This window comes from Galendromus occidentalis, unplaced genomic scaffold (genome assembly GCF_000255335.2).
Source record: "Galendromus occidentalis unplaced genomic scaffold, Mocc_1.1 scf7180000077157, whole genome shotgun sequence".
Lineage (NCBI taxonomy): Eukaryota > Metazoa > Arthropoda > Arachnida > Mesostigmata > Phytoseiidae > Galendromus > Galendromus occidentalis.
The window spans coordinates 100612-220537 of NW_003805145.1; the positions used below are offsets into that span (position 1 = coordinate 100612).

Below are 119926 nucleotides of genomic sequence, written 5' to 3' on the forward strand. Positions count from 1 at the left end.
TGGTGTCTTGAACGGAATCAGAAGAATTTTCCACAATTTTCCCTGCGATGCAGAATCCTCGTATTTTTCCCTCTCGCGTTCCGACGCTTGGTCTCTTCGCCTTGCAGTTTCGATCGGAAACTCTGTATTGCAATGGATAAAAGCTCCAAAAACACAAAGGACGAAATTCCAGGCTCGATCTCTGTTTCGATCGCTCTAGTTCCCCTCTGGGAGATGATCGGGCTCGAGAAACCGCGGTCAGAGCATCCGCGACTTTGCGCTCGGATAGGGTCGCGAAACGCTGCCTCGAAGCACTTTGGGTCGCTCAGTCGACTCGGAGATCCATGAAGACAGCCGAGACCGGCGTAGCTTCTCCGGGTGGGTCGTTTTCACTGCTCGTCGTTCACTAGAAGCTTGAGTTGATCGTTCCGCCACACCGAAAGATCGTTTCGGGAAAGAATTCCACCGCCAGGACAACTGCCCATCCTGAACTAACAGCAAACCACTAGCGAGGGCAGCAGCGGTAGTAGTAGTAGTCGCTGCTGCGTATCGAATTAGAAGGACGACACACACAAATTATTTTCTAGCACAGGAATCACAGCGGCTGTGGCGGCATAAAATCATAGTTTGTGTTCTGTTCGAGTCCTGGCGACGAGCGCGACGACTGAACAGCGGCGGCCGGAGCGCCGCCTCTCCCCTCGCCATTGGTCCAGGAGGCGTGGCTTAGGGACATATATATCCCGTCTACATATATATGTATATATGTATCTGATGAGTATGTATGTCCGGGGAGGGTGTACGCCCGTCGGTCTATGCGTCTGTCCTCAGCTCAGTCGGTCGCTCTGTCCGTCACTCCGTCGGTCTGTGCCTCTGTCTCTCCGTCCGTGCATCGGTCGGTCGGTCGATCGGTTTGTCTGTCTGTGCGTTCGTCGTCCAGTCGTGCGTTAGTCAGTCAGCCGTTCGGTCTGCGTGTCGTATCCGTCTGCTCTATGCTCGTCGTCGATGCGTATATATGGTTTCGTAGTAGAGGTGTGTGGCATGAGATATTTGTACCCGGTAATGGTATCCGCCGGACAGCTATCTGCGACCACGAGGCAGCATCAAAATACGTTTTCATGGCACAGTTCTGACGGCTCTGAGCATCGCCGTCAATTAATACGTCGTTTATGTCGCCGTGCGTGGCATATTGGGAGTAGAGTGACCGGATAGCCATCTAGTATTCCCTCCGGCTCCTTCTACTTTCTACCTCTCCGTCCCCCGGGTTCGCTCGCTTGCTCGTTCGTTCCTTCCTTCGACTGGCTGACAGGCAGCGAGCCAGACCGGCTGTCGCTACAGAAGCGCGTGGAATTTTATTAGAATTTTTTATTGGCTCTTACTTAAGACGAGACGATGCCCACCACCGTTATATTACAACCACAATCGATTCGACCACGATAACCATGATTATAAGTGTTGAATGTACATCGTCAATGTCATTGAAAAGTTGTATCGCGAATAATTCCGCAGCAGTACCGAAACGCTAGTGAAAGTGAGGTACGAAAGCCAAATACGTGTCGAATAGGAGTTGGTGAGTCACGAGAGACTTCGAGGAAGAATTTCGATATAGCTGCTCGGCGAACGTTCTCTATACTCGGAGAGAAAATCGTGTCTTTGCCGTCTTAGCCGGCAAATCCATGAACAAGTTGGTACCCTTCTACGTTGGTACGGCGCGTGAAATAGGGCTCCATCTCCGCGGTCTCTCTTCCATGGCATCTCTACATCGAACCTAATGCTTTATACCGACCCTCACGGGTGCTGTGGATGACTGGAATGAGCGGACAGAGCTCTGGAACACGCTTCAAAGGGCATCGTGATCTCCTCCAGAGTCCTGGAGGCGCGAATTCCAGTATTGCTCATAATGACCTGGCGAACAAGGGCGCTTACACCGCCGCAATCTTGGCGCAAGCATAATGCCAAGATAAAAGACGTAACAGTGTGTGCCAAGGAAATCGCGTCCAAACTTTACGGCACCCGGCTTTTTTCATCGGAATGACGGACCTGCCGTTATAGACGAGCACCCTAATTCAAGATCTATTGCTCTCTTCCGCGCGACTCCTTCTAGATTCCAGGGAGTCTAGATTCTTGATTCATAAATTTCGGAACGCCGGGGAGCTCATGAGCTCGCCCACGATGTTCTGCTCTCTCATTTCTTTTGCGATATCGCAACTCTCAACGGCTCCAAAACAAGCGGACTTTCCGATTTCATACCGATTATTTTATTCATTCTCCAGGACCGGAGTGTCCTCCTCTCTTCTCCTTACTGGCTCACAGGAATGATTCCGATGGAGGTTCTAAACTGATTGAATTCGGAGGTTCAGATCGCAATGCGAATCGAACCTTCATCAACGAAAATTTGCGGCATATTCGCGATCGCCGGGACATAGATATCGAGTGTCTCCAATGGTGCTTTCCCATAACAGAGTTCGAATTCATTAGATCGATTCTGAATGACCATCCGTTCCAATTCATCTATTGCTTGACCGATAAGCAGGTATTGCCTTCAATGAGGCGATTATCGTTAGTCAGATTGTTCCGTTCAGAAATTTGTCAATTTCTGCCAATGTTCATCGTCCGGTATTTTCGATAGTTGAAAAAGGCTGCGGAGAATTTCGGTTTCTTTCGCCTCCTCGTTCTCATCTTTCGAAATCAGACCAGGGTGTTGCCACAGCAGGACGCAGAAGTTTGATTCCGAGAGGACTTCGGCGACGCTGTTTATCTGAGGGTTGACCCCTGCGATTCAAGAATGGAATTGAAGCCAATGAAACTTCGCCAAGTCACACATATCATCAGCCGATAGGCTCCATGAGAGAGCAGAAGGAACGGGCAGATGCGTAGAAGAAGGTACCTTTCAAAGACTCGAATCTGTCAACACAGCCGGCCTTCCACAGTGAATAGCTCCGGAGAGGGTCGATAGTGAGGTTTCGTGGTAGACTTTCGTTGGAGCACGAAACTTTAAGCGTCAGTTCGCGGTATCCTGTGAGTCCTGGTTGAGCGGATGTAACGAGCTGTTCAACGCCTAAATTCCTTCTGAACCAACGATCGTTGCATTTCAAAACCTCACGGATGGTGTCCAACTTTACAGAATCTGTAGATGACTACATGGCATGCTTATATATACATCGGCGAGCGTAGTATCCTCCATCGAGTCATCGTATGATTTCTCGGAATCGATCTCGAGAAACTCCCACAGGGCACGAATCCCCGGATGAGTTTACCATTTTCAGATTCCAGTTTGGCCCGAATCTGATGATCGAACGATTTCAGAGGTGACTCCACTAATTCCGTATTCGTTCCATGTTCGGTCACTCTGGTAGGAGACAGAATATCCCTTCAATCCAAGATTAAAATAAGTCAGACAATACAAACGTGTAATTTCCTTTCAAATCTCGTCGACATTGAGCTCATTTTTAAACAATTAGACGACCTTTGCCGTCGCCGAGAACTTCTTCTTGGTGCACTTCACAGAGCCGTCTACGACTTCCCTCGATGCCAGAGCTGGAGACGCCGTAGACGTCGCGAAGTGACTCTAGATCTTTCAGAAATCGCAGACCGTGTTCAATAAGAACTGGAGGCCTATGCTATCCAGTACCGGGTGGACTTTATCAGTTTTGCGGTCATCCATGGCCACGAAACACGCCAAGATATCTCGAGACACCAGACCCGAATGATCTATCATGTGCTGCAGAATGCGGCCGGTCTGCAAATGAAAGCGATGGGAATTATCGCTCTCGAATGGATCGCCGACGGGAGGTACTTTCTTGCAGCTCCGGCGGCGAAGGTTCTCCTATTTTTTTTCTCCGTCTCTACTAGGGCTCAGAGCGGTTCCTAGCCGAGGTTCTTGAACCGCGGGTTTCAGCCGATTCTCTCGGGTCCGGAGCTGACCGGTTTTCTCGGTTCCTACCCGCGGTTCCGAAGGCTACGAAGAATGGGTAGTCTCAAAATTCTCAATCAGTTTCGTCAGGTATCAGTCCCAAATGAGAGGAGGAACATTTTACCGCCACGGCCGCTGGAAAAAAATAATTATTTCAGTGTATTAACCGCGTGCCTCGGTCAAGCAGAGCTTCTGGTACCACTCGACGCCATTCACCAACCGAAACCCATGGAGATACTTTAATGGGCCACTTACTTTCGCATTCAATGAGTTGGAGCTGAAGACCTGCCACGAGTTCGTTCTGTAAATAAAAATCGTGTCCGTAGGATAGCTCCGAATCTCGCCGATACTTCGTTGGAAGAGTTGTGGCGGAACAAGCGTTCCGGAAGGATAGCTCTCTCTCTCAACGATGGATGTGAGCTCGTCCCCCACGAAGCTGCGCGAAACGCGAAACTTCGCATGCAGGTCTTGTCGTGCCCAGAGACAAAGCGTAGTCCATAGGGCGAGTTTGTTCGACTTCTGAAAGATGACCTCCGGTCTAGCCTTGGCGAACGAGCAGAATCGAAAGCATGTGGTTGAAAGATCGCATGGCCTGAAAACGAGACAGTGGTTCGCAGGTTTCACTTTACGACCTCAGCCGACGCTTGACAGCTTCGAATCCGAGCTGGCCGAGAGAAAATAACTGACGCACGAGTCCGAGCTATCGGATCGAGCTCGATTTTTTCTGTCAGGCCAGGCCGAAAGAGAAGCGATGAGGAAATATTCTCGCGTTCCTCCAGATCACTTGGGTAACTGCCTCTCTTTCTCTTTGCTGTATGAAGAATTCCGACTCGATTTCGGGGCTTCAAAGGCATAGCGTATTTTTCAATTCCTTCAGATCGCCATTGATAAGGCCATTGATCGTATGTTGCGCATAGCATTGTGCTCAGCCCGCTCCAGACGCGCGCTACGACCTAGGAGAAGGAAACGCAGGCGTATCTTTGGTCGTGGCCCAAGAGTAAATTCCCGTAGGACTGCGTGGATGCACTTTCATCAATCCAAACAGAATACAGGGTTGTGGTGGGTTGAGCTAAGATGACGTGATTGTATCGTTCAATTCCCGTAGGGTCCAGTATCGAAAGCGCGACATCTGTTGCAGTCCCGCGTCCAAAACGCTCACGAATTGGTTTCCGTAGTCGACTCCTAATACCGTATGCCTGTCCTCGAGTCTTCAGACGTATCGATCTGATAATAGCGGAATCGGAGCATCAAGGTAGAACGCTCCGGTAAGGTGCCGATCAGGCCCATGGACGTTTACGGGAAGTGGGATTGTGCGCCAGGCCAGAATCGATGGGACCTCCATCGCTTCTCCTCCATACTCCACTCCTGTTCCATATACATCGTGTGCGAGGAATAATCATTTGATTTTCTGCCCGGTTCGGAAGTGTCTGGTGCTTACTTTTCGGCAGCCGATTTGGCAGAGGACTTCGGGCAGCTGTAGACATGAGGATTCGATATACATGTGTATCTTCTGGCGCAAAAAAATGCACGGACCACACAGGAGCAATCTCGGGAATTTACCATGTCTGGTTTCTGGATGGACGAGAAGTATTAGAGAGTATGGCGTGCTGGACTCGAGGACCATGTTATGTGATGGCAAACCAAATGGTACTCGAGAGAGTCTTCAACTGTGTACAGCTTTTGCACAACACGCGTGGGGAGGTCGGCGACGTCTCCATTCCTGGAAAACGGGCCACATGGATTGGACGCTGGCGCCGTTCGTGTTGTAGAGGACTCTCCGTATCCAGCACGCCAGCAGAGACAATGAATACATACTTGAGCAATACGGCGTCAATCTGTGTGATGACATGAGACGTATGATTTCGATCAGAATCCTTGTCTCAGACGATTCTCCCTCTTGTGTTTAATTCGACACGCTCACTTTTTCTGGAATGCCCCCAATCAGAAACGGACGTGGGCCTCGCTATTGTACGCCCCGTGGGTCTTCTCGTCGATTTCGTCTCAGGTCCCGATGGGCCGCGGGTGGAAGTGACCGCATCGATTCCGGTGTGTAGAAAATTATCGAGGGAAACGATCGGAGATTTGCTGTAGCCTTCGCCAACGATGGCCGAAACTCTATGGAGTCGTTAAGATTTTTAGGAAGACGCAGGTTTAAGATTTGAACCCTGCGCTCCGAGCCATCCATGGGACGGGAAACCGTTCTGTCTTGAAACGATTGTGCCCGGCCAGGACCGTTGACCATAGTAGCCAGGCGGTCGTGACTCCGGGCATCAGAGTCTCCAGATTCTCCACCAAGTTTTGCTCCTCCCGTCGTCGAGGGAATTCCGGGAGTGAGGCGCGACTCAGTGTGATGACAAGTGTGATCCAAAAGAGCTGAGCTCAGATTTAGACCCGCTCTATAATCAATATAAGTGCACAGTTCATGAAGCGAGACATCGCGATTCGCGAGCAGGCAGGTTCGGATACACCGATAGCCAACAGGAGCTGTAAAGATTCCTCTTTGGAAGCGACTGGCGCTCCGGATTCCGGACAGAACGGACACGACGCGGGACACGATTGCCGCGGAGGCATGGAGATACGCTTTTCACGTAGAGGAGCGGCAGTGAGGCGCCTGCGATTGATTCTAGGCTGTTGTTTTGGTCATGAATTTATTCCAGCTGAAGAGCGAGAGAATGAGGTCTCAGGTGTCCGAACACGAAGGGAAAAAATGGTTTCTCGTTCAGGGGATCTGAATGATGTCAGGAGTGCTCTCCTTATCGGGATAGTTTTTCGGAGTCGATCATGAATCATTAGCAGAAGCGCAGGCTCGATATTCGGTTCCCCGACCACAGCATCCATTCTACTAGAGTTCAGAGAATTCCGCAGAGCTTGACTCACATAGTACATAGATCTCCATAATGCACTCGTGGTGAGTCTGGTATTCGCGCAACATGGGGAATAGCATCGTTACAACGATACTGCCGAGGGTTGCGCGGACCGCAATCCGTACGAAGAAGTCTCGTGCTAGTTCGTCTAGACCTGCGAGCCTAGCCTCCTTTTCCACCCCTCCAGTGGCGAGGGCTGCCTCCTGAGAGAGAGTCCCCGCTCGGGCACTCCGAGCGGAACCACTGGGAATCTCGCAGCGCTCTCTGATGTGCAGCCGGGAGGAGATAATCACAGACGCGGGAGAAACTTTCGCCTCGAAAGTTCGGAAACGGGATGCTATGTCTATTCTCACCAGCGGTACTCGAGAGAGAGATCTACCGATGAGACAAGTCCTGCCTCACACGAAATGCATCACGACGTGAGCGTTCCGAGAGAAGATCCCGCGTCGCTTCCGACAACCAAGAAGGGATTCTCCGCGCAGAATGGTGAAAAATTCCTCTAGATTCGATTCTTGACTTGGAAATTCGGCGTGGAACCCGCTCCGTAGCGGGAGCTCCTTGTCCGCGGACCAGTCTATCCGAGACCAAGCCTCTCCTGATCGGGATCGAGACGCTCGAGTACGGATGATTGACTTCATGCATTTTATGTTCCAGAGATTCGCCATTCCAGGGGAGCGGAAATCTGCAGTCATCGAAGCATTGAAGCATGTCGACATGGACCATGCCCACGTACAGAGTAAGCTCGGGTACCGGATATTCAACTGCGGCGCAGGAGGAACTCTGAGAAGCGTTTCCTTCTTCGTGTCCCGGGTCCCGAGGATCCCGACTTGGTGCCGAAGAGAGGGGCTCCGGGTGTCTCCGGGGGATTCCGACTCCTCAGCCTCGCTCCTCCAATCGCCTCATCGGATGGAGGAAATTAAGTCAGAGCAGTCAAGTCACCGAGCGAGCAGGCGGGAAAGCAATCGTTGGCCCAATGGCCCAGTGCCCAGCTCCGCTGCGCTGTAAGTCAGGTTTCTTGTCCGCGGGAAACTGTATCGATAAGAAATTCTTCGATCCGAATAGGTTCTCCGATTTATTCAGAACATAAGACCGTCCGAGTCGGGAGGTGCATTATATCTCGACGGCTCGAGGAACATCCGCACTGAGAAACACTGTGAAGTGTTATGTGGGGAATCCCGGGGAGCCGCAACGAAAGCGCCTCAAGGTATTTCCAGTTTTGATTGATCATCACCCACAAGCGATACAAAGAGAGAATGAGGTCAAGAAATGCGGATCGTACGAGATGTAGCTTGGGATCATCCAGTTCCCGGAAGACGCTGCTTCGCGTAAGACACGGATGATGTAGGGTATTCGGGCATTGATTAGCCTCGATACTGTATTATCGGACAGCCTTGATTACCGAGGAGGTGATGCTGGCGGAGAAGATCCGCTCAGGGGGGCGGCAGGGGGGAACCTATTGGCCGAAAAATCGTGGGAAAAGCATCGATTCACCGAATTTTCTGCGGAGCTACCTAATCTCAAGCTCTGGGCAGGCAGGGGCCGTGATGTGTGGACTCCACGGGAATAATTTCCCCACCCATATCGGATGAATTTCACGCAGCGCTCCTGGGATCAGCGGTCTGCTCGACAGAGAGAGGAGCTTTGCGTTTCTCGCCATCTCTCTGTCGAGCCTGTCGAAGCCCCATTTGTCTCGAGGAGCACGGTCACATGGCGCATCTTGAATTGGCGAGGCACACATAATCCATCTGAACCGTGCGTCGCACTTTTTGAATACATCCTCTGGAAGGTCTAACTCGTCAAACATCGCGGATTCGACTGCGCCGACCCACTAGGTAGCCCATGAAGCGTGGGGTCATGGAATGGCCCTGAGTCGGATGAGCTTGAGAGCACTCAGGAGGTCATATCTATTCTAAGCTTGCCGCGGACGTAGCTATCGTATACGGCAGGTACCGGGTCGGCCAGCGACTATCAAGGGCCGCCCAAGGCCCTGCGAGAGAGGAGCAGACGCGAATCCACCGTCATTGGGAGAAAACGAGATACTGCAAACTCCGGCCCTCGAGACTCAAGACGCACTCCTCCTCGCGAAATATTGGTTGCGTCGAATGATAAGAAAAATGACACATAAGTCTATAGATGAGTCCGAAGAAGAATTCGACGGTGTGTCTTGCGGGCTGGGGCGTCTCCGAAGCGAGGGCAATCGGCAATAAGTTCCGGAGTACGCGAGCTCGTCTCCAACACAAAACGAATAGTATTCTGGCGCTACGCGCCACGAGGTCAGATCGACGCCGAATCCGGCATTGAACGATCGAAGGCAAAGCGAAATCTGTCTCTCGTCAACTTCAGGATCCCAAGCGCGATCTAGAGCAGCGAGTTAAGGAAACCGAGCAATCCCACGGAATCAGGTCGAATGGCAGATTTCACTCTCTGAGAAGTCTCTCGAGGGACCCTTTCGCACGTGAGCTAATGTCTCGAACGGTAGAGCGCAAAACCTCGAAATCGTGAACGGTCTCTTGAGCGGCAATCCCCGGCGGGGGACCACACCTGTGCATCGAAATCATTTGTGGAGCCGAAAGTTCTCCGTGATGGAAAGAGAAAAGCTCGGTCGGGGAAGGCGGAAAAAAAGAAATTCCCGAGTCGAAGCTGTGCAAGTCGAGAGGCTTACTCCGAGATGGGGAGGAAGCTCCTCCGGTGACCTGTAGGCACTAAGCTTGTGGAGAGCCTCAGTAACTTGTTACAGGACCGGTGCCGTGAGCACTTTTTAACACTCTCACACAATTACGAACTCATCGCGAATGAATTATGGCTCTGAGACTCGTTGTACGGCATCATCGTAATCCACCGATCACCAGACGAATCGTCCAAGAATCCCTTCCACGGAGCAGGAGCCGCACGCTATATCCGAGCTTCGCGTACTGCGGGTTCGCCCATACTCATAGTGATTCCTAGGGGGTTATTATCTCTTTGGAAAGCATCTCCTGCTCGAGAGTGAGGAGCCTACCTCTCCAGTATCTACGGCCTGTTGCATACACAATGATAAGAGTCTACTCTGCAAGGCTCCCAGACCGCGGTGGTCCGCTAAATGGTGAGGGCCGTGTCGCCAGGCAGCGCTTCCTGCGCGCCTGGCGCGCCACGGCTGTTGGCATGTGACGTCAGCTAACTCATCGTCAGCTTGCTGCCAAAGCCCCGGCTGGAGAGCGTAGCTCTTCGGAAGTGATACTTACATATTGTCATGTAGAAGAGTTCCATCGGGCATTCCACGAGAGATGATATCTATGATTTAAAAAGGTCATGACCGGACGCATACGACGGCAGTCGAGGACTGAAGTCCCGATGACGTCAGCCAGGCACCGTTTGGTGATCTCTCCTCCGGAGGGATCGCATGCACGTGGCGGCGGCGGCACGCGACAGACGACACTTCACATTGAGGCATGGCCGAGATGGGAACTATCCGTTCCCTGCCATCCGCACGGTCAGAGCCCGAGGGGTCAGGCATCTTGACAGTTGTGCAGTGATTCGGTGTATGACGTCGACACAATAGACTCTGATTTCCAATCGGAAACCGTGACAGATTATGACATTAAGAATCGAACTCAGAGACTTGGAATCAATCTTCGGTGAGTGAAATCCGCAGAATTGTAAAGTTCGTCCGATCTTTCCGCTACATCACTTACTATAAGAATGGGACTCAGAATCGTCCCTGTATTGCTTTCGATTCAGTATCAGTCATGACAGCGCACAGTGGGGCCAAACCCGATTTTAGGCGGCAGAAACTTGGTTCCGTCGCGACGGCAGCAGCGGGTCGTGGCGACGGGCCGTTGCACCGGACCGTAGCGACGGCACCCTAGGCAACGGCACCCGTCGCAAGGGCGTCCGTAGGGCCGGCACCCGTCGCAAGGGCGTCCGTAGGGCCGGCACCCGTCGCAACGGCGTCCGTAGGGCCGGCACCCGTTGCAACGGCGTCCGTAGGGCCGGCACCCGTGGCGACGGCGTCCGGTAGGCCGGCACCCGTTGCAACGGCGTCCGTAGGGCCGGCGCCCGTTGCAACGGCGTCCGTAGGGCCGGCACCCGTTGCAACGGCGTCCGTAGGGCCGGCACCCGTTGCAACGGCGTCCGTGGGCCGGCACCCGTTGCAACGGCGTCCGTGGGCCGGCACCCGTTGCAACGGCGTCCGTGGGGCCGGCACCTGTTGCAACGGCGTCCGTGGGGCCGGCACCCGTTGCAACGGCGTCCGTGGGGCCGGCAGTGTTTCTCGCAGAAGTTAATGTGAGTCCCGTCGTCTGCTTCTCTCAATTCGACTTTTTCCTTCACTCCCCCTCAATTTTTTCCCGTCTTCCTCTGCTCCTCTGAGTCCTTCTCTGCTCATCCTCTTTTTCCTCGCTCAACCGTCTGTCCGCCACCCCCGCTTCCCTCGCCTTCCCGGTCCCCCTCCAATGCCCCGATCTCTTCTATTCTTCCACATTCCCCTTTGCGCGCCTCTCATCTCTCCGCCGGGGTCTCCGATCATTTCCAGTTTCGTGTCTCCTCCTCGGTTCCCTTATTTCCCCGGTAATTCTCCTCCTCTCCGCTACTCCGAATCCCTCCAGTTTCTCTACTGCTCTCAGATCCCCTTTTCACTTCAATCACTCTCATTTTCTTCTTCCGATCCTCCTCAATTCTCCCGTTTGTCTTCCACTCCCAATCGCTCTCCTTTCTCAACTCTCCCTGCTCTCTCTTTTCTTTTCCGAGCCTTTCCGTGTTCTCCCTAAGTTTGCCGCTTTCATAGTTTTCCCCATTTTCTTACTTTTCCCGTCTCCCCTCCCAATTTCTCCTATACCTTCTGCTCTCAGATGTTCTTATCCTCACATCCCTCCCGTTCCCATTCACCTCCCCATTCCCCATATCTCTCCAGTTCTTTACTTTCTCCCCACCCTTCTTCCCACCTCCCGTTTCTCATATTATTGTTACCCTTTCCTTCTCTTCTCCCGTTCTCCAATGTTTGGCGGCTTATTTGTTTCCTTCTTCCAGGAGAGGTGCCCCAAATGCAGGTTTCCGAGCAACGAGTGAGGACCTGCTCCAAGTGGGCCAATGTGAGTTCAATTGAACCTGAACCCTCTTTTCTGGCGAAAACTTCTGCGTGGATCGCTCTCACCTGTGGGGAATCTCAACTCTTTAGGTCTAACTACATCTTCTACTCTTATGGCGGAGACAGCTCGCGTGTATTCGACGACAATACCAACGACTTAGCGACCACCCCGATTCTGCTCGTCGGAGATAGGAGTAATAGGCGTTAGGGAACGTGCTTTACATCACGTACACTACTCACAATATATACAGAAACACTCTGGACCTCCATGGAACATTTATCGTCCATCTTACAATTATAGGCGGACCGGCTAGGAGGCGGGAGGGAATTGGGGACAGCTTTAGTCTTAGGGCTCTGAGGGGCAGCCCTCCTGGATTTCGAATCAAAGCAACAGGGTTTCTTTCAAGAAACACTCGACGAGGGGCGACATTTTCGCCGTCTGCGTCCAAAGGAAGTCTCGAGTCACCGGCCCCGAGCGGCTTCTCGACACGGTCCGCCGCGGCACGCAGCGAAAACTTCTGAGTTCCTGAAATGGCAACCCCGTGTGGACATCGCTTCGATTCCCGTTTCAGGAACTGTACAGATTGATCAACACGAAGACGGTGGGCATCGCCGGAGCAAGCGCGATAATCGGGTTTGCTTTCGGTGCTATCTTTGGACAGTCTCAATGTACGTAAATATATAGTGATCAAAACAATATACATATATATGACCAGCCAAGCCCGCTCCGCGTCTCGTGGTCGTTAGGTGGTGCTTCCGCGCTTCTGCGAGCGGAGGGAGTCACAAACCCTTGAAGTCGGTGTGTTTTGCTAATATTGTTCCCTTTCAATGTGTAGGTACATTTATAGACAACCAGCGTTCCAGGCCGCGCACGTTCCTCATCGGGTGCGCGGCTAGTTGGCGCATGTCCAGACTCACTTTCGACGTTTGAATCCATTTAATATTGATTTGATTCGTCGCGATTCGAGATGCGAGAACAACGATCCAGTGAGAAAATCAGACGGCCCGATAGGGAAAAGTCTCTCTTCGAAGATCTCGGAGTACGCCAATTACAGGATCCTTGCATGGCTGGAGCCGGACGAGGAGCCTGAGGATTCCCCTCCGGCTACCTCTGGCTCCTCCGACGATTAGGACTGAGTGAGTACTAGAATCAGTTTACACGGAACGAGCGACTCTCAATTATCGTACCTATTCTATCACCACATCTTGAGTTATGTAATGGGATCACCCTGTAGAATATACGGTATCTCGGCGGATGCGGGTTTGAGCCAACAGTCGAAGGTTGCCGGATGTGGTCCTTCAGGAATCGAAGCGGACGCCGACGCGCTCGGGGTCTTCCCCACTCTGCAGTGACGAGCGGTCGAACTCAACGGAAGAAGAAGAAGCGATCCGGCTACAGTTTCACCGAGAAAACTTCCACGATCTCTGTCGACGAGCGGCTGGATTTCTCGGTGAAGGTTCCTACGCTCAAGTGCTCTCAGCTATTTAGCGGAACACGGGCCGCGAAGGCGCTGTCGAAGTCATCAAGAAAGACGTTCCCGGTCATTCGAGGCCGAGGGTGTTTCGCGAAGTGGAGACATTGCGCGAATGCTCCCGTCATCCGAATATCATCCAGCCGTTGGACTTCCTTGAGGACAACGATCGTTCCTACCTTAAACATATTCGAGAAAATGAATGGAGGACCGCTTCTGAAGCTGATTCAGGAGAAGGTGCACTTCACCGAAAGAGAAGCATCCGAAGTCGTCGCCCAACTCGCTTCGGCACTGCGGTTCCTCCATCAGAAGGGCATCGCCCATCGAGATCTCAAGCCCGAAACAATTTTGTGCGCCTCTCCGAACTCTGTCAGCCCCGTGGAAAGCGATTTTGATTTAGGATCAGGCGTAATACTGCAAGAGTCTAGTCCCGTATCGACCCCGGAGCTTTTGACGCCCGTAGGCTCTGCGGACTACATGGAAGTGGTGGGCGCGCTCATTGGTCAAGTCGTTTATTATAAAAAAAGAGACGTGATCTCTGGAGTTTGGGTGTTATTGCCTACATGCTGCTCTGCGGCTATCCGCCATTCTACGGAAGCTGCGGGAGCGGCTGCGGCTGGGAACGAGGTGAATTCTGTTCGCACTGTCAAGAGACACTGTTTGACAGCATCCGTGACGGCTACTACGAGTTTCCCGAACGCGAGTGGAACGCCATCTCCGAAGATGCCAAAGATCTCATCCGCCATTGGTGAAAGACATCAAGTGCCGTTTCACAGCTGACGTCGTCCTCAAACAGGCATAGGTCGCCCGAGGTGGACCGACAACAGCTCTCGAGACCCCTTCGGTGATGCGAAGCAACAATTCGGCCAATCATCTTTAAAATTTTGCCGATGTCGCCAATGCCATGAAGCGCTTGGTAACTCACCATCAGACCCTCAACAAAGAGGTTTCGGCCGCCCTCGAAGCGGTCCGAAGTGCCGAAGAAACTCCGCCATCGTCTTCGCCGGAGCCATGCATCAAGGGCTTATGTATTTCCTCCGGGCGAATCAGCTCTGGCGAGACGTTGTCGTCTCAAATCCCTTTCACTGGGAAGCAACGGTGATTCCGCCATGGCAACCCCTCCAGTTTAGCTGTGATAGACGCATTCAGTCGACGCAGAATGTTCCAACTCAAGTTATAGTACTCTTCGAGATCGACGCCAAAAAAATCCACAAGGACAACAACAACAACGACGGCAGCAATAATGACGGCTTCAACACTACGACTACAACAACGACTTTTCATCAACGTCATATCAACAGCTGCGGTGACGGTGACTCTGCGATTGCCGCGCTTGACTGACTGACTGCTTGAGCAATTCGGTGAATTCTCATCTTCCGCCGACATGATTGGCGGCCAAGGCAATGGTGCACGCTCGTCCGAATGGTGACGCAATCGAGGAAAAGGCTGAAACGCTCCCAAGACCAGAGTGAAACGGTCGATGGGAGATGTATCTTTTTCTCGATCAGTAGAACGAAGGCAGCCACCCGAAACTAGTGTCATCTCCAACCCACGACTAGTCGTGCCTTCCCTCGATGTTGCCGCTATCGCTGTTCCCTGCCTCTCCTGTCCGAACTCAGACCTCATTTATTGAACGAATCTAGTTCATATGATATGAGAATCATACGAGGAATACTTCTGATGGTGACCGAGTCAAAACAATCCCAACTTTCACCCATTCGAGAGATTTCCTGAGCGAGGCAGAGTTCGATCAGGGACCGGGAAGGGCGCGACGCGAGGCGTGACACACGGAACAGTCAAAAGACGAACAGAGCTATAATCACACACAGAGAGCAGATGATGATGATGAAGTTTACGCAGCAGCGAGAATGATGCTTTCATATTTTCATATATTCATATTTTTCGTATACAGGGGAGATGATGCGCAAAGATATTTGTCTACGGAAAATTCGGAAAAGACGAAGAACAAACGAAGTGAGAAACTCGAACGGAGAGACGAGGACTCGACGAAGATTACGTTGGAAACAGAGATGAAAGGACAAAAACCTGAGCTACAAAGAAATGAAACGACCTGCTAAGAGTCCTTGTCCGTCTATGGCGCTAGCAGCAATACTGTACCCGATGTGTACGCTAAAGCGGTTCCGTTTTGCTTTTTTCCCCTTTCGGCTTCTGATCCGGACTGCGCGTTCGACTCCGTTGAATCATTATGAATGTAAGGCTCCGGGATTTTGCTGGTCAACGAGCGATTGACTCCATGGTTAAGATTATTATTAGAGTTTCCATTTACCCGGACATTTATCCGGGAAAAACCGGACATTTTTCGGACGGACATCGAGGCCTGAACCGGACAAAAAAACCGGACGCTTGAAGTTTGATGACCAGAAGGGAATCAGGAGCGTTAGAGAATGGAAGAAACCCGACTCGTCACTTTATTCATCGAAGAGGATATCGCGGTTGAATTGAATGGAAAGATGCCTTCTCAGATTTATGGGCGTTTATCTATGGCGACGATCCGAGGGAGGATTCTTGTACATGGAGAAAGATCGCTCAACATCGGCATTCGAAACAACAGCATATTTGAAAACATCTGCATCTTTTCCCGACAATCTGGATAGTTACTCGAAATTCGGATCTCTTCCGAAAATTCCGTCGAATTGGTAAGCGAATTTTCTTGCCGGAATCACGGACAGCATTGAGCGCTTCGACTTCTCCGGTATTCTCGGAACCACAGCGAGGTTAAACCATTGAACCTCGTTGACGAGCTGGCGGACGACGACACCTGATACTTACAACGCGGAAGAAGATTCGTGAGTGTCGGAAGCGACGAGCGTCCAGAGCGTTCCAGACGTCTGTGCTTCGAGTATACGGAGTATATGGAGAAAACTCGAGAAAGAGAGTATAGAGCATAATCGATACATAGAGCCGCTTGAACGGATATCGATTGCAAGACCAGTAAACTGCCCCTAGAAGTGGGAATCGTCTCAATGGGGCCTGTGCTCGCCCCCGAGCGAATCCGCAAATCTCAGTGAGACTTCGTGACTCCGTGAGAAGGAGCAAACGCTCAGGAAAAGCCTTGACCTAGGGGAATCAGGGAGCGTCCAGCACGGATCAATTGAGACCAGGATTCCAAGATTAGCCCCTAGTGGAATCAGGGAGCGTCCAGCACGGATCAATTGAGACCAGGATTCCAAGATTAGCTCCTCCGGAATCGGCGATTACCGAAAACCGGACAAAAATGCGGAAAACCGGGCAAGAAGACGGACAAGGACATGTCCGGGTAAATGGGAACTCTAATTATTATTATTACCACTACGATACGATGATGACGATGGGAGGGAATTCGGCAGCCGGTGACAACGGTGATGATGATGTAGGGTATTCGGGCTTTGATTAGCCTCGATACTGTATTATCGAACAGCCTCAATTACCGAAAAGGTGATGCTGCTGGAGATTTGCGTAGACGGCGATGATTTTGTTAGTGGTGAACAAACGGAATTCAGTGGGAGCAGCGGTGAGCATAAGATGTGAGATGTCCGCTCTTTTTGTGTCAGACTCGGCTCTCATCTCTCGGAATCGTTTCCCTGTAGCTCCGGGGTACCTCAGGGTAGTGTGGCTGGTCCTGTGTTGTATCTCCTGTACACGACTGATATGAGATATGAGATTCCTGCCGGCGTGTCTCATAGGGTGTACGCAGACGACACTAAGGTCTTTGCCGATGTCTCTATTCCGTCGTCGCGTATCGCGCTCCAACGGGCTCTCCTCAACATCGGGGATTGGGCTTGTCGTTGGAAACTCCGTATTTCGTCGTCTAAATCTGCATGCCTCCATCTTCGGCACCATGACCCTTTCTCCTACACCCTCCTTGGTGAGACTATCCTCGTGGTCGACCAGGTCAGGGATCTCGGCGTCGTCTTTACTTCTGATCTTCGCCCTGAGACTCACATTCGCATTGCCTCGGCCAGAGCTGGCAAAATTGCGAACTTTGTTCTCAGAGCCTTCTGTTCGAAGTCTCCTTACGTCTATATTCGTGCCTACCAGGCTCTTGTCTTGCCTTGCCTTCTCTTCTCTACGCTGTTGAGGTGTGGAGACCCTGACTTAAGAAATCGGTCAAGTCGCTTGTATCATTCCAGCGTAGCTTCGTCGACCGCGCTGCCCGACGCTGTAATTTGGATCCTAGCGATGTATATATCATGCCTATAGTCGATGTGATGGACGATCGGGACTTGAGACTTGCGATCAGCCTCCTCAGGAGTCCTGTTTTCCATGGTTTCTTCGACCCCCGCCAGACTATCACGCGTGCCAAATGTACCTTTGTTATACCGGTCTCCCGCAATAATCTCATAGAATCGTCTTTCAAATGGCGTCTTTCCAAACGCCTGAACAATGATGCCGCCCTGTCGGCCCACTTGTCCTCTATTATTCCTTTTGAATAAATGAGTGTTGTACCAAAGGCGAAGATGGGTCGCTCGTAAGAGCGGCTACCGTGTTGGTCATGGTTTTTTTTATGTAACGCCAACCTGATTGCTTAATTCCGTCGCCGTTTGAAGGAGAGCACATCGAGAGATTCTACAGTAGCTGAACATGAGGACGGCACCGAAAAGCTCTGGATACTTTCCTCTTCGAACTCTGTGTTTGCTACGACATCCGATTCGAATCCCCTTTGATTCACCAATTGGTTCGTGTGATCTGCCGACTAGGCTAATTGTGGAACGAGTTCAGGCTCAAGGAGAAAATCAGCTCAAGACGTTAAGTGTATGATGGTCGTTCGATTGTTCAACTGTTACTTCCTCTACCTCTACTCCTTGTTCTTGTACGTTTTGATGGAGTAGACCGTGACAAAACCGAACTGGAAATGGAGTGCAAATAAAATGTACAATTGAACCAGGCTTCAGAGGTACGTTGATACGGATGAACACTCGACAACCCACCTGTTTTCAATCTATTGATTAGTCAATTCGCATGGAGACCATCGGTGACTCCTGAAGACAATGAAAAGCTTCGATGGAGCAGATTCATCTATCTTGATTCTCGGGAAGCAGGGAGAAGGGACAGGCAGAGCATGGAATCGAAATTCGGAGGTCGAGATCCCCTGGGGATTATTTCAGGGACATCTAGGGGTTCTCCTGATCCTGGTGCTCCAGTGCTGAAGAAGGATTCCGAGAGATCCCGAGGCATTCGATCGCCGATCCTGGCTCAAAATCCCGTGAACTTTCCTTCGAACCCTGGGGCTGAAGTCTCGCTCGCTAAGTAAGTATTTAGTCGCCTCAATGGTTCCTCGATCTCTTGCTAACTCGCTTGCTAAACTAATTATGGTGGTCCCGCTAGATATTAGACGATCGACGCTGAACTAACAGTAACTAGTGGCATGCGTGCCGACCGGACGAGAAGCGCAAAAGCCGCCATTGTTGCCATTAATGCCATTGCAACAAGCGCGAGGTATGGCGGGTCAAACTGACGCTTGCCAAAATCCGCAAGGCTGCCCGTGATCTACTCACCTGAGAAGACAAGGATCCCGCGAGATTATTCGAGGGAAACGCTCTCCTCGGACTTCTCGTGCGTATTGGAGTTTTGGACGAGTCCAAAATGAAGCTCGATTACGTGCTAGGTCTCAAGCTCGAAGATTTCCTTGAGAGGAGACTTCATACCCAGGTTCGTATTCCGCCCGGTATAATCTATGGAAGATCAGATCTAAGCGTCTGACCTTGGGGAACCTCTACGTCATCGATCGGGAAACTCTGAACTTCTAATCACTCGACTCTCGATTCTCCCCTCAGGTGTTCAAGCACGGTCTGGCTAAGTCAATTCACCACGCTCGAGTGCCCATCCGCCAGAGACACATCCGAGTCCGAAAGCAGGTCGTCAAGATCCCATCCTTCGTTGTGCGACCTGACTCTGAGAAATATTTCGACTTCAACGCGAGATCGCCTTTCGGCTCTGCTTGCGAAGGACGTGTGGAGAGGAAGAACAAGAAGAAGGGCCAGGGAGGTTACGGCTCTTACTATAAGAATAGAACTCAGAATCTTCTCTGTATTGCTTTCGATTCAGTATCAGTCATTACGCAGGACCGCCTGGCTGAGTGACTCAATGACACGTAACATTTCTCAGCGCCGTCCATTCAGCATCGTTAGGAATTTCTAGAGAGAGGGAAGGTTGTCGATGACTGAACGTATCCATCGTCAGCGTGCATTAAAATCTTATTTCCCAAATATATCGGCAGTGTGTCATCTTTATCTAGATCTCGCCTCCGGCCATCAGGAATAAGGATGTTCCCGTAGCTCGATTTCAGTTCCATATCGCTTTTTATTCGAGGAACGTACATATATGTATAAAATAAAACGGGGCGCCCTCCTCACTCACTCAGAGAAGCACCGATTAAGGCACCAGGCAAAGTAGTTAGATATTCTGTCAGAGTGGGCCGGGGTTAGGGGTTGGACTTGAATCCGTTTGGAGGGAGGGTTCGATGGACACGAAGGCGTCAAAGCTTGAGTCGAGGGATCGACTCAAAAATACGAATGAAATTCATCAATGGCTCTGACTAGATGTCTGACTAGAGACGGACAACCATGCAATTTCGATACAACAATGGCGTCATAGAGCCGTATATAGAATTTGGGATCCTGAAATACGAAGTTGCGGTTATCTTCAAGGAGTTCAGGGGCCGAGTCTTTGAGGACAGGATCATTGAGACTGCTCCGGCTGCCCCCGTGTTGCCGACTGCCTCGAGGGGGTCCTCATTGCCAGCGAACTCATCGCAGCCCAGCGATGATCCCGAAACTGTACATAGCTCCTGGGAGGCTCTCTCTGTCCCCATGGACTCTGTGGGTTGGGACTCCGGAGCCGCTGCGGCCGATACGGATGATGTTCAGCCTTCTGACGCTCCTTCCGGAGGACTGCCTCGTCTCCCCGCTGGTGGAGGCCTCATCACAGCCGTTGCAGGGACCCCACTTCGCATCATTCATCTAAATGTCAGATCGATACGCCAAACTTACAAGTTTGATCCACTTGTTGAACTGTTTGCAGAGGATTTTGATATTATCTTTTGCTCGGAGAGCTGGCTCACTTTACATGAAGCCGCTGCTTTCCGAATCAAACATTTTTCTCATAACTTCGCCTGTCGGCGCTCCCCTCATGGTTGGGTATCAATGTTCATCAAAGATTCGCTGCGTTCAGCTGATGTTATGATAGCCCAAACAGACTGCGAGCTCGTACAGATGGTTCTTGTGAAGCTTGACTTGGGAGTCTGTACCCTGGGTGTAGCCTCGCTATACTCTAGTAATGTTGCTCAGGCCTCTAAACTCACTGATCTACTCTCCAACCGACTTTCCCAATTATCAATACCCCTAGTAATCGTTGGCGATTTCAACTTCGATCTGTTATCAGACCGTTACCCCACTTCTTCTTTCAATCTTGAAATGCAACGACTCAATCTTTTTCCGTTAATACGCGCAGTCACGCGTCCGTCCTCCTCTACTTGTCTGGATCATGTCTGGATCACAAACGAAGGCACTCTCGAAATCCCCGAAGCCCGAGTTATGTCTCAGTGTCTAGACTTTTCCGATCTTTTCCCGGTCGCTATCTCAGTTCATATCTCTAAACCAGCCCATTAAAACTCAACCCTCCCTGTCAGGCGGCGAATATTCAGCTCGGCAAACTACGAACATTTCCTCCAGGCTCTCTCTAGATATGACGGAAGCCTCCTCTTCAGCCACATTGATGTTGACTCTGCCTACGAAGTCTTCTCATCTTCCCTGTTCCATGTCTACGATCGCTCCTTCCCAGTTGTTCCCTTCACAAGCCGCGCTAGAAGTGGTACTTGGTTCACTAAGTCGCTCGCCAGGGATCGCAGAAGGCTACACATCTGTGGCTTCAGATTTTTCAAACTTGGCATTATGGCCGAAAAGCGACGCTTTTATACCACTCTCGGTCAATATCGTTCTCGCATCTCCGTTGCCCGAAGAAAGTACACTCCCTCCATACTTGCGCGCACTCGGCAGTCCCCTGCTAAGCTTTGGCGCTTTATGAATGAATCTTGTGGTTGAGGCTCCAGGTCACGTTCTCCCCGCCTGTTCCCTCCCTCTGCTGCTGAGTCTGAAGCGGTGGCAGTTCTTGACTCCTTCTGTTCCTCCTTTGCAACGGTCGGGGAGCGTACCTCCTCTTCTTGCCCCGCGCCAAAGGTTCGTCCTACACCCATTCCTACGTGCTTCTGTCTGCTCCGACTGCGGAGACCTGGACTCTATCTTGCTTCCTTAGGGGGAATGCGACGGTTTTTTAATGAGGTTTACAAACGAAAAGATAAAGAATTCCATGGCCGATGCATTTGGAAAAAACAGTCGCTTACCCAGCGCGAACCATGATCATGAGGGTGTATTTCAGGCGATGAAACTGTCAATCAACCAGATCCCGATAAGCCACTCGAATTAGGAAATCTAAGTGAGCCGGCGCCTAAATCCTTCGGTCTTCAAGTTATCGAGGCCGAATGAGACTCCATATCCGTGGAGGCGCTTGGAGATTCAGCTCGGAGAGCTCAACTCCGATCCATCCAGACAGGGAGAGCGGTAAACAAAGTTCCTTATGAACTCTCTCAAGTTGCTCGACGACGCTGATTGAATAAAGACTCGTTTTCGGGGAAAAGGGCCGACGATTCAATGGGGAGCTGACCGGACGATGACCGTCCGCTGTCAGTTACAAGAGCGAAGTGGTCTCTCCGGCACGAGCGCGTACGTGCAAGCGATCTCGACCGGGAGAGAAGGAAGGGGGAAAGGAATCGTCGGCTATATTTATTGGAATACATTATACTCACGTAGCGGAGCTCCGTGACACCCCTCCCTCACTCAGCTGGACGGAGAAGACTTCGGCCCAATCCAATCAGTCGATGATGTAGTCCATAGCTCGAGAGGGACGCGTGTTAGGATTGCAGGAAAATGATATATCTCGACGTAGGAATGTAGCAAAGGCAAATAATGTTGATCATCTCCGCCGTGAGAGAGCCTTCGGTCATCTTCCGATGCTGTCTTTCAGCTGCATCTTTCACGACCACACCTGGATGACGCAGGATAATGTGAGATCATTTCGGATCGATGCCGCGATACCGAGTATTCCGCGACTCCCAGACAAAAGGTCTTGCACAGGTTGACACAAGACATAAGTACCTACTGTGACATAAGAGATCTTTATTGATTCGGCGGAACAAATTGCGTTTTTTATTCATGTCTATCCAAGCTCACGGAACTCAGATATTTTGATGCATTCATCATAGCGACTAAACCCAGATGTCATCACCTGAGGATACCGAACCATGAGTTCACACGAATCGAACAAGTGGAGGCGAGGGATGAATTTCGAAGCACCCCCTCATCGTCAGTAGTTTTTTCGTGATTGACTGATTCCAGTGGGAAGGCTGCTGGAAGTTTCCGGGGGCGATGGGCGAGCGCTCGATGATTATATACATCTGGCTTCAGATCGTAGTCAAGAATGAGAACGGAACCAAGCGGACAGCCCGGGAGATGGAATCTTCACTCGAGGCATCGAAGCCTACGGTCCAGTCTTTCTCGAAATGAAGGTTCACTCAAGAAGTCCGAGTGGGGGTGAATTTTCCTCGATCGGGGCAAGCCCCGTTTCTCCGCCTCGATTTCTATGAAATGAAGGAAAACCATGAATGACGAAGTACTTTCGAAAAATTGAGGCTCTAATTTCGCCGCGATAATTGGAAAGGAGCCTTCCGGTAGTGAGTCCTCCAGAAGAAGTGGCACACTCCCGCGAAATTCTGTGGACGAATCGAGCTGGACCTCAGAGCCGACGGATTCCATTGCTTTCCAGGGTGAGATGGTGGGCCAGTCGTGGATAATTGTTTCCATCCATGCCGCTACCGTTGACTTGTATCCTAATCGGAAACAATTTCAAGAAACCAGAGAAAACCAAGTTTTCTAAATAGTAGGACTCGAAAGTCGTTTCGTTGTTCAGCCGGTCGCCATCGAAACGCTGGGGGTCATAGGAGGATACTCAGAGGCCTTCCTCCGAGATTCGGGAAATCGGATCAAATTGAAACTAGGGGATAAGGGAGCCGAAGAGTTTCTTCCACAGAGCGTACTCATTGAGGTGCGGAAGCGTAATGCCGCAGCGGTCCACGGATCATTACCGTATGCCAACGGTCTCACTGGCATAAGTTGATGTTAACATGAATACCCCCCCCTGGCAAAGATTTTCGGAATGAAAGATTATCATGATTTCATGAAATGGCTGACCCCGCTCGAGACAGAGTCTCAAATGACACGTGACCAGTGATGGGCAGAATGTGAACGCCCATATTACTCTTTTAGATCGGGTAACAGACAGACCAAGAGAGCTCCTGATGGATCCAGGGTACGAATACGAGGTCACCGGCATGAACTGCATGTACTGAGCAACGTTTTGAAATACAAGGACGTATTCAGCATGAGAATAGTCGAAAACAAGGATATCCTTTCCCTGAGCGATCATAGCCTCATCGGTCATCAGTTATCGCTGTCGACATAAGCAGGGAGAGTACCATCGGACGACATTACTTCGGATACGAATCGAAAAGTACTTTGAGATGGAGGCGCACCAAAGACACTGAAGATGGTGTTGAGACAGCGATACAGAAAGGCGTGAGAAGCAGCTGGTGCCTAGGTCGCTAGAAGGCTTAACCTTCGCGATCAGAAGTTGTACGATCAGATTATGAATGCCCCTAGACAAGCGAGTCAGGCAGGAGAACAGAGAGCAGGGGGGCAGGAGCCTCCGGGAAAAGAATGAGAGCGGCTTCGAAATCCGAGCTTCGAGAATGACGGCTGACCTCACACGAGTGGCAACAGTATCGCTTGATGCCAACAGTGATACTCGAGCCCTCAGGCATGAACTTGTCTCCAGACCACCGTCGAAACTGGTCACAAAGGGCGCGGAATTCACATGCAGATTACAGGATGAAGACGAGAAAGGCCCTATCGGATCGCCCTGCACAACACGGAATACCTACTTCATGGAGGGAAGAAAAAAGAGAAATCGAGAACCTATCGTACCCTGGTACGCCTACCTCTCAACCTCCTTCGGTAATCGATTCCGCTCAATCGATGAAACCAGCTTTCTATCTTGTAGCCTGGCTCCACGGGAAAGTCTGAAAATAAACGCAGAAGAATCCCGGAGCTATTCAGGACAGCGATGGACGAAAAGGTAATGTGGGTGCTCCTAATATCCTTTACAGAGCGAGTAAACCGCATACGGGAATGTCCGACAGCTCTTCACGGGGGCACGGAAACTCACCGAGGAGTTCGATTTCAGTCTCTAGGAACGCTAGAAGCTCCGAATCGCTATTAATCGTACGCAAGAAGTAGGCTCTCGGCCCGGGAACTGAAACGAGCGAGTTTGGAAGATATTCAGGACCACATTTCTGTCCCACAGAACGCCAATGCTCCTCTGGCAGAAGGAATTTAACATTACGATTAAGACAAACTCACAGAGATTCTCCTCGCGAGAATTCGCCGGTACCACGAAGCAGGCTACTTCCCATTCCATAGGGAATCGGTCAGCAGAAGTATCTGTAAGATTGGATGAAGCTTTAATTCACGTCGCGTATTTGCTCAGGACAACAACTCCGAGCCTGTCTTCTTCTTACCTGCGATCCTGTCTTCCACCAACCCCCTAGCTAGCGACTTGAAGCCATGCAAACTCCTATTGTAGGTTTTTATCCACGACCCAAGATCTGTCAGGATCGCACAATTTGGTCGGGACTGGGGACTGCCACCGAGAGCCATTTCGGGAACCGAGGACTTCCTGGTCTCTTGACGCTGAAAGACAATGTACCTGAACTGAATTCAAGGATGCACCTTTCAGGTTGAAGAATGCCGCGCGGAAGGATACAGATTTTCTGCTGATCGACTTGTGGGGACAAATGGAGGGAGCGGGAGGAGCCACCGTTACGACTAAGGCGAAACCTCATCTCCATGTTGAGGTCAAACTAAAAAAATTGAATCGCGTGCAGCTTGAATCAGCGTGATGCTAAAGATATCCATCGGCGATTGTGGCAAAATGAATGGAATACCGCGGAATAGTGATTATACAAGAATATTAATGCTGACCGCGGTGAGCCCATCTGCATTCCCCGGGGGCGTAGCCGATTGCGGATCGACAAAACGGCACATTGACGGACGACCTAAAACACAGCATGTAGCATGCCGGGCCTTCAGCTTGGCAGACAGTTATGGGGAAGGAGTCATTCCTTCACGGGAGACTCGTCCCCGTCGCGGAATTCCGAGAGCTTTCCCTAAGTAGACAAGACGGATTCAACCAAGTCTTTCTTAATGATAGCGTGACGACTATGAGTTTTGAGGACTATTTTATTGAGTGCTGGAAGCAAGAGTAAAATATTACCCCACCTACTCGTGCGCAAGTCGGCTAATACAGCTGGCCTCGGAAGTTCACTGGCGGCTCCTTCCGTTGCGCAGAAGCAATGAATCCAGAGGAGTAAATCACTCGATCCTCGGTGAAGGTGGTAGAGGCCCACCTCGATGGACTCTTGGTGGCTTTTCGGAGCGAGGCTCTAGCAGACCTTTTCGCACCAACTTCGCCCCACTGGACACAGAATCTATTGCCTGAAGAACTGTTCCTCTTTCGAGCGAATGAGAACGCCGCACGAGCATAATGATGACACTTATCTTTGCTTGGCGCGACTGTGATCGAGCCAAGCCGAGTCCTCGGAGGAGCGCGGGCTCAGGACGAATCCGCCGCTCGAACTTCGATATCCCCCAATGACATAAGGGAAATGAATTCCTGCGTGTAACAATTTGAAGCAGCGTACTCATGAGGATTATACGCATATCATGTCATTTGACCCCTTGCATTCCCCGAATACTCCGTAGTCGGAGCAGAAAGAAGCACGTAGCCCGCTGACACACGGCAGGAATGAAATTATATTGAGAGATAGTGCTAAAGAAGGTCACTGTTCTCAGGACTCTCCGATCGATCCTCCACTCAGGAGTGTCTCTATTCGTAAGTCTATCTCCATTCGATCTAGTGTGAGAGATCTGTAGAGAATTGGAGAAATATTTGAATTCTCGCAGCATAATTTGAGCCTCGTGATTAGCGTCACCACCCACATCGAATGTGCATTTCGCGAACGCATTCTTGAACTTCTTCAAAAGTTCGACAATCCGATGCTCCTTCTCTGGCGGTAGATGACTAGAGCTGGTCCGGAACTTCTCACCGTTGTTGCCGTCCACGAAATTGGATATCGTCCAAAGTCGTCCTTCCGCACCGGTCTCAGATGGCGTGTTTTTTCTACTCTGCCTCTCGCGAGTCGCGAACTCCTTACGTACGAGCGTTCGCCCAAGCGGGAGGGGCCCCGCGAGTCGACGAGGCGCTCAGCGGACAGAGGAATAAGACCGTATTGAGAATTCACTCTCATTCCTCAACTCTGGTCCAACATCCCATATGAAATCTCTGGCTGGTTGGCTCCGATCACTGTGCAAGATGCAGGATGAGGGGATCCCCGATTGGAACTCTCGAGGAACTCTAGCGAGGAATTTTCGAGGAGTGGATACCATTTTTCAGCACGGCGTTTCGTTCTGTTTCCGATTTTCCGACGGACATGCAACTCTAAGTAGAACGGTATGCTCTTCAAATGGAGCGAAGGAGCGAGCCGTGTCATTTTCCGAATTCCCGGAGAGTGTACAAGAGAGAGCCGTACAAATACGATGATACGATATCTCTCTGTGCTGGAGATCGAGTGCTCGGAAGTGGTGATTGAATCTGCGTTTCCCAGCGAAACAGTCCTAACACAAGACCTGGTGCTACTGCCCACCGATCGCCCCTCCCTGGAGTGGATGTCTATTCTACTCCGTGGAAGGACACAAGAGCTCCAAGACCGGAGTGCAGTATTCTCCTGAGTTGTGACCTTCCTCAGTCTGACTTGGCACGTCTCTAAGAAAAACTAAATGAGGCGGAGGAGCAAAGAGAGCGGTCAACTGTTCTTTCGCCTTCCTCGCCTCGAGCAAAAAGCCAGACCTACGTCCTCCAGATGAGGTCCTAACTCTATGCTGAGCTGTGCCGACGCTCCGGAAATCGTGGAGAGGAAGTTCGACTAGGATCCGCAAAGTATATTTCCAAGCTTGCTCCCTCCGGTATGCAGCCAATGCGTAGACAAATTTTTCGGATCGACTGGACGATGGAGACTCTCCTCCCGAACGCGGAACAATCACATTCATTTTCAGATAAGCCTTCTGCGAGAACCTAAGCTTCTGACAATCTTGGTTGAGAATGATATCAAAAGTCGATCAACACCGGCAGTGAGCCTCGAGAAGTTCTATACAGTTGAACCTCGTTATAACAGACTTCAGGGGACTTCGAAAAACAGTCCCTTACGAGCGGGTGTCCGCTACATGTGCGCAGATCAACATGGGCGGTATTGCGATCCAAGATCGCACCTCTTCTCAAGAGAGAATACTTCCCGAACTTCGATCAGCCTCTTCTAGCGAGGGACGACTGCGGTGATCTCTCTTCCGCCCGAATCGCGATAAATCAACCTGCCGCGACCTCTGTCTGCGTGTGTGTTAGTCCAAAAGCGGCCCCAGAAAGTTTGGAACGCTTTTCTGTGAAGTTCCAGAAAATCATCCATTCAGCTTGTCAATTCGATGAATCGGATTCTTTGATCATATGTGGGGATTCTAACGTCGATGTACGTCAATCGGAGCGTAGAGAGCGGCTGACAATTTTTTCCAAAATACATACAGCTACCACAGGCCTACCATCGCAATGCTAGGAGAAACTTCGCTTCCGCCAAGTCCCTCCATGACGGAGCTGTACGTGTACACCGGTTCGACCGAGGACGGACCTGACACGAGTTTTTATTCCCGGAATTTCGTTGCCCTGCGCCGAATTCGGGTCTCGACCAGTCAACTGACATACCCCATTTTCAAGCTCACCGTGGACTCGAAAGAATAAAGGCCACGGAAGTCGGCTCCCATCCGTCGCCATTACTCCGGCAAGGAGTGGCGGTCTTCTGCGGTGAGGGCGGTGATGCCTCTAATGCTTCCGGTATGTCAACTATGCATTCCTACAGGCGAGGAGAGGCAGCAGGGCCGCCACAGAGGTGCCTTGAAGATTCCTCGAAGCTTCTATGCAATAACCTCTCGAGGGACACAGTTTGAATAGAATGAATTGCTTTAGGATGTCCGCTCAATTTCTGAGATCGTGGTATCTCAAGACTTTTTTCTGAAAAACTTCGAATTGACCCTCGCATCCGTCGCGACTTCCACAAGCCTCGTCGCAAGTTTTCTGACGGTAGCTTCCGCCCAAGTAACATTCTGCGAGTCGGCGTCGATGAAGAAGACGGTGTCCATAAGAGCGGATTCGGGAGAGACGAAATCTGGGAATTGAGAGGGTGTAAGTTCCTTCCGAGACGAACGAGATCATGTTCCGAATAATCTCAACGAATCTCGGGGAGCCTTGATGCTGCCTAGTTTGAAGTTCGATCCAGGCAGAGCCTCTGATCATAATTTCTATAGCGTTTCCTAAATACAGAAGAAGACAGATCCACCTCAAAAATCCACGCCAGGACTTCGATCAGATCCAGCTCGGTGGGGAGTGAACTGCCGATTTCATTCCCGCATTCGAAATCGTAGAACGAATGCTCCAAGACTGCGACGGCCCCTGACAGCACGGTCCTCCACATCCGCAGCTCCAGCACTGCACGAGAGTCTGTTGGAAGAGCCCTGCCCTGCTGCACCAACTACTACCCGGATTACCTATCAGAATAACGAAGATCCTATCGGCATGTAGGAGAGTCGCATCTTTTCTGTAGAGGAGCAGGATCGCCTGCTTGAACGAGGGTCGAAACTGAATAGCCGAGCAGAGGAAAAGCGAGAGAATCACGGAAAACTGCACGAAACCGCAGTCGACAGATGAAGAATCTTATTCGACAACTTTCTTTCAGCAATGAGGGGAGCAGCCGGGACTCGATATAGAGTGGCTCCGCTGGTATTCCCATATGAAATTCGGATTCATTCGATCGACACTGGGTGACTATTCCTTCCAATTCATCTGTGGCTTGACCGATAACCAGGTATTGCATCGAATGTGGCGATTATCGTTGTCGCGTTCAGAAATTCGTCAATTTCTGCCAATGTTCATCGTCCGGAATTTTCGATAGTTGAAACAGGCTGCGGAGAATTTTGGATTCTTTCGCCTCCTCGTTCTCATCTTTCGAATTCAGACCAGGGTGTTGCCGCAGCAGGACGCAGAAGTTGAATTCCGAGAGAACGTCGGCGACGCTGCTTATCTGAGGGTTGACCCCTGCGATTCAAGAATGAAATTGAAGCCAATGAAACTTCGCCAAGTCACACATATCATCAGCAGATAGCAAAAGAAACGGGCAGATGCGTAGATGAGGGTACCTTTCAAAGACTCGAATCTGTCAGCGCAGCCGGCCTTCCACAGTGAATAGCTCCGGAGAGGGTCGACGGTGAAGTTCTGTTGTTGAATTTCATTGGGGCACGAAACTTTGAGCGTCACTTCGCGGTCTCCTGTCAGTCCTGGTTGAGCGAATGTAACAAGCTGTTCAACGCCCAAATTTTTTCTGAACCAACGATCATTGCATTTCAAAACTTCACGGATAGTGTCCAGCTTGACAGAATCTGTGGAGAAGGAGTGGGCTCGCTCATCTACCTCGGTGAGCGTAGTCTATCAAGTCATCAAGTGAAATTTATAAAGGGCAAATCTCCGGATCAGCTCACCGTTTTCCGATGTCAATTGGGCCCAAATCTGGTGATCAAACGCTGTCAGAGGCGCCTCTAGGAACTCCGTATTCGTTCTATGGTCGGTCACGCTGGCAGGAGGTAGAAGATCCCTTCAATCATTCAATTTAGGAATGAATTAGATCAGACAATGCAAGCGGGTAATTCCATCCCGAATCTCGTCGATATCGAGCTAATTTTGAAACAACGAGTCTCTTCGAACCTGCTTCTGTTGATGATGCTCCTGATGACTCTCAGTTTTCCTCGTACACTTCTGGCCGTTTCACGACCTTTGCCGTCGCCGAAAACTTCTCCCTGGAGCACTTCACAGAGCCGTCTACAATTTTCCTCGATGCCAGGGCTGGAGACACCGTAGACGTCGCGAAGGAACTCTGGATCTTTCAGAAAATCGCAAACCGTGTTCAACAAGAACTGTAGGCCTATGCTATCCAGTACGGGGTGGACGTTATCAGTTTTGCGGTCATCCATGGCCACGAAACACGCCAAGATATCTCGAGACACCAGACCCAAATGATCGATCATGTGCTGTAGAATGCGACCGGCCTGTAAATGAAAGCAATGAGAATTATCGCTCCCGAATGGATCGGCGACGGGACGTTCTTTCATGCCTCTCCGGCGGCGAAAGTTCTCTTAATTTTCTTCTCATGTCTTCGTAGTATTCATCCTCACTTGCGACACGGCCTCGGAGTCCTCGTCGGTTTTCTGTCCTACGAAACCGCGAAGTTTTTCATAAGTACTTCTCCAGCGATCACTCTCTCGGGCAGCTCTCGAGCGTGCCATGGTCATGTCGCACATGCTCAACAGGATGCTGGGAATGCGTGTCACGTTAAAAGAAATTGAGTATGAGTAAAAGATCCGCATGATAATTCTTGACGTCGATATGTCATCAGACGAGACTACCTCTTGCCGTAAGATTCTTTGAGCCTGTGTTGTAAAACCTTATACCACCACGGCCGCTGGAAAAAATAATTATTTCAATGTATGGACGGCGTGCCTCGGTCAAGCAGAGATTCGGGTGCCACTCGACGCCATGCAACGACCGGAACCCATGAAGATACTTCAATGGGCCACTTACTTTCGCATTCAATGAGTCGGAGCCAAAGACCTGCCACGAGTTCGTTCTGTAAATGAGAATCGTGGTCGTAGAATGGCCGCGAATCTCGCCGATACATCATTGCAAGGTTCCTGAAGGATAGCTCACTTTTCAACGATGGGTATGAGCATGTCCCCCACGAAGCTGTGCGAAACTTCGCATGAAGGTCTTGCCGTGCCCAGAGACAGAGCACAGTCCATTAGGCGAGTTTGTTCTTCTTCTGAGAGATGACCCCCGGTGCAGCCCTGGCGAACGAGCAGAATCGAAAGCATGTGGTTGAAAGATCGCATGGCCTGAAACCGAAACAGTGGTTCGCAGGTTTCACTTTACGACCTCAGCCGACGGCTGACAGCTTCGAGTCCGAGCTGGCCGAGAGAAAAGAACTGACGCACGAGTCCGGGCTATCGGATCGAGCTAATTTCCTTCCGTAAGACCAGGTCCGTCGTTCCTCGAGATCATTTGATGGTATCTCTGGTTGGAGAATTCTGACTCGAAACCGAGGCTGCAGAGGCATCGCGTATTTGCTATATGCTTCATATCGATCCATTAATTAGCGGTGCAATACCTTGATGCATGAAACGAAGTTGAAGTTTTTCTGGACCCGCATCATTTCGAGCATGATCCAAACTAAAACGTTCGGAGCAGAGTCCACTTTGAAAGACGCTCCGCTCAGGGAATTCTGGAAAAGATGGGACACCCAAAACAAACCGGGCAACAACTTGCTTTCCGACAGGAAACCCCCTTTGAATGTCTGATGGAGAAGCTCCACGGGGGAATCGCTTATGTAGCGAGTGCTCAAGAGAAACACGCAGCACGCATGAATGTTTTTGATGTGCCGGATCTGAAGAGGTATGGCTCCACTTAGAACGTAGACTAGACAGGGATGGAGACATCGGCTCGAATTTCGAAATTGATGGCAAATTCGACATTCATCTCACCTTCCTCAAATCACAATTGTCCTCCAAAAGGCCGAGTACCTCATCCACTCCGTCGCAGATGAAGAGCAGGACGTTGAGACTCGTACCGAGAACGACATCGATATCACGCGATAGTAAACCGACCTGCTGTTCACTCACTCGGGCCTGAACGTATGTTGCGCATAGCATTGTGCTCAGTTCGCTCCAGACGCGGGCTACGACCTATCAGAAGGAAACGCATCAGAATTGACTGCCACCGTCAGCTTCCGATAGGGTATGCCTGCCCCGGAGCCCGGCGACGTATCAACCTAATAATCGCGGAATAGGAGCATCATGGTACAACAGCTCGGTTAGGTACCGACTACGCCCATGTACGTGTACGGGAAGCGGGAACGTGCGGCAGCTCAGGTTCGGTTGGACCTCCATCCTTCCTCCTCCGTACTCCGCTCCTGTTCCATATACATCGTGTGCGAGAAATAATTATTTGATTTTCCGACTGGTCCCGGGAGTGTCTGGTGCTTACTTTTCGGCAGCCGATTTGGCAGAGGACTTCGGACAGCTGTAGACACAAGGATTCGATGTACATGTGTAGCGACGCAGGAGCCAACGTAAAACCGTCCTGGCGAGAGGGGAACGATCTTTGTCATAATATCATTTCCTGGCGCAGAAAAATGCACGGACCAGGCAGGAGAAATCTCGATATTTTACCATGTCTGGTTTCTGTATGGACGAGAAGTCATAGAGAGTATGGCGTGCTGGACTCGAGGACCATTTTATGTGATGGCAAACCAAATGGTACTCGAGAGAGTCTTCAACCGTATACAGCTTTTGCACAACTCCCGTGGGGAGGTCGGCGACGTCTCCATTCCTGGAAAATGGTTCGTCGGGACAGTGGGTTACATGGATTGGACCTCGTTCGTCAACAATGAGCAATACGGTTTCTGTATATGACATCTGATCAAATATCTGTATGATGACATGAGACGGATGATTTCAATCAGGGTCGTTGTATCCGACGCGACGACCCTCTTGCATTTAGCTCGTCACGCTCACTTGTTTTGAAATGCCTCCAGTTGGGAACGGACGTAGGCAACGCTATTGTACGCCACGTAGGTCTTCTCGTCGATTTCGTCTCGTTTCGCGATGGCGCTGCAGGTCGAAGTAACAACATCGATCCCGGTGTGGAGGAAATGATTGAGCGAAACGATCAGAGATTTGCTGTTGCTCTTGCCAACGATGGCCGAAAATCTCTGGAGATGCAGAAGGAAGTCCCACGCAGGTCCAAAGATTTGAACCGTGCGCTCCGAGCCATCCATCGGACAGGGAACCGTCTTGAAACGTTCCTGCTCGGCCAGGATTGAGGACCATTGTTGCCAGGCGGTTGTAACTCCAGGCATCAGAGTCTCCAAGGAAGAAACGAGGTTCCGCACTGATTGGGAAACCCAACTCGTATCTGGAATTCCGATTCTCCTCATGATCTTCGAGGCTCCGGCGAATGGAGCGTTCGTCTCCCGAGAGAAGATTTTAGCTCTATCATCAGTCATCATCTTACCGACGCTGATGTGAGTGTCTCCGTAGGCATACTTCGCGAGGTAGTACTTGAGCCGTGAGTCGAACCAATTCATATCTTGCAAGATTTGTGTTATGCCTTCGTCTGCCAGCTGGGGCACCGATTCTACACCGAGGAGTTTTTCCCGGAGCCGGCATCGGAACGTATTCCGATTCTCCACCAGATGGTGCTCCTCCAGTTTGTCGTCGAGCAGAATCTGGAAGTAGAGCGCGACTCAGAACGTAAGCCAAGAAGAGCAGAGCTCAGAACCGCAGAACTCAATCCCGGATGTCGAGCTCACCTCAATAAAGTCCAAGACGCATTTGTTGTACAGCATATGCAGCTGCTTGTCGCAAACCTGTAGCGGTTGGAACAGTCCGGAGTCTACCAATGCCATGTCGAGAGCGAGATACTTCGCGCAGGTTTCCAGGAAACAGAACAGACACTGATCCCCGCAACAATCGCAGTGGAAGCTCGCCATTTGTTTTTCCCGCAGTTTCCAATGGAGTTCATTGATGTGCTCCGCGTCGTAGAGACTCCTGAGCAGAGCGAGTTTTTGTCGATAATCAAAATAAGTGCACTGTTCATCAAGGGAGACATCACATTTCGCGGGCAGGCAGGTTCGGAGTAGGTCAGCCTCAATGTGCTGACCGATGGCCGACAGCAGCTGGAGGGACTCCTGTTCGGGGGCGTCTGGCGCTTTGTATTTCGGACAGAACGGACATGACGCGGGATACGAATTCAGGGGGGGCATGGAGATGACGCTTTTTACGTAATCAACGAGCGGCAGGATGGTGCCCTCGATCGATTCCAAGCTGTTGTCTCTTTCGTGGATTACTTCCAGCTGTCGAGAGAATAAAAATGGATTTTTGGTGTCCGAACGCAAAGGCATAGAAAAGCCTCACGTTCGTAGGCTTTGACTGATGTCAGTAATCCTCTCCTTATTGAAGTTTCTCAGAGTCGATCATGAAGCATAATGAGAAGCGGGCACGATGTCCGTCTCCTCTGCCATATCATCGACTCTACTAGAACCTACCACGGAGCGGAGAGCCGATGTCATATCGCTGGACTCGATTTCGATGAGAGCGGCATCGTACTGGAGCCGCCATTGGAGGAAGTCGCTCTTAGGTTTTCCTTCGGTAGCGAAGTCCTCTTTGAGGATGCTCTCGATATCGCCGAGACATTTCTCAATGCTGGATCGGGAGACGCAACGCCCGGAATTATATTCTCGAAAGCAGAAAATCATCATCTCGAACGGCAGGGAAGATTCTTACCTCTTGTCGATCTCGAAAATGTTCGCGGAGTACTCGGTGAGAGCGGCTGCTTTTGTCATCTTGACACTTGTAGCATCTCCGAAGTCTACGGGAAACCGACCCGGAGCACTTGTCAGCTTCTGCTTTAGGTTGAGATTCTTGAACAGTCTGAATTATTGTCTACATGGCACTTGGCTCCGTATTCACGACGCATGGAGGCGAATCGTCCTCAGCTCAGCTCGCCTCAGACCTACTGGCCTAGTGAACTAGGCCACGAACGGACCTCGTGCGGACAAAGTTTCTCGTCTCCATGGAGACACTGCGGGGGCTGTCGACAAACATTCGGGTTGAGCTACTTTCACGAGACATCTCGCTCTAGCGGGCCCCAGCTTGCGGCTCCCCCGTTTCCCCTCTGATGTAGTCCGGAGTCGCGCATCTTTCCGATAGATAGATTGATACATATAACGCGCAATCAAGGAAGTAGGTTTCAATATGACTCGGATCGTCCCGGAGCCCCTTCCTAGCTCTGAATAGCACGGATATCTTAGCGAGTGGGTCACCATCTCCCTCGGATCAGACCCGATTTCGAGAATGTGTGTAGTCCAAGATCCATGCGGTCGACAATGGAGGATCGGGATCTAAGCGACGCGAAGACCCTAGAAGCTCGATAATTGGAAGCTCGCGAACAAGATTCTCTTGAGATCAGCCCAGCTCAAGGATCGAATACCGGAAGTCGATGTCGATCGATGGAGCCTGCGCTCGCGTGCGATATGACGACACCATCCTCGATTCCATTGCGAATCTCACGTTAGAGCCCAGCCGCAACAGCTTCCTGGTGCTGTACTACTCGAAAATTTCTCGACAGGAATAGAGTGTTCGGAGGGGCTAGAGCTCTCTCGTCCGGAAGGAATTACTTTTCGCTCGTCGTTCACGCTACAGAGAATCTCATTAGGGCAGCAGGACGTTCGCGTACAGGATATGTGATTGGTGTCGCAGCAGAGAGCCTGGGAGGGCGTTGATCGATCGATCCCGGGACTCTTGATCCGCTCATCCCTTTAACCGAACTGGTTCTATTGAGAAAGAGAAGACTGGAAGTATTCCATCGGATTGAGCGAGCTCCAGGAGGAAGTTCTCGTTGTGCATCTATCCATCTCTAGGGGGAGGGAATGTGGACATTCCTGAGTCTCTCCATGATCGGCGACGATGTATCGACTTCCTCGGCTTCCATCTGGAGTTGTCATGAACCACGTTGCCTCGGCTATGGGGAAATTAGATTCCGACAGAGTGCAAAGAACCAAGCGGAGACCTGATCATGAGCTTTAGATAATCGATTGTTTTATTTGAATGTATCGTTAACGACTCTCTTTTCCATGGATTTTTTTCTGCTGTACAGTCGAGATTCTCCTTGGGATTCGGAGGTGTCTGTAAAGCTCTCAGCTCGGGCTGAGCTTGATCTCTCAGTCTGTCGGAGGTTCCACTCTTCACTTGTAGACGAACTTAAATAGTCGAGAGATACTCTCGGGACGTAGATCGAGTGGCGTTGAACGTAATCGCGGATCAAATCAGAGGGAATAATGTTCAGCACCAGAAAGAAAAATCAAATGGGATATACCATAGCCGACCATTCCCCTCCGACCAAATGTCGGGAGCGATGTAATTCTGTTTGATCAAAAAGCTATGCGCGCCGTCATCATCCGGATCATAGGGTCTTTGAATGGATGAATGACTGCGAATAAAGTCATTGAGAGGATTGGCTTGTCCTCTATAGAAAGGCTTGAATAAATCCTCAATAATCGATCGAAAATAAAGGTAACAATCCGAATAAAAAGCTAAATGCTCATGGCTCTGGCTCCGATAAGAGATGGGCCGTCGGTTCGCAGACTCAACTTTCTAAGTTGTTTGAGTATTGGCCGAACTTGGCACGGTGATATCTATACTCTGCTCTCGGCGACACAAACAAACGACCGAGCGAATATTTTCAAGCACAAATAAATAATTCCTCAAACATGCTGCCGCGACAAGAATGTCATTCCTGTAGACATTGATCAATGCTTCCTCGACGTTTCGAAGCTCTGGAATGATCCTTGTTTCCTTATCCTGTTCCTCATCAATGGGACGTGGAACTCGACCGGTTCTGTTCTGTAGCCGCCTCCCGCTTCGATATGGTCGAAGAAGCATCTGAGAAGCGTTCAAAGACGATCTATTTTGAAACTTTTCATAATTACCCGTCCGATCCACCAGTGTCAAGCTCAGAAATGAATTTCGAAATGATTCGCATAGAACGCCATGGGGCCATCCATACTTACTCCCCGCAAAAGTACGTGAAACAGTTTGGGTACCGGCAAAATACTGGTCCTGCGTTCTTCGAGCACCTCGAGCAATTGACATCCGTGAGGAACGGATCGATTTGAAGTTTCTTGGTGAACCTATCGCTCACGACCGAGATGTACTCGGCATCAATGGCTCTGTCGTGTGATGCCTTAGTTTCGAATGTAACCTTCGCGGTGCCTACCGGGTACCTGCGAAGGATCGGAGATTCCGCCTCAAACCAGTGGTCCCACCGCTTGCGTCGAACGATCCGGGTAGTAATTCAGCTATTCAGGTGGAAGAGGGGAAACTCACATGAATTTGTCCGTATCGAGACCTACAGAGATGACCGGTCCAAAGAGTTCTTGCATGATGACGAAGAGATCGTGAGCCGTCATTTCTCCATGGAGTGCACCGACGAAAACGGTGTTGTCGGTGACCTGTGGCCTCTGTCTGCTGGACACCGTGGTCGGGAAATCGGTAGGACATTTTATGAAATCAGCATCGCTGATGATCCAAGGTATGAGTTGTACCCAGCGGTCGCGGTTCGGTCGCGTTGTATTGATCTGTGTCAATTGACGAAACATGATGCAAAACTTCGGGGAGAAGCGTAGAAATACGATGGATACTGAGGACGACTTACATTGTAATAAAATCGATTGTGATCCCGTTTCTGACAGTGTCTCAGGAGCTCGCGAATACTTTCTTGACTTTTGAAGACCATATAGGCGAATTTTCGCTCGGACTTGTCGCACCATTCGACATTCTCCAACTGGAATTCCTTGAAGGCCCTCCTGAGGCAATCAGAGTCCGTGTCTCGGCACAGACCGCCGACGAAAACCTGGCTCGTGGATACGATAGCGGTCAGAGGTTCATTCTCAGGAATTGAGGATCATTTCGTATAGTATGAGGGATTGTTGGCTTGGGCTCCACGCACATACCTTGCGAGAAATCGCTGACGGCCCTATCTGGCTCTTTCGTCCGACGGTCCCCTTCCAGCAGCGTTTCGGTTCCGCGGGGAGAGAATTGCTCGAGCTCGTAGGCGCGCAACTCCGGCGGCGTCGGGCTAAATTCTCAATTATTGCCAGGGGATCTCGGGAGGGACGACGCTGCGGAGCGGAGCTCGTTGATCTCGGTGCAGGAATCCCCCAAACATTCGATGTGTTCACGAAGGGGGAGCATGGAGGCTCCGGGCATGAACATCTCCTCGTGTATTGGGTTCTCGGATGCGGAAAGTCAGGCACTTCGAAAGCAGGCCGTAAAGAATTCAGAGAGTTCAGGTAAAAGAGTTTCTCCGCAATGCTGAGGAACGGATGAACCGAGGGCACACACCCGAAACAGGGATTGTTCTGTCCGGGGAAAGTCATTTTATCACTACACGGTCGATCTCTTCGGTCGGTAGCCTGTCTCTCGATGGAACCGATGCGTGCTGCGTCGAACACCGGACTGGGGAAGGAACAGAAGAGCTCTCTGGTAGCCAGGAAGGCTAGACGAAATGTAAAGACAACTTAAGGTATCGAGTTCCGCCGAAAATCGATCCAATACTTTCTTGAGATGTAGTCTAACCGTTGCTGTTCTAGAGATCGCGATCTAGGCCTCGTCACAATCACCGCTTGGACGATACGCGTTTATAATACTTGCTGACCTACTTTTTGAGCATGTGAGGTGGTTCCTTGTTTAAAACGATGTGCACGATTCCGCAGAATGTTCCTTAAGAGCCTCTGTGAACGTCACCAAACACCACTTACCTGTAACGAGCATCAATAGCTCATCCTGAGGGTGTGACTTAACGTTGGCGGGAATATTACGGAGAGTCTAGCCGTTTCTCAAACACCTGCGGGAGGGTCCCACCATGCACTGACATGAATCCGTGCTCTGCGTGGAGAAAGTTTGAGCTCGCCTCGTTGACGTCGGTTCGAAACACTAGGGTCAAGTCTACGGGCTGCGGTCGTAGGTTCAAGCTTCGTGAGAAAGCCTCGAGCAATCATCTCTCCATCCCTCGAACGCGGGTTCCATCGTTTCGATATTGGTCATCTACCCTATCACCACAAGCCTCTTTGGGGACGCACACAAGTTATGTGGCGATTATTCCTGTCGCCTCGTTCCGATGCGTGATCATACTGACAAGCTCCAATTTTAACATGAGGCTATCCGGGATCAATTCATGATTCCTGGAAATGTTTCGCGCAATTCATGACCTCCTATAACGTGCTTTCCACAATGATAATGAGCTGAGGCTCACAAGAGACACGGCCGATAGGACGAGTTTGCGTCGCGGCGCACAGTGGTCCGGCGGAGGCCGAGCTCCCCAGTCGTCCAGCCCGATGTTTTTTTCATGGGTACCTCGACGCCAGACATCACGCAAAATGCCTCTGCCACTCGCCCCTTTCCCGTCAAATGAAGGAGATCTGAGCCTGTCGACCTTGGATCGATAGATAGGGAAAGGTGATTCTCGTTCCTCGATGTTTTATCTCAAAAAGGAATTGATCGCTTAGAGTCGATCGGAAACCCTATCGAAAGCTCTCGGCGAAAGCGTTCTCCCCGCACTCTAATCGAGTCCATATGACCATGCGCTCATAAAGCATCCGCTGAAGTCTGAGGTCTAAGAATGAAATCGACGAAACTGCCGATTTATCTTTGAAAAAACGGTGTGCTCGGAGGAAGCTCTTCTTCAATCATTTTTCCCTCATATATCGATCCAAGGTAGACAGGCTCAGATCTCAATAATTTGCGAAAAGGGGCAAGTGACAATGGCTTTTTTCGTGATGTCAGGCGACGAGGAACCTAAAAAATAACATCGGGCCGGACGACTGGGGAGCTAAAACTAGGCCACCGCTGGACCACTGCGCGGCGTTTTGCCGGAAATCCACGGCATTTTCATGCTTCATGCTTTCAGGCCTTCATGCTATCTCTCCGTGAATGCGCGAGGCCTGTGTAGCGGTCGTGACGGAAGCCGGTCGCCATGTGATCGCGGTCTTGACCGATGGCCCGCAGCAGGAGAAGACGCCAGATCTTCGTCGATGTCGTCGACGAGAGTACCCCCGGGGGTCAGTCAGTCAGTCAGTGTCCCCGACGAGCCGCTACCGAGTACCCGATCGAGAAGAGAGAGCCGTGGAATCCTTGAGAGCGCAAATATGTACAGCTCATTTTAGCGCCCTCGAATCGATTTCCTTTGTGGGTTCGTCTTTGCTGGCCAGTGGAACGAGGTGTTCAGGGAGATATTCAGCTCCAAGAATTGTGGGAACGAATCCGATGACGGACAATCCGACAGCCCGACCGCTGCTGCTGCGAGCGTTTTCTGTGCGATTTCCCGTCTGGATGCGTATGTCTTTCTCGTAGCATCATCATTACAATTTACAGTTCGGACATGTTGCCCATGTCTGTGATTCATCCCCAGAAGGAAGAATTCCATCCGATCGAGAGCTTCAGAATTCAAATCCCTCGGAAGCCAATGATATCAGGGGCGCGCCCATATTTCGGAGCAGACGACGCAACGCTACACCGAGAATCAACATTCCGGTCATCAGCAGGAGGAAGACTACGGGAGCAGACAGGGGAAACTATCGTCCGTACAGGCGATTTGAGTTCGAGTTGGCTCGGGCTTCGGACTAGATCTTCCGGACGGACTCGTGTCCGACACGGAATGACTGTGGCCCCTCAGGTAGCGATCCGCTCTATGCGGCGATGTTTCGCGGAGCTCCGCAAACAGCTGCCGAAGAGTACGAAGTTGCGCGATACCGCGCTGACTCGCTTGACTCTGTCTACCGCACGGAAGCACCAAGCGACCGACGAGAGATTATGCCATCAAAGGAACGAGCTAGTCAGCAGGTTAGTGTCTGAGCGAAGATTGATTTGAAGAATCATGATTTACGGAACCTATGCCCGTGGAGTCGGCGGGAACACATACTCGATTGGTATGCGCATTGTCTTGCCAATCATACTCGAGTAAAGCCCAGGGGGAGCCCTTCGGCATTCATTGCATAGTCTCTTCGTACCTCCTTTTGGGGCTGATTCCGTCGCCAGGTCGCCATGGGATCGCACAATAACTTCTGTCCGCTCTTCATCTGGGTGTCATCCTAGGCATCGTCTCGAGCGTAAACCAAGGAGCCCTGACCACGATCATCCTTTATTCCCGAAATTCCCACGCTCCCCAATTTCCCCCGGTCCAACAATTTAGTTCAGCTCCGCGTCTTAAACTCCGACCCGAAGATCCGCTCTTGAACTCCACCGAATATCCCGAGGACAAAAACGATACTATGTAGTTTATATCATATGATGTTTGCTTGATGCCGTTCTGAAAGTAATTTGCCTTCCCCCCTCCCCTAGATTGGACACCTTCACGGCGTACTTGGAGAGTAATCGAAGGGTCGCTGAGATCCAGAAGATGTACCACAACAAAGGAGAGCGGAGCGTCAAAGAAGCTGCGAATCTTGTAGGGTTGGAGTTGCCCAACGTAAAGTAGCTATATAGTCTGGACCGAAAAAGGAAATAAATGTTATATGATCAACGGAAGAAGTTTCGCGCTCTCCGTCGATGGCTTGATTTTCGATCGACCAGTCTCGCTCAAAGCCTTCGGATGCCCAGAATTCCAAGGGAAGTTCGACTTCGCGACGAAGCTAAGTCAGGCTGGATCACCACCGCTCAGAATATGTCGACCGTCGAGTATGGCATTCGCTCACAGACGATCCAGCCGAGCAGAGAGAGCACGAGATGGATTTGATGAAAAATCGTGAGAAGCCGTACATGACCGAGGTCTGCGAGCTGAAATTCAAAATCTCTCCGTCAAGCGTTTGTTCTAGTATTCCGAAGCAAAATGGTGTTATTCCTGCTCATGATACTCTTGCATCGGAGCTCAGCGCACCCCACCCTCCTCAATATTCCTGGTGGGTTAAGCTCAGCGGAGGATGTGCAATTCGTGCTTATCGCCGTTAACGCAAGTGATTCACGGATATTGAATTTGCTAATGTAGACACTCTCCATAGATTGCGGGCTGACGAGAGTAGCGCCGCGAATTATCGGAGGAGTAGATGCCAGCATCAATCAGGCGCCGTGGTTCGTGCAGCTTGTTTTCGACAAATATTTTTGTGGAGGGAGTTTGATAACACTGCGCCACGTTATGTCCGCCGCTCATTGCGGAGCTCAGAAAGCTTAGTAAGCAGGGCCATATCTCAACCTTTATTATGAATATATATTTCTGATATTCACATTGGAAGACCTGGATGCATGATGCTCGACGGCGGATGTTGTCCTCCATAGCATTCGAAGAATCGCGAGCCAAGGAATTGGACCCCGTCAGGTGCTCACTTCGGGAAGAGTCTGAAGGTGCTCCGCTAATGACGGAATTTTCTCTGACCTCAGAGCTTACTTTCCAGCTTGAGAGATCCTGCGGGCTTCCTGAAGGTACTGAGGGTCAAGGTGGGATCATCGATCGCCAGCGACATGAAGATTTATCATCCGGTAGCCGTGAGGAGGTTCTTTCCCAAATCGATTGATAATTCCCAGAGGGTTCAATACCGAGCTTCGGGGGATATTTTCACTTTCTCCGCGGATTTATTCACATAGCGAGCTATCGAGTGGGAAGTCCGGCTAAAGTCGACGACTTGTCGAAGGGTCAGCGCGGTCGGTTCTTCTTGTGGGAACGCGCTGCATCGCTCAAGCCGGGGGAAAGCGTTTCGATCCTTTGTGCTGGAGGAACACCTCCATGCCTCGGCCCATATTGACCGCGTACATTCATTCCCGGAACACGTCCGTCGATGTAAAACCTTATCTATCGATGATGATAGGGACCTAACATTCTGGCTGCGTGGTCCAGCTCGGGGATTATTTGGGTAGCAAGTAGGGCTCGCTGAATACCGGTGTTCTAAAACCGGTCATAATACCGACCAATACCAGTGTGGGAGGAAAATCCCGGAATTCCCCTGAACGGTATCGAACGGTAGTAAGTATAGAATCTAGAATCGTCATCGACTTCTTCGTATGAACTCCTTAAAGCATAGAATAGGTTGGGTAGGGGGGCTGAGAATACACCATGATCAGCTCACAGGGAGAAACTCTCACGCAATAATGAGTTTTATTCCGATGTACATAATAATGAAACGAGATCGAAGGATCATTTGAAATACCCTCTGAGAAACACCCAGCCGTCGAGAACTTTCGGCGAGATTGAATTCCGAGCAGATGTGGTACATTGTGCTAATGTCCCGCTCCGGTTGTACCGAGGTGGGAGCATCAGTCAGAAGTTTGTGGGGGCAGGATTCGAATCGACAGGGTGTCGTACTCGAATTCACCTTGTGCTGTTTCCGCAAGTGAGACGCGAGATTGCTGGTGCTGCCTCCTTTGCCCTCTTATACATGTAGACATGTCGCCTCTCCAGATCATTCGATTTCAGTAAAGTGCTGCCATACCCAACTTTCACGGCTTGTTGCGACAATTTCACTCGAACTCATCTTCTCAACTCTCCGTTGATGATAATGAACTGACCAGAATCCTCTTCGATGGAGCAACCAGACGATTCCAGACTGCTCCGCCACCTGCCACTGTCCATGCGATCAAAGTACGCTCAAAGATCAAAGATCGAAACAGTGTCGTGACGAAAAGAACCCGAGAATCATGCAATGTCACGAATGTCAATCCAAAAAAGAGCTTTTGCATCGACGAACGAGCCACGCGGCACGTCTGGATCTCGAGAACGAGAGCCATGCGAACGTTGAAATGAACGGCGAAGTTCGACGATTCGAAATAACGGCTACTCGGCCGCCCTCGCGGCGGAATTCGAGGACTCATGCTTTATTCTCTCGCTGCGGTTCCCGGAGGTAGTTTTTCCTTTAGGAGGGTCTGCCACGATTCCCCTGGCCTGATGAAACAGATGACTAGAATCTAGAATCCGGTCATGCTTAGCGGAGCGAAGCACTCTTGGCGTTTGGACTCGGTAGATACACCCCGGGTCCCCCGCGGGTGGTGGCCGCCGAGTGCGTAGTGCGTGCGAAGCATGCAGCCATGAGCGCCATGGCGATGCCCTCATCGTCGGGGAGGTCCCTAGTTCGATCCCGAGGCCGGCCAATATTTCTTGTTTGGAAATGGGACTCGGGGAATATCGATATTATCGGGGAATATCGATATTATCGGGGAATATCGATATTATCGGGGAATATCGATATTATCGGGGAATATCGATATTATCGGGGAATATCGATATTATCGGGGAATATCGATATTATCGGGGAATATCGGGGGATATAATACCGGTATTGAATCACTACCGAGTGATACCGGTATTAAATCGGTCTCGCGAGCCGTAGTAGCGAGCCCATGTGGAATTCTTTGATCGACTCTGATTTCATGCAGGCATCCGAAGTTCAACGGACACTACTACTTCAATGACATCATGATCGTAGACGTTGGCCAGGAGATCCGCGTCAGAGGTGTTCGACCGATTTGCCTCGTGAGCGAGAAAGAAAAGGATTACGCAGTGGAGGGCGCCATGGCAGTCGTGTTCGGTTTCGGAAAAATATGTGAGTAGGTTTCTGTCAGTCAGAAAGTTTTTCGAAGGTCTCGAGAACTGTATGCTTGAATCGACTTCATGCGGGGATAGCGGCGACGTCGAAGAAAAATGCCGAGACTCTGCAAGTCACAGTGCAGAAGATTCTTCCTAAGAAAACGTGCGCCAACCATCCAAGATTGAAGGATTATCTGTATGACACCTCTTTGCACATTTGTGCCTACTTGGCTCTCACCAGAAAAGGCCGAACCGATGCGTGCGAGGTGAGTGTGTCCCGATCTGGAGAGCCTTCCGATCGTCTCAACCCAGGAGCGTTGGGAGATTGTGATCGAGGGGAGTACATATATTGGAATATTCCGCTCGCTTTCAGGGCGATTCCGGAGGTGCGTTATCGGTCGTGCGGAAGTACGGCGAAAGATCTGTTCGACAGTTCGCTGTAGGGATCGTGTCCTACGGATTCAATTGCGCAGTTCGGAATTATCCCGGCATCTACACTCGAGTTTCGACGTATCAAAAGTTCATCGTGAAAACCGTTCAAGCCATGCATGGGCAAAAGTATCTGTTCTGAACGTTTAGAGGCTCTGACCAAGGACGACGATAAGCAGAAGCATGAGATGATCTAGAGTCAGCCGAATAAGGATAATCGATAATATCATACAATGAACTCATCAAGCAAAAGCTTCGGGAGAATTCCTCCTTTCGGAGATAAAATCATTTTATTGAAGATTCGCGAAGGAATGCCTCTGTTTCTTCCTGAGAACACACGTGGGGTTATTTGGACAAACTCCGAATACATACACGCGAAGAACCAAGATCGGGCGAATCTCGCCGATGTAAAGCTCTCGAAATTCCAAGTACAATCACACCTGAGTCACCTTTTTGGAGCGATCGAACCTTTGTGAAAAACTTCATGCTGACAGAAGCTACTTCGATTGAATACTGTCTTGTCTAATCACACTGATACTCGGCTTCGATGGTATCCGCCTGCATTCATAACGCCTTCTTTTTCGCCCCCGTTGGAAGACGCTAGTCCTCGACAAGTTCAGCGTATTTACACTTGGAACACAGTACTGTACAGTGAGGTAATCATTATATAACATTCCTTGCACTTTGAAAATCTGAACGAAAAGTAGTTACTATGTGCTTGAGTTGAATCTCTAGGTCTCGCTTGACGATCCGTTCGAAGTTACAGACTTTCAAGACGATCAGCCCGATCGTGTCCCATCGAGAAGGATTTCACTGCTTGATGGGTATGCCGACTGCATCCGCGTAAGAGGGGGGTGCCTCAGCCTGTGGCACAGTGGGACCCACGATATTTGGGTTGTAGGCGGGCTGAACACCGGGCATGAGAAGTGCTTGCGAACTCTGAGTGGGATAGGCTTGAGGGACTTGAGCGTTCTGGAAGAGGCAAGAGAGGAAAGCTCCGATTAATTCAGACCCCTTGAAGGCTTCCATTTCCTGGATTCGTTCTATGCATCCGATGCGGCCGTTGTTGGGTAGCCTAGCTCATGCAGCGAGCAACCGGACTCACAGTGTTGGCCCGTGCGCTCTGAACAACGACGTATCCAGTAGCTTCGGCCCTGTGGCTTGCGCAGCAACATCTGCAACATCGCCACAAGAGAACGACTAAAAGTAGGAGGCAGCACAAAGACCCGAATGAGTACAATCCTTCAGACACCGCTGGGTTTCCTGAGTAGCCAGCTGAAAGAAAAGCACGCGAATGAATGAGGCTAGACGCGTGAACCAATCTCATGAATCTCATGCAGTTAGGAACCGGCGAAAAACCGCGACGGCGTGTTCTCGGAGAAATCAGAAATCCCCCAAGAAAAGACCGCAAGTATCCGTCTCTACTCTAGAACACACGTTCTACTCTAGCAATAGACAGAATACTCACCGAAGATGAAGGAGATGATCGCGACGAAGAACAACACGCTCGCGAGTCCGAGAGAGCGTCGGTGAACGACCAGCACATTGCCGGTATTCGCATCTACGACCACACTGGGCATTTTCTCTGCCGATAGGAATACCACTCTTAGGAAGTCCCAGTCGGGAGCGTCGATCACCGCTAAACGCTTATGACCGCTCAACGAAATTCGGCGAGGATTTCGCAAGAACACGAGCTGTTGCACGGTAAGCTATCAGCAATTGACCGGGGGATATGTCGACACAAGCGGTGAGTCACTCCGATATCGGAAGCTCAAGCGGGAGATTAGAAGCTCTGTGCGGAAAGCTCGGAGAGGGCAACGAGCTCCGGAGACGCTGGACGGTCCGGAGCGGTCGTAACTCCGAACCGGAAGAATTGCCGTCCGTTCTCGAGTGCCGTCATACGACCCAATATCAACAATTGCGTCAGAGTCACGAAGGAACCAGAGAATCTATGAAACGTCGCACTAGCGCTATGCTGTGTGATCCATAAGCTCGGAACGGATCTCGAATTTCAAACATTGAGATGGGGCCGCCGAGCTTCGACTCCTCTGCAGAGATCATCTGTTCCAGCTAGATGCTTCCAGCTGAAATGATACCGCTCCAGCTGGTCTCTCCGGTGGGCTCACAAAGCTAGCAGCCTCCGAGCAGGCTTATGCATTCGATGTCTGATGGGAACATGAGCCTGTCAGACCCGAAATCACGGAAAGATGTCTGAGCAACCCATACCTTTCTCGAGAGCACTTCCTGTCTTGGGACGGGACTCCGAAGCGATTGTTGACGTTCGGTATCGTGCCAAGGCTCGACTGTGGCGGCGCCAAATTCGAAAAAAAAGGCGCTTCCTCCCCGGCGCGTCGGTTGTGAGAAAGTGGGCCGAGGCTCCCGCGGCATATTCGTTGCACTGTATTCGGCAACCCGCGCGAGCTTCGCATGCGAAACTTGCGAAGATTGGGTTCGGAATGTGGAAAAGCTCTCATCATCCGCTTTCGAGCTGAAAAAATGGACCGCCACTCCAGAGGGCACATAATCATCAGAATCTCCACGGATCCGGCTCATGATTTTGCCGAAGACGAATCGCGGACAGTGAACTATATTGTTATCGGAGCGTTGGAGCAATCAAAGCCGATAGCTTGATCCTTGCACGGACTATTGGGGGGCGGGGGCGTACCGGAGAAGTCTCATCGTCCAACGCAGTCGATGTGGGACTTGATCGAGATGATTGAAGGAAAAAACGAAGTCTGCCCGCTCGCCGTTCAATCTATGCAAAATGCGAGCCCAGTCTCCTGTATCCGTTTTCCCACCCGATCCAGTCGACGATCCAGCACTGTTCAGGCCTATCGGTTCAGTCCGCAGATCGTCAGGCGCCAGACTCGGTTCTCTCGTCCACGGGCTCTGGGACGCGACCCCTTCAGGCACTTTCGATGATATTACTCAATCATCGCTCTCAGAGTTGCGATTTTGTATTGATTTCCTCCTTCCCCTCTCTCTTTTGCCTCGTCGAGTGAAAACTTTGTCGCTAGCCGATGATAATATTCCCCGAGACACGGACATTCGGAGGTCGAGAATTCCGGGCGATGATCCTTCTCTCGGATTGTAATCAACATCCGATAAGTTTGAGGGTTAGACGGACCAAACATTCCGACAGGAATCGCGATACATCGGCATATATTCGAATCCGGGAGAGAGACCGCAATTCGCGATTCGTCCACACGGTGAAAGTTTTATTTGAAACCTATAATCGAACCTCGATATAATCGTGATCATGACTTCCCTTGGGAGACCCCGCCTCCTCCAGGGCGAATCGGCCCCCTGCCACCACCCCCTGTCGCAGCGCTAGGCGCCGCATTGTTACCGGCAGAGGTGGAATTCCCGTTTTGAACCGGAGCAGGACCACCGATCCCAGCCGCGGCCGACGCTTGCGGTGCAGGATTAGCCGTCACGGCTGATGCGGCAACGGGTTGTGCCGGTGCTGCGATTTTCGGTGGGAATCTCCGCGCCAATTCTCCCAGCAGAAGGTCGACGCGACGTCTTTGGAAGAGACTTCCGTTTTCTTTCTGGTCAGATGCCTTGTCTTTCTGAGGGTCCTCCTCCTTCCCGAAATCCCACCAGTATCCTCTAGAGGGATGATACCTGCAAGTCGAATTTTCATCTGATCTGGGCTGCTCAGGCGACTTCAGAAAGTACCCATACCGAATTCTGCTCCTGAGGGGAACTCGGAACTATGAAAGCGAGGTGCTCTGAATGCCGAAACTTCACCTGCTGAAGGAGTGTGTCTGTTCGAAAGCACCTTGAAGATGGTACACTGTCGAGAGCAATCTCGAGTTCAGAGCCGTATTGAGATCCGGAGCCTGATAAACGACCCCCGCCAGTACGTAATAGTCGGCCTGCGGAGTCACCTGGGTCCTGCTGTGTCGGTGCTGCTTTCTAGAAATGGACAAAAAACTCTTACCCAATATCCTTCAGCCTTCAGATATTCGTCGAGCCGAAGCAACGGTTTCAAGGGGAGAAGCCAATGGGGCAGGGTGCAGAAACGCTCGAATCTATCCCGGTGACCGAGCTGAACAGAATGGAATGGGTGGCTTCGGCTGAGTCTCATCATCCCGCGGATTCTGTAGCACTCACCGGATTATGTACAGAATCGGATCCTGGACGTGCAATAGGATGTATTCGAGACCGGTCATATCGTTCATGACTTCGGGATCGAGTCTCTGCATTCTGACGGTTTCATTATTGCACGTTCGATCGTAGAAGGGATTGGATCTGTCAGAGAAGTATTCGAGAACGTTGCTCCCGTCGAGTACGTTGATCCAGGCGCTATCGTGCCACGATATGCCCAAGGGGTTCGGTGGGTTCGAATCATTTTTTGTGGTCATTTTGGAGACCGATTTCTGGGGACATTACATCTCGACATTACATAGAACATTGATATTATCCGGCTTCGACCGTTCCGGATGCCGCCTGCTACGGAATCACGAAGGGACTTACCAAATTCATGTCGGCAGACCGGAGCGGCCAACTGCAATCGGGTATACGGGGTGATATCGCTGACAGAAAGAAAGCGGCGGCGAGCGGCTTAAGGTGTGAGCTCCGCCGCTGCTTTGTTTACTGAAAACGCTCAGATTATAGCGACTGCTGCGGAACGATATGAGTGTGCGCGCTCTGTCTGTCCTTTGATCAGATCCCACCCGCACGGGTCGCGGACAAGATCTCCGAGGAGCGCATCTCTGCCGTAGGACCTCCTCGCGGTTTGAGCGTGGGAGTGAGAACCTTTCCTCGATGATTAAGGGACCAATGCTCCGGATCTCGTTGGCCGCACGGGTTACCCAATCTGAGACGCGGTCACGGCAAAAGTGACCTCTTCCCACAACAGAGCTCTCGACGAGAGCTTCTGGGGAGGTCTGTGCAACCAACATCAAAATGAGGGACGAAAATAACAATCCGAACTTCTTCGCGCGGCTCTCCTATGGTTTCATGAACATCTTCGAGGGCCCCGCCACATTCATTCGAGGTGAGACAACTCTTCGGAGAAACGCCGAGACAGATGATGTTTCACGAGACTATCGAAAGGTCCGGTGCATTGATCAGGAATACTCTAATTGTCCTCTTTCATATTCTGCAGAGAAAGTCGTGCTCCCAAACCGAGGCGAGCCTTACCCGTGGTATCATCGGAAATTCCCTCGTGTGAAGGATATCGATCAATGCTACATGGATGATTTTGCTTGCATCTATGAGGCCGAAGAGCAATTTTTACGAGACAGGTGAGACTCTTTGATGCAACCAAGGATGAGGACATCAACGAGAATAGGCCACGAAGGATCCCTGCTGTGCCCGGTGGGGCTTCGCCAGTGGTCTCAAATTATCGGGTTTTCCACAGGAAAGTAGACTCCCAAATCGTTCGTATTCTCCGGAGAAGACGCGAGGATTGTTACCTCAAGGAACGACCTGATCATGTGAAACGCTGCGCCAAAGTTATTAAGGACTTTGAAGACGCGGAGGTGAACCTATTCATCAAATATGGAGACATGGGAATCAAGCGGAGCGCTCAGATGGCCTTCATGAAACAGAAGCATAGACTGGTCATGGAGAGGAGGAAACGCGAAAATTATACACCACTGCCGCCGAAATACATCGATAGGGAAGATTGGGTCTTCCGCGAAACAGATTTTCAGAGATAAAAGCTCAGTCGACTCGCGTAGGGATTCCAAACGAGATCCAGCCTTATTGGCTGCCCTGAGTTTCTAAGTGGGAATGAGTTAGCAAAGCATGGTCCGCCCTTAAGAACGATTCCTTGGCAGCGCTCAGGTTTCGGCGAAGCTTGCCTTGCCTCGCTCCGATGACCGAGCGAGAATCGGGGGCTAAGTCGTATTGGAGTTCTTTTTTGTTTAGAATAGAACGGCGGGGGAAGCTCGCCCATAATTCAAGGGTCCACAAACCATGCCCCTGGAAAATAAATAAAATGGATGCCCTAAGGTCTTGGGGGAATCGGAGACTTACCATTGGTTTCTGACTTTGCAGTGACGGCTCAAATAGATGACATTGGAAAATATATCGCCCACGATATCATGGGGAGTTCGAAATGAGTTCAGCGTCGGAAATGATTCCGGGGTTGGGGGGAATCTAATCCATTTTATGATGAGGGGGCGCTTGAGTACCTAGGTGCTTGAGGGCACACAAAATTCACTGGCGCGGTGCTAATGATGGACTGCAAGCTTAGTCTTGATTCATACATTGCTCCCAGTCGGGATATTGAAATGGCTGAGATCTGCTCCGAGCGGTTTTGGCCATGCGGCGTCACCATCCACACGGATGTACGAACTCCCCGAAACAACAGTTTTCGAGCCTGCCGCCGTTACTTCTTATTGGTCAATGCTCCGTGCTCCGAATCCATCGAAACTCGGCCTTCGGGACTCATTCCTACCGAGCAGCGAGTCCTCCTTGGGGAGCTTCCTTCAGGTTGCGAGATTAGGTCTGAAGCGACCAGATATTCCTAAATCGATTCAACTCTCTTCCTTCGTTCCCTCGTTCATATTCTCATTGCGCGACGGAGCTCTCCGAATGAAACTTTCGTGGATTCAGGGGATAACGCTCATCAGTCTCGACGTAGGCTCTAGCGGTCGACCGATCGTACTCCATTGGATTGGTCATCTCGGAAGCGTTCTGGAAATCCTCGCAAATGGCAATATCTTGGTCTCATATGCGCATCTCCCGGTATATCGATTCGTCGGAGCTGGTCGATTTCGATTTCTGTCTCTCGCCGTTCCAATGTCTCGTATCGCATCAGGGTCTGTTTACAGTACCCGAGAGGCTCTACTCGTCTTCAGTATCACCTCGGGACATGTATCTCGTGAAAACACCCTCAAGACAGAACTCGGTTCGCTTCCGACGAAGCTCTATGGCCGCGACGGCGCGAAGCTAGGAAGAGAGATAGCTCTCCGCGCGCGTGTGACTCCTTTGTCGTCTGCTTTAAGTGTTGTTTACAAATAATACGCTCGAACACATGGCGCTTTGAGAACAGGTTTATACGAGACTATGCCATAGGAGCCCTCTGGAGATTCTCTAATTGATCGAAATCCCGGAACCACACTCAACAACCTGAAGATTTCGTTGTTGAGAAATCTCTTTGTTCGCCAGCTTAAGAGAAGCCCGAATTCCCCGGCCTCCTCGCCATACACGAAAAAGAATGGCAGAAGAACTCCGCATTCTGCAAAGCCAAGCAGAGCTCGCAGAAGGGAGATTTCAAAGAAAGGATGGCAGAGCTTTTGACTCTCATCGGTGAGCGATTCTCGATTCCCCTCGCTATATCAGGCCTGATTCCGATGGATATATTTAGCCCGTACCGAATTTTGAATCCGCCGGCCGGGGACTGCTGTACCAAGAGCTTTTCATCACGTGAATTTAATCCTTCTAGAGCTATAGAAATTTCGAAAGGTTCTATAGGGACGGCCGACGGATCATCCCTGGTGAGGCTCGGTGACACCTGCGTCGTGTGCGGCTTGAGAGGTGAAATCGCGGAAATCCAACTCGGCGAATCGGGTGTGCCGAGCGCAAACATCGGCGTAGAAGTCAAGTTGCCCTTCAAAAATATAGGGTTGGTGAATTAGCCCCAAGGAAAGGCCCCTTGTCTGGGGAGTCTCTCAAAGCAATGTCCTTTAGTCTGACGATCGAAATCCCTCCCAAGGTACTCGAATCCATCAGAAGAGGAGCAGGCCCTTTCCCAGACACTACAGAATATTCTGATGTCGGCGGAAGCATTCCAGCCGAGTCCCATCTCCGACCGCTTCTTCTGGGTTCTCCATGTCACGATCACGTGTCTCGCTTACGACGGGAATCTCACAGGAGCATCGCTGGCTGCGATCTCGGGAGCGCTGTCTTCCTTGAAACTGCCGGGAGCACATCACGATTTAGAATTGGATATTCTACAAGTGGATGATAATTATCAAAATGTAAGGCAGAGGGTTGAGACTCTACGACAGTTCAATTCCATCTCCGATGACTTCCGATAGATCGATCGAGCACTGAAACAATGTTTGTGGTCTCCCCAGGTGAAGTGCACGCAGCCCATCGGAGTCGGCTTCGGCATTATCAACGATGAGCTCGTAGTGGACATGAGCAACGAAGAGACCTTGTTGTCCAATGGCGAGTCGATGGTTGTCATAGACGAAGACGACTCTGTCGTACATCTACACAAGGGAGGAGGAACTTCTGTCGACCCCAAACAGCTTCAATCAATGATCCAAGACGCGAAGAAGCACTCTCAAGAACTTCGGAAGTACTTAAAATAAAATGGGCGATGGGACCTTCTTGCATTCGATTCGAGGCAGGATAGAGGATTGCGAAATACTCAAGACTTATGCAGGGACTAGCGTAAGAAGGCGCCAGAGAGCACCAGGTTGGGACCGTCCCGAGCGGGTTATCCTCGTATGGATGCCGACGTAAGAAGTCCGAGCCGTTGTGGCCTAGACAAAAATCGCAGCGGTATGTTTCGCCGATTTCGAAAGTAGTAGCTCGTTCCTGATTTCCATAGAAGAGCTTCCGCGATATCAGCGCCTAGGATTTGATAAAACGCTGCTCGTGGAGTCATTGAGTGCAGATAGAGGGAGACGATTCTCGTCTCTAACCGGATTCTCTCCTTTCGCACAAAGTGACGCTCGTGCCGCTTGGGATTTCGCGCGACACCGACGCTATCATCGCGGAGGGGGCTCCTTGGCGTCCATGTCCGCTCCGCACGTGCCCATGCACCAGATTTGAAAACATAGGATAAATCCTCAATGGAGGAAGTCTCCGAGCAACAGAGGAAAATTCACAGTCTTCGGTATAATGCTTCGTAGGTCTGATTTCTTCACATGTCACGGGGAGTTCTCGCTAAGATTGAGGAATATAAGAAGCGTGGAATCCGCGTCCGGTTGGCTATCCGGTGATCCGGGTGATCCTCCGGATATTGAATATCTCTCGAAAGAAGTCAATCGACCACGAATCAAGTAGAAAGGCAATCTTTGCTTTCAAGGCGGATCTTTCGTTCGCAACGCATTTTTCGCCACGGGCTTCCCGGGCGGAAAATCATAGTGTCTGAACTAACTTCATTCCAAGACATCGATTGTGTTGGTCATGAGTTCGCGAGTCATGTCATAACTGATGATGATCATATCATACATCGATATGTACCGGAGGAGATCGGCTCATTCCTGTTGTTCTTCCATTTTCCTTCCGTTCCCCCATTCTTCACTGATCATGATCATCTACCTGTTGAGAGCGCATGCGCCGTGTCGTAATCAATGGAAGAGGGTCGGCCATCAGCAATGGCAACCACAAAGGAAATGTGAGAGAACTCGGAGAGATTGTGTGAGGAATAAGAGTGAGAATGCGGTAGAATACTCTAATCGTTACCATTTGGTTTCACGGCTTCACGCTCGAGCCACTCCGTATCCCTAAATAGCCACAATCGAAACGGACGCTCGTCGCAGCGATAGTGGTGAAACGACGATGGACGCGGCCGCGATTCCTCGAGGAACCGAATTCTACAACCAGAGCACAGCTCTCGATCCGAATCGCCGGTCGTTCGATACATTATCTGGCCGATAGCCGAACGATCGAGGGAAAATATTTTTATTTACTCGATGGATTCGATCATCTCGGGACGATCGAGTATCGTCGATATGACTTCGTGGAGACGTTTCTATTCGTGGAGAACCACACATCGCAGCGGAGCCCAGCACTGCGCGAGCTGGCATTATCGTCGGCGGCAGCGAATAGACAATTCCGCGGAAGTGGCTGTAATCAGTTCTTGGGGATGATTTTCCGATTTTTCCCAGGATCCGTGCAGCTCGGAGCGCTCTCGGTCTCCGAGTGAATTCATGTGCAGGTCCACCGATTTTCCGGTTCATTCCATCGATCCTACTAGAGTTCCCCCACGGACAAGAGGCGAGCGGGTAAGCGGGCGGGTGGCCGCCGCTCGAGTCACCGACCACCAGGCGGACCGGACGGACGAGCGAACGACTGAACGGACGGCCACTCATCTCGAATGCCGCTGCGGCTGGCGTTCCAGCTTGAACTGCCGTTTGCTGAGCTGATTGTGTTTCTAGAGCGGCGACGGCCACGGCGGTAACGACGACGGCTGCTATCCGTCGTCGTAGCCTGGATGGAGCAGCAGATTTCAGCCAGACAAGGGAGCTTCGCTCACGCTTTTTCCTCGTTTACATCTCTTCGCTGTCGTCGTCGTCGTCGTCGTTCTTCTCCATGCACGAGAGAGAGAGACGACGAAACGACGACAAGAGATTGCTGCCTCGGTATGCTGATGAACGGCGTTCTCCTCGCGATCGCCGTTGTCATCGGCACCGTTCGTGTCGCGGTCGTTGCTCAACACGGCGGCGGCGGCGGCGGCCTCCCAATACTATCGGCGAAAGCTAAGCCAGCTTTGTACAAGTGTCTCTCTTCCTAAGCAGCGGCGGCTGAGGCGGCGGCAGCAGCTGATAAGCAGCGATGAATGTCATAAATTTTACTGCTATGTCTTTGGCTGCGAAACTAGAATTGACGGAGGGCGACTCGGGGCTCACCGCCATTCTCAATCTATTCTTCCGTCGGTGGGCCGTGCCATCGATCGATCGAGGCGGGGAGCTTAATGTCCATTCCCTCCTGAGCAGACCGCAACTTGTCGTGCGTCCTTCCCTCAAGTCGTCGATGAGAGGAAGATGTGCTCTGGACGTCAGCGAATGGTGGAATGTTCCGATGGAACGCTCACTCGAGGCAGACTGCATTGCCTGGACGTACGGCGAGCCCACAAGCCGTTCGTCGAGGAAGATTATCAGCTGAGATTCTGAACGGGACGGGTTGGCGCCGATCATAATATAAGAAGAGCAGCCTTATCCGAATTAGGATCAAGAAAAACCTTGCATATCGATTGCACTGCAAATAGGTATCTCATAAAATGCTGGAATGGCCGCAGCCCTGGAGGAGCATTATCGCTCCCGCTCTGGACAAGTTTTCTATTCTCCGTCTTCGGCTGGAAGCGAACGCAACTACGAGAACTCGAGGGAGCTCTTTCGCGAGGCTCTTTCAGGAAAAAAAAAGTTTCGACGCGAGAGCTCGCGGATCAACTTTGTCGCCCTAGCGCGACTTCTACCGACAGCGTGAAGGAGTTCGCCGAATTTCTTCCCGTGGTCACGATTTCCCAACTCCGGGCCGAAGCTTCCCCGGAGCGTCGTTTGGCCGAGCGAGGTCACCGGCGGAGAACGGAACCCTGAAGTTCGATTCTCCGGGGAGGTTCAAGATGCATACCGGTTGCGGTACCCAGTCCGCTCGATTCGCTCTGTCGAGCGGATGGAGGAGCAAACAGGCTGGCAATGGAATCCCGGTGCAGAGCCTGACTGACGCCCTGCGATTAGATGTGGATCGAAGCCTTGGTCAAGCGATCAACCAACCAGACAAACGGGCCAGCGAGCGGCGGCTGCTTAGGACCAATACGATGAGCGATTATAGAGGTTAAGGTGACCTTTGTCCTTTGCCCTTCTGATGGGCGGACTTTGTTACTTGCCTTAAAGGTCTTCCATTCACATACACCTAGCCTTGCGAATACTGCTGCTGCGGCTGCCGGTCATCGGCTGACAGAAGACTGTGTTGACTCCGAAGACACGTGACCGGAACTCCAGTGAACTTCCGCTTCCCCGACTTGGCATTTCAGAATGACCGTCCATCTGACGGAAGCTCGTCCTCTCTTCAGTGAGTACACCGGCGTCTGCAGGTCGATCGGAGCGCGGAGCTCGATTCTAGTTGGGGCTCGTTGTATGTCATATACAAGGTGGGGCACTATATTCTCCCCAGTTCGTTTTGCTCATGGAATCCGAACCATGAGGGCTAGCGAAGTTCTGTTTGCGGCAAAATGTTCGGGAGGAGTCGCCCTCTCAGAAAAAAAATCCTTTGGTCCGATATCTCCAAGCTGGAGATCAGGAATCAGCAGGAAAGCGAGGAAAATGGGTTTTCCCACAGAAATCAATACCGAGCTTTATAAGAATGCCGTTAGCTGATTTTCCAAACGTCAAGTTTGATCGTCCACCTGCAAAACTGCAAGTCCTCGTGGTCATTCTACTGCAAGCAGGATTCCGCTAGCCGCCTCGGTTCGGATTTCATGGGGATCATTCAAAATGGGGAATTTATACTGCCCCCCCTGTATACATAGATAATTGCACAGGTAGGTACGAAGATCTAGAGATAAGGCGATGACAGTCATTTTTAGCTGCACCGAGTCGGTAGATCGAGTCTGGGGCTGGATAGCAGTTTGGAGTGAGTTTCCTAGATAGTTTGGCTCGGCGCTCCGTCGTCTGCAAGCTTTCCACCTCTTTCGTCTTGAGCGCGTTACGTAATGGCTTCCGAGCACTGCTTATGCACAGCGTGCCAACCGTGACAGATTTGAGGAGAGCGTAAGGCGATAGACTTTTCGGACGGGCCCGATCTCCCTCCTAAGAAGATGTGGGGATTGGCGTTCCGAAATAATGATGTAATGTAGGTGGAATCGTGATTTGGTCTGAGCGAACTTTCATGCCCTGGATCCATGGAGGAGCTCGACGTGCTTGACAGTACCACATGCGTGTCGCGGCGGCGTTGTCAGCGACGGCAGCGACGCAATGAGCGTGAATGACGGCGTAAGGCTCCTCCTATGTCTCCGCCTCAACGTGATAAGTTCACCCTCGCCCGCAGTGCCGAGTAGTCGCTCGGTGGTCGTTACGGTTCTCCTTTTCACTGTTCTGTGGAATCTTTCTTTTGTGAGACTTGTCTTCACTGTGCAGTTATTTCGGTGCCAACTACCGTTCGACGGAGAATCTGATTGACCGTTCGAGAGCTCACCGCGCTCCAGCCCAGTGCCGAATCCGTGCATCATCACCGTTGAGCGGTCGGGGCGAACACCATTGGGAGAAGCTCTTCCGTGAGTGCGTGTGTCGGCAATTGTGACTCAGCCTCTGCACGACCGGGTCGTGCTTCGTGTCCCGATCGGAATTATTCCCAATACGGTTCGATCGAAGGAGCGGCGTCTGACTGACTGACCGGACGACGATGGCTACCGAAGAAGTGTCTGATTCCGATTCACATCCGTCTTCGGAAATCTAGAGAGCGCTCCGTGGATCTACAGCCCGTCGCCGCGTTGGAGGGAGCCACTTGTTGCTGAATTTTCGGTATCCGAACATCCCGCACTCGGCCGACTTTCTGACCGTGATCCGGGACGATTGAAGTTCGGACAAAGTTTCTGAAAACGACACGATCGAACGACGTGAAGTGTACCAGCGGTTTGTCAATCGGACTAGCCATTGAATGCTAAGAGTAACAAAACGAAATACGCAACTCCATCCCGACCTCCGACACAAGTGGCTGTCGCTCCCCGCTCCCTGCAGACCGTACAGTTAAGTCGAGGTCCTACGAATCGGCCCACTACCCGAAAAGTAGAACCAGAACCCCGAACGGTTTGAGCTCGCGGAAAGCCACTCCCAAGTCGGCTCGAACCCCGATCTCTGATCCTCTTTGCTCCAGACCATCGTGAAGTGTCACTAGCCGCGATTGAGCGCATATCCAAAGCTCGACTGACGACACTAGGCGCAAATACGTTTTCGCTTCCCGAGCTTACGGCGACAAATTATCGAGAGACGGTGTTCCAATTCGGCAACACGACGGAGTTTCGCAATAACCTCGTGTCCGTCCCAACCACCACCACGACGGGGACCGTGTGCCATCTGCAACCGCTTTTGCCCACTGTGAAGAATGGCCAGAAATGGTGCCTCAGTGACATCAAAGATCCTCGTTGGGAACTCAATCGTCTGCCGACGAGCAGCGGGAATGGACCCGGCGGAGGCTCGCTGGTGAATGTTGCGCTGGAGAATACGCGCGACCCGAGATTCAATCCCGCTGAGGGTTTCTGCTACGATCAAGTATGCTCAGGATATCAGGTGCCGAGACAATTCGTTCCTGTGCAGGAGAACGGCAACGGCAGGGAGCTGGACTATCCGAAGTTGACGCGACCGCCACTGAGAGGTTTTCGGGATGAGGACAGTGAAAGGTCTCCGATAAGGGGACCCCAACATCAACATGGACTGGACGATGCCAGCGGGCATACAAGTTCCGAAGGAGGCAGCAGCCCAGAACGCTGGGAGCAAAGACGCTCCAACATCAAAGATGGTGAGTTCCGTCCCGAGAAGTTCGTCGACGGGAGGTCGATGAAAGGCCGTTGTAGATGTGAGGTCTCTGGAGCGACTGGTGCAGGCGAACTTTGGGAGGTCCATGGAACCAGGGACCGAAAACTATTTCTTCTGAAGTCTCGGCATGTCGCATCCGATGCCCTGCGGGAACCGAGAACCTTGCGGCGAGAGATGCGGTTCTTGGACGAGGAATCGCCGAAGAGCTCGATCTACCGCGTAAAATCCGTCGAAGGAGCCTGCGTTCTCAGAACTGGTGCTCGATTCCCACATTCGATATTCAGGCTGATAATACTCCTTCCGAGCTCGAACAGTAGTACGCGAGGAGAACGTCGGCATCGTATGAATAGTCCCATTTGTCCGTGCTCCCTGTACAGCTTATTTTCCTTTGGACCGATTCGACGCTGCGACCGAGTTTGAAACTCAAAGCTCACCGCGTGAATTCAAGTCTGCGAGACAAAGCTCATTTCGAACGAAAATAGATTGCAAAAGCCTTCGAACCCAATCTATGGATGATACGCGTCGATGCTTCTCACTTATCAAATCTCTTCGAGTCGTGAGTTCGATCGACGGTAGACCGAAAACTTGCGGCTGATCGCTGCATCCAATCACATTTCCGAGCAGGAGTGAAGTCATATCGCGGGAGTCAAGTGAATCTATCGAGTCTTTTGCGGTATCGTCACATCGACATCGCACATCAGTCAATCGCTCCAGTCTTGAGGCTTCTCCCCGTCGAAAAAATCACCCACGCTGACTGCCCGAGTGGAGCGGTCCCGAACGCTGATCTCCATCTGACTCGCTAAAAAGACGATTAGTATTGCACCATTATATTTCTCTGTTTTGAGCTCCTCCATAGTGATCACATCGAGGGGAATCGGATGGGATTATTTGGGAGTTTTTCTTCCTGCTAGGAAATGCCGGATACCTCTCGGGGGGAAGTCGCTCCAGATTCGAGCGATGCGTCGCATACAGACATGAGAATATGGCTGTCCGCGCCTTCTGACTGACTCGTGAGAAACCATCAAGGCTCCTGTAGGCTCTTGTTCGATTGTTTGCTGCTGACTGGCTGACTATACCGGGAGAGATAGAGCGTCGGCTAATCTCGAGATAGCGACAAACAGATAAAGTAGATAGAGAGACCAGACGCGGGGCCTTTCAAAAATACTCTGCGAGATTGTTTCTCATGAGCTCCTGTAACACAGCGAATTCAGCCTAGAAAGCGGTCTCGGGTACGATTGAGGGAAACCCTAGAATTCTTTACGACTTCCGCTCAGGAGCTCAGGATCCTTCGTGGTTGAAGCGGAAGATCCTCATTCATTGGTACCGTTGTTGAATTTGATCCTCATTCGATGCTTATATATTCTCTCTTCGCAGAAGCTGAAGGTCCGGCGCCGTCGTACGTCACATCATGCGCTCCAGTGGCCACCGTTACCAGTGGTCCCGGAGGATCCCACTTTTGTGCCATTTGCGGAGACCGTGCCACGGGGAAACACTACGGTGCTTCGAGCTGCGACGGATGCAAAGGATTCTTCCGAAGATCGGTCCGAAAAAATCACCAGTACACCTGCCGCTTCCATCGGAACTGTGTCATCGACAAAGATAAACGCAACCAATGTCGCTACTGCAGACTGAGGAAATGCTTCCGCGCCGGAATGCGCAAAGAAGGTGAACAACCTCGCGGAACCTATCGAGATTAAGTGGGCCAACTAAGACGGCGTGCCGCAACCCGGTCCACATGCATATGGTCGCCGGTCATCGTGGTTTGCCGTTGTGGGATCTCGTCCAAGACGAACGTCCGAAACTCCGAGAGCGTACTGGAATAGGGTTGTGGAAGAGAACAAAGTCGCACGATACAGAGCTCCTCTGCAGTCTGTGGTCAAGCGTCGAGTCTTTCGACATGGAAACTGGCGGCAGCGGCAAACCGGCTCCGACTAGAATCTGAAATACGATATGCCGGGCGACTTGCTTGCCGCTTGATTCGAGGCTTATTCGAGTGAATCTGTTCCACGTTTGGCTCGTGGAGAATCCGGGCCGAGCACTGAGCGACGGGCTCGGCTTCCGCCCGAAATCGGGATTCTGGACGAATTGAAAGTTAGTCCAGAGCAAACTAGTTCTCGTAAACCAACTGACTTAGCCGCGAGCCTGTTTCCCAAACGAAGGAGACGTTCCACCTGATGTTTATGTGGGCGCTGTTTTTTTCTGTTATTTCGTTGTGTTCAGCGCGAAGGTGAGCGCGCGCTCCACGGGGTGACTTACGGCGGACGTGCTCGTACGGACGCCGAACGCTCCGGTTGCTTATTTAAAAGTAAATCTGTCCGTGCGTCGGTCCATCTGATGATGACCGAGCTACCTATCTCGGTGCTTGGCTGGCGGTGGTGTCGGCGGCACTGGTGGTGCCAGCGCGGGGAGGTAGAATGCTTTGATTCTTCCACCGTATCATATCTCTGTCCCGCCCGAGGCTCAACGGAGGTTAGTCCCGGAAGAATGACGATCGCGGCCGATTATTATACGGCTCCAGCAATGAACGGGAACACTGGGATCGAATGGGACGAGGGGGTGGCGGGAGGGGGGGGCGTGCAGGGAACGAAAAAAAGGAAAACATCGACTGCCGAAACCTTAGATTCTGGTTCGCGTCGAGCTCACAGGGATTGGAACCGACCGAAAGACACTTAACGAAACCATTCCCCACTTGAAACCGGAAAAAAAGGAAAGCGCTGGCCTCCAGACTATTTATGAAGATTTGCTCACTCGCTCGTGTTCGACAAGTCGATGATGATACCGCCCGCCGCAACTAGCCGACGCGCTGTGAATGTCGCTTCTTCTTTATGGAGCATTGTGTGTTTGGCCACGAGCACTTCTCGGATTCTTCCAATCGAAACGAACAGCTCGCGGCGACGTTGTCGTCGAATGCCTACCCGAGACGAGAGTGACAGTCGCGAAAGCACGCACTCAAGCTCACCGCGATCACAAATTCAACAAGCTCGTGTGCACGTACGGTATAGAACAACATTCATACACGCTTTGACGCGATCTCATAATTCGCGATTAGTCGCTGGAACGTTCTCTCGCTGCGCGAGCCGACCGCCTTCGCGACATGTCGCTCCTTTCCTCCATGCGTTGTGCCTCAACAGCACGACATAAATCTAGTTCTGCTCTCGATGTGCCGGTGCTAAGTTGCCCAAAAGAGATATCCTCTTCGCTCCTCCGCCGTCGTCATCTCAATATTTTTCGCTCGCCTTATTTCCTTCTGTGGCCGAGTTCTGTTCTGAGCGCGCGCTGTGAAAGTTTTCTGCCCGAGCGGTCCTGTCTTATAGAGCAGCAATCAGCAAACACGGGTGCGGCTGTTTACTTTGCGGAAGGATGCGAACCAGAAGAGATTGGGAGGAAAAAAGAGCAGCAGAAATACGCTATGACGACAACGAGCTGAAATCACGTGTCTCATGCCGAAAACCTTTTGATATCGCACCGGCCCGTGAGGCGTAGTCCGGATCATCATCATCACGCTCAAGTGTCCGTTTATCTGTCTGCCTACTGCCTATGGATGGTGGCGGTCCGAGAGGGCTCATCGCGCGAGATCACGGGGATGAACAGAATTTCGACGTCTAGACTCGGAGCGGGTCGCTCGCTGGAAACGATTATGATGATCGAATAGATTTTTTCAGCACGTAAATAAATTAGGGAAGGTGTCCTGGTGCATTGACGAGACGAATCCGAAACGAGTAGCTGCGCAGATGTTTCTGGACATTCTGGGATTCGGAGTGGATGATAAAATGGAAATAATTTCTCCACAGCTGTACAAAATGAGCGTGATCGAATCAGTTGCCGCCGTCCGAGTTACGAGGACACCGGTGCTTTAGCTGCTCAAGGTTTAAGTCTCCAATGCCTGGTCACCGCCGACATCCACTCTAGGAACGTGAGTAATACCCCCTGAGCGAGTTCGGATACGTCCGGGCGATTTGACGGAAAAAAGAGTTCTCAAAAAATGGTCCTCTGCTCAGAGTTCACTTACTGGAGTACTCGAAGAGAACGGGAGGATACTAATGCCGTCAAATCTACCGATGCTTTACAGAACAGCGCGGGCTACGAACACGACCAAGATATCCAAACGAAAAAAATCGCGAAGCTAGGCGATGTTTGCGACTCCATGAAGCAACAGCTCCTCGTTCTGGTCGAGTGGGCGAAAAGTCTGCCGTGTTTTTCGGAGCTGCATCTAGACGATCAGGTCGCACTGCTCAGAGCGCACGCAGGCGAGCACCTCCTCCTGGGCGTAGCGCGACGTTCAATGGCTGTCAAGGACGTCCTACTGTTGGGTAACGATTTTCTCATGCCGAGGAATACTCCGCAAGAAGCCGACCTGTCCTGCATCGGAGCCCGCGTAATGGATGAGCTGATTATTCCTCTGAGGGAAGTCCACGTGGACGACACCGAATTCGCTTGCCTGAAAGCCATCGTATTCTTCGATCCGAGTGAGTACCCGCGGGACTCGCTAGAAGTCAAATATTCGTACTTCGTTGCTTGACCATTTCGTCCTACGATTCGGTTAACCAGATCTCAGACGTCCTTGCTTCGATTCTCCAGATGCTCGCGGTCTCAGCGAGCCGAACAAAATCAAGGCTCTGCGACATCAAGTTCAAACTTGTCTCGAGGACTACATAAACGATAGACAGTACGACTCTCGAGGCCGATTCGGGGAGATCCTGCTCCTGCTACCGACTCTCCTATCGATCACGCGGCAGATGATTGAGATGATTCAAATGGCCAAGACATTAAACAACGCTCGCGTCGACTCGCTTCTGCAGGAAATGCTTTTGGGGGGATTCGTTGGTCCCAACGCCTATCATTATCAATCGAACTCGGCCTACGGTGTGTTTGGATAGACTTTCGAGATTGTATACATGAAAAAGTAATTTTCAACGATGAATGGCCGAAAGCATTATTTCTCCGTCCCTTTTCTGCCACTAATCAAATAATGCGGACAACATCATTCAGGATCTAACATGGAGCCGTGTCTCACATCACCGCATATCGCACAGACGATGAGTAATCATATTCCGCCGCAACAACAACAACAGCAACAAGGAATGCCCATGGAAACCTCGAGCACAGTACCGAATTCGGCATCCCAGTCTCAACAGAGAGGTCAGGATCCCGCGATGGAATGATGCTCGGGCGAAGGCAGAAGAGACTGCAGACGAAGCATTCTCGCGAGATAAGGGAAGATATCTTGGTCCACCCGAGTTCTGTCAGAAATCTCACTGGCGCCATCAACTCTACGAAACTTATTCGTCTCTGTCTCCACAAGTTCGTTAGCTGACAGTTCTGTTCGACCCGCTCCTCGAAACCCCCCCCCCTCTTGGAAGAGCCGAAAATTCAAGGGAGAGCCTCGGTTTCTAAGGGAGTGATGAAGGAAGAATGATTTACCGGTCGAGTCAGACGACGGTGGAGCCCCGTGATCCTATCATGAATATTTAGGCGATCACTATGAGGGAACGACGATATACGAAAAAATCGATTCTGAATGAAACAATGATTTCGACCTGGAATGGGATGATTCCAGCTCATGCGATGAGGTCGACTGCGAACGATGAGTTCCCAGACAAGAAGTTCCATGATCTTCGTACGACGTGGTTCATCACGATTCTCTCCCCTTAGTAACGGAATTCCGGAATGAGCAGTTAGCTCATGATCAATAGATGACTTATATACATTTTACAATTGAAGAAGAGCAGCTTTTCTAAGGAATATACTTCGAGGTGTGGAAATGCTGGCTATCGGATAACTTCTACAGGAAGTTGTGTTCGCAGCATCGGATTATTCGTGCATTTGTAATTCGGGATGCCGTATAGAGTGAATAAATCACATTTTCAAAATGAGGAACCGCGAGGCCTCCTGGGAATATTCGAGAGACCATCTTCGTAAGGCACCGAGTGGGCAGCCGGTCCTGAGCTTAGGTAGGCTTTGAAATGCGGTCAAGCGTCCGCTGTGAGACCCGACCAGGCTCAAATTTTTTTAACGTTACAGAGATACTTGAATGCCGTTAGGACCCGTGAAGCTCCGACCGCCCGCCGTCTCGGCAAGGTTGAAGGATGTCGGAACGCTCCTTGCAAAACGCTGCAGCAATTTCATCGACGAACGTGTACTGAGAATACCCAAGAGACGAGTGACCCGACGATGATCGTTCTGAGAGCGATCGAAGAGACGTCTATTTTGCGTGTGGAATATCAATCATATGTATTAGCGGGAACCGATTGTGGTCGTTTCCGGGGAGCTCAACACATCACATCTCTTGAGTTCTGATTATGGCACGGTCGTGAAGTACCATGCGGTCATGTCTCCACTGCTCGTGATGAAACTGATTTCGGTGCTGCCTCGAAGCACGCTGATACACTTCATTTCCGACGAGACCAGTATCCCACAATATTTGGGTACGCTTCCCCATCAAACTTCATCGAACGTGACCTTCATAAGCAACCTAAGTGCTTCGGAATTCAAACTACGCACTCGTTTCATCATCATGGTGCACTCTCGATTGACAGGCAGTGATTTCAAGGCGATGGAACTCCGGAAGCCTGATTTAGTCTTCACTCGTTGGTTGTTCCTGAATACCACGCTGGGTGAGCTCCCCGGAGTTTCGCCGGAGCTTTTGTGCCTGTGCTTCCTTTCGTGCGGGAACGGGATTGACGCACCGGGCGAATATCACGATTGTTCGCAGCGGAGGTGCTTGAGTATCGAGAGCTTGGGCCTCGTGGAAAAATTTCCTGTGAAAACGCTTACCTCCGAGTGCTCCCGTGGAAAATGCGTGGAGTACGATGGCGAGCCCGAGCTGCAAATGATTCTGCAGCGCTTCAATCTGAGTCTCGAGTTCAGATCTGTGGACGATATAGTTGAAGACTCGATCCGAGATCTCAAATTGCGTCGGGCCGATGTCTCCTTGTGGTCCTTCGGGATAAACTATGAGAGATTCTCCCGGATCACTTACTCTCATCCGGTGGAGATCAATGATGCGCGCTTCACGATGTCGTCGAGCAATATCCGACGAACTGCCGGTTTCGGCTTTTTGAAGCTGCTCGACCCCCTGACTTGGGCGCTGTGTGTGTTGTTCGTTTCCGTAACGACCCTCCTTCTCCGGGTGATTACTGGAAAAACCGAGGTCATGATCTACGCCTGGGCTTTATTCAACTCACAACCCATTAAAGAAGACGTATTCCGTCCGTTTCGGAGCTCGGTCGTGCTTCTCTTGACTAACCTCCTCCTGTTCTCGCTCATCATTCCCTCTTTGATACGGAACTTACTAATTTCATCATTGAGCTTGCCCTTCCTGCCGCCTCTAAACACCGTGAAGGATATAGATCACGCTCTCGACAGTGGAATTCTGCAGGCTTTCTGTATGTTCAGGCATGATTACGTGTATCGAGAACTTAAGCTCGACTCTCACAACGACATTCTGCGGCGGCTCGCTCGGCTACGAGGCACCAAGCACATGATCATGAAGAATTCAGACAAGGACTGCGTGACTTTGGTGGCCAATCGCAGCGGTTTTGCTTTCCTCTTGACGCTGGCGCCGACGTCGTACTGGGCGACTTTTCCAGACTTTCGCAGCAGCATTCCAGTTATGCCTTCGCTTTACTCCGCGTTCATGTTCGCTCCCGGGCATCCTCTGACCGAGAGTTTTCTCCGCGTCTCTCGAAGAATGTTCGACATTGGTATCCTCGAAGGATTGCTAAAGATGTACCGCAAAAATTTCATAGTTTTCAAACTTCCGCCCGAGGAGGAACGACGACTGGCCTTGAGCGATCTCGATTTCTTCGTCAATCTTTCATGTTACGCCTATGGCTTCGGTTTCCTATCATTCTTGTTTGCAATGTTCAAGGATCGGTTTTGGAAACCTGTGAGTCGGAGAGGAGTCATTTATTCCGTGCAACGGAAGAGGAGACACCTTATGCAGGAAATGAACATCGTCGGCATGACGAAATAGCAGAACTTGCTACAAAGTTATCCCATCATGGCTCACCGGCTACCCCGGTTCCGTCGCTTCTCGGGAGCTCTATAATGTGCTCTGCAATCGAGATTTCATTCTGAAAGATAGGTAAATACATACACCCGAGATGAACTGTTGAACCTTACTTCGCACACGCGTTGGATGCGCCCGCTTCCTCTCTGACTATTTGGACGAGGCTCGTGATCCGAGGCTTCCACTAGGAATTCCGCCAGATGGGCGAGTCATCGAATCGGATCGTGTTTTAGTTTTGGATGGAGCGGAAAAAACCAGGGCTTCGAGGTCTTCTTCGCTCCCCTCGCTTGGGGTATGAATACTGACGCGTATCCAGGGGGGGCATTGGGGGCCAATGCCCCTCCCAAAAATGTGTGTTTCATACTACCTCTGTCGCCTTCTGTAGCCGATTCCCGAGTTTTCGTGGCCACAGTCATCGTGTGCGCCCCCCCCCCATCCTCAAAAAAAATCCTGGATACGCGCCTGTATGAATATATAGAAAGAATAGGGCAATAGATTCTCCTGGATCGAGATTCGGTGAGCTCGTTTCCCATCATCAATCATCACCGAAGTGCTTCCGCGGGCTCATCAAAGGTGCCTGGAAGCCACAAATAATCCCTCCTGGAGCTTATGCCGATTTCTCCTCGAGTTCTTTCTCCTCCGTTTTATCGATTGAAACCCATTTTTTCGTATCCTTCTTTTCTTTCAATATACTCGCCATTCGGGCTTACATCGGAGTCGTTTATTCGATTTGTTGACGGAGCCAGAAATCCTCCCATAGGTGGTATCGGGATCAGGCGGGGCGGCGGCGAACAACTTCCGCTCTTACCTCCTCCTCACCCCTCTCGGGGTGGGGAGCCCAAGCCCTCAGCTTTGACAGAGAGTAGCTCCTCGCCACTTATTCTGATTCTAAAAACGCTGCGCCAGTCGATCTCAGCCAAGAAAGCGAGGGACTATACCCTTGCTAGGGGATCCTCAGGGTTATCGGAGTCTCTTTTCCAGAAGAGCGATCATCGGGGCTGAAATTTTCCATGGAAATATTTCACCGGTTCCGCGGAGTGTCGGGGGGAAAACTGAGGATTCAAGACGGAAGCTGCGACTTTTCGGCACCGTAAGGAATCAAGGACTTCGATCAAAATCCACACGATAGTAGGCGAGAGATTTCATCATCAGATACAACCTATGAAATCCTGATTTAGTCGCGCCTCATAAATTCGTAACTTAGGTCAGATTCCAAGCGATACTGTCGATGAAGGACCGAGGAATTAGCCTCATCAGTTCACCAAGCGTCGACTGTAATATTCACCCCACTCAGTCGACCAATTTCGAGTTTTGTAGTATGTCTTGAACCCTCCGAGGGGGGCGGTCTCCGGCAGATTTCACATGGACCAGCCCAGACGAATCTAGATGCCTGAGCATGACGAACGGGAGTTCAGATTATTTCCACGCAACTGCAAGGCTCCCCCACATACGGCATACTGAGTCTTCGTCTGACATGAGTCGGACTCGTCGAGAATTCTAAGCCCACAGCTTATATGCATATCGCCAATTTTGAACCGAACGATCCTCCATCATGCCTCCGTCCCGGTCCATATCGCAAATTGAGTTGAGGGACGAAATTTGAATGAGCACTTTTGAAGGGAGTCACGAACGGTAATTTAGCCTCTTTTGCCGGTGCATCGATCCGGACTGCAAGGCGCATCCGATTCTGAGTCGACTGCGGCACGGAAGCCGCGAGCTCAAGAGGGGAATCGCGGGAGCTAGTCTGAACATCCTTCCCTTACGAGTCGAGAACAGGTTCGGGAGCCAGAAACGTATTCCGTCTCGGATATCTGGAAGCTGAACTCTGTGGGCGGAAACCTGGCAGATGCATTCAAACTCGTACTCCTCTTCGTCCATGCGGTTCTCACAAGAGACACTCGCCCTCCGGACAATGTCCATCGAATCAAGTATCTAGCTTTGCTCATTGCTAGATCTTTTCTCCGTGATGAAGTAATTCTCGACTTTTGGCCTGAGCGACTCGGAGGGATCCTCCGTAGAAAGGAAGTCGGAAATTCATTCAATATGTCCCGGCCCCGTCAGGCTCTCTCGCCGCAGTAATCCGTAGCGGATATCCATCGGTATTCATCTTTCTTCATGATTGAAACCGCTTCCCACACATCGAGCCCGGTGGAAAAATCGCGCGAGCGACAGCGCCCTCTGTCGTGTGCTTCGATAGTCAATGCATTAGGATGCAGGGGTCGCTGCGATCGTCTCCGCGCAGGTCTTCGTCAGTCTCCTAAGTACTCCTGAATGTGGGCTACTCCTGGCAGCTGAAGCTCTTGCGTTGCTGCCATGATGGCGTTTTGAGAAGGCCGACAGCTGGCAAAGTGTTCTAGCACAACAAGACTCTGAGTTTTTTCGTGAAGTGTCCGCCATCGCCTCGCCGGAGAAATGAAGTTAGGCCGAGCAGGGAACTTCGACGGCCGCACGTATACGACGGATGGCTTCCCCCACGAACATCTGGCCAATGGTAGGTTGACTACACATTGGATTTACTACCGGAAAGATCTGGATAAACGGTCGAGTTCACACCGAGCTCAACAGAGGAACACCTTCGGCGTTCTTGCGGGGAATCGAGATCCGACGGTCTGACACGAAGCCAGAGGCAGATAAGGGCAGTGTGAGCGACAGAATGTTGTTTCACAGACGAGGATAAGCTCGTCCGCTGATTCGGCTGAGGCACAAGCCCGAAGCCGAATGACGTCACTGACGTCTAGATAAGTCTTTTGGGGGTTTCTTTTCCGCATCGGATTGAGAGAACGTGTCTCGTTCATGGATTTGGCCTCGAATCGGGTCACGGCATTTACAATAGATGTCATGACAACAAAGCGAGCCGATTGAGAACAGTTCGGCAGGCTCCATTGGAGATTGCGTCTCGAAGTTCCCCGTCCGACATCTTTTGCGAATACGAGTGATCATCTGATTCATCATCTGATCCCTAGCGGGTGTTTCACGAGAAGGCTTTCCCCATTAGGTTGGCATCCTCCTCGGGGCTCTAGTAGCTGAGGAGTCAGAGTCATCGATGCGCGCTGTCTCCGAGCGACGAGCCTGATGAGTCAGATCGAGCTGAGTAATCTCGTCTCTTGGATTAGATCCGAGCTCATGTGGAATGGGAAACATCCGACTTGAGTTGGGCAGTTTCTCCTACCGGTGGTCGAATGATATCGTGAATGAGATCGTAGTGCGATGCGGATCGTAAAAAATGCCATCGGCGTCTCTCCTAGCTGAGATCGAAGGGCGTTACTATAGCAAGATTTCCAGATTGGACTCCCTCAAACGGTCGAGGCTTCGGAAGTACCTCTTCGGAAGTGTTGGGAGGAGCAGAGCGTCGCCAGGGGTGCGGATGAATCTAGGGTCGACGTCGAGACCTCCTCGACTTCCGTAATCCTGATGCTGACCCCGTACCCGAGTGGAAGAACGATATGCCCCGAGAGCAGCGGATCGGGGGAAGTCACTCGCCATCAATGGGAACCCTCGATTCATTGCTCTGGAATACTTCGGAATCGATACTCTCGAATAAACTGGCGAGAAACCCCTGATGACGCTTTTTGAGCTGTCACGGAAACCGTTGAACGAATTGAGGAAGCGGTGGTTTCGAGACATTCCCTGCGATGGGCCCGCAGCCTCCCGATCATGGTTTCATCGATCTTGTCTGGCTGAGGCAGTTTTCGTTCCGAGTTGCGATGGAATAAAACGTGGATCCCAAAAGTTTTCGACGACTAACATATTTTCTCGCCAATTTTGAACTCTCGCTCGGAGAGGACATTCTGCGAGTCCACCAAGCATACATCCAATGAGCCTCCGCTGAAATTATCAGTTTTCTGCGTGTCCTTGTTGACCCCATCGTCTCGGGGACGCTCGATACGGGATGAGCAATCGAGCTGCCAGACAGGAGTATACGATGAGCCCGCCCACGCACAAAACCGATGGATTCGGTTTTCTGAGGAACGGAAAAAAAATGGGAAACCTGCTGCTTCTGAGGCCGTCAAACATTTTCTCGCGAGAGAATAACATACGCGTTTGGCGGCATTGTACCAATGAGCTTCTGGACCTCATCGGCAGAACAATCCGGGTACGAAACTAATGGGATTTGAAACTCATTAGAGGCAAGCATAAACACTCCGTCGCGCTTAATCATTGTCTCGGTAATGCTTGCACGCCGCGAAGTGTCGAAAGATTCACGGACCGTGTCCCTGTGAAATCCAGATGCCCTCGGAGCCGTCGATCGATTCGCACTTTCTTGGAAACGCTCATTGTCGTCGCTGCCCCGGAATATCTTGAGGGGCTTGGACACGTATGAGTTCCGAACGTGCAAGGTCATCATACTCGTCTATCGGGTCCGGTATGCTCCTGTGTTGAGTCTTTCGGCAAGGCTTGGCGGCGTGCATCCCCAATGCACAAAACCACACAGTATATGGAGCCAGTATGTCGGCCGTCCGTGGGTAACTATCACTCGAGTAGAAATTTTTGAGAGCTACCGAGCCGTAGAGACTCGTGAAGTCGTAGTCACGTCTAGCCGATGCGGATGTGACTACGCGTTCCGTGATTCCGACCTACCGTCCTGCGATCAAGGCTTCGAGGCGAGCGGCATTCGTACAGGCGGGCAAGCTGGCGAATGAGAGGGATGAAGTTTGTTCCCGCCCAGCGAGCTTGCATCAATAGTGCCACTTTTCTGCGCTAATCAGAGCTCGGTATCTCACGTCGTCGTGTAAATATATTGCGTAGCTCGCGGTCATTTGCATACATATAGCTTAATATGGATGATTCGCTGAATGTTTGCCTCGATGCTCGGAAGGGAGGCGAGGAAAACAACTGTTCAACCTTGAAATTATTCAGAGCGGGAACGCTCGTGCTTGAGTCGACTATCCGATGCGAGCGCTTGGCGGGGATGCACAAGCGGCAGATTGTCACTGATCCGCAGTCGAGAGATTTTCACGGTTCGCTGACCTTCTGGCTGTGGGAAGCGTCAGCCATCCATACCGTATGCACGCAAATCCCAAATCGAGGGGGCAGACAGAAGCTAAGCCGGACTGATTTGATCTTCTGAAATGTGATTTGGCGATCACTATTTTATTCCACGGCGGAGGTTGTTCGAGTATTATCGAAATGAGAGGCAGAAGACGAATTCGAATATGGCTGATCGTGTTTATAGCTTGTGTCTCCGTTTCGAGCGTTCCACCGAAAGAAGCGCGGTCCATCATCAAGTTCATCATATGAGCTTCACAAGAGGAACCCCGCGACAGACCCTGTGCAAGGTTCTTGCAGTAGGGGCAAATACATGAGGAGTGCAGCTCCCACGCACAGGGAAGCTCGTGTTGAGCTGGAGGAATTTTCCGGCCAGCCGCGGTGGTTATTTCGAGCAGCGGATGGCAGCCCTGTTTTCTGTCGGCGAAATCTACATAGTTGCGAGATTCGCCCACTCCCCACCGACGGACTCTCAGCGGCGTGAACGTACTGCGAATAGAGCACGCTGTTGTCGTTGAATGGCCGGAAGAATGCTCTCACCGTTTCACCTTCTCTACTGGATTGGCAGAGCCCGATGATCGGGACAAAAGATCACGGGAACAATCAATGTTGCTTCTTCGGTGACCTCATCCTCATGCGGGAATGATGCCGGACGTGAGTTCTGAATGTACCGAGGAAGACGGAACTCCATAGAGAACGCTTGGCATTTGCACGCGCGAGTTTCCTCCGCTCGATCGGACGTTCCCAAGATGTTACTCTCGGAGCGCAGGAGTCCGCCTGCGGAGCTTCTCCTCCGTTTGATAACGATTCAGCCTGCTTGTCGAGAGCTTCTGACTGCCTGTTTTCGCAACGGTCCGATGATGTATTCCGATAACAATCGATTCGTAAGGGTGTTCTGTAAACATCCGTCAGAAGAGCGTTTTACACGATCTATTCCCAGCAATGTTTACGCAAGTGCGAACGGGGCTGGTCAGCTGCATCGCCTCGCTCTTCAGCGCTCCATCGAGGACCTCGGCATGAAGACCTCCCGCAGTCGTGGCGTGTTCCGCGCCGGCGGCGCAGCGGAGAAATCAGTAAATAATTCGCTACATCAGTAGTCTCGCTTCCTCGTCCGCGAAGGCTAATCAGCAACACAGCACTCTCGCAAGTGGCTCGACTAGCTCCTCGCGGTTGCGGGACCCAGGAGTCGAGCGATCCCTGGGATGATCTTAGTCCGGTGTAGAATTCAGATAAACCATTCAGGAAGAATTCAGAATAATCTGTATATTCCACTCGCAACTGACAACAGCGAGCGGTCACTGAATTGTGAGTCCCGAATCCCGAGTGAATTCGAAGTTCCCAAGCTCCGGGGTCGCGATTCCCACCAAACGAAGCCGGAAGTGAACACAGAGATTGTGTTCAACGTGCGGTCCTTGTCTGCCCCGAGGACTGGTGACTGGGCTCGAGAGACTTGGGTCTCGCCTACGCTCTGGCTGTCTGCTCGCTCGTTCTACAGTCTGCTCTACGCTGAATAATTAGCAAGAGAACCAAGCGAGCCGTACCGCGCTTTCGCGGAAAGGCTACGATTCCGAAATAGGACATCTGACGGTTCCGGAGGGAGGAAAAGAAAATCATGTCGAGATCTCTGGTAGTATTCGTCTCCTCGGTGTCTCGGCCTAGTCTTGATCGCCGCTCTGCTCCAATGCCCTGTACATACCTTGAACACTTTAAGGTTCGGTCGAGTCGGTTGAGGAGAAGCGAGAACGACTGGAACATCCGGCCGGGAATACGCGCCAGAGACAGAAGCGAGCCGCTGAACGATTTCTGAGTTGACTTTCAATTTTTCAGGCGCAGGACCCCTCATCGTGGGGGCATGCGTTGGGACTGCGATGTTCGCATTCATTGTGGCCGCAGCGAGTTATGCCTGTTACCGGAAGAAGACTCTCGCTGCCCTGCAATCCCCTGGCTCTTACCAACTCCAACATTCCCTGAAGAAGAACAACGGCTACAAGGACGGAAAACTCAATGGGCCGGGGGGTCTCGTGTTCAGGAAAACTCCTGCCGTACGGAGCCCGACAGGAGGAGGTAATGTATTCTTGACTCACAAGAGGTTGCTAGCCTCCGCGAATCGTTCCGAGCTCCTCGTCGACTTTTTTTCTCTCTCCACCGACTTCGCCGCTCAGAGGCTGCAAGATCCGTGTTCGAATCCATTTTTGTTTGTGCAGGATCCGGCCCGATTCTGAAGACATCACCGTCACCCACCGGAAGCAAGAGCCCTCCATCTGTGACCACGTCGCCGACGCAAGGAGGACGCACTGTCCTTTCCGGCCCGCAGCCGCATCCACCGCTTACGAAGCCGGTCGTTCAACAGCATAAGCCCACACCGGTAAGCTGATCCCGTTTCATTTTTGTCCATGCCAAGGCATGACTACGGGCAAAACGCGTATTTACCGCGGATTTTGACGCCCCATGAAATTGACAGCAACCTCGCCAACTTGATCCAGGATTAAGCTCACAACGATCGGGGGAGAATTTGCCGCAACGCAATAGATCGACGTAATGGAGAATGGGACGACTAGCACATAAATATTGGAAAAACACGAAACACGACGCCGACCGCTGATTGGAGCCCTGTGGATATCAAGAGAACCAGAACATCCGAAGCGAATAGTCGCTTCCCAATACAGATTTTATTACGCCGTCGGTTCTATCCGTCGGTGCCCCCGATCCTCCGGTCAAAGAGAAAATTAGTTCTGGCCCGAGAGCTTTGTATTGTACATTGAATAAGCTCATCCGCCCCGCTGGCACTGCTGTCTGCACGTCCATCCAATGACCTTCTCGCTTTCGGTCTCGGTTCTCGAATCGAAAGTCTTTCATGAGTGCATCGAATCAACATTCCCTTCTCGTGCGACGAACTCGACTGGAGTTCTTCCTCATGACTCTGCTCTATCCATCGCGATGAGAGGTCCGAGTATCTGTAGGGGACTCTAAGGAAACGGTGGTCTGAGCAAGAATCGGGAGTCGTCGAAAGATGATGGGAATCCCGGATGGTGCCGTCCCATTCCCACGGCAAAATCGAGAATTTCGATATTTCCAGAAATTCTACCCCGAGCGAAGTTGGAGTGCGAGGAAAATCGAATAGATACATTATTCTCTAGTAAAGATGCCGCGCCGTAGGGAGTCGCGCAAGCGATCGGGCACATCCGATGGCACGAATTCGAAGACTGAACGGGGAAAAATCTAGGCCCCATCTTACGAGATTCGCCAGCTGAGGTGCCTATGCGGCTTTCAAGGGCAAAAACGGAGCCGGCAGTTGGATGCATTGTCGACGAAGTTTTAATTGGACCAGCGGAAATTGAGAGGAAATCCGCCTCTCCCCCCGAGATTTCGCAACGAGGCCTCCTTACGGGTATCAAAAGAGGAGGAAAGGGCCTTCTGAGAGCAAAGAGAGCTCCGAAATGGGGAGCCGCATATCACTCCCATTTGGGATTTCTTTGCATATGTGCAATCTGGAATGATCCCCCTATGGAATATACGGGAGCCGAGCTGCCACGTATACATTCAAAATTTTCCGGCGCTTCACGAACATTTCACGCTGGCCATTCGATCACCACGACCTGATGCAAGAAGGGGGAAAACGAAGGGGCTTCAGCTATTTTTCTTTGCTCATGGGGTTGATAATTCAATGGCGCTCTCAACATTTATCTCCGAAACGCGATGATAGGACACAGCGCGGGAAATTCTAACTTAGCTCCGTCCCATGGACTCCTGGGATCGATTTCCCCGGATCTTTTTCGTCCGATAAAGCCGTGGTATACAGTAGCAGACTGTCAGCCTCAATTAATTTAGAAGCTCAGACGCAAACATCCATCCTCTGTAGGATCCTCTCCATCCATTCGACGTCAGCTCTGTGGAAGATTCGACAGTCACTCCCTTATGGGACACCGGTCATTTCGAATGAGGCCCCGATTGAAATTCACGATCCGAGTCTTCGCATCTAGTCTCCGGTGAAATATCCTACAGAGGTTGCGAAGTCTTGTTGTGCTCTTTTTTCTCGTTACCGTCTCTCCTTACCCAGAAGAGTATCAGTGACGTCACAAGGAGCGAAAGAGATTCGCCTCCCGAACGTTGAATCGATTTCGCTCCAGCAAAGGATCTAATTTAACGTCCGGACAACAAGAGCCATTTTTTTGGCTACGGGCGAGCTCTCTCTATCCGATTGAGTCTGATCTCCGGATCGAGAGAGTCCTCGAACATCGAGCGGAATCGACGAATATCGACCGAGATGTCTGCCCATAGATTCCTCATCCAAATCGTGGTCCTAGACGAGCCTCTGCCAATGAGGAGGATTGCGGAGGATCTAGAGACAATCGCCTGTTATTTCCATAGACTCTCACCAATAAGTTTCCGTTGTTCCAGGCCGAAAGTCCCGAATCGAAAATCGAGCGGGAGACCATGGACGATGAGAAACCCATGCGACTCGGAGAGCTTCATTACAAACTCCGGTACTCGACTGACAAGCAAGCTCTCTTCGTGACGATTAACAAATGTTGCAACCTTCCACCAGCGAAAGATCCTGCAGCTGGGTCCTCAGACCCATACGTCAAACTTCAGCTGCTGCCCGAAAAGCAGCACAAAGTAAGTAAATCTCAGCAACTGTAGGACTCGAGCAGCTCGACCCGACCACGATCGCCGAATAGCTTGGTTCATACATATGAAGGAAATGACGCGAACCGCGAGAAGTTCGTCCTCCACTACGCGCCGGAATGAAGGTCTTCCGAAGTCCCCCATGATAACGATATGAAACCGGAATACGGCTTTGCCCGAGGGCATTTCTCGAGATTTCGAGAGACGTCGGCGCCGGTCCGTCGCAACACACAGAGAGAGAGAACAGCATCGCTGACCCCTCGCCCTCCCTCGGAGGGTCGGAGTCCATTGACGTGCGATCTCGTCAGTTCAGAGCTCTTCAGACAGATTGTCGCACGCTATAAGGCAACGGATGTTTAATGGGCAGGATCGCCGTTTCGATTTCGCATCGTTCCTCGGTCTTCCGTGGTTTCCCGACCGGAGGATCCACGTGCCGTCTTATAAGTCAGCGGTCGTCTTGCCGCGAAGACATCGCTCGACATCATCGTTATCCAAGAATAAAGCGCATCAATTTCGAAAATCTCTGACACTCTTGCATAAATGTGACGTATTGATCATGATCATTTACGATCCCCCCATCGCCCTCGCTCCGGTCCCCGCTCCTGAAGAACTAATAAACAGCAGAGTGCGCGAGAGGACGAGCACAATGGAATTTCACCCCGTAGCTCGAGCCTGGACGCTGGCTCAGTGCTCGACTGCTCACACGAAACACGTCAAAAGAATATCGGGCTAGTAGCCTAGCGGCCTTCGTGCTTCTGACTCCAAATCGATAAATCTATGATTCTCGCTTGATGAAGATGCGTGCTGGGAGATGAGACACGCATGTCAATTCGGTCCGCGCGTATCGAGGCAGAGGATGAAATACTCCTGCCATACGCAGTCACGGACCGCTGCAACCGAGTCTCACAATATCGGCTGAGAAATCCATCGCCTTCCGAAGTCGGAGGAGGCGTGTGATCTCGCGATTCTGGTGGAAAGTCCCAGCTCACGCAGAATTTCTCGCGTAGGTATCTCCGCAGGGAGAGGAAAAAATTCTGAAGGCTCCCGAAACAGTCCACCACTCTTAGTACATATCGGCAGAAGGATCTCGAAGAAAAAACGATCTCATTCGTCGGCGTCGCCTGTCATGAGAGGCGTAAAGCTCGCTTGAGCCCTCGTCCTCTTCCCGTCCGAGCGATAGGCGTGGCTTCATCCACGCAGCCTCCACTATGTCGAGCTCAGAGAAGGATCTTCACATTGAGTGCGAAGCGCAAAGAAGACTTTACGACGGAATCTGCGCCCGACCTACCGCTGATTCCTCGCCAGGGATCTGCTCTAGACGCCTTACGCGGAAATATGAGAGGAGCTCCCCTGTCAGGTATTTTGACTGACTAAGTTGAGTATACTGAGGGTCTATACTCGCTCGTAGCCGCTACCCGATGGGAGCACCTCGTTGAGTACTTTCCGAAGATCGCCGACATGCTACCGTATCCCTGACTGATTTATCGGGTGCCAGGAAGGGCATAGTATTCGGAGCTGCGCTCCTTCTGGCGGCGCAATGACGGACAACTCGGCTGGAGAACAGAATCTCATTCGATTAGCTCAATAATTGAGCGAATTATTAGAGACGACTCACTCGGCGACCGAGGAAATAACCGTCTGCTTGAAGTTCCATATTGCGCAGGTCGTTTCGACCTGTTTAGAGTAGAGTAGGTTTTTAAATCGACCGAAATCGCGTCCGAAAAACTAACCCCTCAGGAAAGATCTCGATCCATCCAAAGGTTGGCTTCGTGGCGCCGTAGGATAGCATGGAAGCGATAGACAACCTCCTCCGAACATTCGTCAGATATCGGGTCTGACTTCGAAGCCGATCCTACCTTGGGATTTTCCCCACACGGTATGCTCAACCGTTGCGTCTACTTTCGAATGGGCTTTTTCGCTTCGAGACGCTGCCAGCGAGAATATTCCTCAATCGCTCGAATTTATCGAGGAGAATTTTGAGCGCGAGGCCCGAAGGGGCGCCGGCGCATCGCCCAAGTCAGCTGATTCCTTCGGCTTTTCTAACTTAGATAATCTGAATTAGTAAAATCGGGTATATATCCTTTGTAACTGTGCCATTTCGAGGAAGAGGCCTCAATGACCATCGACATTCTCGGCGGTCGTTCGAAGGGAGCAGCGAACTATCTCGCTGGGTACGGAGTTCTATTTCTGCTGTCCCCTGGGGGCGCGGACGCATCCGGAAAAGGCGAGAGGCCTGACGTTCACGGCGCGCTATCGATCAAGTGACCGCCGGTTCGGCCGAATCTTAGACGACTGTAGCCCTATCACGATTCAGGATGACCACGCTATCGGAATCGACCCATCTGGGAAGGACACTCGGGAATCGAGATGTCCATCCGGAACGCCAGACACCGTCTAGTAGGATTTGATCGAGGCCATTGCTCGAGTAGAGTAGATTGCTGCACTACTCCGACTGGAGGAGAAACTCTCTCCCTGAGGGAATCGGCGTCGGATCGGTTCCTCATACTCGACGTCCGCCGAGCCAGGTGTCATCCGGCAGGAGCTCCTGATAAGATAATCTCTCCGGCATCGCTCGGGATCTCTTTGTCCAAGGCCCCGATCCGCGCCGGTCCTCGCCGATCCAACGAGTAGTTTTTCGCGAGACATGTCGAAACAGCACGTCTCCAATACGGAACTGCTTCCGAGGAAAGGATGGCACCGCGCATAGGCACCAGATGAAGAATCTAGAGACCGCTGGCTCCGGAGACTCCGTTATGCCTGATGGAAATAAATCCGAATCCCTGATCGGATACTGTGAGAGAGAAAGACGAGGAGCCTCGTTTGATGCGGAGCCCAAAGAAAGTCGGAACTCCTCTGCAACGCTTCCAAGAAAACCGAGTCAGCTCGTGCTCGACCAGCGTGGATCGAGATTGTTCCCTCGACCGACAAGGACTCGAGAGGAAACGTCCGGTGCAATGACAGCACGCTTGGATCTGTTTGTCTTATACGCCGCGAGCGATACGTAAAGCACGGAGCTGAGAGAATTCAAGATTCTCGCCAGGGATCAACCCTGATGAGATAGAAGAGAAACACCGAGATAGGGGATCCCGCTCACTCCTCGATGCGGAAGACAAGAGCTCGCGTCGAGTCGAATCGAGTTTCCGTGAAACCCGATCGAGCCTCAAAATCGCACTTCCGTCCCGGAGTAGTTTGAGAGCCACATGCATTGGGAATCCCGGAGCTTCTTTATGTCTGAATTGTTTTATCGCTCTATCTCGATGGGGAAAGTTCCGCCTGCATCAGAACGCAGCGAAGCTTCTCATCGCTACGAATGCGCGGAAACTTCCCGAGTATGAGTGGGCGTCGACCGACATTCTTCGGAGCGAGACTCTCCGAAGCTCCGACTTTCTCGCTGCCTTCCGCCGTGAAGGATGAGCATTGGAGGAGCTCCCGTCTCTAGCCCTCGATCTGTTCCCTACCATGAGCGAGATCCTTGCCTGAAAGCGTCAATGCCCGAACGCAAGACGAAGTGCATGATTCACACGTTCAGCATAATCAAACTTCGCAAACCTCATCTTCAGCAAGGATGTCTCGCAGAAAAAATTCTCGAGAATCCTCCGCGGGAAAGAGGCGCTCCGCGTAGGAGGGAACGGGAATTGCTGGGATCAGAGTCTCATCCCACCATGGGAAGTGGAGGCGTCTGCAGATTGAAAAAAGAGGCGATCGACTTGTCCAACTCATCGGAAGATTCCGCCGCTCATACGGACGATATTGGCCCATTCACTGCCCGGTGTCCGGGATAACGCTTCGAAAATGTCTCCAGCTGTCGATCTTGAAGCTCTCAACGAGAAGGGTATCCGCAGCCCGAGCTCAGCGTTTCCAAGATAAATAACAGATTTGTGCTGCTTGAGAAAAAAAGGACTGTGAAAAGTCTGCCGCGGCTTGCCCTCGTCTTCGATGGAGATATAACTCCGGAAATACCGTAGCTCGAAGTCAGGAGATTGATAAACATTATGCCCCGCGGCAGTACTAGATTCGTAGGGCCCCATGCTAAGCGTCTCCGCTAGCTGTCTGAATCGTGGAAGTAACGACGACGGAAGGTTTGACGGGATCAAACGAGAATCGGAGTCGCTGCCTATCATCTACCTACTCTTTCCCCAATTTTACAGGTGAAGACTCGCGTCGTTCGCAAAACGACGAATCCCGTCTACGACGAGGATTTCACTTTTTACGGAGTGACCGCAAACCAAGCGGTCACCGGCACCTTGCACTTCGTCGTCCTCAGTTTTGATCGCTACTCGAGAGATGACGTCATCGGCGAAGTGCTCTGTCCCGTAGCCGAACTCATTCGTGGAGAATCTCTGCACGACCAAGAAGTATCCTTCATCAAAGAGATCGCGCCACGTCATTTCAAGGTGAGCGGTCCGCTGTTTGATATGTCTGCCCGAGTTCACGGGCTATTAGAGCTCGAGGTTATAACCACGTAATTTCTCAAGCCATGAATTGCATCGTGCTCTCGAAGAGGCCGTATACGGCGAGATGAGGCGCGAAGTGTGCGGAGAGGGCATCTCCGCCGGCAGCAGCTTAACGCGCGCGCATTTCGGAGGGCTACCAAGATCTGAAGATCAGCATATACTGGGGAGGCTGGATTTAGAAATTCATCGATTGAGCAGGCGTAGCGAACTAATGATCACAAACCCAGGCACCGGCTCCGTCGCCCGGTCAACTCTAGCCTGAGTTCGATAAATACAGAATGGTTTTTTCATCCCACGAAAGTTGCTCCGATTTGGTCGTACGAACCATTCTGAGTCACGGCTGAAATTTGATTCAAAACGCAACTGCAAGGGTTCTCCTCCCTGACGCCGCGACGAACGGGCGAGTTGATTCGCCTCAGTCAGGCCTAGTCACTCCGAGCCGAGAAGTTTCCTCCAGAGGGAAGAAAATACTTGAATTTTCGGTCCCATCGCAACAGACACGGCGTCTACCTCCGCCAACAAAAAAATCGAAAAAAGCACCGCAAAGATTAGACATCGCATCGGATGGCCTCCTGCATTCGCGGGACATTCGGCCAATGCCCGTGGCTTATTCCGATTCCAAGCCTGCGGTCTCCTCGAGATGAAGGGAACCGCGTCTGTGGTCTCGCCGGGTAACACACGCTCGACCTCAGCGGGTCCCGCCACAGATTTGCTTCTCGTCCCCAAAGACTCCGTACAATGGCGTAGAGTATTCGATGAAAGATTTGCTGTGCGCTGAAAGAGTTTTTTCTTCTCCTTTCAGATCAAGAGCCAGGGACGCGGAGAGCTCCTCGTTTCGCTTTGCCATCAGCCAGCTGCGAATCGTTTGACTGTTGTCGTACTGAAAGCTCGCAATTTGCCCAAAGTGGACGACAGTGGACTCTGCGGTACGTTTGACGAAGCATTCACGACAGCCTGACTGGATCGTTTCGTGCTCGCGAAGACTTCGGTCTATACCTCGCAAGTGGAACGTCTTCGGTATCTGAGTACGCGGGAAAGAAAAAGGCGACGAGGGAATTTTCCTCTCCCAGTGAAGCTCGTCTCCGGGACGCTCCATTCGAGAATTCGAAATCGAAACGATGAGCGATGAGCCTTGCAAAAGGGGCGGAGGGGAGGATTCGCTACACAATCTTGCGCGTTCGACGACATCGGGGTCACTAGTATCAATATTCACAATTCCCCGGTGTCCGAATTCGAGAATAATTCTCTTAGCAGGGAGCTTTGGGCTTTTTCCGTGTTTACTGGCAGTGATCTCCACGGACCTCAGCCGACAGCAGAGTCGATTCTCCGATCGACTACCCGATACGGAGTAACTTCAGCTTTTCCAATATGGTTGGCGTTGACGCCCTCTTCTTTGTCGGGCCATGCTGATCCGGGAAATATCGTTCTGATAGCGGAGTTCACACTGACCGAGCTTTTCGTGGAAGAGATTTCATCCTCGAGCATTGAAACCATCCGCTGCGGTCGTCGACGGTTGCAGACCGCGACCGTTCCGGACGAACAATATTTCTCGACCACACTGTCACGTAGCATTGGGCTCCTTTTTTTCCGGGAGCTCGCCCACCCGAACTGTGGGAGCTAGCGAGGAGGGAGGAAGCTCCTAATTATCTCTCAGTAGTCGAGTAGTCTTTCTCGATCGGAAGAGGGACCAGACCCGGCTTGAATATTACTTCTCTCGGTCGAGCGTATACGAGCCATTTCTGTTATCGTTCTTCTCGAGTGTTTGTAGAGCCGACGTCGGCGGCTCAGGTCGACGGTCGATAGAGCGAACGCGGTCATCACCTAATGTCGATGAACCTCTCTTGCAGATCCGTACGTGAAGATGTATTTGCTGTACAACGGACAGCGTATAGCCAAGAAGAAAACTCACGTCAAGAAGCGAACCGTGAACCCGGTGTTCAATGAGTCGTTTGTTTTTGATGTCCCTTACAACGAGGGGCTCCATAACCTCAGTATTGAGCTCTTGATGCTGGATTGGGACCGCGTCACCAAGAATGAAGTCATTGGCCGCCTCGAACTCGGAGCCAAGGTTTGTATGGACAACGGAATTGCCCCCTGTTCCCCTTCTGTTCGATTCCCTAGACCCTCCCGGCCTGTCGCCGACGCCACTAGCCGAACTGTCCATGACGCGGATGATACGTCTCGGAGATCGGACCCGTCAGTCAACTCGGCTATATCGATTCGGGGTCGATTCTCAGCGGAGATGAAGATTCATCATCTCGAGATCCGATTGAGCGAAACGGAAAATTCCGACTGCGATTCTAGAGCCGAATGTGCGTCGTCGTTTCGCTTTTTCCGATCGAGGTCATGGTCTCTGTACGCCGTCTGAGCGATGCCTGGCATTGAATCATTCGGGGACTCTGCGCTTTTTGTGAAGTGGATATAGCGTAGCCTTACGGGTAAAGATAAGCGTTCAAGCAGGCACCCGGCTTCTCCCCTCGGACGGCTTGCAGCGGAGTCGAGGGAAATCGACTTCCCCGCATTAGGAGATTGCGGTCACGCACCGAGTGTCAGATCCACGTCGGGGAAACGAGTGAACCTGCACGATTCCTTCCCCGCAGAGCGTGTGGAGAGAGCGCTATGCTCATACAATATCTTCCTCGCAGCAAGTTACAATTCTGCTTCGCTTTGGAGTCTCGACGTGAGACCTCCAGCCTCGGGCGATGGATCTCATTTATTTTCGGGAAGTTCTGGTGAACGGGGGGATTCGCCAGACAAAACTTCCGAGGTCTCGGTGAGGAGGCGAATTCATGCGGATAACTTGCTGCGCCTCTCCTGCCGCTGGATACTTGTCCCCGGGGAACTCGAGAATCGTAGCCAGCGGCTCCGCAACTCCCGGGCTTGTGTACCTATTCCACTTCACGTTCAACGTCGGCTCCATGGACCCCGAGCTGGGGAACACGATCTCCCACCTACTATTTTGTCTTCATCCCACGTTCGGCTATCTTTTGAGAAACTCTTATTCGGACTAACGTCATGAACGGTCGGACCGCGGAGCGAAATAGTGACTCCGCGAAGGAGAGTCGTGTCCAGTTTCGCCGGAGAACTCCAACGGAGATAAATACCGAAAAGCGAGTCCGAACGCGGCGGAACTCGTCGATGGGATGGTTCCTCCTCTCAATGGCTGGATGCTCATTGAGAGCACGGGGAATCGGCCGGGGCTCTCGTCCAGGACCACATACTGAGCTCCGCTATAAAGCCGCCGAACCGCGCGGATCAGTAGGCGTACCTGAGCGTGATGCGGCGTCTTCAGATTCCGGACAATCGCGTTGACGTAGATCGCACGTCTAGCCACGATAAGTAAGGTTCATTTTTTTTCAGGTCGATTCGGGTGCTGCACGCCAGCACTGGACGGACGTTTGCAACTCGCCGCGCAGGCAGATCGCCGAATGGCATAAACTCAAGGAGTAGATGGACTTGTCCTCATATTACAGATAAGACGTTCAGACGAGTAGACGGACAGGGGAAGTGCGGGAGTACGACAAACTCGGAGCGAGGTGATAAATATTATGCGAGCTACGGAGCTGAAATGGAAGACGACGGAATTGCCCCCTTTATCGAATTACGTAGCTTGCGAAAATCCGACTATTTTTCTTTGCTCTCGATCGCTTATCATCACCCCATTCGATTTCCGCGGTCCGGCGGAATACAGTATATATCCCCGAAGGAAGGTATCCTTGACCACGAGGGATTCCCGAGGAGTCCTCCACAACCGGGCTGACTTTCCCCAAATTGATTCGGCCCGGACATCCTCGAATTTTGTTCCGGCATTTCGGATGATTTCGTGAACATTTTACAAGCCTGATTCAATAAGGCCACCGTCTAGACAGGCCCTACGGTGGCTTTCTGCCCGGGTTGAAGGAAAGTATATCCTCTCGGAAGCGATCGGATGAAACTTGAACTCTGGCGGAATGCTCAGATGGATCGTGGTTCACGCTGAAATGGCTTTCGACTCGGATAAGCGGCCCCAGAGCCAATTTCATTCTTCAAGCCACAGTTCACCCCCCACAGTTTTTCGGGAGGCGATGAGGTCGAAAACAAAATGAAGCAGGGACAAAAAACAGCGAGCAAAGCACACCCTTGTTACGTAGCGACCGGAGAAGGATTATAAAAGATACATATATATATATATTTTATGTCACTCTGATTCGCTAATGCTGTAGACTTCGCGGTTTTCTTTCGTCGATTCCCACATTAAACAACAAGAGTACGCTCCCTGATTAAAGCCGGCAACGAAGTCTCCGAACTAGATAGAGTAAATTAGCGACAATTCCGACGAAAACGCCAATAACCAGTTCTGGGTCCCCAAGAAGGTCACACCTCCGTAGTCACGATCAGTACTGACACTGACCGCCGTTCTGAGGTGTACCGAAACTGAAATCGAGTGTCGTTGGCGCTTCCCGACCCAGTCCCCGGAACTCCACCGTCTGCGAAACGGAAGTGGACTGGAGTGAATCGATCTCAATAAAATAGAAACACCGAAGAACACAGATGCGGATGTTTTCATTCTCTCGCGTACGCGACTTACGTACATGTGGTTAGCCAATGGACTAGGTTTACGCATGGAGATTGTCAGAACCCCATGAAGATCGTCAGAAGAAGAGGTTCTGCGGAGCAGGGAGAAATCGTGAAAATCGTAGTAGATATTCAACATTGCATTTGCGGACAGACCCGCCTGGAGCTATTCGCACGATCGCGTTGACTGCGGGAAATGCGACCCCTCATAGGAGGAGACTCGCAGCCAATACATAGTTATTCTATTCCAGCTGATCGTATTTGCATATTTGATGGGAGCCCCAACAGAGCCGCTGTAATGGTGATCCCTGACGTGCTCATCTAAGCCTCGAATGTAATCGGATTCTTCGGGGCCTCGCCATGAACTTTCGAGTTTCTTCATATGAATTCACCAGTTACCTCCACGGTCTGGAGGTTCTTTTAGGTTCCCGAACAAGTTTGCATGATGCGCCTCCTTTTCTACCTCATCGGACAGATTCCGGATCGGGGAATTTCCCAAGCTCGCAGAGAAAAATGGAAGCTCGTTAGATTTCGCGATCGCCAACTATGTCCTCGGCGCATCGGCTGCGAAGAATGCGGAATCGTCCGTCCCTCTCGGAGCATCCATCGGCCCGCTCAAAGCTCGGATTCAGAGAGAAATTTCCGTCGGTGGAATTGAAGAGCCGATCAAACTGACTCCCTCGATGAGGACCCGCGGGGTCTGCGACCTAATGACTGGCTCAGCGGGATTCTCTTCGACCGAAACGATCGGTTCAAGGACTCATGCTCAATTGCTAACGGCTTGCTTATCAGAGCCTGATACAGTTCTTGTCATTCCCGCTGTCGGGAATCTTGGTCCGAATGCACCGAGATCGATCCTCGAGCAGGGAATTCATGGAGAGGCCGGCGTGGGTGGTTTCCTTCGACGTAGTGAACCCTCTGATCCGAGTGAGACTCATGGAAGGCTTCGGGGTCAATTTCGCAAACCATCATTCATATGTCACGGAAGTCGCACGGTGCGGGAGTTTGATCACCTCTCTAGCTTGGGGTGCGGATACTCTCATCATCATTTGGCTCTACTTGATAGTTTCTTCCGAGTTCGCTGCTACTCCCTCTCCCCAACGCCCTTTCCACTTTCCAGGAGGCGTTTCCCTCGTCAAAGAGAACTTCACCGTGTAAACGCGTTCTCAAAATAGCCTTCTTAATTTATTTTTGTACATAATATTTTACAATCGCTTTCGATTCTCGGCGGCGAACCATGCCGCGTCGACTACCTGTTCTATCTAAAAATAAATACAGAGTCTCCGGCTGCGCGCTACGGGGGAGCCGCTTGCGTGCACGCGTCCGTAAAATTTTGAGTGTTGCGAAAACTCGAGAGACTAAACGTTCAACACCTTCGCGCTCTCGGCCCGAGCAGCAGCTCATCGCCGATGGCCCGAGACGATCGCGGAGCTTTTGATACAATCACACTTTCGCTTCGTTTGTCTTTTGCACTTCCTAAATGGCAAATGTAGCTCTGCAGTGGGAGCTGTTCGAGACGCTCGGCTTCTCCCGGGCATCAGAGTCGTCTACGGATAGCTCATTGTCAACGGATGGATGTGCTCAGAATTATAAACCACCGCAAGCTGTTGCTTGAATTCAAATAACTAAGAGCCGGCTCACTAGAAATGGAACGTGTAATGGAATCCACCTCCGCCGCCGCCGCCGCCCCCTCCGGAGAAGGGGTTGAAACCTCCTCTTCCGAAGGGGTTGAACTCGCTGCGCCCGCTGTCCGGGTCCAGAGGGTCCTCTCCACGATCGAACTTGGCTCTCTTCTCGGGATCTGTAAGTACTTCTTTGGCCGCAGCGATATCGATGAACATTTTTTCGGCTCCTTTCTTGTCGTCTCCCTGGTACTGGTCGGGATGCCACTTTGCGGCCAGCTTCCGGTAGGCTTTCGTGATCTCCCCCTTGCTGGCCGTTCTCTTGACGCCTAGGATCTTGTAGTAATCTCTCTTGCCCTTGGCTTTCTCGAGTTTCTGTGCCCTCTTCAGGCCTTCAGCGGCTCTCTGGTTTTCCTGGTCAAGTTCCCGGGCTGAAGCGAAGTCTTGTTTGGCGTTCGCGAAATCGTCAGCATTCAAGTAGGCCTCGGCCCGATCACAGAGAATATTCGGGTTCTGTGGGTCGTATCGTAAGGCCTCCGAACAGAGGTTCACGGCGTCCTCGGCACCCCCCTGCAAAGGGAAAACACTCACTTAGAGACCTCTGTGTGGGGCTAGAACGGTCGGAAACGATGCGTCGTTGAGAAGGTCGCCGGTGGAAATACTTCATCCCGTCTCAATCATAAGGGAACTGAGGCGTTCCATGGCATTCCAATTATATGGAAACAGACTGAGACATTCCACGGCGTCCCGATAACGAAGATTCCGCGGCATTAAAGAGATTCGACGTACCTTGCTGGCGCAGTGGCATTGCTTCGTCTTGACGAGAGTGACAATGGCGGGAGTGTTCTCCTTCGACAGGGCCTGTTTTCCTTTCTCCAGACAATCTCCGTACTTCCCGGCATTGAACAGGTCTTGCATACTCTTGATTTGAGCCACGAGCTTCTTGATGCTTTTATAGAAAGTCATGCACTCCTTGTGGTCAGGATCGAGTTTGAGACACTCTCTGATCGTTGTCAGGCCTTCCTCGGGCTCCCCGTGCTTATGGAAGAGCCGAGCTAATTTCAAATATCCTTTCGTATTGTCTGGAACCGATCTTATGGCGGGACGGAGATCCGATATGGCCGAGTTGAGATCTCCTATGGCCTCGTAGCACTCTGCTCGCAGCTCTCTGTTCAGAAAGGAAATCGAATCGAGTCAGTTCAGCAGGACATCGTCGGTGGCACGGCGGCATGCATCGGAAGAATTCAAAATCTCTGTCGCTCACCTCAATCTGAGATTCCACGGACATTGTTCCAAGACTCCCTGGAGTATCGAAATGACACCCATGCAGTCTCCCTGGTCACGCATTTGCATTGCTACGGCGATGTCGTTCTTGAGTTGTTCGATCACCTCGTAGTGATGCAAGGCTTCTAGGTTGTGGGGATCCAAACGGAGCACATACTCGAAATCGATGTGCGCTTCGTCCAAGTATCCCTGTAGAGATAATCGGTTTCGATAAAGTGTTCCGGACGTCGCCATCGCTTCAAGAAGACACACAATACGAAGAGTCGAGACTCGGCTCACCTGTTTCAGCAGGATGTTTCCTCTCTGTTCTCTGGCTTTGATGAAATCCTCTTTAAGATCAATCACTTTGTTCAGGTCTTCAACGGCTAATTTCGATTTCCCCAACGCGAGATACACGGTGGCTCTGCAACAGATATGCTTTCCGTCGAATGGCTGCGGCGCGGCGGCAAAGTCGAATAATTTCGATTGAGAGTCATCATGCGCGGAGAAGGCCTAAGGAAGAGGTTTCGACACTTACCGCCAGTAATATGACTGGTAGTTAGAGTCATCTCCCTCGATGGCAGCATGGTAATGCGATAAAGCGTCCTGGTAGGCTCCTCTGTGAAGAAGTTGCATGCCCATTTCCAGGTGTTTAGCTACTTCAGACGATGAGACCATATCTGGAAAGCGTGTGCCCCGTGAGACCTTGCGTAATGACTTGTTTGAGCTCTCTGATCATTGTGGAATGATGATTCGACTTCTTCCGGAGCGTGAGCCGCATGGTCGCTCCCGATTGGAGAAACCGGCCGGGGCGCTCGACCGTCCGATCGCGCCTCAACGTCATGCTCAGCACGTACATACTCAGATCTGAGTTCCGGAGAAGCGATCGATTCCCTCAGCTGGCTAACTAAGGTATCGATCCAGAGGGGCAACCGAAAGTGGTTCGATTCAAGTCATCGTAGCATTCACCGGTCAAGGCCGGCAATTGAGACATAGGATCTTCATCTCGGAATGAATGATGCGAAGTTTTCCGAAGCTCTATTGAATGTGATCGCGTTGCGCTCCGCGAAAATTTTTCAGCGCCGCCGAGGCGCCGGGGTCAAGCACCGACGAAACCAGCCCGTACGAATTGGATGCAGTGGGCAGAGGATCGAATTCTGTGTCATCGCTTGCGCGTGTTTCATATCTATGAAATATCTCGCATATCATAGTCATTCTCAAGAATCAGATATCCGCTGCTGATTTAGAGTTTCCTCGGTGCGGCCGATGCTCGGAGCGCGAACGGAGTTTCCGGTGAAACTCGGCGCTCGACACCGGGACTTTCTGATATTCCGCCGAGAGTGGTTCAATTCTTCGATGCGAGCTGAGCATGGCCATAAATCGGATCTTTTCCGCCGACTCAGCTAAGAAAGCATCTCTATCTAGATGGTCGGAGGATGATAGGGCTGTTCGAAATCCCTGAGAGGGAGAGCTCTTCGGAAAGATCACTCACCATATACGTTACTAAGGATCACAAAGAGGAGGGTGCAAGTTTTAGTGGGCACCCCCATCGTGGAAAGTCGTGTTCACAAAGGTCGCAAGCCCGTACGATGCGATAAATACTGGTTATGACGAACAAGTCAGCATTCGAGAGAAATTTCTCCACTACCACACGTCAGCTTTCGCACTCCGCACAATAATAACATTCGTGTTGAATTTCTATTGGCTCCGAAAGTCCATCGGCGGCGCTAGTAGCATAGCAGACGACACGCGGTCTCTGGCAGCAGCATAGACACATATATTCGACAAGATGAATGTCTCAAAGTTATAGAGACGCTGAAAGGACATCGATTCTCGGTGGGAAATTCCGAAAATTCAGTGTGTAAAGGCTATGTTCTCATCCCTAAAGCATCTCGAAGCTGGCGGACATTCTTTCGCCCGATCGCTCCGTGATCCCGTCAATTATCGAGTTCCAAGCGAAGAGCAAGCTTTCTCCGGAACAACATTTGTGCTGAATAGCTCCGTTCCATAGTCAAACAAGCCTGACCGGGACGTCCCATAGATAGGGAGGGAGTCCCACAGGGTTCTGATGGGGGAGGGGGGCGATACGGGCGGCCCATTCGAAACAATGGCTTTTCAGATTGCCAGACTCATTATTCAGTTTGTGGGCCGACACCGCATAGTAGAACAGGATTGAGCCGACCTCGGAGCATCCTTAGATTGAGGCTGGCCGTTGTGCCTTTGCCAGACGAAGGACCAGACCCTCTAATCTTGGTCCTTCGATTGGAGATGAGTTCATTACCAGACGGCGCGGTCGCGTTACGAAAGTCACTCGACTGCCTAGCGCGGACTGGAATCGAATAAACAAAGAATTTCGACTCTCTGGGAGACGGTGAGGAGAATTCAGAATTACTCAAGAGTCCGATCTTCTTTATCAATCACAGCGAATCACACCCCCCGGACCCTGGAATGATGATTTGTCTTCGGCGCAGCTGTATACGAAAATATGTGTATCTGTGTAAGCATGGGCGGCCTCATAATGAAGGGATGTTTTTTATTTGAGAATGGGAAGAATCCAAACAATGTACATTTCGAACCCCACTTCATAGACAACCACCATTCTTCACCGAAAGCAGGGCTAAGCCGTGCCCGATTTTCTTGTATAGGTACGTTCCCTCCAGCAGAACTATCATCACTCCGGAAGGTTTCACGCGTTCCCAGAGCAAATCCAGAGCGCTCTCGATCGACGCGTCATTTTCGTTCACGTCGTCATAGCTGAGGTGGCTTATGACCAGGTCGTTCGTCCGGAGGCACTTCCGAGTGTCTTTCACGATGCAGCTGCGAAAATCAGACATGACTTGGCTTTGTTATGATCGCTCCAGAGGACGCTAGATCGATGGGGAAATGAGCGGAATATCATTGCTCCCGCATGAGAAGAGAAACTCACCTCAGAGATTCATTTTCAGGAGCTTTGATATTCACTCGGTCGTAGTTCAAATTTGCGATATCTCTTGGGGCTACCACAACGGATTTTTTCCCCGCACTTCTCCAAGCCGAGAATAAATTCAAGTACAGTCGGTTCAATGCTACGGTACCGAATGGTTTCCCTCGTTTGTGGATGAACTCCTCATTCTTACGCAACACAAAGAGCTGATATTCGATGAAACGGTGGAGCAGTGATTCATTCTTGAAGACGACGTCTATGCTGACTAGGCCGTTGACAATTTTTCGCGCTAAAATTTCACTCTCTTGATGTTTCGCGGCGATCCTGTTCTCCATCGTTGTGCGATAAAAGTCCGACGCTGCGCGATCTAGTTCCTCTCGGAAGAGTGCTTCCTCGCGGCGAAGCTGCTCCAATGCGATCTGATTTTCCTCAAGAGTTCTCAGAACTTCCTTTTCTCCCACCGGAGCCTCTTCCGTTTCCTGGGCGGGATCCTCGGCGTCCAGGTCGGAGGTAACTTCATCACCGTCATCTTCCTCATTTTCGCTGCCTGCTCGGTCACTTTCAGGCTCCTCAGGTTCGGATTTCGCGCTTTGTGCTTCCTCTGCTTCTTTACTCGCGATCTGCTCCGTGAGCCTAGCAATACTTGCCCGCAGCTCCTTCTTGACGTTCTTCGGGAAAACTTTCCGGAAGTCTTTGTAATCATTCGATCTTCCGCCCTCCTTCAGTGTCGATAGCTTCTGCTCCAAGAATTTCTTCCTAGCTAGGAGCACCACCACGGATTGTCCGCTCGTATCGTTGTTCGAGCCACTGCGAAATGGGGCAGCAATTTCCGGATTAAAAATAAGTCACTTCGACGTACGAATACCCACGAGCAATATAGGCTCATGTAGCCGCGAAGGAAAAATTGTATATGAACCTCTCACACTAACCTCGGATCCTGTCCCAAGATTTCCCGTTTCTTATCCTCGATCTCTCGCAGCTTCTCCAGGAGGAGACTATCGACTTGTGACTTGTCTTGACGGGCTCGGCTCTCGAATTTCCGTCTCTGATAACTTTCCCTCAGAACTCTCCTCGCGATCGAGTCAACGCTCCTCTCACTCGCCCGGAACGCGCTCCTGATCTCATGCATCGCTTGTTCTTGCCTTTTGCGCTCCCTTATGAGTTTGTAGAGCAGCCTTTTGTTTCGCCAGTAGTCTCCATCCCGACGGGGCTCCAACTTCGAGATCGGATTGAAGTTCGGATCCGCGTCGTGGTTCACGAATCGGTATCGGTATGAGCCTTCCGGTGGCGCGGAACGCCCCGCCCAGCCGCCTCTGAACATGGTCTGCTGCATTCGTTCTTTGGCCACGATTTGCTGAGCTTCCTCGAGCGCCTCGCTATAATCTACTCCATTCCACTCCAAATCGCCCTTCAAGTCGACGTCGCCGAAGGTAATATCATTCTGTAGTTTGAGGAGGACGAGCTTCAGGGCCGAAAAGGAATCCTCAGCCGAGCAATGCCCGGCGGCGCCGGCGGTTTGAATATCTTCGCCGAGGAATGTCTTCATCAAAACTTTCAGCTTCGATTTCTGTCGGAACCCTGTAAAGACGAGACGATTCCGTGAAAAAAACCATCATGTTCGAAGATTTTTGTGCCCACGATACTTCAGCAACCGATCGTTTTTTTTTACCTCTCACGCTGTAGCAGACTGATGTGTCGATGCAGTATGGATGGGAGATCTCGAGTGCCTTCAAGTCGGAGTCTAGAGAGTGTCCGACAAGGATCGCGTCGGGAGGCAATATTTCCGCCAATCGTTTCTGTATGTCTTCCTTCCGTGTGGTCACATTTAGCAGCATTTGTGGCGTGATTCCTGAATTTTTCGGAGATCGGTGCTCAGCGGAGAAGTTTGCGGATTCCCTCGAGATGGCTCTAACAACCTGGATTGTGACCACCATGGAATTCGATGAGTCGACCACAGACCTCGAACAAACCTGAGTATTGCGTCAAATAGTTGATGATCTTCGCTCTCGGCTTCACGAGCTCATCCAGTCTCACAACTCCCTCTTCATCAACCACTGTTATCCGCGTGAGCTCATTGATCATGTGTGTTGTCAGACACATCTCACAATCCACTCCAAAAAGTTTTGATTTCGAAGAGACCTATCCAAAAAAAAGCATCGATCGTGGAGGGAGGAATCTTTTTTTCCATGTAAAGAGAGGTGATGAGAGATGATCTCATATCAGTATGGTTCGACCTACCGGCTCGTATGCTCGCAGAGACGGCTTGTAATGGAACAAGAATCCTTGAGATTTCATCTCAGACGCGGACAATAGCAGTAGTGTGCGATCGAATTTTTCCGGCTTCGACAAATCAAGGTTGCCAGGCGGTAGCACGGTGCCGACGGGAGTTACAGGCATCACTAGCAAGGGGAGAGCTTTCATTAAAAGAATCGAGACCACACTCGGACCCCTGCCGGAAAGATAGCGCGAGAGTCCGATGAACTATTCTCCAATCGATATGCGCAATGACAGCACTCACCCGCATCGGACTCGGCTTTTTTCTGGTTGAGGAAATTCAACAAGTCCTCGTTCGGCTTGTTTCCCTCGTTCCCTCGGGCTTCTGTGGACTTTCCGTTCTCGATTCCTTCATCTTCTCCATCTTCATCCTGGATACACTTCGTTCTCTCGAGCTCGTACTCCTGCTTCTTCGCACGGGAGTCTTTTCGGAGGCTTGCGAGCCGTTCCTTGATTTTTCGCACCTGCTTTTCATTCTTCGGCTCCTTTGCTCGGATCTCCGCGATTTTCTGCTGGACCTCCATGTGCGCTTGCTTCAACTCCTTCAATTTTTCGAGATTCTTCGATTTCTTCTCGTGCGTCTCATTTTTTACTAGGTGAGTGATAGGCGATTCCGTTTTATTTGAGTCTTGAGCATCAAGTTTCGGCCGTTTATTCGGCGGGTTTTCTTCTGACCCCAGCTTTGCCGCGCGCAATCGTTCCCTCAGTAATCGCGCGTGACGTTGTGGGAATTGGAGTTTCAGGTTTTTCAATCGTTGAACTGCATCCACTTGCGTTGGCTGTATAAAATCAGAAATTTTACGTCCAGGTACACCCTTCAACTCAACACTACTCCGGGCCACCAAGATCCTCCGATCAATTTAATCACCTCAGACGCGGGCTCCTCCGAGCTCTCTGCACCAGAGTCGAAATTTTCGGTCTTGATCTCATCGGCTCCGCCAGACTTCAAGGCTTTGGGATGCTCGCCATTCAGACTTTTCAGTTTCCGCACTCCAGCGGTTTCTCTGGAGAAGTGATATTTTCATGAAATTGCTAGTGGCAGCAAGAAACCATGGATAATCTGAATTGCTCTACACCACGAACTTGAGGAGATGCTTGATTATCGCTGTATCCTTTTGAAAATTCACTTGAACGTGGCTCAGGTCGGATCCTGTGCTGAAGTCGGCAGCCAATGCCGGCATGACGACAGCTGATAATCCGCTCCTCTTCGCGTTTTCTCGTAGCTTGCCTGCATAGATCGATTTCTGTGTTGTAGACTCGGTGAATAATGCATCCGCAAGTTGTTTTCTTGATTCTCACATTTTCTCACCCAAGAGATTCGGTTTCTCCTCGAGGTCGAAAACCGACATGTTGTCTATGATCACGAGGAGGACCTGGGAACATCGGTCCAGGTGGGACACGTTGAAATATTCTTTGGTCGTGGAAATCGCGTGGCCGGACAATGAGAACAAGAGAGAGCCCAGGGCCTCAAGAGGAAGTGGTGTCGGATTCTTGTCCGCGCCCTCGGCAGAGCTTTGCCATTGTGCAGCGAGGCTGGAAGTTCGCAGTGATGAGGGGGGTGCGGTCATGATAGTTGATTATTATTCACCGGAGCATACTCGATATATGTATTGCGTACCCTATCCGAGGGGTCTTGATCTGACCGGTCTCTTCGCCTTTCTTCTCTTCAGCTGTTCCCGCGGTCTGTCTTGCGGCAGCTAATCGTTGGGCAATCTTCGCCAAACTCATGCTGACTACGATTCGTCACAAACCGAATTCGAAGAAACCTTGTCGGGAACGCACATAGATGCTGATTCTTAGAATTTGTCAAGTTTCCTCACACCACTTGTCCACTCATTGATGACTTCGAAGAAGAACATGGGGTAGCACGTGCGTTCGATCGCTCTCTATTTTGGCGGGAAGGCCTCCGCCAAAACATTCGGACTCGCGGTGAGAACCAAGTAATCCCCAATCCCCATGCCTTCTCTTGCTGGCACAGATGACAGATAATCAGAGACTTGTCTTTTCATGCGCGCGCTCCGGTGCTCAACGTTTTCTCTAGGGTAGTCAAGTGTCTAGTCGCCGAACATAAAATTATTCGGCTTCCGTCGGCGCATCTGGGGATCTGACGAACGTCACTCCCCTTAACAAGGTTCGCTCCATCACTCCTTCTTCTAGGAAAATATTCAGGAAACTCGAATTTTCCAGGAAAATATGCTAATACTCATTCGCACACCCTGGCTGGACGATGTGTCTTCCAGGCGTTGAATCCCTAAGGATGGACATACAGAGAGGTCCCGATGGGGAATTCATCCCTATGGATTTGTTATCCCGAGGTTTGCCGGGAAAGCTGGCGGAGGTATCGGACTGCGCGATCGAAGCAAGTGAATTCTCAGACTTCCGCAAAGGGCTCCCGGAATGCCTAGCTCAAGCGAAGCACTTCCTCAGATCAGGTGAGGGCACAATCGGGGGCAGGGGAAACTTTCCTAGCTATTCTGGTACTGGACTAATTTCCACCTTTGACCGTATAAACCCATATTTTTCGCAGGAACGGTCTTGGCCGTCAGTGATTGGCCTATATTAGCCCTTCTGATGGCTCATCAAGATCCCCTAGCCCCCTACTCCTCCGAGTTCTGCAGTAATCTCGCGCAACAGATTCTTAATGGAGTGAGCTTCCCGGAAGATGTCGTGAATCGTGTTTTCTCCATGATAAAGCCGCGGCTCTCGAAGGAATCTTGGCCTTACTACTTGGGTCAGTGACAGGGCAATATGATAGCGGCGTGACATTCCTTCGGACCCGATGGACGTTTGGGAATTGGATTCAAGTTCTCATCTCTGTCCTCAGGCGAGAGATATATCCTGATGTCCATATGCAAGATATCCCCGAATCCGACTCAGCAGCTGGAACTTATTTCCAACATCGGCGGTTCACATCTTCCGGAGAATCGGAGGATTGCAGCAGTGAGCCTCAAACACCTCGTCAGTGGTGAGTTCAGACTCATATGATTCGCTGCTCCGGACGCTTGACAATACGGACAAGCATGCCATCGATACAAGCCAGTCGCCTAATCCTGAGAGTCTCCCCACAGCTTTTCCCGATCATGATGGTGGAGATGGATTGGACGCCGACGCCGTCCTCGACGCTATGATACGACTCTCTCGCGGGCGTGATCTGGAAGTTTTGGGTCCCGTTTACGAGGTTGGTGTCATGGTCGCGATCGGGAGTCGGGGTCTCATACATGAGATTCGAAATGTCGATGCGTACTCATCTTTCAGGGGATCCACGCTCTCCTCTTCTCTGCCAAGCGCTGCCATCATCGTAGGAGCGAGACTTACCGACTGATACTCCGTAGCTGTGCGCTGGCTATAACTGTGGAAGAGAAGTTACTTTACGCAGAGGTTCTGAGGAAAATTGTCGAGTCCTCGAAAAAAGCAACCCTTGAGCACACGAACATGACCCTGGATGTTCTCGAGTTTTGGAGTTCCGGACCGGCTACAAGAAACTCTGTGAGAATTATGCTGGGTTATTACGGAGAGAGGTTTCGAGTGGAGTTCAGAAGCCTTTCAACTTTTCTTTTTCCTAGGCGCTGTCTGTTCTTCGGTCCATGCTCATTCGAGGAGGTGTGGCGGGCAGTTGGGGTCGCGTTGCGAAAATTCTCCTGAATTGTACAATGTCCAGCTCTTGTGAGGACAAGCGCCTGATAGAAGATTGCAGAGACTTCCTGCAGAGAATCCGGACGTCCGAAGAGTCCGACAGCGAAAGGAAAGTTTTCGAAAGGTTGCTCGTCCCGCGCGCCGACGACGGACGGGACTCTTCTCGCCGCACGACTTCTCTATTCTGATGCTCATATAGATATGTACATATAATGCAAATACTTTATGATATGTACATATATGTAAATCTTGTCCTCGAGAAATGGTCAAATGCACTTCCTTCTGGTTCTCAGAAATCAGATCTAGTATTTATTGTGTGTTTTTCTTGGCGTCAATCTGGAATAATCTAGAGCATACCAAAAAAGAGAAACTCAACGGTATTCACTCATGCCAACAACGACCATGACTTCCGAATAATGATAAATCAGTAATCAAGTAAAGTTTAAAGGATTTCTTTCCGATACCACGTCGGGGAATTTTTTTCTGCGCACGAGATGGGTGCGGCAGAATCACACGCATGCTCAACTTCGCAACTAACGCTCAGCCCCCATGGGGCGCCCCGGCCAACATATATTAGTGCCTTACAAGACAACTGATTTTGTGACCGAACATCCATCGATCGTTGCACTCGAATCTAGCACCCCGTCCGAGGAAGTCACAAAAACGCGTCGGCAGTCGCGACAACTCCTCTCGGAATCGTGATACGACATCAGTTGATGGTTGATGGTAACTTGAATGCTCCTCCGGTTAGACGCGCAGGGACTTCTCGACACAAGCCACACGTCGCACATGTATTCGGTGAAAAATGGAAAGTCTGTCGTCAGTCCATCAGCCTTCAAGAGTTCAGCGGGAAATATCGCGGGTTCATGTCTTGTAGATATCAATACCGGGCTTATCTAAGAGAGGGTCGAATTTCTGAATCTCGGATTGTGTGTATGTAAATAATAATCGCGACTGTGACGCTTCTATGTATGTACAAAGCGTTCCCATAACAATCCCTCAACATCGAGCCCCCTCCTCGTCGACGACACCGACGGTGACGGAAACCATTGCAGCTGCCGAATAATCCACATACGCGATGGGGGCGAAATTGTCCGATCGACGGTCGTCGTGCAGTGTAGAGCAAAATATTCGCACGCACGTTGTGCATCACGCCGGAAAATTTGTTCCGCCTCGGAGAAACGCTCATCTTCCGTACAGCTGTATTCTCGGAAAGGCTTGGAGAGTCGTGGGATCGACGGCTGCGAGTCGAGGTTTTGGGCTGTCTCAGATTGGTTTGTACAAAAGAGTGGTTACATATTTCTTGCGGTAACGATGAGTCGCTGACAATACCATGACTCCATCTTTGATTGACAGAGCATAAAGATGGTTGAGCATCACATGATTGGGTTCCGGAAGCAGAGTTGGTTCGCACGAAAGCGGAATATCCTTGTTCAAAATAACCTGAGGGAGTCAGTCTGCTGTTAGCTTCTGGGGGGGGGCGAGTCGGCGTGAGAGCTAACGAAACTCCCATCCAACGATGAACCATCGCAGTATCGTAGGTACCTGTAGTAAATGCGGGGGTAATATCGGAGGCCCCTGTTGTTTGCTAGACGTAGTCTGCTCTTGAACGGACTTCGTTGGAATATCTTGCGTGTAGTCTCCAGTCGGGGATCCAGATACCACGTTGGCTGACTGAGTGGCGAGTGAATCGACCGCCAAAGCCTCGAACACTTCGAAATCCGATTGTTTCACCTAATGACAGAAAAGGTTCTGATTGTGAACGGGGATGTTGCGCGCGATGTACCGATGGAACATAGAGCGTATTCACGTAATCGGTGATTGAGGATCCATCTCCCCTATTACCTTGATGACGTTCTTCTTTGTGCCTTCGGTATCGACCTGAGGTTCCCCTTCGTCGCAGTGCCAGTTTCCGTCCACTTTAAACTTGTACTCATGCTCTCCTTCGGGAACGTCAAGAATTATCACGAAATCACCGTGGCTCTTCACCATAGGGATCGGTTTCCATTGGGTGAATGTCCCACAGATAGCAACATCTCTTCCCCCTTTTCCCACTTGAAAACGGTTGGCAAAACGCCGTTCTTGCCCGCTGTGAAGAAAATGGCGAGTGATGTAAGCATCGGCAGGTTACGTGTTTGGCTAGGAACGTCCATCTCCCTCCCTCGAAAGTTTCTCGAATAATTTTACTAGAGGACCAATACGTACTGCCTGTTGACATCGGCGCTGACGGCGTCGAGCTGGAAACGGTCGAGGCTCTCGGACGCATGAAATCCTCATTCTGACGGAGGCTGTTAAGGAATTTTTCATTCTCGTCCAGAGAGTTTTGAGCCTGGAAACGTTTGGTGTTGAACTCCAGCGCTCGATCCTCTTTCCCAGGGGAACAAGGAGCTTCGTTGGAGAAAGTCCTCTCCCGTTTCCCGCTGCTGGTGTTCCCCATCTCCGCGGATCACTTGGCAATAGCTGCTGCTGTGCACGAAATGTTTCAGATTCGATACCTGCGATCCGATTATGAAAACCTCTCGTTAGCGTGTTCGTCCTCGTCTGGGAGGAAGCAATGAGACCTGGCTTACCGTCACCCTCCCCTGATCGATTCGAGCCTCGATTCTCGGAGTTGAATTGTTCCCGAAAACTGCCCAAGGAAAGCGACTCTTCGAAATTGCATGTTCAACTGAATGACCTGATACAACGAATGGGATGGACGGTCCAGCCTCAGCGGCGGCTTGCGGTTGGCACTCTGAACACCGCCGTCGCGCTGCGCAATTAGTTCGCCGAAAAGCATGCGGTTTCACGGAGCGGCTTGTTCCGATCGAGCATTATCCACTCTGTCTCGGGCCGACGAATCGAACAGAATATGCTATCTGACTGTACAGGAAAGCTTCAAGGCTGTCGACATCCCTTTTTGTCATGTCGGACTGCGAGATAGACAGGGAACAACTTCCTCTCTTTGAAGCGAGTGCATTCCGCAAAGACCTACGTCTAAAGATAATCATGAAACTCTTCAATCTAGCAGGAACAAGGGCGTTGCGAAATTCGCTCAACAAAAATCGGTCGTAGCAGATCTCGGAGAATGGAACGGAGCCTTCGTTACTGTAAACATGCAGGGTCAGTTGTTTTCCGCGATCGGAGGCACCGTACATTCCCCGAGCTTCGACTCGATCCGCGCGAGTCTGACCCTCACTTAACCTGTAATCTCACGATATAAGAGCGTGCACTCACATTGGACGAGGAAGGCGCAAAACCGTCTGGTTCCGAAAAACACTCGACGAGCCTCCAGAGAATATTGTTTCGGAGGTACACTGGCAACACCACCACTGAATCGGTGGTAAACAGCTGGCCAAAATCACAGATGGCGCCACCGTCGATTCTGTCTGCATTGAATCACGTAAGCGCGCTCCTGATTTTCGAATGAATCCATCAGAATTTTCCCTCACCCGATCCAGATATTGAGTGACACGCAAGCTTCGAGCGGATCTTGAGCTATCGATCGGTCGCAGCATCGAATCCCGCCATCCGCTCGCGCGCTTATGGCCAACGCTCTGTTCGCGCACTGCTCTGGGAGCGAAACCCTAGCTGCCCTCATTTCAACAGGTTGGCGCATCAGAGCCAAGGGGAGCCCGGGAGAGCGAGAACAAGGACGGGGTGGAAGCTCGAATCTGACACCCTGGGAGTAGTTACCACCCCGAAACGTCGAATGATCACATCGCAGGAAGGCATGAATACGTAAGGGCTGCAGAACAATGACCTCACGCTTCAGACTGCGCAAAGCCTGGAATTGCAATCTTCCTCTTCGTAAGCAGGGCGGGGTTGTAGTCTCGGACGAGCTTGAAAAGAGGAAAGAGGGACGAATGGAAAAACGACCAAAACCAACATTTATTCTCGATCATCTTCTTTCACCTCCTTCTCTCTCAGGGAGAGGAGCGCTCGGTGATTTGCGGGAGGTCCATCGGTCACACCATTTGAGTCTCCCGCTTTTGGTGTCGCTTCCAGCGCAGTCCAACCATTAGGCGCTGAGCCAGCGATCGTCGATTGGAGGCCGATGAGGTTGGCAGGACGAGCCCGCAGATCGGAGATTTCTCGTCAATAATTTGACACGCTATAGTTCATCCCAGATGCGCGCGGAAGTACAGTGTCGCCCGACGTGGAGCACTCAGAGTTTCTCCTCTTTCTGCGGCTGAACGACTTGTAGCAATTTCTGCATCTCTCGGGTCACACGAGCTGAAAGGAGTAAGCGGTCTCCCTAAGCAGAATGAGAGGACAGCCGCTGCCACTGAAGTAATTTTCAGAGTATCGAGCGGAAACCTGCAGTTCTGACTCGAAGCGGTTTCGTGCCTCATCTGTAGGTCGAATATATTGACTCTCACCTGACGCTTCTCTTACGGCAGTGAGTGATTTGTTGGGTTTGACGAAAACGTAGTACACCGGGATACCGCTCAGGAGAATCACGATATTTAAAAGACTCACTAATGGATTCCCAATGATAGCGGCAACTGTCAGAAAAACGCACAGGAACAGGAAGGCGATCGGGAAGAATATGGATACCTGAGGATCGAAGAAAGAGCTCGCCGGAATGTCTCTCTGGGAAATCTCCTCAAACCAAAGAACGTTGCATACCGATCGACGCACCTTAATTGGCCGTGGGACGTCAGGTTGGGTGCGGCGTAATTGCAGAAGAGCGAGGATCGAGACTCCGATCCACAGCCAATGGTTGAAAGATAAGTAATAAATTAGGGAGTAGATGTCAGACGTGATGAACATTAAGAGAGCCAAACCAGTCTGCGAGAGAGGAAAAAAGAATTAGGAAATTTCACTGATAGAAGATTTAAGCAGACGCCGGAAGAGGTCTGAAGATACACCCACCGAGAGTAATATCGGCGGTGTTGGTGTCAAGTGTTTTATGTGAATCATTCCGACGAGAGCGGGAAGATGTCCTTCGTGTGCTCCGATGAAGAACAATCTCGAGATCGTGAACATGATCCCATTCAGACCACCGAAGGTAGAAAGGGACACGAAGACGGGCATGGTCCAGGCCATGAAGCCGAACATCTGATTGGCGAAAGTCTGGGGAAAGGATCCGACCTAAGTCGAGACTCCTGCGGTAGTATTCGAATAGTTCTAGTTCATTCAAAATGAGGTCGTAATTATTTACCACGGCAACAGCAGGAGATGCGATCATGGCACTGGGAGACACCACGGTGAAGTACGCGATGTTCGCCAGCACGTAGACAATCGTCACCAAAGAGACGCCGATGTATATCGCTCGAGGGAGATTCCTGAAATTGAATATTCAACGCTAGGGCCCCATCCCAAAAAGTCCACGCGGAAGCACGAGAAATGAAACTCACCTGTTTGGATTTTTCATCTCTTCGGCTACATAATTCAAATTGTTGAAGCCCCCAAAAGCGAAGAGTCCGGAATAGAAGGCTTCCGCGAGGCCACCAGGAGTTAATGAAATGTTGTCGAATGCCGAATCCAAGTGATCGGTTTGTCCTGAAGAGGAACTCGGCTGTTGTTGGAAAACTTTGTCCGCACTATTCTATTTCCAGACAAGTCCCGCTTCTCGGGTGCGAACTCACCTTTGAATATCCGGTAGACTCCGGTAAAAATGATGAGCCCCAAGGCCGAGAGTTTGGCTGCCGTGAATACGTCTTGAACTTTCACGGCCAATTTCACGCTTCGACAATTGATGTACGTTAAAAGCACTGAAATCGAAGTACCTCTGTCTTTGTTCGTGTCAGTGAGGATCTAGAGCTTTCAGATTGAATAGCTGACGCACACGGGTGAAGACTCCTAGCTTTTGAGGTCTAATGGCTTCGTCGGGTCGTGACTCCACCAATATTGAGGCAATTCGCGGCAGGATCTCAGAGTTTCAGATGCGGGGAGCTCTGCCCGTGAGCTTCTGCGTGGAACCAACTCCATTGCTTGCGGGCAGAAAAAAAAACTTCTGCTGATCATAAAAAATCGGAGATTCGCGGGGGACGACAGTCCAGCTCGGTCAATCTCTCTCCTATCGTGAGTTGGGTCGGAGTAATCGTGGGTGACTCCTAGTCATCACCAGCATTCCATTCCCCATTCGAAGAGATCCCCAATATATTCCGGCCGTCCCGCACAGAACAGCAGTAACGATCCTTGGATCTCTTGTGGCAATCTCTCAAGCCGGAGGTTGCTAGGCGACCAAGTTCTGATAGGGCCGAGAAGAATTCTCTTCATTCTGTCGACGGCGCAGGGCTGACGGGAGAACTTGGCAGCCAGACGATAGTGAGAGCCCACTCGATCTGCACACGGTTCCTAGATAAGAGCGGGAAGCGCTCGGATCTCCGCTGCCTCGTTCGTGATGCTTGGAAAGAGGAGAATTGTACAGAGTCGAAGATTGCATCCGTCCTGGCTCGGAACCGTTGATATCTCATACTGAGGGTATGAATATTCCCGCCTTCCCGATCGATACGGCCCCGAATTTCTCGTAAATCTGAGATGCCAACCGGCTGCAATAGCAATACTTACGTAGACACAGGATCCCAATGATTTTGAGAGCGCTGGTCGGAGGGTCACAGTCCGGGAAGAAAGGCTTCACGGCGTATGTGGCGAAGGTTAGCGATAGGATGGCAAGGCTCGCCGGCTGAACGATGACCACAGTGATCCACAAACGTAGGAATGCCAATAGAGGTCCAAAGGCTTCCAACGTGTACGCGTAGTCGCCCCCGCTACGAGGGAACGAAGTTCCGAGCTCTGCGTAGCAAACTCCGCCGAACATGGCGAAAATTCCACTGAGGGCCCAAACCAGGAGCGAGATCCCAACCGATTGCACTGGCTCAAAAACTCCTTTTGGGGAGACGAAGATACCAGAACCGATGATGGTCCCCACGACCATCAAAACTCCAGAGAGTAGTCCGATCTCCTTCTTCAACTCCACATGATTTCCCATGGTGCGGGACCTTGTTTGGCGCGGTTCAGCGACCGAATATTTAATCCATCTGTTGAATGAGAATGAAAGAACTCGTCAGACATAAACACGTGACCCGAAACATTCAGCTCCAATTACAGACGGGGACGCACGAGACACTCAGTGGGTCTCTTCACTTCTCTGAAGAGACAGCGCCTCCTTCGACAAGACCGACATGAGAGGTACTCTGCCGAGAGACGACATCCATTCGAGCCCACGATAACACAAGGACCATCAAGCTCGGATCGTTGATTAGATCGAGGCTCCGCGGGCCGATCGGTCTACGGGGTCAACAATCGTAATTGCGAAGCTATAAACGGTCGGACTTGAACCAGAGTCGTTTTTCGATGATCCATCGGTCCGAAAGAATCTCTTTTTCCGGGCATCATCGAGTTCTGAAGCTATCATTTTCGGCCATCGGTTGCGCGGCGCTACGCTCCCGCCTCGGATGCCCCCGAAAACGCACCGACTTGCATTGTGAAATAAGGTCGACTGATTGAATCATCATCAGGAGACTCTTCCCGCGTTCCTTGTGCTCAGGCCCATACATTACATAGAGCGTCCCCGACTTAATACTGAATTCCGTGTCTGATGAAAGAGATCTGGACGATCACTATCCTTGGCGCGAATCCCGACCGTCCTGGAACGGGATGCCGATCATGAGCTTGATTGACTCAAGGTTCCGGCAGGCAAAGACGCTCTCGCAGCGACGATTCGTTCTTCATTATCTCGGAGGCAGTCATTCTATGGAGATCTTATCTAAATTACGGTTTCTCCAAGCGACGCATCAGCATGGTCGTCAGGCGGAATAGCGTCAAGCCCAGCACGATTTTTAGGATGCTTCCCGTCTCGCGCAACCCCTGTCACTCCAAAGTTGAATAACGAGGCCAGAGATAGAACAGTGAATGTCGCTCCCGATCTCGAGCAGGCAAGGGTCGGGAAAAAAGCTTCTGACCGCGTAGCACGATTCATGGCGGTTGCTCGGCCGCAAACAGCTGATTTGGTCGGGAAGTTTTTTTCTGCTCCATGAATCTCCCGCGAAATCGCTCGGATCGCTCCTGCTAGGAACGCTCTCGATATATCTCCCTTGTACCTCCGGATGGTATAATATCCCTGAGGGTTTCCGGATCGAGTGCGACAAACAAGTGTCGAGTGCACTGTATCAGAACGCGCATCTTCAGATGGATACCATTCTGGGCAGAGTACGTTGCGCGCTGGGGATTCAAGTGATTCTATTGCTTGACTGGTGCGCTACAGGCTCCCGAACCTGTCGTGATCGCCACCGGACTAACCTGTCTAATGTCTTGCGAGAGTTCTGGCACAGATCAGCACTTCCACACCGAACGCGGCCGGCACTCTGTCAAGAATTTCGTCCAGTCGGACAAGCTTCTCGAAGGGCTTTCCCGAGCCGGAGAGTCCCGTACAAACAAACGGTTCCGGCCTCAGCGCCGTTCCACCTATGTTCCTAACGGATAAGTTCGAAGTTGGAGAACAGCCGTTGAATCTCAGCACGTGTGCCCACCGCCCGGATGTCTCTTGTGTGCATTCACGTTGAGCCCTTTCTCGAGCGGGCGAACACCAGATCACCCAGGAGAAGGAGAGAGATACGGGCTCGGTAGATGGAGAGGGTATTTCACAAGGCTATGTCAAAGTCGGCAGATCCCTCATCCAAACAGTCTCCGACGAATGGGACGATGCCGTTCTCAGCAAGCTGAGAGCCGCGAGGATGTCCCAAAGAAGGCGAAATTAATTCACACCATTGATTTCGCCTGCGGGACCTGAGCAGTGAACTCTCTCTGACTCTAAAAGATCACGGCAGCGGCGCGGCCCCACGAATATGAGCGCCATCGCGATCTGGTGGAGTGAGCGAGAGCAAACATTAGAGCCCTATCTCGATTATATCGGGACTTTCTAACGAGAACAGTTGCTTGTCTGTTCCTCAGATTCGCGTCCGAACAACTTCTCCGGTCGGAGAGGGGCTTCCGGTTCGATTCTCGTGCTCCAAGCTCCCTCGTTGGAGTGGGAGACTGTTTTCGTTTCACTGCCGCCTGATATTTCATTCAAGTCTCGCGATTGTCCTCCTATGATTCCTTCCAGATCACTTTTAATCTCGATCATTCGTAACACATCATGAATGTCCAAGGTTTTTCCTTGCATGATTTTCCTCTGATGAATCTCTCGTCGTATGGCCGGACACTAATGTGTCCTATCCGGCAAGATTTCGGAGGAGCCTCAGGTGTCTGATCCTTGTAGCTCAGCATCGGAGGGAAAAGGCTCGGAACCGATCGATAGCAGTCCTTCTTCCCGCCTCGGACGGGAGGTTTTTTTTCCACCTCAAGGGGGTCCCTCTGAGGGGGAGCTCCGGGTGCTTGTTCTGATCTGCGTTCGACCAGGGAGACTGATTTTTCGTGGCTGTGTTCCTCAGTAATCGGGATTGACAGGGTGCTCCACAGGGGCGTACCGTGGGCAGGGACGCGGGGTGCACTCCGCATCTAAGCTACGGGGCATCGAAACTCGACTTATTTAGTTGAGCCCCATCGAAAATTCATCGAGATGGCGATCGAAAATGGAAGGTATGAAGGAGATACATGAATTAAGTCCGAGAGGGCATCAGATTGAGCTTCAGAACTGGTAATTGAGAACGTTCACCCCGCGCATCGAAGCCGCACGTCACTGGAGCTTCATGTCACGGGGTAGATGGGGGCGGGGGAACGATAGCCTCCAGTGGATAGAACTCCAATAATCTCTGGCTTCCTCACTCCGAGGATTGCCGGAGTGGGTTCTCGGAAGTGGGAGCTCCACACTCCACCGGGTACGGTAGCCGAATCGCGACTGTTTTCATCGTACCACCCGCTATAGAGAAAACGCATCCATCCGGCCAATTACGGCGCCCAAGTCAGAGATTTCAGGATTTGGATTGAACACTTCTGGCGATAGCGGTGACGTGCTTGGGCTTGATCCCGTTACCGCGACCATTCTGATTGTGGGAAGCGACCCGGGCGCCTGGGCTTTTTCTTCGACAAGTTTGGACTCTCCCGGGTCAAGCATATTTTTCAATGTTGATGGCTCCACCGGTTCACTGAAGGAAGTTGTATATATCGTGCATCCATAAACCTTCGTATCCATGGCCAGTAAAATCCTCGAGGTGCTGCTCAGTGAGGACGGGAAACTCGCCTCGTTCGTCGCAGACGGAAGTTTCGAGAGCGCCGATCTGTCAACTCCATAGTTCTTGGGAAACCTCCCAGAAGACCATGGATTCTATACCTGGACCATGGATTCTATACCTGGATCCTGGATCTGGATCCTATGCCTTTCCGGACAGAGGCTGAACTCACTGCGAAGTCCCGGATTCTTCACGCGACGAACACTCGGAATTCCAATCGACGTTGCCGGGGGCAGCGATATCGGACTTCTCCAGCTCCAGAGTGAGGTCGGAGAGCTCCTTGTTGCCGAGCTCGAAGCTCTCGAGACCTTGATGGAAACGGGCGTTGTGCTCCTCGATTAGGCGGGTGTCGTCGAGGAAAGTTGCCAAACGGAGGCATTCCTCCTTCGGATCGTAAGCCTCTTGTGCTCAGCCTTGAACGAGCTCCATTTTGCGCGAAGGGCGACGAGACTGGAGCAGACCTCAGCCCGACAGACGGAGACTAACAAAGCAGCGCGAACGAGGAATTGCTTAATTTCGAGTTTCCGTGCTGGATCACCTCCCTGGAAGCGCCTCGAAGATTCATATTCGGTGGACAATGCCTCTAGCTCTTCGAAGTGAGACGTCAACCGTCGCCCGACACCTTCTCTCCTCCCCGTGACTGGAGACACCGCCTTGCAGAAATTCCCAAAGCGACATGCACCGGAGCAGAAGCTGCAGAACGCGAATCGGACAAGCATCGCCGGCATCGGTCGAGACAAGTTCAGCCTGTCTCGACCCTGAGCTGGTGAGAGCCTGTGTTCGTTCGACTTTCGTGGATTATTCCCATGTCTCCATCGCTATTCACCCCGTGCGTCGCACGTGTCAATTGAGTACGGAAGAATACGGGCGCGCAGAGACTCGGTCACTCGAACTCCTCGCTATGCCTTCCAAAGCTTTCTTCTAGGCTGTCCTGCCTCCTGTCACAAAGGCAGCACGGCCCCTGTCGTTTGCCGATCAGGGCGAATCCTCCCGGAGCAACGTAGGGAGTCGAGCTATTCGCTGATGGAAATGAGATTCGAGCTTTAATCTTCCTCCCGGCTGCTTTCGGCGCTGACATGCGAGAATGACGAATGCATTCTTCGCTAGGACTGAGATTTTAAAAAACCAAGTCCCTGTAGTCGAAGACCCGGGCCCGTGCGAGGCATCGATCGCGCGGGAGAGGATGATATCCGATACCTTGTATACAGATCGTGTCCGCAATGAATGAGGTGTTGCGGAGAAAAAACCCAGTTCACCGCTGGGGAAGAGCTGGGGAATCTCCGTGGAAGAATTCGCTCGGAAAGCCTTCCCCGACACCTTCCGTACAGTCCGAGGAACCGATGCAAGCCGGTGACTGCGTCGGAAGAGACCCTTGATATTCTTTCCTTATTCGTCAGGTAAACTCCGGCGAGCACATTCGTGGGTTCTCCTTGATGGAAAATCTTTTTTTTCCGCGAGAGCTCCATCCTCTTCCCCCGACAGGCTCCCACGTAGAACGTCGTAGTGGATGTAGCAGCCCGATCGGCTACTAGATCCATCCTCATCAGAAGGATGAACTTCTCGTTGTGACGACTTTGCGTTGGTGGGACATTGCATCTATCCCCGCTCAGGATCGTCTTCTTGTACAGTATTTCCGTCTTACCGAGAGTTCGAAACCGACTATCTTCCCATGAATGATCGCGGAGCCTTGGGAGTACTTCCCCCCCCCCCCCCCGAACCATCCCGCTGAAAATGGTTCAGTACACGGATGATATCATGCCACCGTAGACATGACTGATTATTTTTTCCTTCCTTCGGCGAACGAGCGAACATTAGGTCACCCTCATCCGGCCTCTAAGAATTCCGAGCTATCTCTTCCCGCCTGGGCGTCATCATCTGAGAGCCGAAAAAGACTCTCCCTCACGACGCGAGGGAGAGTGTTGCTCATCTCTGGGGAACCCCGTGATGAGGACTTTCGACAGACTCGTCTTCGTCGTTTCGAGAACAATCGTTCGGTAACAAGATATCGGAGAATCCGAATTTATTCAAGCAGCAGTGGGGTAGGAGGCCCAGTCGGCGATACCGCACATGTTCTTTCCTCTGGCGAGACGGAAGAATCCTCTCTCGCCCCAGCCCTCACCCCAGGAGTTCTTGAGGGTCCAGAAGTCCTTTCCGTTTTCGGTTCCATACCCAACGAGAAGCACGGCGTGAGTGGGAGTGTTTCCACAGTTGGGAACGTCGAGGATTCCTCCTCTGTAGTAGGAGTGTTGTTGAGTTCCGGCATTGTAGGCGATGGAAACAGTTCCAACCGTTGCGATGGCTTGCATGAGCTCGTTCTCGTTACCACGGCTGATCTGCTTGTAAGTTGCAACTCCGGCAGCCTTGGGCATGCGGTCCTGCTTGCACTGTTCCACCTTTCCCGTGTACGGGTAGCGTCTCTGATCGATTGCGCCTCCATTTGACTGAAGGTAGTTGAACATGTCGTGCATCCATCCACCGCTGCATCCGCGGCCCGCACAGTCTACAAGGTGCTGCTCCGCGAGGTCAGGGAGCTGGCCGTGCTTGTTGCAATAAGAGGTCTCGAGGGCTCCCAGCTGTAATTGAGGTCGGAGGAACTTATTGATAGCGCCGGGAATAAGCTCATAACATGAGGAGATCGAAGAAACTAATTGATGAAGTCGGACAGCGGCGAGCTATTATTATCATAATATTTCACCGGATGACCTATCGACTCACAGCGGAGAAACTGTAGCATGATCCGCAGGATCCTTGGTTCTTGACGTACTGAACACACCTCTTCGATCTCCAATCGACGCTGCCAGGGGCAACGATATCCGAAGGAGCGAAGTGACGGGAAGCGTTGGCCGCGATCTCAGCAGCGTTCGGAGGGAGAACGAGACCCATACGGGTGCTCTTGATCTCCTCCAGAGTGAGGTCGGAAAGCTCGTTGTGGCCCAGCTCATAGCTCTCGAGACCCTGGTGGAAGCGGGCATTGTGCTCCTCGATGACACGGGTGTTATCGAGATAGTTGGCCATGCGCAAGCTCTCCTCGGCGGCGGAGTAGGATTTCTTATGCGCAGCTTTGTAAGAAGTCCATTTGGCCCGGAGAGCGGCCTTCATGAGCTTGGGGGAAACCTCCGCCTGACAGGCGGAGACCAAGAGGGCTGCACACACGACGAAAGCCTTCATTTCGATATGCCGCAACAGATCATGCTCCTGAGATGTTTTCGGCTTATATACTCGCATGACAATGCTTCTTGCTCCGTTCCGTGATCGATGGGGCGATTCGCATGGGAGAGCGTCATAGATAGCCTTGAACAACTACCCTTAGTTCAACAATAAGCGAAGGCAACGGCCAGAGTCCCTCTTTCTGGTCGAGGAGGGCTCCCTGGCCGTGCACACTCCCTCTTACGCCCAGACACAAGTGATACTTCCCGTGGGTATGACTTCGAGCGGAATTCACGCAGGGAAGAATCCCAGGGAGCAGGGAAAACCTCCATTCACAAGTGATTCGGATGCTCCATAAGCTCAAAATATCTTTCACGGCCAGTCGTATGACCCGAAGTCCAGCCATCGATTGGTTCATCGGTACCGCGATTTTCCAGATTCGGCAATGCAGAGGGGAAGCAGAATAAGCGAAGATCATTTTCGCCGGGGGCCTCCCCCTGTGGCGAAGCCGGAGTATCCATCGTCGCACCAGCAGTAGCTACGAGATCTCTTGAGGATCCGGATGTCTGTCCCGTTTCCGGGACCGTATCCGTCGAGATGAACAGCATCATTTTTTACATCGATTATACCACTCCAGTAGTTGGAGTGCTGCTCGGTTCCGGCATTGTAGGCGATAGAAACGCTCCCGATGGTGTCGACCGCCCGCATGAGCTCCTACTCGTGACCACGCGCTCGGCGCTCGTCTGGAGCCGTTCTCTAGCGTCCCTAGAGGCTTGTCGTAGGCTTCGAACGTTTCCGATCGGCCGGTGTACGGATGATGACTCTGCTCGACGGCTCCTCGATCCAGAGGCGCGCACAGGGGGGGGAGGCAAGGGGGCCATGCCACCCCCCGAAAATCCTCTGGTCGTAATGCTAAATTATGGACCCCGAGAAGTTGCTTTATCATTTCGGTCGCCTGGCCTCGTCCAAAACTGCAGTTGACGGGTTCTCTTGACGTCCTCGACAGTGAGATCGGTGGGAAAAGCGGAACAAATAAAAGAAGCCTTCATGTCGATAAACCTTGAAAGCGTTTACTACTCTATCTGTCAGTCTGCTCTACATATGTATATGTTTCTCGGTCAGAGAAGGTTTGGTTTCGAACTTGCTCCATGATCGATTGACTTTCGATGCATGCATCGCCTGAGCATCCTATTCCAAAAACCCCGGTCTCGACAGTCAGTGGCTTCAATTGTTCCGAGTGAAGGTTTTTTCTTCGTTTTCCTTTCCGCTCACACCGCACTTGGGCACTAGACGAAAAATTCAATTCATCTAAGGTCGATTAAACTTTGGGAGCCACCCAATCGGTTGACGTCTCTCCCGTGCGCCGGAGAAATCTCGCAACCTTAGGTTTTTATTTCCATCGGTTTTTTCCCCTCTCCATTTTGTTCCATAAGATGTAATTCTTCGGAAGTGTTACGGTAATAAAAAATCATAGATAGAGACTCCCAGACAGATCGGCGGACAATACCAGCGATCCGTCAAATCCACTACGGAGAGGCTCGGATCCAAGGAGTCGGTCGCTACGAAGCGGAGTCGCGCATAAGCCACAAATACGTTGGCGCGGTTAGCGATTCCGAAGAATTGGACAGGGTCGAACAAGGAACAACGGCACTTTATTCAATGCTCTAGGCGTCTTTGTGTTGATGCAATCGTCTCAGTTTCTCTCGCTTCTTCCCTTTATGGTGCTTCTTGTCTCCGACTATAGATGCACCACTGGCCGTGAGTCCAGACTTCACGAGATGACGACCTGAATGAGAGATTTCTCAAATTAGGTGCGTGAACGGAAATTCAGACTGGCATCATCGCTTCTCCCTACGAAAGAGATCGGAAGTCGTTCGAGGGAAAGTTTCCGGTATCACACACCTTTGAAACCAACTTTGACGATCTGATCCTTGAAGAATTCATGATCGATATCCTCGGTACCGAGAACTCTTTCTTTCGTCATCCTTACGTGCACAGGGATTGTCGCTGATGGGGTCGACCGCTTCGGGGGAGGATATTTGTGATATTCATCCTGATCGATTCCCGGTGGAGCGATGCAATACTTCAGTTTTCCGTTGACATAATCTTTCAGAATATATCTGAGGAATGATAAGGAGGATGAGCCGCAGAGTGTCCGAGAAAAAAATCGCCCACAAAAACCCACGGAAGTGCCATCATCGTTCACGGAACATACCTTGCACCACGCGGGTTGTCGGGCTGCCCTGATGACGTCATGAAACCGCGATTGTACGAGTAGGCGTTGAGCAGCTCCGCACTCGTTGGAGGTCGATCGGGATCTTCCCCTTCTGGCGGATGAGGTATACAGATACCGTATGTTTCCTCGAGGATGTGGCGAGGGATTTGCGACAGGACGAGGCTGACAGGGGGCACATGGTCCCTCAATTGATCGATTGAGAGTATACCTGAAATCGATGAGTGATGAGACCTCGGTTTCCCGCATCAGAAGAACCGAACGGTTCCCTCCATCTGCTGAGTGAGGCTGCATACGCAGAGAGTCCATACACTGACCATTTATAACCATCTCAGCTTTGCTGGACACAAAGTTGGGGAACACTAATCCCGGACAATCGCACAGTATCAAATCTTCGCAGAGAATGATTGTTTGGAAGTGTTTCGTTTTTCCGGGTGTACTGCTGACGGACACCTGAAGGAGACCGAGATTCATGATTACTGCCCGGTGTGACTCGATTGTCGACAAGGAACCTTGAAGGGCGGTGGGGGAGCACTCGCCTTTTTGCACTGCGTGATCGCATTGATCGTGGAGCTCTTGCCCACATTCGGATAGCCGCACAGCCCAACCGTAGTGCTGCCCGCCTTGTACTTCGTCCCCGTATGCCACGTACGGAAAAGATGCACCAATTGATCCTTCGTCCACAAGGCAGAAGAGTATTCTTCGACGGACAGTCGGATGAAATCACCGGATATCTGCGCGGAAACCTCGGAATGTCGCATAGTCTGATTCCTACGCATCAGGCTGAGTAGCACGGGGAATGAGAATTGTAGTACGAGACCATCGTCCCGATAAGATTCACTGACCTCTTCCACATCGTCCTTCGCGGCCGCTTCCTCTAAGGCCGAGAAGAAAACTACTTTGAGCTCATCCTTTCTATTTTTGAAGTAATCCGACCACGACTTCCTTTGGCTTTCGGTTAGGAAGTCTGCTTTGTTCAACAAAACTAAGCACTTCTTGTGCGGCGAAGTTTCGCGCACGTAAGCGAATAGATCTTCACACAGGAATAGGTTTGGGTTCCTGAAATCGATCGGATCTCAAATCGGAATTGCGCCTGCCTAATGCACATCGGCCACGCTTCTTCCCCTCGGAGTAAGACTATTGTAATAATGAATAATGCTAAACTCCGGGGCAAATTACCTGGCGTCCACGATCTGCACCACGATGTCGGATCGTTCCACCACCCGCCACAGCTGTCTCCAAAACTCCAGATTTTTCTCATAGGGCGTCATGTGAATTCCTTGAAGGAGCGTTTCCAGTATGACGATCTCTCTGAACTGCGATGCATCCGCTATGAACAAGAGTCAATGTCGCTCACTCACCTTCAGTCTCTTGCAACTCAGCGAGCTCCCTTCGCCAGGCTAGAAAAGATTCACGTTCGTTTGCAGCGAGTTCTTCGGGGGTGGTCCGAGCGTCCCAGTACGGTCTGCGCGGAACTCTGATGGAGTCCTTGTGTTGCTGATACAAGTCATTCTGCGCCTTCTTTTCCGCTTCGGATAGAACCCCGGTGGGTTTCAGTTCTGTGACAACCTGTCACAAAGATCGCGATCAAGTATTAGGTACTTGAAACACTCCTCAATGAATCCAGACAAAGCGTTTGATGATAGTTGACTTGACTCACTCTTATGTTCAGTTTTTCGGCGGTGAAGTCTGCTCCAGCGAGCTCTGCCGTCGCGAGGAACTCGTCCAGATCGTTCTGTTCGGTTATCGACTGCATATTCGTTGACCAGTCATATCCATCTTTGAGCTCGGTCGTATGCCGGAAACTATCCGGACGAGCACCCTGCGGAGAGAAGAAACGTCTATTGGAAACGTCTACTAGAAACGTTGGAGAGTACGGAGGGAGGAGGCATTGACTACTCGGGGAGCTGGGAAGTACCATAGACTGACCTTATGCATTCTGTCCCGGATGAGAGCTCTCCCGAGAGAGCTCTTGCCTTTCTTCGACATGTCAAGGTTTTTTATCCGCGCTAGCGAATCTCCTCCGTTGACACGAAAATCTGAGATTAGGGGCGGACGGGGGAACCTCGTTATACGCTGCAATGATTGAGGAGGCCACGTCTATCTGTCCGGAATGGTCGAACGATGGAGGACCTCTCCGAGAGTCCGAGGGAGAAAAATTTTCCGCCGGACAACGTGTTCGGCAGTGAGTTACTCTCTCCTGTGTACAAAGGTAGTAAACAAAGCCTCAATGTTTACAATGATGGATGCATTCCCCTCGGCCTGTCATGAGCGGGCGGTTGGAAAGGCGAGGGAGTCCGCACAATCTGCGCGCTATGTTGGCCGGGGGATTTTCCGACGCGCGGCGTCTGGCGTTCCCAACCGCCGCGCGACGGAAAATCGACTTAGATCGCTTCCCCTTCGAAGCTATCTGACTATATACAATGGTGACAGGGCTGCCGATATTCGCCGATCGGAGGCGATAGAAGCCATTCTTCACACATGGGACATTTTTCGGACATTGGGCGCTCTCTAGGTTGCTCTCTGATCTTTGAGTCCGAACTCCGACTGACTCCGAAATCTCCGGGATCCGGAATAACCATTAACTCGGACTTTGGAGCTCTTGAACCGTAAATTTTCGGAATCGTTGGGCGGCGGACACGGGCTGGTGGAATCGCTGCGCAGTGTGTAGTCACAGTTCCCCGTTCCCAAGTTCCAGTTTCTAGTTCCCACGTTTCCAGTTGCCAGCTCCCAGTTTTGCTGTTCCGAGCATCGCATCGATGACAACTCCTGCCCTCGATCTCCCGACTCACCATCCTCGATGAGGGAAATCGAAATCGTGGATCCGAACTCGTAAGCCTCCATCCTCTGTGGAGGGGAGCCCGATACTCCTCGGTCTGGATTCTCTTAAGCCTCCACTACGACGTAGAGTAGAGACTGTTGTTCCTAGATTGGTCGAAGGCTAGGTTCGGTAGATCAGCGGGACACGTACGAGCTCAGAGAGGACAACCGGAGGTTGAGATGGGAGCACACCACAGTGATTTTATTGGAGAAAGTGTCGTCTTATATATCGGTAGGTTGACCCTCTCCGAGAGGCACAGTTCGTAAGGCATCGAGTGAGATTTCCAGATGGTTACTAAATACGGAATCAGAAGAGAGGCCTGATGAGTGGAGCCTCTGACATGTGTCAGAGCTGGAGCCTCTGGCACGTGGCACAGTACGGAGTCGGGGTTTACCGAAATAGATATGACAGAAAGTTTAGCTTAGAAGAATGAGTGTAGCTATTCTAAAGTTAGTCCCAACATCCCCTCTAATAGGTAACATCGAAGGCTTCTAAGCGAAAATTCGGACAATTTTGGTCCGAAAATAGGGGTAAAATGAGTGGTAGTTTTGAGATAGATAATACTTTGCCATGCGAGAATGTATGCGAATAATTCGTACAGCGTTGATTCGAGTCCGTTCGAATCTTGATTTTTCGTCGAGAAAGTTCGCGATGATCGGCGCCTGCGTGCGGCGGCAGCGTGTTTTGGAGACAGTGCGGGGGAGCACTCGCTCGGAGTGTCTGGATCGTTCGGATCGGTGTTGCGAATATGGTGCAGCGAAGCGCGATAGAGTTGAGAAGTGATTTTTCCCAATATCTCGGATCCCGAGACACTGAGGAGTAAAAGCTTTAGCGGTATTCCCCTCCGAGTCAGTGTCGAGGGATCGGAGTTGAAATAATTTTTATGAAGTTGATTTAGAATATTTTCGTAGCTTCGTTTTCATTGAGTCAGGATGTTTCGTGAAGGAAAGGTATTCTGACCGTTAGATTTCAGAGTTCTAATTTATCGTCTGGGCTCATTCCTTCGTTGGTTTGCTGAGTCCACCACGAGTTCATCCGTGCTCTCTGATTTTTTTTTGTTTGGAAAAGAGAAGGGAAAGTTCTCGGTTTTGTCATGGTTGAGACACGTTCTGGTCGCATTTATCGTTCAAGTGATCGGAGGATTGGATTCCGTGGTCTTCGTCGTGATCAAGACATGGAAGACATGGAGTCTATTGAGTTGGACTCGATCGATCAGAACGGTGTCGTTGAGGATGCCATGAGCAGGGATTCGATGAATTTTGAAGTTCGTGTTCCAAGTCGTCGACCTTGTCGTTTTTCTTGTTGTTGGATATCATCGTTGGTTTTCATGTTGTTGTGGATTGCCGTCGTCCTCGTGCTCGGTAGTTGTCCAATTGTCCACTTTATTTTGTAGTCTGAATTTGGATGGTGTTGTTTGTATATGTATGTGAGGTTGGGATGTATTTCCTTTCAGCGAAAGGATTTCATTATCGACGCGAGGAGATTGTAAAGACGTCCACGACCACCGAGACGGTGATCATGTTCAGTAGTACGACGTCCGCTCCTTCCTCAACATCGATGAGTCCGGCAACCTCCAACTCCAATGCTCCTCAAGATGCGATTGAACTTAATTTGCTAGATTATGTTTGTCGTCCGCTCCTTTCGGAGCTTGTCTGTTTTTCGTTCGATGATCGGAGATGTGTTCGTTTGTTGAGTTTGACGAAGCCTGAGTCGGTGCACGTTGTGCCGATTTCTGATATTCCTTTGATTGAATGTAATTATTTCACAAATTTTGTTGAAGTTCGCAGGGGTTCAACTTTTTGATCTTCTTGAGACAAAAGAAAAAAGTAATTCTTTTGTTTTGATGTGTTTGATCTTTAGTTGTCTGGCCAGTAGTTGTCTTCGTCTTCTATTGGATTCCACGCTGTGGGAGTCAAACGGTTCTGTCTCCGTAATTCTTCATCGGTTTGTTCGGGAGCGGGTATTTTGCTTTTGAGCATTTGGATTTCTCTTTCTGTTATCTCTTTGTTTCGCCAGTATTGCTGTCGTAATGATTCGTTGGCCTTTTTGAGTATTTCCAGTGCTTCCACGTTGTGTTGACAGTCCTTCCTAGGACATGGCTGGGGTTCGATTTGGCCGCGTTGTTGCCGGGCTTTCTCTCTGTATGGTCTTCTTTCCTCTTCGGTCATTTTTCGCCATGGTTCGTCGGTTACAATTTTGAGGGTTTCTATATCGGGTATATGGTGTTTTTTCTGATATTCTAGTGCGAAAATCCAGTATGGCTGGGGTTTACATTTCTTCTTGGGTTTCACTGATTCTTGGTTCATATCTGGGTTTTGTTATTAGGCACAGCAAGAGAAAAAAAAAAAACGTTCGAATTAGAGATTTTAGCGGGTGGTTGTTTTAATCGAGGGAGGTTTTAAGCCGGGGTTCGATCTGTAATTAAGCGATCATGATCTTAATTAAGCTGGGATTGTGGTTGATTGGTATGGGAAGTCAACGACATTTTCCATGCTATCGCTGGGGATTGTTGGTATGAGCTCATAATTGGTTCGGGAACTGAAAAGCATGCACAGAGTTGTGATCGCAATGATCAGCGCGAGTGCGAGTATTGCACTGCCGATGGCGAGGGCCATGTGCAACAATTGATCAGAGTTGCTGGTGTTTGGCTTCTTTTCAGGATGAAATTTCTCCTTGAATTCTAGCCAGATAGATTCGCCTCCAATGGGCGGTAGATTCGGCCTGAGACAAACTGTGCTGTCATTCGCTTCTTCCGCGCAGGATGAGTTGGAAGGTGTGCATCGTTTCAGGAAATTGATTGGATTTTTCTCAATGATGCAGCTGATGTTTTTTGTTGTACATTCGGTTGGACAGTCGTCGTAAGTGAAATAGTTCGGGGTCGCTGATGAGAGTGATGTCAAGAGCATCACGATCATCATTATTTTGGAGACCATTTTCTCAGACCGATCAGATTCCGAAGATTCTCGAATATTGGTTTGGCTGGTGCTTTCGTCAGAAGGTCTGCTAATTGTTTTTGAGTTTGTATATATTCGAATCTGAGTTGTTTGTTTTCGTGAGTCTCTCGAATGAACATGTAGCGGACGTCAATGTGTTTGGTCCGTTTGTGGAACTGCGGATTTTGGATGAGTTTTATTGCCGCTTGGTTGTCCACGTAAATGGTCGGAGTGACCGGGATGTTCAATTCGTTGTATAGGATCTTGAGCCACAGGGCTGATTTTAGCTCCTTCAGTGACACTTATGAATTCACTTTCTGTAGTTGACAGACTGACTGATTTTTGAGCTTGGGATTGCCATAGAATTGGACCACCGTTTAGTTTGCAAACAAGACCGCTTACACTTCTACGCGTTTTCTTTGCACGCTGCGTAATCGGCGTCCGTGTAAAATTCTAGGCTTTTGGTAAGGGTTGGATCACCGTTGCCTGAGTACACGATTGACAGATCGGTGGTACCCTGTAAATAGCGCAGGACTCTTAGAGCTGCGTTCCAATGAGCTTCGGTGTGATTGTCTAGATAGCGACTGAGCCAGCCGACGATGAAGGCAATGCCGATTCTGACGGCTATCGCGAGGTACATCAAGCTTCCGATGATTTCTCGATAAGGACGTTTCGATTCAGGCGTTGTCGCTTGCTCGATTGAGTAAATTCCTGAATCAGCTGGTATGGATTGAGCGCGACAGTTTTGCATCTCGAATCGCTTCAAAACGTTCTTGGTATATTTTTCTTGATTGATCCAGATATTGTTGGCTTTATCAACAGTGATTTGCATCCCGAGGAAAAGACCTGGTGGGGATGTCGTGATTGTGAAATTTTTCGATATGCCATCCAGTGTTTCTGTCATAAGACGATCGCTGGTGGTACTTATCATCATGTCATCGACGTAGACGACGAGTAGAATTAGGTCGTTTTCTGCGCGTTTGTAGAAGAGACAATTGTCTGCTTGGCTTTGAGTCAAGTTGAGGTTCTTCAGGACTTCTGCAAGTTTTTTGTTGAAGCATCTGGGCGATTGTTTCAGACCGTATAAG

The 119926-nt window shown here is 51.1% G+C and overlaps 18 protein-coding genes and 2 pseudogenes across 18 annotated transcripts; 9 read left to right on the forward strand and 11 right to left on the reverse strand.

Annotated features, from left to right (window-relative positions):
• Positions 1-13265: 13265 nt before the first annotated feature.
• Positions 13266-14417, forward strand: LOC100906549 (MAP kinase-interacting serine/threonine-protein kinase 1 pseudogene; annotated as a pseudogene).
• A 2105-nt stretch (positions 14418-16522) lies between these two features.
• On the forward strand, positions 16523-19367 carry LOC100906694 (40S ribosomal protein S9 pseudogene; annotated as a pseudogene).
• A 3126-nt stretch (positions 19368-22493) lies between these two features.
• Positions 22494-25752, reverse strand: LOC100903503 (uncharacterized). The gene is made up of 6 exons (XM_003741317.1): positions 25674-25752; positions 24914-25085; positions 24756-24836; positions 24562-24648; positions 24335-24415; positions 22494-22918 (listed from the first exon to the last, which is right to left on the reverse strand). Exons 2-6 carry the CDS (start codon positions 25050-25052, stop codon positions 22800-22802), a joined length of 507 nt encoding a protein of 168 aa, XP_003741365.1. The 5' UTR covers positions 25053-25085; positions 25674-25752; the 3' UTR covers positions 22494-22799.
• A 3640-nt stretch (positions 25753-29392) lies between these two features.
• Positions 29393-34939, reverse strand: LOC114828102 (uncharacterized). The gene is made up of 17 exons (XM_029110908.1): positions 34881-34939; positions 34643-34799; positions 33908-34450; positions 33610-33823; positions 33111-33510; positions 32766-32925; positions 32581-32676; positions 32079-32279; positions 31706-31981; positions 31249-31433; positions 31123-31168; positions 30948-31003; positions 30717-30855; positions 30250-30590; positions 30027-30139; positions 29688-29927; positions 29393-29586 (listed from the first exon to the last, which is right to left on the reverse strand). Exons 1-17 carry the CDS (start codon positions 34937-34939, stop codon positions 29393-29395), a joined length of 3420 nt encoding a protein of 1139 aa, XP_028966741.1.
• Positions 34940-36709: 1770 nt separating this feature from the next.
• LOC100903649 (cytoplasmic polyadenylation element-binding protein 1) lies at positions 36710-38533 on the reverse strand. Its single transcript, XM_003741318.3, has 6 exons — positions 38411-38533; positions 38108-38275; positions 37810-38007; positions 37482-37732; positions 37166-37378; positions 36710-37037 (listed from the first exon to the last, which is right to left on the reverse strand). The coding sequence occupies exons 1-6, from the start codon at positions 38531-38533 to the stop codon at positions 36905-36907; spliced, it is 1086 nt and encodes a 361-aa protein (XP_003741366.3). The 3' UTR covers positions 36710-36904.
• A 2165-nt stretch (positions 38534-40698) lies between these two features.
• LOC100903787 (protein FMC1 homolog) lies at positions 40699-41673 on the forward strand. Its single transcript, XM_003741319.2, has 2 exons — positions 40699-40994; positions 41493-41673. Exons 1-2 carry the CDS (start codon positions 40810-40812, stop codon positions 41626-41628), a joined length of 321 nt encoding a protein of 106 aa, XP_003741367.1. The 5' UTR covers positions 40699-40809; the 3' UTR covers positions 41629-41673.
• Positions 41674-41979: 306 nt separating this feature from the next.
• LOC100906839 (trypsin-like) lies at positions 41980-45232 on the forward strand. The gene is made up of 6 exons (XM_003741339.1): positions 41980-42049; positions 42149-42317; positions 42539-42637; positions 44511-44677; positions 44758-44927; positions 45035-45232. The coding sequence occupies exons 1-6, from the start codon at positions 41980-41982 to the stop codon at positions 45230-45232; spliced, it is 873 nt and encodes a 290-aa protein (XP_003741387.1).
• A 126-nt stretch (positions 45233-45358) lies between these two features.
• Positions 45359-47353, reverse strand: LOC100903932 (uncharacterized). Its single transcript, XM_003741320.2, has 4 exons — positions 47317-47353; positions 46559-46675; positions 46196-46365; positions 45359-46062 (listed from the first exon to the last, which is right to left on the reverse strand). The coding sequence occupies exons 2-4, from the start codon at positions 46668-46670 to the stop codon at positions 45901-45903; spliced, it is 444 nt and encodes a 147-aa protein (XP_003741368.1). The 5' UTR covers positions 46671-46675; positions 47317-47353; the 3' UTR covers positions 45359-45900.
• Positions 47354-48293: 940 nt separating this feature from the next.
• MED6 (mediator complex subunit 6) lies at positions 48294-49581 on the reverse strand. The gene is made up of 4 exons (XM_003741340.2): positions 49573-49581; positions 49210-49475; positions 48844-49011; positions 48294-48717 (listed from the first exon to the last, which is right to left on the reverse strand). Exons 1-4 carry the CDS (start codon positions 49579-49581, stop codon positions 48348-48350), a joined length of 813 nt encoding a protein of 270 aa, XP_003741388.1. The 3' UTR covers positions 48294-48347.
• Positions 49582-49956: 375 nt separating this feature from the next.
• On the forward strand, positions 49957-51080 carry ND-PDSW (NADH dehydrogenase (ubiquinone) PDSW subunit). Its single transcript, XM_003741321.2, has 3 exons — positions 49957-50095; positions 50207-50345; positions 50462-51080. The coding sequence occupies exons 1-3, from the start codon at positions 50005-50007 to the stop codon at positions 50760-50762; spliced, it is 531 nt and encodes a 176-aa protein (XP_003741369.1). The 5' UTR covers positions 49957-50004; the 3' UTR covers positions 50763-51080.
• A 1032-nt stretch (positions 51081-52112) lies between these two features.
• LOC100904222 (exosome complex component RRP43) lies at positions 52113-53375 on the forward strand. The gene is made up of 4 exons (XM_003741322.2): positions 52113-52359; positions 52496-52675; positions 52766-53030; positions 53130-53375. Exons 1-4 carry the CDS (start codon positions 52268-52270, stop codon positions 53367-53369), a joined length of 777 nt encoding a protein of 258 aa, XP_003741370.1. The 5' UTR covers positions 52113-52267; the 3' UTR covers positions 53370-53375.
• A 5199-nt stretch (positions 53376-58574) lies between these two features.
• Positions 58575-65117, forward strand: LOC100907131 (hepatocyte nuclear factor 4-alpha). The gene is made up of 6 exons (XM_029110911.1): positions 58575-59241; positions 60633-60923; positions 63050-63171; positions 63328-63724; positions 63837-64121; positions 64248-65117. The coding sequence occupies exons 2-6, from the start codon at positions 60911-60913 to the stop codon at positions 64418-64420; spliced, it is 990 nt and encodes a 329-aa protein (XP_028966744.1). The 5' UTR covers positions 58575-59241; positions 60633-60910; the 3' UTR covers positions 64421-65117.
• A 4390-nt stretch (positions 65118-69507) lies between these two features.
• Positions 69508-85866, forward strand: Syt4 (Synaptotagmin 4). The gene is made up of 8 exons (XM_003741323.2): positions 69508-69760; positions 74083-74319; positions 74460-74620; positions 76654-76872; positions 81030-81275; positions 82138-82261; positions 83183-83403; positions 84696-85866. Exons 1-8 carry the CDS (start codon positions 69682-69684, stop codon positions 84783-84785), a joined length of 1377 nt encoding a protein of 458 aa, XP_003741371.1. The 5' UTR covers positions 69508-69681; the 3' UTR covers positions 84786-85866.
• A 1192-nt stretch (positions 85867-87058) lies between these two features.
• Positions 87059-90451, reverse strand: P58IPK (dnaJ homolog subfamily C member P58IPK). The gene is made up of 6 exons (XM_003741324.2): positions 90267-90451; positions 89313-89454; positions 89075-89198; positions 88776-88984; positions 88301-88679; positions 87059-88081 (listed from the first exon to the last, which is right to left on the reverse strand). The coding sequence occupies exons 1-6, from the start codon at positions 90322-90324 to the stop codon at positions 87530-87532; spliced, it is 1464 nt and encodes a 487-aa protein (XP_003741372.1). The 5' UTR covers positions 90325-90451; the 3' UTR covers positions 87059-87529.
• An 874-nt stretch (positions 90452-91325) lies between these two features.
• On the reverse strand, positions 91326-95699 carry LOC100907272 (uncharacterized). Its single transcript, XM_029110909.1, has 11 exons — positions 95590-95699; positions 95281-95504; positions 95055-95199; positions 94840-94975; positions 94216-94750; positions 93936-94096; positions 93668-93836; positions 93367-93546; positions 92627-93275; positions 91701-92504; positions 91326-91591 (listed from the first exon to the last, which is right to left on the reverse strand). The coding sequence occupies exons 1-11, from the start codon at positions 95697-95699 to the stop codon at positions 91357-91359; spliced, it is 3348 nt and encodes a 1115-aa protein (XP_028966742.1). The 3' UTR covers positions 91326-91356.
• A 304-nt stretch (positions 95700-96003) lies between these two features.
• LOC100907416 (uncharacterized) lies at positions 96004-97909 on the forward strand. Its single transcript, XM_029110910.1, has 7 exons — positions 96004-96102; positions 96212-96403; positions 96499-96702; positions 96796-96936; positions 97040-97149; positions 97227-97457; positions 97535-97909. Exons 2-7 carry the CDS (start codon positions 96229-96231, stop codon positions 97790-97792), a joined length of 1119 nt encoding a protein of 372 aa, XP_028966743.1. The 5' UTR covers positions 96004-96102; positions 96212-96228; the 3' UTR covers positions 97793-97909.
• Positions 97891-100932, reverse strand: alc (5'-AMP-activated protein kinase subunit beta-1). Its single transcript, XM_003741327.2, is given in 6 exon segments — positions 97891-99047; positions 99150-99338; positions 99450-99652; positions 99655-99693; positions 99810-100099; positions 100821-100932. Coding segments are annotated over 5 exon segments (840 nt in total). The 5' UTR covers positions 100042-100099; positions 100821-100932; the 3' UTR covers positions 97891-98870.
• A 523-nt stretch (positions 100933-101455) lies between these two features.
• LOC100907560 (large neutral amino acids transporter small subunit 2) lies at positions 101456-106100 on the reverse strand. The gene is made up of 9 exons (XM_003741344.2): positions 105834-106100; positions 104103-104572; positions 103178-103303; positions 102947-103091; positions 102751-102874; positions 102462-102662; positions 102228-102377; positions 101966-102143; positions 101456-101819 (listed from the first exon to the last, which is right to left on the reverse strand). The coding sequence occupies exons 2-9, from the start codon at positions 104521-104523 to the stop codon at positions 101752-101754; spliced, it is 1413 nt and encodes a 470-aa protein (XP_003741392.1). The 5' UTR covers positions 104524-104572; positions 105834-106100; the 3' UTR covers positions 101456-101751.
• Positions 106101-109703: 3603 nt separating this feature from the next.
• Positions 109704-110891, reverse strand: LOC100905087 (cathepsin L1). Its single transcript, XM_003741328.2, has 2 exons — positions 110420-110891; positions 109704-110277 (listed from the first exon to the last, which is right to left on the reverse strand). Exons 1-2 carry the CDS (start codon positions 110870-110872, stop codon positions 109729-109731), a joined length of 1002 nt encoding a protein of 333 aa, XP_003741376.1. The 5' UTR covers positions 110873-110891; the 3' UTR covers positions 109704-109728.
• Positions 110892-112487: 1596 nt separating this feature from the next.
• Ns3 (nucleostemin 3) lies at positions 112488-115161 on the reverse strand. The gene is made up of 10 exons (XM_029110904.1): positions 115014-115161; positions 114745-114906; positions 114446-114653; positions 114264-114363; positions 113900-114143; positions 113624-113818; positions 113402-113537; positions 113067-113295; positions 112754-112971; positions 112488-112637 (listed from the first exon to the last, which is right to left on the reverse strand). Exons 1-10 carry the CDS (start codon positions 115071-115073, stop codon positions 112516-112518), a joined length of 1674 nt encoding a protein of 557 aa, XP_028966737.1. The 5' UTR covers positions 115074-115161; the 3' UTR covers positions 112488-112515.
• Between the last annotated feature and the right edge of the window lie 4765 nt (positions 115162-119926).

Excerpts from the sequence above, each read along its gene's own strand:
- LOC100903503 (XM_003741317.1), bottom strand. The coding sequence starts at position 25,052 with ATGGCTCTCGGTGGCAGTCCCCAGTCCCGACCAAATTGTGCGATCCTG. Across the intron at positions 24,649-24,755 it reads TTCTCGCGAGGAGAATCTCT|TTCCCGGGCCGAGAGCCTAC; the intron begins GTGAGTTTGTCT and ends CGCTCGTTTCAG. Across the intron at positions 24,416-24,561 it reads GACTGAAATCGAACTCCTCG|ACTTTCCCGTGGAGCCAGGC; the intron begins GTGAGTTTCCGT and ends GTTTATTTTCAG.
- LOC114828102 (XM_029110908.1), bottom strand. The coding sequence starts at position 34,939 with ATGACAAAAGCAGCCGCTCTCACCGAGTACTCCGCGAACATTTTCGAG. Across the intron at positions 34,800-34,880 it reads ATTTTCGAGATCGACAAGAG|CATTGAGAAATGTCTCGGCG; the intron begins GTAAGAATCTTC and ends CTCCCGATCCAG. Across the intron at positions 30,140-30,249 it reads AGCATCATCAACAGAAGCAG|GGATCTTCTACCTCCTGCCA; the intron begins GTTCGAAGAGAC and ends GAATGATTGAAG.
- LOC100903649 (XM_003741318.3), bottom strand. The coding sequence starts at position 38,533 with ATGACTTTCCCCGGACAGAACAATCCCTGTTTCGGGTGTGTGCCCTCG. Across the intron at positions 38,008-38,107 it reads CGTCAGCGATTTCTCGCAAG|GTTTTCGTCGGCGGTCTGTG; the intron begins GTATGTGCGTGG and ends TCCACGAGCCAG. Across the intron at positions 37,379-37,481 it reads CTCGATACGGACAAATTCAT|GTACCCGGTAGGCACCGCGA; the intron begins GTGAGTTTCCCC and ends GATCCTTCGCAG.
- LOC100903787 (XM_003741319.2), top strand. The coding sequence starts at position 40,810 with ATGACTGTGGCCCCTCAGGTAGCGATCCGCTCTATGCGGCGATGTTTC. Across the intron at positions 40,995-41,492 it reads AGGAACGAGCTAGTCAGCAG|ATTGGACACCTTCACGGCGT; the intron begins GTTAGTGTCTGA and ends CCCCTCCCCTAG.
- LOC100906839 (XM_003741339.1), top strand. The coding sequence starts at position 41,980 with ATGGTGTTATTCCTGCTCATGATACTCTTGCATCGGAGCTCAGCGCAC. Across the intron at positions 42,318-42,538 it reads TGCGGAGCTCAGAAAGCTTA|CTTGAGAGATCCTGCGGGCT; the intron begins GTAAGCAGGGCC and ends CTTACTTTCCAG. Across the intron at positions 44,678-44,757 it reads GTTCGGTTTCGGAAAAATAT|CGGCGACGTCGAAGAAAAAT; the intron begins GTGAGTAGGTTT and ends ATGCGGGGATAG.
- LOC100903932 (XM_003741320.2), bottom strand. The coding sequence starts at position 46,670 with ATGCCCAGTGTGGTCGTAGATGCGAATACCGGCAATGTGCTGGTCGTT. Across the intron at positions 46,366-46,558 it reads GATCATCTCCTTCATCTTCG|CTGGCTACTCAGGAAACCCA; the intron begins GTGAGTATTCTG and ends CTTTTCTTTCAG. Across the intron at positions 46,063-46,195 it reads AGAGCGCACGGGCCAACACT|AACGCTCAAGTCCCTCAAGC; the intron begins GTGAGTCCGGTT and ends TGCCTCTTCCAG.
- MED6 (XM_003741340.2), bottom strand. Across the intron at positions 49,012-49,209 it reads CCGATTCTGTACATAATCCG|AAAGCAGCACCGACACAGCA; the intron begins GTGAGTGCTACA and ends GTCCATTTCTAG. Across the intron at positions 48,718-48,843 it reads CAGACACACTCCTTCAGCAG|GTATCATCCCTCTAGAGGAT; the intron begins GTGAAGTTTCGG and ends TTCGACTTGCAG.
- ND-PDSW (XM_003741321.2), top strand. The coding sequence starts at position 50,005 with ATGAGGGACGAAAATAACAATCCGAACTTCTTCGCGCGGCTCTCCTAT. Across the intron at positions 50,096-50,206 it reads CCCCGCCACATTCATTCGAG|AGAAAGTCGTGCTCCCAAAC; the intron begins GTGAGACAACTC and ends CATATTCTGCAG. Across the intron at positions 50,346-50,461 it reads GAGCAATTTTTACGAGACAG|GAAAGTAGACTCCCAAATCG; the intron begins GTGAGACTCTTT and ends GGTTTTCCACAG.
- LOC100904222 (XM_003741322.2), top strand. The coding sequence starts at position 52,268 with ATGGCAGAAGAACTCCGCATTCTGCAAAGCCAAGCAGAGCTCGCAGAA. Across the intron at positions 52,676-52,765 it reads TTGCCCTTCAAAAATATAGG|GTACTCGAATCCATCAGAAG; the intron begins GTTGGTGAATTA and ends ATCCCTCCCAAG. Across the intron at positions 53,031-53,129 it reads TGGATGATAATTATCAAAAT|GTGAAGTGCACGCAGCCCAT; the intron begins GTAAGGCAGAGG and ends TGGTCTCCCCAG.
- LOC100907131 (XM_029110911.1), top strand. Across the intron at positions 63,725-63,836 it reads CATCGTATTCTTCGATCCGA|ATGCTCGCGGTCTCAGCGAG; the intron begins GTGAGTACCCGC and ends TCGATTCTCCAG. Across the intron at positions 64,122-64,247 it reads TCAATCGAACTCGGCCTACG|GATCTAACATGGAGCCGTGT; the intron begins GTGTGTTTGGAT and ends AACATCATTCAG.
- Syt4 (XM_003741323.2), top strand. The coding sequence starts at position 69,682 with ATGAAGTTAGGCCGAGCAGGGAACTTCGACGGCCGCACGTATACGACG. Across the intron at positions 69,761-74,082 it reads CCACGAACATCTGGCCAATG|GCGCAGGACCCCTCATCGTG; the intron begins GTAGGTTGACTA and ends TCAATTTTTCAG. Across the intron at positions 81,276-82,137 it reads TCGCGCCACGTCATTTCAAG|ATCAAGAGCCAGGGACGCGG; the intron begins GTGAGCGGTCCG and ends TTCTCCTTTCAG.
- P58IPK (XM_003741324.2), bottom strand. The coding sequence starts at position 90,324 with ATGGGGGTGCCCACTAAAACTTGCACCCTCCTCTTTGTGATCCTTAGT. Across the intron at positions 89,455-90,266 it reads GATCCTTAGTAACGTATATG|ATATGGTCTCATCGTCTGAA; the intron begins GTGAGTGATCTT and ends CACGCTTTCCAG. Across the intron at positions 88,680-88,775 it reads CCGTGGAATCTCAGATTGAG|AGAGCTGCGAGCAGAGTGCT; the intron begins GTGAGCGACAGA and ends CTTTCTGAACAG.
- LOC100907272 (XM_029110909.1), bottom strand. The coding sequence starts at position 95,699 with ATGAGTTTGGCGAAGATTGCCCAACGATTAGCTGCCGCAAGACAGACC. Across the intron at positions 95,505-95,589 it reads ATCAAGACCCCTCGGATAGG|CCTCGCTGCACAATGGCAAA; the intron begins GTACGCAATACA and ends GCGAACTTCCAG. Across the intron at positions 91,592-91,700 it reads CCTGAAAATGAATCTCTGAG|CTGCATCGTGAAAGACACTC; the intron begins GTGAGTTTCTCT and ends TGATTTTCGCAG.
- LOC100907416 (XM_029110910.1), top strand. The coding sequence starts at position 96,229 with ATGGACATACAGAGAGGTCCCGATGGGGAATTCATCCCTATGGATTTG. Across the intron at positions 96,703-96,795 it reads ATCTTGGCCTTACTACTTGG|GCGAGAGATATATCCTGATG; the intron begins GTCAGTGACAGG and ends CTCTGTCCTCAG. Across the intron at positions 97,458-97,534 it reads GACCGGCTACAAGAAACTCT|GCGCTGTCTGTTCTTCGGTC; the intron begins GTGAGAATTATG and ends TCTTTTTCCTAG.
- LOC100907560 (XM_003741344.2), bottom strand. The coding sequence starts at position 104,523 with ATGGGAAATCATGTGGAGTTGAAGAAGGAGATCGGACTACTCTCTGGA. Across the intron at positions 103,092-103,177 it reads AGTCTACCGGATATTCAAAG|GACAAACCGATCACTTGGAT; the intron begins GTGAGTTCGCAC and ends GTTCCTCTTCAG. Across the intron at positions 102,378-102,461 it reads CACCGCCGATATTACTCTCG|ACTGGTTTGGCTCTCTTAAT; the intron begins GTGGGTGTATCT and ends CCTCTCTCGCAG.
- LOC100905087 (XM_003741328.2), bottom strand. The coding sequence starts at position 110,872 with ATGAAGGCTTTCGTCGTGTGTGCAGCCCTCTTGGTCTCCGCCTGTCAG. Across the intron at positions 110,278-110,419 it reads CATGCTACAGTTTCTCCGCT|CTGGGAGCCCTCGAGACCTC; the intron begins GTGAGTCGATAG and ends CCTCAATTACAG.
- Ns3 (XM_029110904.1), bottom strand. The coding sequence starts at position 115,073 with ATGTCGAAGAAAGGCAAGAGCTCTCTCGGGAGAGCTCTCATCCGGGAC. Across the intron at positions 114,907-115,013 it reads TCCGGGACAGAATGCATAAG|GGTGCTCGTCCGGATAGTTT; the intron begins GTCAGTCTATGG and ends TTCTCTCCGCAG. Across the intron at positions 114,654-114,744 it reads CCGAAAAACTGAACATAAGA|GTTGTCACAGAACTGAAACC; the intron begins GTGAGTCAAGTC and ends TCTTTGTGACAG.